The 144,179-nt window shown below is 40.6% G+C and overlaps 4 protein-coding genes across 4 annotated transcripts in view; 2 read left to right on the top strand and 2 right to left on the bottom strand.

Annotated features, from left to right (window-relative positions):
* Positions 1-36,054: 36,054 nt before the first annotated feature.
* cep192 (centrosomal protein 192) lies at positions 36,055-107,784 on the bottom strand. Its single transcript, XM_078253818.1, has 51 exons — positions 107,622-107,784; positions 106,761-106,990; positions 106,135-106,245; positions 104,289-104,446; positions 103,828-103,889; positions 103,374-103,515; positions 103,178-103,293; positions 102,925-103,014; positions 100,722-100,874; positions 100,068-100,218; positions 95,519-95,703; positions 91,761-91,883; positions 86,613-86,874; positions 84,152-84,301; positions 83,982-84,046; positions 82,284-82,508; positions 81,789-81,930; positions 81,565-81,647; positions 80,428-80,703; positions 77,079-77,970; positions 74,992-75,109; positions 73,862-74,018; positions 73,022-73,706; positions 72,008-72,193; positions 71,630-71,778; positions 71,166-71,396; positions 68,802-68,927; positions 67,049-67,189; positions 65,892-65,955; positions 63,443-63,582; positions 62,636-62,728; positions 62,246-62,364; positions 61,353-61,550; positions 60,818-60,908; positions 58,234-58,413; positions 57,731-57,991; positions 56,469-56,590; positions 55,863-55,972; positions 55,338-55,503; positions 54,955-55,045; positions 54,706-54,784; positions 54,398-54,521; positions 53,920-54,025; positions 53,607-53,799; positions 53,288-53,364; positions 52,412-52,507; positions 50,285-50,404; positions 47,369-47,481; positions 44,028-44,154; positions 38,936-38,994; positions 36,055-37,477 (listed from the first exon to the last, which is right to left on the bottom strand). Exons 2-51 carry the CDS (start codon positions 106,931-106,933, stop codon positions 37,345-37,347), a joined length of 8,214 nt encoding a protein of 2,737 aa, XP_078109944.1. The 5' UTR covers positions 106,934-106,990; positions 107,622-107,784; the 3' UTR covers positions 36,055-37,344.
* A 1,233-nt stretch (positions 107,785-109,017) lies between these two features.
* seh1l (SEH1-like (S. cerevisiae)) lies at positions 109,018-118,242 on the bottom strand. The gene is made up of 9 exons (XM_078253814.1): positions 118,004-118,242; positions 117,397-117,447; positions 117,016-117,162; positions 116,717-116,928; positions 114,728-114,826; positions 113,374-113,514; positions 113,017-113,171; positions 112,511-112,664; positions 109,018-109,462 (listed from the first exon to the last, which is right to left on the bottom strand). The coding sequence occupies exons 1-9, from the start codon at positions 118,112-118,114 to the stop codon at positions 109,288-109,290; spliced, it is 1,245 nt and encodes a 414-aa protein (XP_078109940.1). The 5' UTR covers positions 118,115-118,242; the 3' UTR covers positions 109,018-109,287.
* A 616-nt stretch (positions 118,243-118,858) lies between these two features.
* Positions 118,859-129,085, top strand: ptpn2a (protein tyrosine phosphatase non-receptor type 2a). Its single transcript, XM_078253813.1, has 9 exons — positions 118,859-119,083; positions 120,520-120,610; positions 120,712-120,812; positions 121,348-121,446; positions 124,884-125,021; positions 125,353-125,562; positions 126,821-126,985; positions 128,168-128,388; positions 128,822-129,085. Exons 1-9 carry the CDS (start codon positions 119,027-119,029, stop codon positions 129,009-129,011), a joined length of 1,272 nt encoding a protein of 423 aa, XP_078109939.1. The 5' UTR covers positions 118,859-119,026; the 3' UTR covers positions 129,012-129,085.
* A 2,855-nt stretch (positions 129,086-131,940) lies between these two features.
* Positions 131,941-144,179, top strand: part of cep76 (centrosomal protein 76) — a 14,804-nt gene continuing 2,565 nt past the window's right edge. Inside the window, exons 1-11 of the mRNA XM_078253812.1 lie at positions 131,941-132,161; positions 133,150-133,305; positions 134,024-134,108; positions 134,225-134,452; positions 134,679-134,864; positions 137,523-137,620; positions 137,810-137,938; positions 138,278-138,469; positions 140,842-141,008; positions 141,845-142,004; positions 142,948-143,121. Of these exons, the coding sequence (XP_078109938.1) occupies positions 132,099-132,161; positions 133,150-133,305; positions 134,024-134,108; positions 134,225-134,452; positions 134,679-134,864; positions 137,523-137,620; positions 137,810-137,938; positions 138,278-138,469; positions 140,842-141,008; positions 141,845-142,004; positions 142,948-143,121 (1,638 nt within the window). The 5' untranslated portion in view covers positions 131,941-132,098. The remainder of the gene's footprint in view (positions 132,162-133,149; positions 133,306-134,023; positions 134,109-134,224; positions 134,453-134,678; positions 134,865-137,522; positions 137,621-137,809; positions 137,939-138,277; positions 138,470-140,841; positions 141,009-141,844; positions 142,005-142,947; positions 143,122-144,179) is intronic.

The raw sequence follows: 144,179 nt of genomic DNA, 5'->3' as shown, positions 1-144,179 counted from the left end.
CTTGATTCACCTGGTTTGTTCAGAAATGGGTCACGGATCCATTCCTTCGCAGTTCGCGGGTCTTTGCTGGTTGGAAAGTAACGCTTGAACTCCTCTGAAAGCAAAGACAGGTGATCCTTCACCAGCTGGGAGACTGAAGGCCCAAGCTCAGTCTCTTTCAAAATCCCGGCTAATGTTTGAAACATGTCAAATATTCCTCTGTCCACTCGCCGTCCCCACATTTCCAGTTTGGCTTTAAATGCAGCTACTTTATCTGCCAATTTGAAGACAGTTGTCATTTTCCCCTGAAGTCAGACGCACGGGAAGTCATTTTCGGGCAGGGGGTGCAGACCACTCTACCTCTGTCTCTCCCCTCCCCTCCATGAAGTACAGCTGAGCTGACGGTGCGTACTGCACAGCGAACTCAGAACAGCGAAGTATGTGACAAATTCTAAAAAGATTTGCGCTCTGGAGTTCGGCTGATAAACTCTGCCATGAGACCGTGAATCATGTGATCATCCAAAATGTCTTTGTGGACGTGAAGCAGTGCGGTATGTGAAAGTCTACTCTGAGTGATAGTGCTACGGAGCCAGGTTTTCAGGCAGCGAAGAGCTGAGAAAGACCTTTCGGAGCCAGCAGTAAACACTGGTAAACAGAGTCACAAATGGATCAGCTGTTCCACGGTGAAGAGATCAGCTGTTCCACCCTGGTGAAAAGCCCTATTGTTACTAAAATTATCCCTCTCTTCATCCCACACCCCAAACATGACATACAAATGTCGTGGAACAGAAATAACAACTAGAGATATTGATAAGCTATCATTTTATTATCATCGCAGTTTGCTAACAGGAGGTGCTGCAGCACCAACAGGGGGTGCTGCAGCACCTCTAGCACCCCTACTTCCCACGCCCCTGCCTGAAGTGACAGATTGAATTAATTGAGCAGACTGAATATGTCGCACAAGTAAGCAAGTTTTGTGACCCACTCCTCGTCAATGACATGAGCTGCCACTTTTTTTCTGAAAGAAATCTCTGCAGTTGCTCTCGTAACTCAAACACTCTGGTCAGCGATCTCCCTCTCGATAGCCATCTCATTTCTGTGTATAAGAGAAGGCGTTTGTGCTCTGCATCCATCTCCTCACAAAGCTGCTCGAATAACAGGGAGTTGTGCGTAGACTCACCTCCAGGTACAAACTCCTTAATCCGAGTAGTTAAACCAGAAAGCCGTCCAGTCATGGCAGCAGCTCCATCCGTCCGACAAAAGGACCAGTCCAGTTTTCCTGATATGTAATCATCCAGTGACTCCTGGTATTGCCTGTTAAATTTATTTTTCTTTGAAGTTGTAGGCTCCTCTTCTGTTTCCTCCCACGGCGGGCCTTTTCCCCTTAGCAAAAAAGCTCTGCAAAAACGTTTGTTTACTCATTTTTTAACAAGTTTGTGGGCTTGTTGAGCAGTAAATATCACGTGACACGTGTGAAGAGGAAGAGACGCACGAGAGAAGGGAGAAAATCCGGTCATTTTTCAAAATAAAACATCTTCAGACTCTGATAATCAATTAAACAGAAATAATGTTATTTATTTTTTTCTGTGAGGCCCGATACTAAATGACCAACGGACCGGTGGTTGGGGAACACCATTGTAGTTGATAAACTCCTAAATAAAGAAAAAGTTGTGTAGGAGATGGAAGTCCATTGACAGATTGCATGATAAATATGCCGAAAGAGAAAAATGCATTTGCTCCCAGACGAAAGCCAGTTTATAGCTTATTTGTGCAGGTTTTGCATCTCTCCGACATCCCCCCCTAAACACACACACACACACACACACACACATAGCATTACACTTATATTTATATGAAACAACGCAACAGGTTCTGGATGTGAAATGTTGAAGTCATTTCTACATTTGACTCCCCTCAAACAAGGAAAGTAAAGCAGTAGTGTTATGGTAGGGAGATAAGGTTGAGGGAGGAGGGAGAGACAGAGAGAGAGAGGAGCAGAAAGGACAACATAGTGCTGCATTGCAGTAGCAGAGCCAACACATGTTGTTACTTTGTTAAGCCGGGTTCCCTGTTTGCTGTGCCGATCCTATCCGAGTTATCTAAAGGTCCCTTCCCTCTGAAGACCTCAAGTATGACCCAGTGGAGAAAGGACACTTAGTCAGACATATTATGGCCTCTTTATCAGCCTTTAAGTCTGTCGTTGTATCTCAATATAATTTCTTTCCTTTCACTCTGGAGGATAATAATGGGGCGATGGGGGACCAGAAGGCGATTGTTTGTGTTTTATGGGCTATCAGTCGCTCTAAGCGTGTTTTGTCAGCAGCGATTAGAGCATTCAAGCTGATAATGATAACTTTATTTGGATCACGCTCTTCCACAAACAAAGTTTACAGAGTACTAGAAGAAGACTCAAGGTTAAATGAGAACCACTCATCCTTTTTTTCATTCATATGCTGCACTGGTGAGACATTCAGCAGGGAGATGTTCTTTACTACCACATGGCCTGAAAAATAGACAGCTTTAAAAAAAATGTATATCACAAGAATTCTCCCTAATCCAGCCCAATTTAATGCTGCATTGCTGAGATGGAGAGGAGGGGGGTTAGACAGACACAGGAAGGGAGGTGGAGAGAAGGGCAAAGCTGTGGGGACACTGCTGCATCCAGCCAGTCAGTCAGCAAGTACAGACAAACCGTAGTGAGGCTATGGCTGTCAATCAGTGTTGTGCTGCAGAGTGGCGCACTGCCACACTCTCACTCGTTGTCTATGCTGATCTCTCAATGCTCGCTCACTCATTCCTCTCAACATATATCCCTCCTCTATAGCCGTCTGTCCTCTCTGTCTAACTCTGTTCATCCCCTTGTATCCTTTAAAAACTCTTCACTGCTTTTCCTTTCTACACTCCTGTCCTTCACGTCTCAATATTCTTATACTTTGATTTCCTATGCCATCTTTTATTGCATTGGTTCTGCACTCCCCCTTTCCTTTTTGGATCTACTTTCATCTTGCCTACGTAAACATTTTCTCCTCATTTTGCTATTCTCTCTTTGTCATCTTCCCAGTTCCAATGTGTTCATCTCCTTCTATATCTGCCTTTTTTTAGCCTGATAATCAGACTGAATTGTCATTTCATTTTTGTCATTTTTCTGGCTTTGGCATAAAGTTGCAGGTGGTAGGAGCTAATTTTGGTGCATCTGATTCCAGACATAAAAAAGTTTCATTTATTTTATCCATAGACAATTTTGGGTGACTCATAGCTGGAAACTGTAACCTTTCTTCAATATATACATGAAACACATAGGAATGTCATATTTCAATCATGTGTTCCACAAAGTTTTCATTCATTTGAGGTTTGACTTTCGCTCTTTTAATTACGTCATCTTGTTATGTCCTCTTCTTCTGGTTATGGTTTATTGGCACCTCCAACTATAGTACTGTGTTATGTTCACAACTGCAACAATAAGCATTCTGAATTCACTACAGTTCAGATTTGTGCCTTTAATTTGCTTGTTCTCCATAGCAACATCAGCCTAGGATCATGGATATATTAGTATTTAGTAGTAGTATAATAATTAGTTAGCAAATTCACTAATTCTTTTGATGCAAGATTTGGTCCTTAGGCCACTCGGTAGTTTGGGAAATCAGAAAGTGAGACTTGATTTCTCTCAGTAATCACAGTTACCTTGGGGTCACAGCACAGTATTTTGACTGACAGTGGGAACTCACATGATGTTGGGTACTCGTAGGTGTACATATCTAATTATTGGCAAATTATCAAAGATGTTTTATCAATATTAATAAAGTTATGACTATGGTTATTAATAACTTTATCAAATCGACAAACAATCAAGACGGGGCACCACCCTGGAATATCAGGGACCCATAATCAACTGTGAAACAGTCTCATCTCTGTGGTATTCCCTTTAAAATACAGATATGTATTAACAATTAATTTCATTAATTTATCTGGTATTTTCTAAAGGAACAAAGGGGAGGTTGAAGTTCAAGCACTACCTGTGTTCAACCAGCAATTATTACAATAAGTACACAAATAATCACAGACAACTGCTAAGTATAGTAGAATTTATTAACTTCAAAATTATCAATGGCCAATCGATAATCCTTTGATCAATCAAAACCAATACACCTCTTTTATAAAACTACAACCAAAAGCAAAAACAAACTAGCAAGTCTCTGTGAGACGCTGTGTGAGTGTGTGTGTGAGAGAGAGAGAGAGTGCGAGGAGGAGGGGTGACGAAACCCAGGGGTTGCTAGACTACGTCCCAAATTAGCCGTTAGCCAGAGGTGTATAAAGTACTAGAGACCCATACTTGAGTAAAAGTACAAATGCTCTATCAAAAAAGTGACTTGAGTAAAAGTAGAAGTGCTCTTTAAGCACAACACTTAAGTAGAAGTACTAAAGTATTCAAAAAATGTTGTACTTAAGTATTGCAAGTAGTTTATTTTAAAATTTACTACTCAAGTACTGAAAGTAAAAGTACAAGTATTGTGTTGTTTAGTTATTCAAAAGTTTGAATATCATATTGTTTATATTATGTCAAATGTTTAGCCAAGGCTGTAGCCAAAGGAATTAACAACTATGAATTATATTAAAAATAACAAATATTAACAAATACTGAAATAAAATGTACAATTATCGCACTGCAAGTAAATTACGTAATTAGCGTACGTAACTAACCTACACACACTAACCTACACAGTCTCTGTAGCGTGAGGAATTCACAACAGTAACGAGTAACGATGCAGCACAAAAAAATCTATCGGAGTAAAAGTATTAAACTCATCGAAAATATGTACTCAAGTAAAAGTAGAAGTAGGAGAAAAAACTAATACTCCAGTAGAGTACAGATACAGCCTTTTAGTACTTAAGTAGAGTAGTGAAGTAGTTCTACTTCATTACTATACAGCTCTGCCATTAGCTCATTGAAGCTAGGCTAGATGTTAGCTGCACAAAAGCTATTTAGCCTAAGAGGGCGGCAGTGGGCTGCGTTGCAGGCTCCACGTGGCTAGGCTAGCCAGTTAGCTCTCAAACTAACATGCTGCAGACAAAAGGACATACAACATTTACTTCTTGCTGACAGCATCAAAACTCCTCCACAGCGGGGTAATGGCAATATAGCATTTACAGTTTTACCAAGCTACGGTTCAAACACAACATATCAACAGTATCGTGATCAAATTATACATTCACAGCAAAATAATGGGACACAGTGGTCACCATCAGATTAATCATCAACCGTACATCAGTAGCACATTATTAATCAGATCACATTAATGGTAACACGAATAGCAACGATAGCAAATTACTCATTAATAAAACACACCCTGTTCTAATCTGCCCAGAACACTATGAAGCCTTTTACTTTGGATGTGCAGTTCGTTGTTTCTGTCCATAGATTTCCACAGAAAAACAGAACGAGTCCGTGTGCTCGTCAGGGGCACAGAGAAACTTGCTGGTCCCCGGGGAACAAGCCAGAGTCGACTTTGAAGAAACCGTGTCCGATTTCCTTCTAGAGAACGTGTTGTTCTCTCTGCAGCGTTGAAACACGACGTGTGTTTCCAGGATCCAGTAGTGTTTGTCCAGAAGTGGAAGTTTTTAGCACAAGCGCTTGCGTGCTCCCTTCAGCAACGGGTTGCAGTGGAAGACGATAAAAAAAGGTGTGTCCAAAGGTTTTAGCCTATAGGCCCCATGCTGTGTTCAGGGGCTGTTAAACGAATGGGGATTTAGAGATCTCTGAGGAGGTGTGAAACTCATTGTTGCAGTTCTTAGGCCCTCCACCAGTCTGTGGTTTTCTCCTCCTGTTTGAAGGTAAATTCGCCATTTTGGAGAATTCCTTTGGGGTGACCTGTGGGAGTTTGGTGACAAGGCTGTGGAATTTACATGTAGGCCCCAACTTCTTTGTCTCTGAGCACATGTTGGCTGAAAACCCACTTTAACCCACTACTGGATGGTTCCAACAATGCTTTGACTGTTATGAAGATAGTGGAGAGTATTTCGCACCTCAGTACCTACGTCCTTGACCTGTGGAGTCCCCCAGGGCTCAATTTTGGGTCCACTTCTTTTTAACCTTTATATACTCTCCCTTGGACAAATATTAAAGAATAATCTTATCTCCTATCCCTCAGACTTGACACAGTGGGACATTGAACATAAAGTCAACATAATGACCACTCATGATTGCAGCGGCCAGGCAACTCCTATTCGATCATATGTCACACATAGCCTCCACTGAGCCATCAAAGTTTCTCTCAAACTTGATTTATTGTTTATTTTCCCACATGTGAGGTTAAACACAATTCCATTGTAACATTACATTGTTACATTTAGCTGGCCAATGTTCTTGTACAATGTGTCTGTTGCTATAATGCACAAGGTCAATTGTTTTGTGTTGAGCTGTATAAAAAAGGGATGTTTAGTTAACCCAAAGAGGTTATAATAATAAGGTGACACTCCATTGGGTTGCCCATACAACATCTGCGCGCAGTCAACGAGGCCCTGCCATTTTGAACTGAACTCAAGTGTTTGCATTAATGACAAATATACTAATATATGCCATTCCTACTCACAAGAAGGAATTAATCTGTTTAAAACATCTAGTAAACAACAACCATGGCATGTCATTTAATCTAAACGGCTATGGGTGCCCAGATAGCTCAGTCAGCAGAGCGGGCGCCCACATATAGGGGTTTGCTCCTCGGCGCAGCGGACCCGGGTTCGGCTCTGACCTGCGGCCCTTTGCTGCGTGTCATTCCCCACTCTCTCTCCCATTTCATTTCTTCAGCTGTCCTGTCAATAAAGGCCTAAAAATGCCCCAAAAATACTCTTAATCTAAATGCCTTTTTTATCATAATAGTAGTCATAATAGTGACAGGTAGGCCTAACGAAAAGCTGAAATTGAAGCTAGACTGAACTTGTCAAACTGACTTGGCAAAATTACTAACATGCTAGCTAATGCTACACCTTGTCTATATAAAATAGGATTTAGCATTGACCTCTTTCCAGTAAAAACCACACTAATGTCTGATTGCTTCGGAGAGACCCTTTCCATGACAAATATTCAGATTATTATTCATTGCTCTTTATGTATTATGCGTTACTCTTTACGTTAAATAGCACAAAGAGTCCGCCATTCCCTCATTCCACCGGAGTGACACAGTCAGCCCGTTAAGTGAAGCAGCCCGATCCAGGAGCCAATTCTCTGCCAAGTGGGCATTGCACAACAGTCTCCGACCTCCCTTAGCTGGCTCACACCACCTTCAGTGGTGCTTGGTTGGCTGTGTGGTCGAAAGATTTTCTTATTCTAAATAGCTATTTTGTAAATATTTGTTTCTGTTTCTGTATTTATTGTTTATGTATGTATGCACCTTCACCAAAGCATATTCCTCATTGGTGTATCTTACTATGGCAATAAACCCTTTTCTGAAGTAATGTTACATTCATGTCAATATGCCCAACTGTTGTTGCTTGATGGGCTTGAGTTTACCATATTATGCTTTCAGCATATTTTTTTAGCATACAGGACCTGTAAGGTTATTCTGGAGAATATTCTAGACGGTATTTGTCATTGTTTTGGATTGTTGCAATAATAATAAACATTTGCATAAAGCAAGCATATTTGTCAGCTCCCATGTTGATAAGAGCATTAAAAACTTGTATATATTTTAATTGATTGACAGCCCTATTATTTAGATCTGACAGACACAACACGATTTCTCAGAGATTAAATAATTCAAAATGTAGGCCACAAAATAAACCTATCTGGGAGAGTTCCATGTTTCTATGTTAAAGTGACTATATGTAACTTTTTAATGTTTCTGAAGCTCTGTCGTTTTCATAAAATGGTCTTAAATGACCTGTAACAGCAAACAAGACTAACTTTATAGCTATTTTACGAGCTATTTTTATATAGTTTTTATTAATGCTTCTGCCCTGGTCCGATTTTTCCCACAAAGTCACAGAATTATTTGCGGCAGATAGACGGTGCAACAGTCACATATTCTGAAGGGTCACAGATTTCTTTGTTACACTGAAAAAGCCTGTGTTAGTGTATCCAGCCTTTTTAGCCAGGTAAAAGGAAGCAGGATATTTCTTTATATAGGCCTAATTGTATTTGAATGTTATTTTAGAAGTTATCTGTTGTAGTTATGGCTGATACTGGGCCAGGACATCACAGAAAAGAAGGAAATTAAAGGAAGAACAATTAAAAGCTAAAAGGGAAAGTAAAGACAACGGCGATAATGTGAGTCAACTTCAGGAGGGCTATCAACAGATGGAGACAATTACGGGATTGTAAATTATTCAAAACCCTGGCCCTCATGTATGTAATCTCTATTTCATTAATTAAATAACTTTACAATGCGCAATGTGGTTGTAGGTCAGTAGCCGACATACAATTACATCCCTCTTCCATTTAGCGCGGAAGTTTCACCTTTACTCCGTGTTTGTGTTGGCTTACTATTTTCTGTTACCTTGTTCCCCTGTGACGTTACTTGTGTAAAGCGTCCGTGGGTTTCATGAAGTGCGCTATATTAATCTAAGTTATTATGTTGGTTGCAACAACAACTTCTTATTGCTTTGGCTCGTGACACAGTGACAGTGATACCCGGTTTAGATCACGAGACATCCAAAGTAGGCTAAGTTACCGTATGCAACGCTTGAAATTCAACGATGCATCTGTAATTTATTCTCTTATTGTAAATGAATGATTTTCTGTCTGAGCAAAACTCTCATCGCAACTATATGACCTCCCGGTAACGCTAACCATAAAGAAAAGACCTATACGACAGCAGGTGTGGTAAAAACAATACAGTTTTTGTCCAAAGCGGCCACTAGAATCAACACAAACTGAAAGTTACATATAGCCACTTTAAGTAAAAGGTATATCATTCAAATTATTTTTTTAAATGCCAACACAGAATAGCGAAAAACACACTTTGCAACTCTATGGTAGGTGCTGTCCTATTGCACACCTACAACGCTCTGATTGGCTTCAACAAAGCCTGAAATGAGCACAACACCACCAATCTAGGGTTGCAACAAACAATTATATTCATTATCAATTAACCTCTCTATTCGTTTTTGATCATTTAGTCTATGAAAAGTCAGAAGTTTTTTTTTAAATGTCTATTAGAGTTTCACAGAGTTAATTACAATAACTACAAGAAAGAAAGAGAAAAAAAAAAGAAAATAAGTGAGGGAGAGAAAACACTACATTTCTTATAGAGCAGTGTTCCCCAACCACTGGTCCATTTGGTACCGGGCCGCACAGAAAAAAATCAATAACATTATTTCCGTTTAATTGATTTGAAAAATAAATTTAACAGACAATACCAGCAGTCCTACTTAAAATATGGATTTATCGCAACAGGTGATTCTCATGTGCCAAGCCCGCTCTGCATTATGCACATATTATATGTGTCGACAAGCTAGCAAATGAGGCAATGAAGCCTTCAAAACTTATTCGGCACATGGAGACCAAGCACCCCGCAATTAAACGACAAACATAAAAAAAAAATTATTGAGTGCACTGCGAGCAATACTTAGTGGCTAACCGCATAGCTAAAGCTAAAAAACCCTTTACGATTGGTGAAAAACTGATCCTGCCTGCCACTTAGGACATTTGCCGTGAAGTTCTAGGAGAGGCTGCAGCTAAAAAGATAGCACAAGTGCCTCTTTCGGCTAGCACCATCACTAGGCGTATTGAGGAAATAGCAGAGGACATTGAGGCGCAATTGTTGGAAAGGATTAAGAAGTCGCCGTGGTACGCAATCCAGGTTGACGAGTCTACTGATAATGAGAACAAGGCAATACTACTTGTTTATGTGCTGTGATATCTTTATGAGGAGGATGTGCATGAGGATATGTTATGTGCACTATTGTTGCCAACCAACACCACAGCCGCAGAACTATTCAAGTCACTGGATGATTACATATCAGGAAAACTGGACTGGTCCTTTTGTGTCAGTATATGCACGGATGGAGCTGCTGCCATGACTGGACGGCTTTCTGGTTTAACTACTCGGATTAAAGTAGGCAGATAAAGTAGCTGCATTTAACGCTAAACTGGAAATGTGGGGACGGCGAGTGGACAGAGGAATATTTGACATGTTTCAAACATTAGCCAGGATTTTGGAAGAGACTGAGCTTGGGCCTTCAGTCTCCCAGCTGGTGAAGGATCACCTGTCTTTGCTTTCAAAGGAGTTTCAGTGTTACTTTCCAACCAGCAAAGACCCGCAAACTGTGAAGAAATGGATCTGTGACCCATTTCTGAACAAACCAGGTGAATTAAGCTTGTCCGTGCGAGAGCAAGATCAGCTGCTGGAGATTACAAATGACGGTCGACTTAAAAAGTATGTTTGAGACAACAACTCTGCCCGTGTTTTGGATGAAAATCAAGGCTGAATATCCTGAGATCGCCACAAAAGCACTGAAAACCTTCTTCCATTTCCAACATCCTATCTTTGTGAAACTGGATTTTCTGCCGTGACAGCAATCAAGACAAAATCACAGAATAAACTAAGGAATGCACTTCGGGTGTCACTGTCTCCTGTTACCCCCAGATGGGACCGTTTGGTTGCACAGAAACAAGTGCAGGGCTCCCACCAATACCAATACAGTAAAGTGTGTTTGTCATGCATTTTACATTTATTTTCAAATTCAATTTTATTTATAGTATCAAATCATAACAAGAGTTATTTTGAGACACCTTACAGATAGAGTAGGTCTAGATCACACTCTATAATTTATAACCCAGCAATTCTAGTAATTCCAGTAATTCCCCCAAGAGCAAGCAGTGGCAAGGAAAAACTTCCTTTTAGGAAGAAACCTCGGCAGACCCAGGCTCTTTGTAGGTGGTGTCTGGCAGTGCCGGTTGGGGATATGATGAACAGTGGCAATAACAGTCACAATAAAGATAATGTAACAGTTGTAACATCGTTGGAACTTTCTGTTAGAATGTTCTGTTTTACGGATGTCATTGGCCAGTGGAAACCGGATGTAGAAAATAAAGATGCCAGCGCCGGTATGAGTAGTTGATGAGTAGTCCAGTCTTATCTTTTATTCAAAGATAACATCAAACATTACAACAGTAACTAAAAATGGTAGTCGTAGTAGTTGTCATAGCAGGGCACTGCAGGACAGTATGTAGCGTGACACAGCAGATCATAGCTGGATGTAGCAGGACGCAGCAGGACACAGCATGGCACCGCAGAACGTAGCAGGGTGTAGTGAAACAGGACCACGGCGACAACCAAGATTTTGGTGCCATCCTAATCCAACGAAATATGCTGGGAAAAAGAAACATAAGGACTCCGGTGAGTAAACTCCCCAGAGCTAGGTTAGTAACAAGCATTTCTGGATCTCCTCACTCCCTAACTATAAGCTTTATCAAAGAGGAGGGTTTTCAGTTTATTCTTAAATATGGTGACAGTGTCCCCCCCGAACTAGACTGGGAGCTGGTTCCACAGGAGAGGAGCCTGGTAGCTGAAGGCTCTGGCTCCCATCCTACTTTTAGAGACTCTAGGAACCACGAGAAGCTCTGAATTCTGGGAGCGCAGTGCTCTAGTGGGACAGTAAGGTACTAAGAGCTCTTCTAGATATGATGGTGCTTGACCATTTAGAGCTTTGTAGGTCAGAGAAGGATTTTAAAGGCAATGCAATATAAGATATTTGTTTTCATGCTGGTTGTATCATTTTATTTTGTCGCGTTTATCCGCCACACCTTGAAGCCTTGTCCGTGAAAATATGTTACATGAAACCGGTCCGTGGCGCAAAAAATGTTGGGGATCGCTGAACTACAGTATATTTAAGCACAGATTTATCACAGACAGTGGCTGCATTGTACTTGAATCAGAAAGACAAGTTGCAAGAGCAACCCCAAAAACTTTTTTTTCAAAACTAGAGAGCTCTGCATTGCTCTGCTGCATGATACATGCTTTTAAAGATACGTAGCCAGGGACATTTGTGCTCAGCTTGGATTGCATTGCGGAAGTCAAGAATCATGAAAGGCAAGAATTCAACGGCCTGTGGGGATATTAAGAAGCATCTGCCCTCTGGCGGACCTGAAGCTATGCAAGGCCAAGATGGCGGTGCTGTGGATCCAACAGGCAGCAGTCTCATAACATGTCGCTGGCAGACATCGTTAACATTTTCAGCACTTACAAACATCTCATCCAATTTGGAAGGTCTGGAAGAAATTTGCTGCTATCGTTTCGATGTAGGTAAAAACCTTCCACCAATCACCAGAACAGATGAGGTCGGAAAGCGGGTGGAGAACTTTGAAGCATCCAAGAAAGAAGGACAAGCTAATCCACCAGCTAGCAAGAAAAAGGTAGATTTGCGCTGGGAAAAAGTAAAAGACATGGAGAATTGTTCGCAACGCAATAATGTTCGTTTGTGGGTATTCCCGAGGGCAAAGAAGAAGGAGATGCTGTCATGTTTTAGTGGATCTGATTCAGGATTTGCTGGAAATAAAGGGAAAATGTGAGATCGAACGTGCACACAGACTGGCCGGCCAGCAGCCCGAGGCAGACCCAGATCCATACTGGTGAAGGTTTTAAAAGCCTTGAACAGAGATTTGGTGCTGCGTGCGGCGAGAAACAAGGGAAAGCTGACTTTGGGAAATAACAACAAAATGCTATTTCTGGACTACTCCAGAGCTACTGTTTAAGCATGAAAAATTCAAGGAGTGTAAGAAAAAAATGGCATGAGCGAGAGGTGAGATTCAGAATGCTGTACCAATGCAAAGCTAAAAATCGACACCAAAGACGGAGTTAAGACATTTGAATGCCCCCGAAAGGCAATGGCATTTATAGATACTATGGAGTGAGAAGCTGGCGAGGGTGGTATGATGATTTGCAAAGAAAAGGAAACTTTTCTATGCTGCTTGTTTCAAGTATACAGGTGCTGGTCATATAATTAGAATATCATGAAAAAGTTGATTTATGTCTAATTCCATTCAAAAAGTGAAATTTGTATATTATATTCATTCATCACACACAGTGATATATTTCAAATGTTCATTTCTTTTAATTGTGATGATTATAACTGACAACTAATGAAAATCCCAAATTCAGTATCTCCGAAAATTTGAATATTACTTAAGACCAATACAAAAAAAGGATTTTTAGAAATGTTGGCCAACTGAAAAGTATGAACATGAAAAGAATGAGCATGTACAGCACTCAATACTTAGTTGGGGCTCCTTTTGCCTGAATTACTGCAGCAATGCGACGTGGCATGGAGTCGATCAGTCTGTGGCACTGCTCAGGTGTTATGAGAGCCCAGGTTGCTCTGATAGTGGCCTTCAGCTCTTCTGCATTGTTGGGTCTGGCGCATCACATCATCCTCTTCACAATACCCCATAGATTTTCTATAGGGTTAAGGTCAGGCGAGTTTGCTGGCCAATTAAGAACAGAGATACCATGGTCCTCAAACCAGGTACTGGTAGCTTTGGCACTGTGTGCAGGTGCCAAGTCCTGTTGGAAAATGAAATCTGCATCTCCATAAAGTTGGTCAGCAGCAGGAAGCATGTGTGCTCTAAAACTTCCTGGTAGACGGCTGCGTTGACCTTGGACCTCAGAAAACACAGTGGACCAACACCAGCAGATGACATGGCACCCCAAACCATCACTGACTGTGGAAACTTTACACTGGACTTCAAGCAATTTTCTGAGATACTGAATTTGGGGATTTCATTAGTTGTCAGTTATAATCATCAAAATTAAAAGAAATAAAAACTTGAAATATATCAGTCTGTGTAGAATGAATGTATACATTATACAAGTTTCACTTTTTGAATGGAATTACTGAAATAAATCAACTTTTTCATGATAATCTAATTATATGACCAGCACCTGTATATTTAGAATAACTGACAGCACCAAGTAGAGGGACATGGTTTCACTAATAATTTGTTTATTTTGTAAATGGCAATAAAGCATTTGAACTTTTTGGTGTTATTGGAATAAATAACACTTCAAAATCAACAAAACTCTTCACACTAAAATGAAAAAAGGCTGTTGCTGCATTTTGTTTATTTTAAAGGAAAAAAACACTGCAACAATAATGTAAAAAATACTTCCATGTTTTCTTTTACTCTAATGGAAATGAAACTTCCAAAATACACATTTAGATGGTATTTGTTTTAGGCTGCATCTGTAGATTTCTTCTAAATTAATCTGCATATTTAAACATAACATTTCAGGGGAAAATACTTTTGATGTAAGTCATTGACTGGGGAAGTTAAGTAGGGATATGTTTTAGTTATTTTGTTTATCCTATTCACCTGAATTGCCTTGTCAAATGTATAGAAATGAGTGCATTTTAATTAGTTAACGCCTGATTTGCATATCAATGTGGCAATTGTGATGACGTTATTAATTAACTGTCTGCAATGTTTCCTTTAGGATTTTTTTTACCAGTGGGGGCAGGTCTGTCCGAACAACAACCCCCCCCCCAAGAAAAAAGTTTAGTGTTTACCTGACAATATATTTACTATCATTATATCTGACTATGTAAGGTAGTAGCCTTAAGTAGGCCACTAGGCAACACTGTTGCCATTACTATAACAGATGCAGTCCAGCAATTTTCGCTTTTTTGTACCTTACGAGACACTGTAGTTTACACAGGATGTAGGCTGCCATGTTTGTTTTAAAACTGTATGTACTCCGTTAAGGGGATGAGGGAACCAGCCTTCTGAACAGAACTGACAAGTTGAACGTTGTACAATTAGAACGGACTCACCGCGGTGACGTTTTTGGTGGAGCTGTTCGTTTAATAGTCGACTCAGAAGAAAGCAACGATTTGACAATAAACTACATCAACACAACAGTATGTGGAGTTAATTAAACTGGACGGGCCCAATAACCTCTGAATAGTTCTACTTATTGTTAAATTGCATTATGTCAGCAGGATCACTTAAAAGGCAACCACGACTACATTGTGCGTCTGCCCTATTTCTGATACCGTGGTGGCAGAAATTTTGCCATGGCGGACCGCCACTACAAAATCAACATAGAGGAAACACTAAGAGCTGGATGCTGTTGCTGGCTTTCTGCGTGCCTGTCTGTGTGTGCGCACTGCTGCCGAGGGGACGCGTTGCAGAGCGAGACAGAGAGAGAAAGAGAGAGAGCGAGGGGGAAGTGTAATATTTCTGTGTTGCATTCATGATGAACCAGACAACCAACCTTTAGTTTTAACAACAAAGTGACCAACCGTTAGCTTCAACAACGAAGTGTTTTATTCAGCATAACGTCTTTCGTGTACTGACTGACGCTTACTTACGTATATAACAGTTATCCTGCAACGCCAGCAGATGGTACATTCTGACTGGGAACATCACATTTTTTTTAAGCAAACTGCAAAACAAACATTCTGACACGGCTTAATCTTACATACCACAAAAACATTCGCTGTGCATTGTAACAACTTTCTTACTTTATTCTGCTCAAATATAGGGTGACCAGATTTCCCGGAACTAAAACCGGGACACTTATGCGCGTGACCGCAGTGCTCGTGCACACACGCGCTTTTTAACATGAACATGTACCAGCCCAGGTCAGACATAGACATAGACAGATTAGACACAATTTTGCCAGCAGCACATGTAGGCCTACTGCTCACAACATAATGGGGTATCTCAGTTCATATTCATGAATTTTCTTGGTATGTAGCCTACATATCTAAGAAATAATATTAAAAGACATTGAGTGAGTTTCGTGTGGGACCAACTTTATTTTTCAGAATTAAAGCATTTTTTTGGAAAATGCACCCACTGAACTTTTGAAAAGGTATTTTTCATTGCATGGCACTAAACGAATTATTTGGAACTGCTGCCACAGGCTTGAACTAAAGTTATGGTAACACTTTACGGTAAGGGTACATGAATTATGAATTCATGCATGAATTGATTCATGATTTGTGCATTACTTCATTCTTTTATATCTTATGAATCATCAGGAATTTACATGAGTTCATAGCCTCTCTTTCATGACCTCATGCACATGAATGAACAACACCAACTAAAGCATTAGGTAAGGTGGGTACATCATTATACACAAGTTGCGTTCAAATCAGAATTTGCGCAGTGATGACCAAATTTTTTGCAGAAAAACAAATAATCATGATCATTCTTAATAAATCATAATTCATAATGATGTGCCCACGTACCTAATGCTTTAGTTGTGTTGTTCATGTATGGTCACGAATGACAGACTATGAGCACATCAATTCCTGATGATTCATGGGATATTAAGGAATGCAGTAACACATAAATCATTAATTACATAATGCATAAATCATACACAATCACATAGCCTAAATCAATTAATTCATGCATGAATTCATAATTCATGTACCCTTGTTATGCGCGAACATTTCCACCCAGCGCTCGTCCGCTGACTTTCCAGCGGACCTGGAGGGACTGGTTAAGACGAGACAGATAATAAGAGGCGTTGCAACAATGCTTACAAATATACATTGTAATGCTGGCTGCACAGATTATGCAGACACAGACTGCTACGATTGACTGACACACACACACACACACATTGTTAAAATCATACACTGGACGCTTTATTAGTCTTTCTACATGGGTTTAGTTAATGATCGGGCTATAATAAGACCATGTCGGCTATGTAATCGCTGACAACCGGGACAATGTCATAATGGTTGGTGTAAACCGGGACATTTTAGCGTCCCGGCAGGCTTTTGTCGGGACTCGGGACATGCAACTCAGAATCAGGACTGTCCCGGTCAAACCGGGACGTCTGGTCACCCTACTCAAATGATTACATGGCAGATACTTTTTAAATGTAAATCAGAGTAGTTTTCTTGCACACTTAAGGCATACACAAATAACCCAAATGTTAAGCTTAAAACACATCAAAACATTTTATTAAACATGAGTACACTGTGTTCCAAATGATTATGCATATACTGTTTTTGTTATTTTTTCCCCTAAATAGTATATACAATTGGCAGTTAATAGGATTTTTTACACACTCTACACTACACACTACGCTACAATTATATCATAATCAGGATTTTATTAAACAAAATTACCAATGATGACAATGGCATTTTTTGCAAAATAACTCAAAAGAAGTGTTCCAAATGATTATGCAAAACAGAAGAAAAGGATTGAAAACAGAAATCTGTCGTATTTTTCTGCATTAGGAGGTAATTTTACTCAAATCAAAGTTATTTCAATCAAAGACGTCATTACAGATCAAGTTACATATTAACATAGGAGCCCTTCTTTGATATCACTTTAACAAGTCTCTCATCCATTGAACTTTTAAGTCCATGTGCAGTTTCTGCCTGTATTTCCCTTGAGGATGCCAGAATTGCCTCACAGAGCTGCTGTTTTGAGGTAAACTGCCGCCCACCCTCATAGAGCTTCCTTTTAAGGATGCTCCAGAGGTTCTCAATAGGGTTGAGATCAGGGGATGATGGCGGCCACACCATGAATTTCTCTCCTTTTATGCCCATAGCAGGCAAGGCTTCAATGGTATTTTTTGCAGCATGGGATGGTGCGTTGTCTTGCATGAAAATGATTTTACTCTTCTTTTTATACCATGGCAGGAAATGGGCAGTTAGGAATTCCACATATTTTGCAGAGGTCATTTTGACACCTTCAAGCACTATGAAGGGGCCTACCAACTCACTTCCCATGATTCCAGCCCAGCCCAGAACATCACTCTGCCACCTCCTTGCTGACGTCGCAGCCTTGTTGGGACATGGTGGCCATCTACCAACATGCCAGAACTCCATCCATCTAGACCATCCAGTGTAGCACGGCATTCATCAGTGAATAAAACTCTTTGAAAATTAGTCTTTATGTATTTCTGAGCCCACTGCAATCATTTCTCCTTGTGGGCATTGGTTAAGGGTGGCCGAAATACAGCTTTACGCACATCAGCAAGCACATCAGGAGCCTCTGCATCGAGAGGTTCTTGGGACTCCAGAGGCACCAGCAGCTTCAAATACCTGTTTATTAGTCATCAGTGGGTTTTTCACAGCTGCTCTCTTAATACGATAAATTTGCCTTACAGAAACTTTTCTTAATACGCCTTTATCTGAACGATCCCATCTGCGCTCTGAATCACATACAAATCTTTTCACAGTACGATGATCTCTCTTAATTTTTCTTGAACTATCCAATGTTTTCATACCCTTTGCAAGATACTGCACTATTGCACACTTTTCATTTACATCTATTGCCATTTCTAGCCACTGGGGGACCATAGGCAGGCTAAGGGTTCCTCTATATTTATGTTAAAAAAAACCTCATAAAGTGCAATTTTCATGCCATGGGACCTTTAAGTAGTTTCCCTTTAATTAGACTCACCTGGTAAACTAATTACCAAACCTGTCTGAGATTGATGTCAGTGACAGGAGAAGTAGCACAATTGAAAATTTTCATTGAAAAACTAAAAATCAAATGTTTAATTGAAATCATATTTGCATAATAATTTGGAACACAGTGTATATATCAGTCCATTTTAAATCAAACAAGACAAGTTGGTGTCCATGTCTCAACACATGTTGTGTGGGTAGTTTGGACTCAATTGACATATTAAACAGTCCATTTAGTCACCATTCTCATCATTAGGATCTAGGGGAATGTCCATTAGCTCTGGAGCTATCTTTTTGAAGAACGTGGAATTCCTGGTGATGAAGTGTCCATTTCTGGCCACATTACCATGGAGCCTTTGATCTTGTTTACAGTGTCAGGCTTGCTGTTATATGGTGTGGTGAGCTTGTTGCGCTTTGAACAAGAACAACAAGAACAAGAACAAGCACAGTGTCACCAGGAGTGAGAGTACGTGTTGCAGCACGACGACGAACGTCTACATGAGATTCATTCATCTTGGCTTTAGCATCATTGTCCTTTGTTTTTACTTCAGAGACTGAACTGTTACTTGCAGCATGAGTGTATGATAGAATCTTTGTGTACACTTTTTCCATGCTGGAGTTCATGTGTAGAGCCCCTGGTGATACTTGGAGCAAAATTTCATGTTGTGTCGAGCCTTCTTAGTGTTTTAATGTTTTAATTAGTGTTCTTAGCTATTTTGAGGCTAGCATAAAAGTGCCCCTATTACTCCCATTCAAAAGGCCATTTGACCGAAAAACGAAAATACTTCTTAAAATCTTAAAAGTGGCGCTTCCGCCCTAAATATGCTTTTAAATGAAAGTTTGCGTCGGGTACACTCACAAAAAGACACTAGGTTGCATTTTGGTGAGAGTTACGCTTTAAGCTCAATAAACAGACACGTAGTTAACAAAGCCATATGTGTTGTGTGGTTATTATAAGCTGTCATGTTTGTGAAGTAAATGGCATGGTTTAAACAATAAGACAATGATGTATTGATGGTTGTAGCTATATAGCTATATATTGGATGTTCCTGTTTTGTATATTGTTTCTGTGGACTGTGTATATTTCGTTGTGTATATTTCTGTTCCCTGTTGTGTATATTTCTGTTTCCTGTCTTATTGTGATAGTCCGGTTTTCTGTATTGTCTTGTCTTACTTCCTGTGTTTTCCCACCTTTTTTGATTACGCTCCCTTTCCTAATGTGTTTCACCTGTTGTACCACCTGTTGTATTTAGGCTCTTTGTTCCCCTTGTCTCTTGTCAGATCGTTTTGTGTTTCCCCCCTGTCTGTTTGTGCCCTGTCAGCATGTCTTCGCCTGGTGCCTTTGTTTTGTATTCTTCCCTGCGCTCTTTTGTTCCTGTAAGTTTTCCCTGTGTTTTTTTTCCCTGTGTTTTTTCCAGCCTCTGTGCTGCCGTTTTTGGTTCAAATAAATCCTCGAGCTCAAACCTTCTGCCTGCCTGCCTACCTGCCTTCTCCCTGCGTTTGGGTCCACTATCCCCTGCTCCCCGTAACAGAACGATCTGACCAACATGGACTCAGCAATGGTGAGATTCGAACCGCGTTTCCATCTTTTGGACACTGATGGTGAGCAGTTGCTGGGGTTTTTTCGTGGGTTGCATGAGAAGAACCCCATTTTTGCCAAGTACCTCATGGAGGTTCGCTGGCAGGTGACTGCAAGAGAGTTTGGCCTTCCATACTCCGAGCCTGTCAATCCGCTAGAGCCTGTGCTGACCAGTGTCCCCGAGCTGACCAGTGTCCCCGAGCTGACCAGTGTCCCCGAGCTGTCCAGCGTCCCCGGGCTTCCTAGTGTCCCCGAGTTGACCAGTGTCCCAGCACTGCCCAGTGCCCCCGAGTTGACCAGTGTCCCAGCGCTGCCCAGTGTCCCCGAGCTTTCTAGCGTCCCTGAGCCTTCTAGTGTCCCAATTTGCAGGATTGTCTTCTACCTGTCTTGATGTCCCGACCACAGAATACTGTGACCTAGGTGTAATACTTTGGCTCTAAGAACTGAGAGCATGAGAGCATACCACAGACTTGTCCTCCTTCCACTGGAATTGGAACATACCAACACAACAGTACAATACAGGGGTGGCTCAGGTGAGTAGACAATAAAAGCGTAAAACAGCCAAAATTCATACATCTATGAAGCTAAAACTTTACAGAATAGTATTTATGTGATTCAAGCTAACATTTAACAAAGCCACAATATATAGACGGCTAATAAATGAATTACTCAAACTCCGGGTCACTTCCTGTTGCCCCGGAAGTCATAGCGTCATTTAAACCCAACAATCGTGGCAAACTTTCCTTTATACACAAAGAGGAGATGCCGGTAAGACACCAAGATGATATGTTACCCTCTGTTGCCTTTTATGCTCAATAAACAGCCACATAGTTAACAAAGACATACATATGTGTTGCATGGTCATGTTTGTGAAGTAAATGGCATGGTTTTAAACAATAAAAGAATGATGTATTGATGGTTGTAGCTGTAGCCTATAAATCACCGCAGTATTGGATGTTAAATATGTGCACAAGAAAGCTACGGGATTACTGTGGGGGATTTGATGAATGACCAGGTTAACAGATGATTTGAAAACAGTGTGATAATTAACAGAACATATTGACACGCTAAACAAATATACAGGTAACCTTTGCACTCAGTCTTTGAGAAATGAAATGGGTAGCACATCGCTACCGTGACGGAAGCTATGCGCGATAAAAGGTTTTATGAAGAGCAATACCATACTATTCTGCTCTAATGCATGCAAAGCTAGGTCACTTCAACTACAAAACCTTGAAGCTGAATTCACCAGATTACTCATTGTTGCAAACAAATTTTACTGATCAAATAACTTTAGTACAATCACTAGTCAAGAAAGAATTAAACATTCTGAAACAGAAATCTGAATTCCTAATTCATAGAACGAGACAGCGTTATTTCCAGGGCGCTAGACCTAGTTATTTACTTGCCATGAGAATTAGGACCAGTGACCATTTTGCAGATATTCCTGCTATTAAATCTTCAGATGACAATATTAGAACTGACCCTGTTGAAATAAATAAAACCTTTCTTCTAAATTTTATTCTAATTGACATGCCTCAATTATCAGTAGAGGAATCAGCTGGGCTTTGATGGGATCCCCCCTGAATTTTATGCAACTTTTTGGGAACAGCTGGGCCCATTCCTTCTTGACATGATTAACTTCTCTAATTAGAAGGGTGAATTTTCAAGGGATGTTAACACAGCCTTGATTTCCTTACTCTTGAAAAAGGATAAGGATCCTACAGAGTGCTCTAGCTATCTACCTCTGAGCCTGCTAAACTCTGATGTAAAAATCTTTGCAAAGCTCCTAGCTCGTCGTTTGGAGTCCCATATGTCAAAATTTGTGAATTCTGACCAAACAGGATAAAAAAAAAAAAAACGAATGGCAGCAGATAATGTTAGACGCCTTCTCCACATTGTTGATGCTGCAGAAGACCGTAAGACGCCAATGTCACTTCTTTGTCTTGATGCCATGAAAGGTAATTCTTATGGTCAGTCAGAGGTGATGGGCTTTGTTAACACTTTCATTGGTATGATTAAAGTTATGTATTCTAACCCTTCAGCCCGAGTCTTAACCGGACGCACCTCCTCCTCTTTATTTCCAGTTTCTAGATCTTCACGCCAAGGTTGACCCTTGAGTCCTGCATTATTTGTCCTCTCCCTAGAGCCTCTGGCTTAAGCCATTCTCCAATTGATTATGGTGTCACCAATATGTATTTACAATACACCGCATCACCTCTCACTGTTTGCGGATGATGTTTTTTTTTTAGAAAACCCCTCTGTCTCTTCCTCACCTTATATCCTTATGTGAGGAGTATGGAAGCTTATCAGACTTTAAAATTAACTGTCAAAGTCTGCACTACTTCATTTAAATGACTGCTTGCAATTCAACCATCTCTGCTAACATCCCCATTGTTAAACAGTTTAAATATTTAGGTATTGAGGTTTTCCCTTGCTTAAACCAGATTGTTAAGCATAAGTATTCTGTTGCTCTCGTTTTGAAAGATATGGGAAAATGGACTGGTCTCCTGTTGAGTTTAAAAAAGTTAAAACAATGCTGATGTTTTGATAAAACTGTACTTTTGGTTTAGTTGTATTCAGTGTACACTACAGCTGAGCGAAAAGGATTGTATCAATACTGATTAGACCTAATCAGCATTTGTCTGCCTCACACCATCCCAAGCTAAAGAATAATTACATCATGTCTGTTTTGCATACTGGAAGAAGCCCTATTGTCCACACAGGAAGGTACCTTTTGTCCCAGCCTTTTGGAGCCAACACCCTGCTGGTGCAGACTAGATTGGAAACAAAGGATTGTGTATTCCTGCAGCACGAGGGGGATTTACATTCACACGTTAGAACATTTCATCTATGACCTGGGAATTTAGAGGTGCGCCTTATCTCGGGGGACAACGGGCCAATAGAGAGAGTTTTCATTTGAGGAACTGCCCACGCCTTCAAGGGAATATATTTGTGGAGCTAGGAGATGTTCAGGACTTCATCTTTCTGCAGCATTAAGTCCTGTTTTGTCATGTCATTTTCATCATTTTGTTTATTAAATCTTTTTGTTAAAAATTTATTTGGACCAGAGCCTCACTCCTTACTCAGAAATTCAAGGAAAAAAACGTAACACTCCCCATGTCTATTCAAACCATGTATCTCTGTGGTTAAAATGAATGTTTTACCCAGGATTAATTTTGTGAGCTCTATGCTACCTCTTTCCCCTCCTTCTGATTATTGGCATAAATTACACTCAGCAGTATCTAAATTTATCTGGAAAGGCAAGCGGCCGTGATTTAAGATGTCTACTCTAAAGAGGAGGAAGGAAGACGTTCTTTTTATCAATATCTCTAAACAGTGCCAGCTACACGTTGTCCCCATTATCTCTCATCTTATCAAAACTTGGAGATTGGTTGAAACATATTGTCATATAGCATGTAACTGGCATACACTTTCTCCATTATTCAACAATACAGAACTCCTGATTGGTGGGAGGCCTATAACAGCTCCACAGTGGGAACAGAGGGGGGTTCATTATGTAAAACAAACATTTTTAGCGAGGTTGGCTTGTTACCTTTTTCCGACTTAAACACATTGTCTACCACGTTCCTCATTTTTCTTTTACCTTCAATTAAGATCAGCACTCAAGGCATACGGTGTCTCCTGGCAGAGATCTTTGCCCATCCATCCTATCTGGAAATGATTTACTATGCAGCCAAAAACCTGTGGTATGGTAGCCAGGCTTTATCAGTTTTTGGTGATATCTGGCTGCTTTGGCCTTCCTATTGAGAGGGTCTGGGAACGCGATTGCCCAGACCTGAACATCGATTTTGACTGGCATGATGTATGGTCTAACATTCCAGAAGTATCATGCAATCCAGACCATCAGCCGATTCACTACAGTCCTTTATGCACTTTCTGCCCAGTAAAAGCTCAAGGTACATATCTTCACATGATCTGGAATTGCTCTCCTGTTGGTCAGTTCTCGAACAATATTGCATCCCAAATATCTGCCTTGATGAATGATATTGTACCTGTTAATATCAGTGTTTTGATTCTGAATGATTTGTCAGCTCTCTAAAATTAAAAACCGTTCTGTATTTGCTGGACTTTTTATGTTACAGTAATGTCAGTGTTGGGTGTAACGCGTTACGCTTTACACCCAACACTGACGTTACTGTAACGCTTTACAAAGTAACGCGTTACAGTCGGTTGCATGGACACGCAAGGATTTCCAGAAAAGAGGCTGCATGTGTCTACGACAATGCACGGACCATCGTGGCTGCACGACCGGGACAAGTCGATACAGACATTACATAGTATACACTAACACCGTGTAACGCCAATGACCTGCTGATGGTGCATTCAACCCGTGCTGGACTTGTTCATAACGAATCAGCCGTCACTCTGGGAGTAGAGAATCCAGTCTGCAGTGGAGTTCAGACACTTCACTGATAAACCAGAGATTGGCTTTATGGACAAAGAGTTTTTGCATAATTAACTTCAGTCTCTGCCAGAGACCCCTGCTTTTAAAAGTAACGTAAAAGTAGCGAGTAAAGTAAAAAGTTACTTTCCATAGGGGGTACCTAAGTAAAGTAACGGATTACTTTTTTAAGAAGTAATGAGTAAACACTACTTTTTAAAAGTAACTTCCCCAACACTGGTGTTTGTGTATGTCTTATTTATAAGCTGCAGACATCACTCTTACTACTGTTTTTATTATGTCTCCCTCCTTCCCGTCTTTCCTCTCTGTGTTTTATGGTCCTGGGATGCGTTCTTATGTCTCAGCACATACACGGGTTTCCTGTTTCCAAACATTACAGGGTGCGTGCGCATACCAGGGGCAGAAAGCCAGATTGGTGAGCTGGTCCGCTACTGCAACAACCTTAAGTATTGAAGCTTTACTTATTGTTTGTATATAACTGCTGACTCAATAAAACGTGATTTTAGTTGGATCTGTTTGTCTTTAATTTTGCAGTGTTACTGTGATATATATGTATGGCTATAATTATCATTTTAGGCTAATGTAATAGCCAATGTTAGCAGCAGGGTTACCCCTGAGTGTACCCCTATGGTTGGTTTATGCCTTAAAATAATGGCCAGGATTTCTGGGAAAAGGTACGATGTGTGTCTCCATTTCAAAACATCACTGCAGGTTGACTGGTTTTAGCAGCAGAGGTTGATTGTGGGCGAGAGGGTGACAACACTGTCCTGGTTAGCTTGCCGAAACTCTACTGCTGCTGTCTCGGCAACATTAGCTAATGTCCGCTAGCATACGTACAGGCTAACTATAGCCAGTTAGCTTTGTGTGTAATGTTACGCTATGCTGCTACTACTACTAGCTACATGAAACACGTCTTCTTTCTGCCCCCTGTGCAAGCAGTGATAACGTTGCCGAAAACGATAACGTTGATAAAAATCCATGTATTGTTTGTAATTTGAAAGAGCACAATGTGATGGTGCTCTGCCACCCTGTGTGACTATACTGAATAAAAACATTTGATCGCAAAAAAAAGAAGAAATGTATACAAGCATATGAAAACTGTCCTGGGTTTTAACTCATTAATAATCCAAAGCAAAAATCACAAAACCACTTAAAGGTCATGAAAATGCATTCAGATTTAGCAATTTGATAATGCATCCTTAATTATTAAAAAGTATTGGTATCGGTAATACTGGCCTGTATTTAACTGATATTGGATCAACACCAAATTTTGCAGTATCGCACACCACTAGTGAAAGGTTGAAAATTTGGAGGGAATGAGAAGACGATGGAGACAGCGTAGACATCCTGAAGCTGATTGGCCAATACTCCAGACGTCACGTCAAAGTTAGAGATTTTGAATAGATACATGTCCTTCTTTTGAATAATGTGATTGGGTATCAATCCAAGGTATACAATCTGTGGATCCCTGGGAATCTTGTAGCATAAAATCTCCTTAATAATCTGAATAACCCTGTCCCAAAATGTTTGTATTTTAGTACATGACCAAAAGATATGTGAGTGATTGGCATTCATCTGCCCACACTGTCTCCAGCATGGCTGCCGTTTACCCAATTGTTTATTTTTAATGCGGGGTGTAATAAAAAAAAAGCGGATTAAATTCTTCCATCCGAATTCCCTCCATCTTTTACAGATAGTGGATGTCACGCTTCACTAGGACAGGAACCCAAAAGCAGACAAGGACAAGGTAAGTAGAATGGAAAAAAGGTAAGTATTTATTTGGTTTTGGTATGTGGAAGCAGGGGAGTCCAGCTGGTGAGGCGGTGGGTGGAATTGAGTCGGCTGACGGATTAATGCAGACTCAGTAATAATGGTGATGCAGACGGCCAGACGGTGATGGAAAGAATCTTCCAGGTCACAAAACTGCAGACAGAGGAACAGGCAGATTAGTAACGGTAAAACGTCACAAAAGAGCAGAACAAACTTCTCAAACTTTCTAACAGACACTCTAGCAAACATACTGGTGAGGATAACGATCCGGCAGGGAATGGATGTCAGTTCACGGCTTAAACGGTGGAGAGGTGATGATCAGGACCAGGTGTGCAGATTGCAGATGAGATACAGGTGAGTGTGACTGCAGATTCTCCCGCCTTGCTTCGTCGCCAGGCAACCAGACAGGTTGCGTTCAGGAACTCTCAGAAAAACACAGACTCACAGGTGAAAACAGAAACTGAGGCAGAAAGTGAACTTAGGAAGCAGAATTCATGACAGTGGAAGTTTGTTGCGTTCTACACATGGAATGCCAATCACTCTTCGACAGTTTAATGTTCAATTCTAGTTCCCACTTTGATTTTACATAAAGTGAATTTCTTCCATTTCGTTTTTGAAAGCTTCTGTACAATTTAGAAACAATCTTTGAGGGGGTTTGTTTGTAAGCACCTGTCAACACTTCAATCACTTCATTAGGCCTACCTTCTGCAGAAATTCCTTTTTTAATTTCTGTATCAAAGAAATGTCTTAGCTGTAAATATCTGAAAAAATTCCCATTTTCTAAATTAAATTCTCAAGTTTTCCAAAAGTTTTAAATGTTTTTCCCTCTATTAGTGTACATACAGCTGTTATTCCTTTTTCTCTCCACCTTACAAATGTATTATCTACCTCTCCAGGTCTAAACATGGGGGTCTGGGAAGGCCAAATCAAAAGTTTACTGTCTCCTTCTAATTTGTATTTCCTGACAATCTCATTCCATAATTTCAGTGAGTCTTCTAAAATGGAATTTTCTCCCTTTTGGTTTGTATATTCTTTTCCATCTAGCCTCGCCTGAGGTTGAGATTTACCCAGGTTTAGCTCAATGAGTTTCCATCTAGCTTGATACTACGGGGAGCACCAATAGACAATGTACCTCATTTGGGCGGCATAATAATATTCTTTGAGATTTGGCAGTGCTAGGCCTCCGTTTTCCTTGTCACTTTGGAGTGTCTGAAATTTTACCCATGGCCTTGCTCCTGCCCAGATAAACCGGGATATCTGTTTATCCCAAACTGTAAACTGAGAATCTGGGATTCTGACTGGTAGTTAGATAGATAGACATTTATTGATCCTTTCGGAAATTCATCTTGCAGCATACAGCTCATCAGATAAACAGACAACAACAAGACCACTAAACCCTCCCTCCCCCCCCGCACAACAACAATACACAGTCCCAAATATCTCCACATCATAAGATAGTAAAGTGCAGTGTCGTTAGCACCAGTGGGCTATCAATAGTAAGGTGCAACATCATCAGTGGCGTTTTAATATTATACCAAAGTGCAGTATTATCACACAGAAAGGATCAAGTTATTTTCCCTAACTTATTCAGTAGTGCAATGCTGGTAGGAATGAATGATTTGCAAGCCCGGTTGGTTTGTAAGGACGGCACCCTATATCTTCTGCCTGATGGCAGCACCTCATACGCCTGAAATAGGGGATGTAGCCCATCACCGCAAATTGCTTGTTCTTTCCTCACTACCCTGGATTCGCAGATCGTGGTCAGAGAAATTAACTGATGTCCAGCATTCTTGCTGGCCAGTGATAAACAAAAATAAATTACACAGGATAGTCTGTGTAATTTATTTTTGTTTATCACTGACAAAGACAAATACCATGCAATGGAACAGAAAGTTAAAATACTCTCAACAAAAGAGCGATAGAAAAGGACCATCATGTCTTTTTCTACTCTGAACTGTCTCAGCTTCCGCATAAAATATAGTCACTGCAGACCCTTTTTATAGATGGCATCAGTGATGGTATTCCATGATAGCTTAGCATCTATTATTGTTCCTAAGTATTTATACTCCTCTACCACTTCAATCCCTTGCCCCTCAATAGTCATCTGCTGGTGGGTCGAGCCCTCACTTCTAAAGTCAAATATCATTTCTTTAGTTTTCTTTGTGTTTAGCAGAAGACAACTGGACCTGCACCATTCTATAAACTGATCTACCCAAGCCTGGTAGTTGGTTTCATCGTTGTCCCGTATCAAACCTACGATCGCTGTATCATCAGCAAATTTTAATGTAACATGTTATTGTGTGTTGCTCCTGCATTCATTTGTGTACAGGGTAAATAAGACTGAGGAGATTGTACTTCCTTGTGGAGCCCCCGTGTTTGTAATAATGGGAGAAGACACTGCTTCATTTACCCTGACACACTGCACTCGGTCAGTCCATCTGATGACGTCACTATGCACTCCCAACTGCAATAGCCTCTCCATCATAATGTGAGGCCTCACACCATTGTTGAATGCAGATGAGAAGTCTATAAATAACACACGAACATATCGTTTGGGCTGATCAAGATGACAATAGATATTATGGAGCATATACAATACGGCGTCATCAGTGCTCCTTTTTGTCCTGTATGCAAATTGTAGAGGGTCAATAACCCCTTGCACATCTCCTAGAACATGTTTTAAGACAATCTTCTCAAGACTTTTCATACAATAGAACTACTATAGGCAACTGGATGATAGTCATTTAAGGCAGATGGTTTTTCCACTTTTGGACCGGCACTATCGGTGAGGTTTTCCAGGCCTTTGGAATGTAATGTGTGTCAAGAGAGATTTGAAAAAGCTGCACACATATAGGGCTGTTGTTCCCTACACTCCTTTAGAACCCTTCATCTGATTTTATCAGGACCAGCTGCCTTTTTTGGATCAATCTTTTTGAAGATTCTATGCACCTCCTCAGCTGTCCTCAACCAGGGGAGGGCCACAAGAAAGTTGTTGTCTGATAGAATTATGCTCTGAGGAGAAATCTGATGTATCAAATCTTGCATAAAAAGTATTTAGTTCATTTGCAAGGGTCAGGTCATCTCCATTTGTGTTAATGTGGCTTCTCCTCACCTCCTTCCCTATCATTGTGTACATCCCTTGCCATGCCTGTTTTAAGTCATTACCCCTCATTTTCGCCTCAATCTGTAGTTTATATTTATGCTTGCACATATTGGTTAAATGCCTTATCTCCCTTTGTACAACCTTCATCTGGGCCATATCCCCTTGTTCAAAAGCTTCCCTTTTCCTTTTTAGTGCTACTTTTGAGTTCTTTATTTACCCATGGTTTGTCGTTGGGAAATACTTTAATGTGTTTATCTGGAATTACACAGTCCACACAAAACTGAATATAATGTGTCACCACGGAGTTTAAAACCTCCATTCCTCCTGCAAGTGTCAAAGAAGGTGTCCCATAGAAGGTAGTAGTGATAAGAAGAGGTATAGCAACCTTGGTAGTACATTAATTTTCACCACCTCAATTCTTGAACTAAAGTCCAATACTAGTACTGACCATTTTATTATATATTTCTGTATCCTATTATTTATTATGCTGTAGTTTGTTTCATATAGTTTGTTCAGTTCCTGTGTGATTAGCACTCCAAGGTATTTTATTGATTTTGCTTCCCACCTCAATTTATATTTCTGCCTGATTGCCTTACTTTGTATGTAGTTAAGAGAGAGAACCTATGTTTTTGTGATATTCACTTTATAACCTGACCGATCAGACCGTAGTCATCTAGAATTTAGGAAGTGTTGAGTTAGGATTTTGACGATAGGTAATAATATCATCCGCAAAGTCCTATTATATATTCATCATTTGCTATATTGATTCCTTTCAACTCTTTGTTTTTCCTGATAGCTTGGGCCAAGGGCTCTATGAATATTGCAAAAAGGGAGGGGCTTAGGCAACAGCCCTGGCGAGTGCCTCTAAACAACTTAAAACTGCCTGTCAGATGGCCATTGATCTTTACTAGCAGTAGGGTCTCTGTATAAAGATTGTATACACCTAACAAATTGTTTATTAAAGCCCAGCCTCTCCAGTACTCTATACAGCAAAGGCCAGCTAACTCTATCAAACACCTTTTCCGCGTCAAGACTGACCAGAGCCACACTTAGTTGTTGTCTATTAGCCTGTTCTATAATGTTTAGGGTTTGTTTGATGTTATCCTGCGTTTGTCGACCTTTTATGAATCCTGTCTGATCTTCATTTATTAGATTGGGCAGAAAGTGTTCAATTCTTCTTGAGATTATAGAAGTAAACAATTTATAATCTACGTTCAATATTGAAATTGGACGATAAGAATCACAACATTCTTTATTTTGACCTTCTTTTGGGATGACTGATATCATGGCCTCTTTCCATGATGGTGGTGCCACAGCTTTGTCGAATGTCCAATTTAAGGATTCTAGTAATACAGGAGCGAGATCTTCAAAGATTTTGTACCATTCATTCGGGAAACCATCACTCCCTGGGCAGTTATTTGTTTTCAATTTACTGATCGCTACATCCAATTCTTTTCTTGTGATGGGGGCGGTTAATTCTTCGTTTTGTATTTTTCCTATGGAGGGAAGGTCTAACAATAACAAGTATTGTTTAATATTATCTTCATCGACAATCCTAGGTTGTGAGTACAAAGTTTCGTAGTAATCTTTGAAGATTTTATGAATTTCTTCGGGTTCGTAAACTATTTTATGAGTCAGAGGGTCTCTGATCTTATGTATTGAGTGTTTGTTTTGCTGTGTCCTGAGGCGTCTTGCTGACACTTTTGCTGCTTTCAGGCCTGAATCATAAAATTCCTTTCCAATTCGTCATTCAAGATGATCTCTATTTGTTTTTTTTAGTTCTTTTATCTGGTTTGTCAATCCCTTGTCCCCATCCTTTTGTTGTTGTTTCTCTAGTTTTCTCTAATTCATCGTACTTTGTCCTCTTCATCTTATTTAAGTATGCCGTTCTTGAGATGAGTCTCCCTCTCATTATTGCTTTAACCGTGCCCCATACGATGGTAGGGTCTACTTGGTCATTCTTGTTATCTTTTGTACAATCACTAATTTCTTTCTTAATCTTCTTTACAACAGTCTCTTTATTTAAAATACTGATATTTAGTCTCCATAATGTACTCTTTAGTCTGTTATGTAGATGTATCGTTAAGTAAATTGCATTGTGATCCGATAAATCTGCTGTTCCTATTGAGCATTCCTTCACCCTGTGTCTATCTATAATATTCATTAAGAAATAATCTATTCTGGAGTGCACCTGAAGAGTAGCTGAATAGTAAGTGAAGTCTTTTTCTACCACATGGAGGTTCCTCCAAACATCGTACATACCCATCTCTTTAAGTAACATAGTCTTTTGACCTACGGGATTTATGTCTTTTTGTACTTGTCGTATCAACAGAGTAGTTTAGAATTGTGTTCCAATCTCCAGCACAGACTAAAATTCCTTCACTTTCAGAAATGATTGTATCAAATAGAAATTTAAAGAATTTTCCATCACTCTCCGGTGGAGCGTATATGTTAGCAAATGTGACCAGAACGTTATCTATCCTTCCTCTGATAATTATATATCTGCCCTCCGTGTCTCCCTTTTCCTTAATTAGTTCAAAGTTAAGAGAGTTGGAAATCAGAGTAGCCACTCCTCTTTGTCAACTATTTTTACAAGAACTTGAAAAGGAGTTAAGGTACCCAAACTTTTTCAGCTTGTCATGCTCTAGGTGTGTCTCTTGTAGAAATATAACGTGTCTTATCCTTTTTAATTTTTGTTAGCACTTTACTTCGCTTGACTGGATTACTCAGGCCATTCACATTTAAGGAAGCAATTCTCAAGTTATGTGACCCTATCATACATATTCCAAATAATTAAGCTAGTAGGCCCCAGAAACAAAATCTTAACAAAAACAGCAACTATGAAACACAAACGTGAACAAACCTCCAAACGAGGAGAAGGCTCTTGCTCCTCCTCAACGGTGACCCCATTGGTGGGTCGAGGGTGAAGCCTCTCATTGGGAGAGGGCCCAGTGTTAAGGGTGGCCGATGAGTCAAAAAGCAATAACTACCATCCTATGAGTCCAAGGTATCCCATCTAACAAAAGAATCAGCCTCTCCCAGGCACATAGTGATCAATACAAGGCCAAAATGCAAAACTATACTAATCATTTAGTCATAGAGTCTCGGAATTTTAATAGACATACCAAATCGTGTAGTTTAAATCCCCGTTCATATTCGCTCAGTGCATCCCCTCTGGAACTCCTGGAGTTTTTCCCTCGCTCTCTGAGCCGCGGCCGGCTTTCTATCATGGCGACCTGCTGCCTGCTGCCATCCCAACAGCTCACGAAGCCGTGTTTCCAGGCTACTCTCTTCCTTTGCTGTCTCCGGCTCTTCCACAGGGAATCCGCGTCTCCTCAGCTCCCGCTGCGCCTCCCGTACACTGGTGTATGTTCGGACCCCCGTATCCCAGTGTATCCGCATATTCGTGTATGGTGTTTGGAAGCGGACCCCTTTTCCTTTAGGGCTTTCTTAATTACGTTGTATTCCCTGCGCTTTTTGACTTTCTCAGTCGCATAATCATGGTCGAAGGAGAGAGGTCTGTTGCCCAGTTGGATTTTTCCCTTTTTCCAAGCTTCTCTCAGTACCAACTCCTTGGTTGTAAACTCCTGGAAGTTGATGATAGGTCTCGGTGGGGCTTCGGGTCTGGGTTTGTGCGCCAGGGATCGATGAGCCCGCTGTATTTTCAGGTCCAAGTCTTGTGGTAATGGCAGCTCTCTTCTGATGAGTTTCACAATAAACTGTGGCACTGAGTTCCTTCTGCCACTCCAAAGGGAACGGGACTCCAAGTCAGTTAGCTTTGGTCGCCTCCGCTGCCCATCCCTCCACCTGTTCCACACGAGTCTCCGTTTCTCCCACTCGGTCAGACAGACTCTGCATTTCAGTCACAAGTTTGTCAAGTTTGGCATTTCTTGTCCCAGATGAATAATTCCCTGTCTCAGGCAGTCATTGTCCCCCTTGAGTTCAGTTTTTAACTCCTTTATCCCCCTAATTATGTCTTCAGAATCTATGCTTGTTCCGGGGCTCCTCTGGCCTTCAGCAGTTTCACTGTGATTGCTAGCTTGATCTGCTTCGATGTTGTTAGCTTTCGTGGCCGAGGCGCTTTTATCTTGAGTTTTTGGCGATTTGTCCCTTCTTTTATGGCCTTTGGCATTTCTTTTCCCACTTATCTATCGCTTTCACTGATAATGGACAAGTTTTCGAGTTATTCAGCGGGTAAAATGCGATGGGCCTGGGAGCGCTGTCTCACCAAGCGTCTAACTACTCCATCAGCAAACTGGAAGTCCACATCAAAGATATTTTATTGCGAAGATCACGACATTAAGCCTTTTCTCTCACTCTGGTCTGGGAAATGCTGGCTGGCACCTGTTAATGCTGTTGCTAATGTGCTAAATCGCTGTCTGCTTGCTTAAAGTCTGTGATGTGTTCCATCCATCCATCTTCGTCCGCTTATCTGGTATCGGGTCGCGGGGGTAGCAGCTCCAGCAGGGGACCCCAAACTTCCCTTTCCCGGGCCACATTAACCAGCTCCGACTGGGGGATCCCGAGGCGTTCCCAGGCCAGGTTAGAGATATAATCCCTCCACCTAGTCCTGGGTCTCCCCCGAGGCCTCCTCCCAGCTGGACGTGCCTGGAACACCTCCCTAGGGAGGCGCCCAGGGGGCATCCTTACCAGATGCCCGAACCACCTCAACTGGCTCCTTTCGACGCAAAGGAGCAGCGGCTCTACTCCGAGCTCCTCACGGATAACTGAGCTTTTCACCCTATCTCTAAGGGAGACGCCAGCTACCCTCCTGAGGAAACCCATTTTGGCCGCTTGTACCCTGGATCTTGTTCTTTCGGTCATGACCCAGCCTTCATGACCATAGGTGAGGGTAGGAACAAAAACTGACCGGTAGATTGAGAGCTTTGCCTTCTGGCTCAGCTCTCTTTTCGTCACAACGTTGTGATAAATTGAATGTAATACCACACCTGCTGTGCCGATTCTCCGACCAATCTCCCGCTCCATTGTCCCCTCACTCGTGAACAAGACCCCAAGGTACTTGAACTCCTTCACTTGGGGTAAGGACTCATTCCCTACGTGGAGAAGGCACTCCATCGGTTTCCTGCTGAGAACCATGGCCTCCGATTTAGAGGTGCTGATCCTCATCCCAGCCGCTTCACACTCGGCTGCGAACCGATCCAGTGAGTGCTGAAGGTCACAGGCCGATGATGCCATCAGGACCACATCATCTGCAAAAAGCAGCGATGAGATCCCCAGCCCACCGAACTGCAACACCTCTCCACCCCGACTATGCCTCGATATCCTGTCCATAAAAACTACAAACAGGATTGGTGACAAAGCGCAGCCCTGGCGGAGGCCAACTCTCACCTGAAACGAGTCCGACTTACTGCCGAGAACCCGGACACAGCTCTCGCTTTGGTCGTACAGAGATTGGATGGCCCTGAGAAGGGACCCCCTCACCCCGTACTCCCGCAGCACCTCCCACAGTATCTCCCGGGGCACCCGGTCATACGCCTTCTCCAGATCCACAAAACACATGTAGACTGGTTGGGCATACTCCCAGGCTCCCTCCAGGATCCTTGCGAGAGTAAAGATCTGGTCCGTTGTTCCACGACCAGGACGGAATCCGCATTGTTCCTCTTCAACCTGAGATTCAACTATCGACCGAACCCTCCTTTCCAGCACCTTGGAGTAGACTTTACCGGGGAGGCTGAGAAGTGTGATACCCCTGTAATTGGCACACACCCTCTGGTCCCCCTTTTTAAAAAGGGGAACCACCACCCCGGTCTGCCACTCCTCCTGTGATGTGTTGCTAGAATTATATAAAAAAAACTGCACTACAGTGGTTTCCAGTCTGGGAAGCAAAGTGCAGCTCACCTGCCCTATTGTACAGCATATGTTGCCGCTCTGATGAAGCTTTGGCGACATCTGCAGGTTCACTTCCATATAGCAGCTGATTGGGCGACATCAGTTTCTAAGTCACAGGTCAGGATCAGATATGCAACCGCATCCCCCAGTGTTGCAAGCAGTTCAGTGCTTTACTTAAGAACATTTTAAATAGGTGGTTCTATTTTCATTTGTTCAAAGGCATGAGTAAACTTTATTTTCTATTTTTTATAGTGCCTTTCAAACCTAGGTACAAGATGCTTCACAGGTGCACAGAAAATACAGTACCATAAAATACAAGAATTTCAGAGAGATATAAAACAAAATATAGAGCATAAAACAATGGGAGTAAAAATAAGTCATAAAAAATGTCAGTCTATATAATTGTGACATAATGAGGAGGATATTGTTCTAGTGTTGGAGCTAAAAGCATGATCTCCCTTTGTCTAGGCTGCAGCGTGGAACTTTGGATATTTGGTTATCAGATCTGAGGGGTCGTGGTGCAGAATAAAAATTTAAAAAGTTTGAAATGTAAAGCAGAACCAGACCACATAGGAATTTAATGTAATGAATAGAACCTTAAATTGAATTCATTTATTACTTTGACGTTGGATGAACTTCATTAAAGACAGTACAGGTGCAATGGCAGTCTCACTTCATCTTTAATATTGCCAGCAACTATATGCTGCATAGTATCATGGATTCTATTAAAACTGTATTTAATCCCTTTTTTCTTTTATTTGCAATGTTTGTCTAACTGTTTACTTGGTGCTGTCCTATGTACACAGGACACTGATGATAAAGCCAAACAGTACAAACCACCAGAGACCAGTCAGAGCTAGACAGGTAAACAGGAAGGAAAATAAACAGAAAGCTACCTTTCAACCATATTTCTTTTTTTTTTAACCCCTCTAACAGCAATACGATTTAAAAAATGTAAGACAGCCAAGCTATTTATCACAAAACTTTATTCAAAATGTGTACATACAATATATTACATTATATACTACTTAAGCATGTGCAAATTGTAAATTTAAAATAGGTCAGGGTAGTTGTCAGAGCATGTTGAGAGCAGCCTGTGACAATATACTGCCTTCATATTAAAAATAAAAAGGAAAATAATGCTCAACTCTAGTGTTTTTCATTTCCAAAGGGTGTCACAATGTGTGGTACTTGTTAACAACATCCTTCTGTTAACGTACATTTCCCAACACCATTCCAGTTCCAAAATCATTCACAGTTGTGAATCCAATAGCCCCAAACAATTTTGCCCATTTGCCTAAGAGCCAAAAGAGGAAATGGGGAGGTGATTTTCTGTGACTGGAACAGTGATTAACACCGTTTTGCCATGGTAACCATACTAAGCAGGCCTGGCAAGCTGCCATACAAAACCCCCACCAGAACCAAACTATTTTGGCATGTAATAACAATCATTAACCATCCTGGTTGCTGTGAGCTGCAATGATCATGACTAAATTAAGTACATTTGGGCTCTTCGGAACGAGTCTTGGAGGCTGCTGGGAAGTCAACACATGGCGCTGACAAGGGGCACTGTGAGGGTGGGCTCCGCATGATGGGGAGCCATTTCCATAGAAACCACACCAGTATAGAAGATTAGGAACATTTTATAACATGTAGACAGACGTTTAATAAGTTTATGGGTTTTTTAAAAAACAGAATCCTAAATCTCATGTAGTCTTATTACAATCAAGAATGCTCATGCCCGTTTTTCAGATTTTTGCTATGGGACATGGCTAAAAAACAAACATGGTTTGGCTTTTCCAAAAAAAGAGACCAAGTCATTCCTGTGTGACCAACTCAAAGAAAAGTAATCCCCAACTGGTACTGTCTGGCAGGGGCCATGGCAACAACAATGCTGCCTTGTGACATGACTCATGGATAAGGCAAATACCAGATCCAGAGTGAAGTGACAAAAATAGTTAGCTCTGTGAAACAAAATGTTCAGCTCCAGGCACGAACAGGCACTCATTGGCCAGCTAAGGACACCTGTGCCACATCCAGAGGCAGACAGGGCTGTGTTGGCAGGAGAGTCTCAGTCATCTCCAGTTACATATTGCCAAATATGATGATGAGGAAGGATTGCTTTTATTTGAACCCAGTTTGCAGTTTTGTCTTTTCCTCTCGGTTACTCTCGCCTGTCCCATGATCAGAATAGTACAGGGAAGAGCATCCACCCAAAGCCAGCCAGCCAGCCTGAGGAGGTGGCGTTGGATGGTAGATTCAAGGCAATGCATCACCAGTCAGCTGAATAACAAGACTTCCACTTGTTTCTGACTGGATGAGCAGTAAGCCAGTGTGTCTGCCTGCAGTACTGGGCTTGAACTGGACGGGTAGCTTCAGATAGTGCTGGGATCTAATGGGTAGAAAAGAAGAACAGCAGTTAGACTTTTTATTTGAAATGATGACCATGAATACATAACACTTGCACCACCACAAATATACATGCATTTTCACATCAAACTACTATCAAGTACTTAGGATTGCACTTTAGGAATCATGACATACTAGACTATGAAAAAAATTACCTGAATAACTGTATTCAAAAAGGAAAAATGTTCAACTCTAATCCATGTGCACACAACAGATTGTAGCATAATAAAGAGACAATAAGTGAGAAGCAGGGGTACATTATGTTCAGTGTGGTCGTGGTGGAAATGAGAGTACATAACAAGAGCCACAACATGCTAGGGTCACCACAAGGCTACCACGAATCCACACACAGCCGTGCTCCCAACACTCCTACTGTAGGGCTGGGTCAGGTTCAGGTTGTGGCAACACATGGCAACATTGGAGATAAAGGTCATGACCACAGAAATAGAATAAGAGTAGAATGGATATTCCCATTTAAATCAACATAGCATTAACAACATAGTCCAGAGCGGCAGACATTTTTACCGTGTACCGTTGCCATTGTAAAGAACTGTAAACTTTCGCATAATCTTCTGTGCAACACGACTTGGAGCAAGTTGCAGACTCACTGAGGTGAGGTTTTTGACAAACAAGCAGTTTCTGTGCATTATGTCTGTTGCCTTGCTGCTAAAGAGGAATTGAGGATCAGCCAAAACAGTTCTTAAACTAGTGAGTATGACGCACTTAACAGCCCCACTGATGTGTGTTGTCACCATGAATACAATCAAAAATTTTTCTTGAACTACTCAAAAGACCACAGCAAACACTTCATTCAGCAACTCCCATTCTCTCTCATTCTATTTCAATGGTCATGACATCAATGGTATGTCTGACAATGCTTTATTTTTGTTGAGAAAGTAAAGTTCAATATGTATTTTTTCCCCCCATACCAATCTTCCTTTTTCAACAATACAAAACGCATGTTGTGCCCATTCTGAACACAGTCTCACATCAGCATAGCACAGCTGGTACCTGTGGCAAGACACCCCCTACCAAAGGCCTTAGTTAGGAAAAACATCAGTACTCTAAAGGCGTGTGTACCGTATATAGTAACATCATCCTCCACGTCCCAACATCTCGCAGGACCTCCCACAGTCAGCAGTCGCAATGGGAAAATAACATTACATAGACTCTAAGTTACATCACAGAGCATGTCTTGAGTTGTATTTACTATTCCTGACTTAATATTAATACCTAGCTACTTCATTTGTTCCATAAGAAAACCATTTCTAATAATAGAACACGGAAACCCTAAAATGAAAGTGCAGTAACAAGTAAAAACAGAGGTAGGCACTGATTATATAGATAGTTTATAAACCTCTGATACCCAATGTGTCATTCAGCCACTATCAAAAGTGCAGTATTGAGAGTTTATGTAAGGGATAATGACCACTGGACTCACCTGAGGGAATATTTGGAGTGCTTGATGTGATAGGGCTCCATAGGGTTTACAAATTTCAGCTGCAAGTCAATTAGAGAAGCCACACATCAAATATCAAATCCATGCAAAGCACAATGACAATTGTTAGAGGTCATTACACTCATTCAGTACACATAAATCAAGACAGTCATGCAATAAGGAATAACAGTATACACAATGTGAGCTAGTATCAGCACTGGTACTTAAAGGGTAATTTCGGTATTTTTTTTAACCTGGACCCTATTTTCCTGTGTCTAAGAGGGGTTTCACACCTGCCTAATTTAGTTTGGTTGAATGGCACTAGATTATTTTCCTCCTTGGTGCGGTTTGTACGGGCAGGTGGGAATGCAGCAATCGTACTCTGATGCGCACCAAAAGTGGACCAAACCGAGACCGAGACCTGGTGGTTGAAATATTGAATATTTGAATACTATGATAATAATGAATATATGCGAATATCTTTTTTTGCGCATTATGTCCATAAGAGGGCAGACCAATACAAAGGTGGAGACATAGTCATGTGAAAAAATTAGGACACCCATGCTAAAGCTGACTAAAAAGAGGAATTAAAAAAAAAAAAAAAAAATCATCTTTAGGAAATTGATCTTAATGCCTTAATTAAAAAAATGAGGAAAAATCCAATCTTTATAGAGGAGACACACCAGCCCGATAATCGGCCATCGGACCGTCTGGCGAGGTCGGTGACTTGAGTCTGTTCGGTGTGTCCCGTGCCGTCGTTAGTCGGAGGAGCCGTCGGCCTTCATTTGGGCCGACCCGACATGGTCAGTCGGAGATCTTTTAAACTGACCTTTGTCGATCTGAAATGAAGACAGATTCAGCAGCTGCATGGCCTATTTCTCTCTTCAAATGTTTTCAGAAACACGTTTCGGTGAACTATTTTAGTCCAATATGAGATCGTATTCTGAACAAGCCGCTATGACAGTCTGGCTGTGAATTTCCGGAGAAAAAAGAACCACGTGACGCGTTCGTCCAATCAGCTGCCGGTTTTCATTTTCTGGGAAATAATCAGACTGTTAATGGAAACAATACAGATTAGCGCCGCCTGCTGCTATAGAGACGCATTACGTTTCGTGCACGTGCAGAGCGTACGCTCAAGTCGGCGTCGCCTCAGTGTGTTCTGAGACACTTTTTGGACCTCAGGGACCCGACTGATCAGGCTGACTGACGGCCCGTCTGGTTAGTGTGACAGGGCCTTAAAGGACACCAATTTTCTTTGTGAATGAATAATGTATCGTAAATAAATAAATGTTCTTCCTGAAAATACAGGGGGCATAAGTCAGTACACCCCTATGTTAAATTCCCATAGAGGCAGGCAGACTTATTTTTAAAGGCCAGTTATTTCATGGATCCAGGATACTATGCATCCTGATAAAGTTCCCTTGGCCTTTGGAATTAAAATAGCCCCACATCATCACATACCCTTCACCATACCACCACATCATCACATACTGTTCACCATACCTAGAGATTGGCATGGGGTACTTTCCATAAGATCATCTCTCAATGCAAATCAAACCAGCTATTAGGCTAACTGAAATACAACTATGCCAATCTCTAGGTTTATAGTTTTTTTATTATTCGAATTTTCAAATTTAGAATATTTGTTGACAGCCCTAGATCCGACCTCAAACTGCACCAACTGCTGTATGTGTACTCCACAAGTGTAAGCTGGCTCTAAGTAGTAGTCAGATCTGCTTTGCAATTTGCGATGCGGCAGAAGATGCCAACTGAAGCAGCTTGCAGTGCTTATCTTACAGAAATAGACTGCGGTCAAGTTCGTCGTCACTTGCATTTCAGTGGTCAAAACAGCCGCTGCTAAGCTGGAGACAGACACTGACACAGCAGAGCGAAGTCTCGGTGACAACGTCAGATTATTTAAATAAAATGAGCTGGTTTGACCAAGGAGATGCAAGAAATACGCACTAGTCCAGAACATAGAACCTTCCTCATGCATTTCTCTTTGTTGCTCCCGCCCCATATACATCTGACCAATAAGCGGAGTTAACGTTCTTGCGTGATATGTAGTGACGCATTTTGGTACGCTTGGATTTTTCCAGGTGGGAAACGAAACCGAACCAAGGGGAAATTGCTTCAAGTTTACAAACTTATCAACTGATTTCGACAAAAGCAAACATATATTTCAAAAACCTTCGAAATTGGTGCAGTATTGAGTGAGAATGCTGTGACATATAATTAGTGTGTTCTCTAGCGCCACATGGATAGAGGAAGTTTGACCAAATTTGCAATATTTAATTTCCAATGCCACGCACTCAACCCAGGAAATAATGTCTAACTCGTGCGCACAGTGTGATATGGTTAAGCTGCAGATATACTCTTGTGGGCCTCCATGGTTGGCGTGTGCGCGCTACGAGCATGCACGGAGATGTTTATGCTCAACGCATTGTTCGTTGCAGTATTCTCCGAAACACCAGAGGTGAACAAACAAAAATAATTTGTGAATAACAAGTAGTAGAGAAGAAGAGAGCGGAAGTAAAGGAAAGCAGGCTGCCAGGCAACAGTAGTAAATACATCCATAATAAACACCGACGTACCGCCAAACTTTACATTTATCTGCATGTTATTTGGATTCCCATATTAGATGAGAGCTTGAAAGTAAATAAGTATTGGTTTATAGATTGTCTTTCATTTCTGTTAAGCGGTATTAGTAGGGATTTTGAAGCATTTACTTAATATCCCGAGATACTACAGAACAGGCCGATTAGATCTAACAATGCTGTACTAGCTATGGAACCACTTTAAAAACACATCCATGTGTGTTTGAAGTGGTTCCATAGCTAGTATGAACAGAAGTGGTGATAGAAGTGCACCTTGGGCTCAGACGCCACTTCATTTGTCAGTACCCCAGCTATAGGGTTGAGATGTAATAGTCTGATCCAGTAGTATTCATCCAGTAGTAAGTGTTTCCAAAACCAAATCAAGCTATAACATCAAAGATATAAATCCACTTAACCCTATCGAAGGCCTTCTCCATGTCAAGTGAGAGAAGAGCAGTGTCTTTTTCTTCTTTTTGGCAGTACAGTACATGGAGAACACGCCTTACATTACGAAATCTTTGCCTTCCCTTTACAGATCAATTTTGGTCATCCCCCACAATACTTGGAAGCACACCCTCAGGCTTTTCGGCAACATTTTACTGAGGATTTTAGTATCAGTGTTTATAAAACATAGCTCGGATATTCTCACATTTAATGTTAGCGTTGAGGCTGAGAGGTAGCCATTGTTGTAGGATTCTAGATACATCTCATAAAGCGGAGTTGTCAATTAATCTTTAAAGTATTTATATAAGTCAATTGGGAGGCCATCTGGCCCTGCTGCTTTCCCAACCTTCATTGCACCTATAGCTGCTAATATTTCAACCGTGTAATTTTTTTATCCAGGCCTATTCTTTTTATTTCTTCAGAGATTTGGGGGATATTAAATTAGTTTAAAAAATTTGGTCTGGGCATCCGCATTAGTAATGAGCAGTAATGATTTGTAGAGATTTTCTTAAAAAATGTAAAAGCTGAATTAATTTCCAGTGGGTCAACAATAGTATTTATATTTACATCCTACGGTTTCCTGCTGTTTAATCCGCCATGCAAGAAGTCTAACCGGCTTTTCTCCCTGATCATGAAAAATGTATCTTGAGCCTCAATAAGTTCACAGCAGCCTTATTGTAGGTTTTCTCATTATATTGTGTTCTAAGAAGTTGGGCGATTTAATTTTCATTTTGTCCATCTTGCAAGCTTTTGTTTCAAGCATTTTGATTTTAGATTCCAGATCTAATTATTATTATTATTATTATATTTCCTGTGCTTCTTCGGTTTTCCTGCTTGTGTAGCTTATAATCTGACCTCACATTAAACGCTTTCCATCTAATTGTGGCCGTCATTTAGGAGTTTTGTTGTCCTTTTAAGTTTCTCCACAACTTTTTGCAGCTGAACAGGCTACACGTTGTAAACAGCTGTGGCCTGCTTGCCTGGTCCTCCGATAACGTTCGCAGTTAGCAGGGTTATCACGGCGGCTTTAGCCAGGACCGGTCGGGATCACTTTACTGGCTGCGTCTCAATTGTTTTTGCGAGTAACCAACTCAGGTACTCTAGCTATATAATTCAATGTGGGTACAACAAATGTTGAAATTACATAAAATGCCCGTCCCTAGTAGCCGTGATAAATTAGCCTGAAGCTAATGCTTACCTGTTCAGGAGGAAATTAGTCAACTCAGCATCCTTTTGGGCTCTAAGCTGTCTCCATCTTTCAAATACATATCCAGGTCACGCAACTGTTTAGGTCAGGTAGAATCTCTCTCTGTCGATCTCGTTGGTTTGTGTGCTGCTTTCATGGCTGTATTAACGTTACAGCTGTAGCGCTCTGGGTTTATGTTTTTAAAGGTATATCTGGCAACCCCGCCTGGCTGTCAAACTGGGCAGTTGATAACAATACACAGGCCAAAACACAAACAGATTTTTCTAAAGGAGAAAATACTGGCATTAGCATTGTTGTCAGAAAAGATAGTATTTCAACTTCACATGTTTCCTTAATATCTGATGATGCATTGGGGTCATTTTTGGATTTATTACAGTAAATATATTAAATATTGGACCTTTAAGTAGCATTTGTTTTAGGATTAGCAACAGAGCACGAGAATCCACGTCTGCTCACCGCACCAAGTCAGGATCTTACTCTTTAACAAAAAGGCCAACCTCTGTAGGGATCCTTTACATAATGTTGTCAGACACATACTGTATAATAATATGATAATCTGAGCATGTCAGTGGCAAAACTAGCACTTTTGGTGGACGCAAATTGAAGATGTGCAATTGCCCGTTACTGTTAAATTGCAGCTTGTTACGCCGCTGCTGACTGCAGCGGTCTTGCTTAATACTTGACCAATTTCAAGAATTGTTGTTCCATCTGTCACTTAGACACAAACATTGGAAAATAGGTCCAGGTTGGAAAATATCAAATATAGTGCTGCATATGTATATACTGTATTTTAGTTTTTGTGAGAAAGTACCTTCCAATGTCTTCATAAAAATAAGGCATGCCTTACCTCATGCGTATCAGACGAGTTGTTACGGATGTTAACCTTCAGAGTGCTGGATTCACCCACTTGTGTAGCTGGGAAGGTGTATAGATCCTGTGGCGAATACACACCCCTCCGCACAGCCTCCTCCTGACTGAGAATTTTAAAATGTGATGTTTAAACAGAAAGCATAACTGTAACACAATCAGCACCTTAAGATGAGACACATACTCGAAAACTTAACTTACAGTACATAAACTCAGTTATTATAGTGGATTTCTGAATCTCTTCTCTGAGTATCTTTATTTAAAATAATGATAATTTTGAAAATCAATACAACTTTAATGTGTTGAGTATTGGATGCTTGAATCTTTTCCCCTCCTGAAGACTGAGCTAACCAACATGCAACAAATTCTATAACCATCCATTTCTGTCATGTATTATCCCTAGTAGGGAGTTGAAAGGAAACACCGACTACGTTTAGATGCACATAATATTCCGTTTTTTTGCCCTAATTACGAAAAAGACAATATTCCGACTAAGCTGTTTACATGGCTAACGAAAGTACGTTTCCCCTAATATTCCTGTTCACATGTAGCCGTGCAAAACAGGATTTCTTTTTCTAAGTTTACCAGCGGCAGCGGACTTGTTGGACCGTGTGAACACCGCGTCCCTCTTGCATTCCTTCAACCAGCTTCTTGAAAAGGTCAGCGTAGCGATGTGTGCGAATATCCCAAAACCTGTTGAGTCTTTGATAATGTTTAAAAGTTGTTGTGTTTCGGGCGCCTGTATAGCTCAGTTGGTAGAGCGGGAGCCCATGTATAGAGGTTTGCTCCTCGACGCAGCGGGCCTGGGTCAGAGTCCGACCTGCTGCCCTTTGCTGCATGTCATTCCTCCCTCTCCCCCCTTTCTTGTCTTCATCTTTCCTGTCAAAATAAAGGCTGAAAATGCCCCAAAAAATAATCTTTAATAAAAAACACAAAAAAGTTGCTGCGTTTCTCCTTCTCATCGGATCTGCAGCCTTGCAAACTGTTGGCTGGTTGGTTTGTTTACAGCAACGCACAGAGCTGACCATAAGCCGTAAACAGGCAAGAGGCCGTGAACTGCGGTAAAAACCATAGACTGTAAATTAGTGGACAGAGCATGTGTGACGTCACCCATGGTTTGTGGAGATCTGCAATGAGTCGTTGAGTTTGCTGTTACGGGTGCAGCCATCCTGTGACGATTTTAGACGAGAGGGAGGAGTGAGGGAGGAGCTGCTTACACTCTACGTTACACACTTTCACTAGCAATCACATCATAGCCACGCCCTAAAACACCCCCTGCTTTATCAACGATTTTAAAATCAACGAGACCATAATTCAAAAAATTAACATTTCTGTGTTGCAGAAGTCTTAAAACTAGCGATTGAGACCATAAACTCAATATGAAAATGTTTACTGTGGTAATAAATCAAGTGAGAAGTGTCTCACTTTCTCAGACTTCTACAGAAACTGAACTCCTTTTGCAAACCCATGTGTCGCCCCCTGCTGGAATTCAGGTAGAATGCAAGGCAAATCCGCCTTTGCAGCACTTCGCCGAACCGGATGTGTTGTCCATTAATATACAGTCTATGGTTAAAAACCCAGATTGAGACTCATATTCCGAATGTGCTGTATACAGTGGGGAGAACAAGTATTTGATACACTGCCGATTTTGCAGGTTTTCCCACTTACAAAGCATGTAGAGGTCTGTCATTTTTAATCATAGGTACTCTTCAACTGTGAGAGATGGAATCATTCTGACAAAAATCCAGAAAATCACATTTTATGATTTTTAAAAATTAATTTGCATTTTATTGCATGACATAAGTATTTGATCACCTACCAACCAGTAAGAATTCCGGCTCTCACAGACCTGTTAGTTTTTCTTTAAGAAGCCCTCCTGTTCTCCACTCATTACCTGTATTAACTGCACCTGCAAACAGCTTGGTGAGAAGGCAACAACTGTTGGCGCAATTATTAGAAAATGGAAGAAGTTCAAGATGACGGTCAATCTCCCTCGGTCTGGGGCTCCATGCAAGATCTCAGCTCGTGGGGCATCAATGATCATGAGGAAGGTGAGGGATCAGCCCAGAACTACAGGGCAGGACCAGGTCAATGACCTGAAGAGAGCTGGGACCACAGTCTCAAAGAAAACCATTAGTAACACACTACACCGTCATGGATTAAAATCCTGCAGCACACGCAAGGTCCCCCTGCTCAAGCCAGCGCATGTCCAAGCCCGTCTGAAGTTTGCCAATGACCATCTGGATGATCCAGAGGAGGAATGGGAGAAGGTCATGTGGTCTGATGAGACAAAAATAGAGCTTTTTGGTCTAAACTCCACTCGCCGTGTTTGGAGGAAGGAGGAGGAAGAGTACAACCCCAAGAACACCGTCCCAACCGTGAAGCTTTTCTGCAAAGGGGACAGGACGACTGTACCGTATTGAGGGGAGGATGGATGGGGCCATGTATTGCGAGATCTTGGCCAACAACCTCCTTCCCTCAGTAAGAGCATTGAAGATGGGTCATGGCTAGATCTTCCAGCATGACAACGACCCGAAACACACAGCCAGGGCAACTAAGGAGTGGCTCCGTAAGAAGCATCTCAAGGTCCTGGAGTGGCCTAGCCAGTCTCCAGACCTGAACCCAATAGAAAATCTTTGGAGGGAGCTGAAAGTCCGTATTGCCCAGCGACAGCCCCGAAACCTGAAGGATCTGGAGAAGGTCTGTATGGAGGAGTGGGCCAAAATCCCTGCTGCAGTGTGTGCAAACCTGGTCAAGAACTACAGGAAACGTATGATCTCTGTAATTGCAAACAAAGGTTTCTGTACCAAATATTAAGTTCTGCTTTTCTGATGTATCAAATACTTATGCAATAAAATGCAAATGAATTACTTAAAAAATCATACAATGTGATTTTCTGGATTTTTGTTTTAGATTCCGTCACTCACAGTTGAAGAATACCTATGATAAAAATGACAGACCTCTACATGCTTTGTAAGTAGGAAAACCTGCAAAATCGGCAGTGTATCAAATACTTGTTCTCCCCACTGTATGTGTCCAAAGAATGCCTCTAAAACCTGAATAACCCACATGTCATTATCGGAAAATGCTATATTTGGAAAAAGGCCTTATTCAGAATATCCAACTGGAATATGCTGTTTAGATGATCGGAATATTGTCATATTCTGAATAATAGTAGAATATTGGTGTGCATGTAAACTTACTGACTGTTGTGGTCCATGATCAGTTATTCTGATATCTCCTACACTGGCTGATATGCATTACTATAGAAATTGTGGTAAGGGCCATATGCTTGTTTAGTTTTAGCTAAGCAGGTCACACCTGGTTTTGCCTGCTGAGGGATCAGCTCTCCTTCTGGTCTTGACTGTGGCCTCTGTCTTCACCAGAGAGCAGTCTCCTTCCTGTGGTCCTTCCACTGGTCCAGACTTTATTCCCTACACACACACACACACACACACACACACACCCACACACACACCTTTAGGATCTTGGCTAGTAAATGCAAAAAGCCATCTCTATACTACTTGGAAACTAGCTGGTTAGTAAAATACAATTGAGAAGAAATACCCTCTAAAATAAAAAAATATATAAATAAAAAAAAGTAAAAAATGAACACACATTTGACTTAGAGTTACCGATTGTGAGACACATCGCTACTAAATCTACTACTAATCATATGCAGACATGATAAAACCTACTTTTAAAAGACATTACACATATTTAGTTCCACGTCAAACTTTCAGGTACATATCTAAATCAAAGTCTTGTATATTGAAATCACAGATTAGCATTTAACACCACTGCAGGATTTGGCATTCCACTTTTAGCACTGCATCTACGAAATAAGGCAACAACAAGATAAGCCCTTTCATCTTGGCCACTTAACCTACTTATGTGGAGCCATCTGACATTACACTTGTTGTGTATGCATGCTCTAAAGTTAACTGGGTCTGTCATAACACTTCACAATAAAGCGGCACACATGCAAAGCCTGCAGGCCCATCTCAGCAGGGTGGCCCCCCTCACATCCCACTTTTCTCATTTGTTAACTCTGTCACTAACACTACAAAGCCATAGTTAAATCGTATTAATCACAAGCCGCCATTTATTAATTTATTTTCACTTGGCTTTGCGTCGTGCCTAACAGGCTACTATTTTGCCGTACTTCCTCGTAACACATCCTGCTATTGCAAGAAAAGCAACGCAGATTTCGGTGCCTCATTTTGGTGCCACTGATATGCCTGCACTTCTCTCTGATGCTCTGAAACAGACGTTACAGGCAACAGAAACATTGCTGCACGTGACGCTAGTTAACACTATACTCAACAGCAGCTAACGTTAGCCTACCGCTAGCTGGATTAAACACGGTTACAAAGCTGACCGCTAACGCTAAACGGTGTAAAGTTTGTCTGTATTTCACTGTAGAGGATTCCGACACCGGGATGTAACAATCTGCAGCTGCTCAGTTAGTCAGTCATCAGTTCAGGCACCGTTAAGGCACCGGTACCGTTTTAAAAGTACCGCTTTAGCACCGGTATCCAAACCAAACAATACCCAACCCTAATATTGACTTTAGATTCAAATGTGTGACTAGATTAAATACATAATTAACAAATAAATCTTAAAGTAAAGTTCATAAAGTCACTTTCTTTGCATTCATTTGATTCCCAATCAAGATACACTGGTAAGAATTCCTTTACATTGTTAATATGTACTTAAAAACAGTTCTGAAATGCGAAATAATAGAATTTTAATCGTGATAAAACATGCGATGCGATTAACTATAGAAATTCAACGATTTATCGCGATTAAGAAAATGTAATCGTTTGACAGCCCTAGTTTTGTACACATGGTTTGGTTTAAGAGTGAAACAAGTTAAGTAGTGAATGAATATTATTGTTTGCTGTACACAAAGTCTGATTAGGATGTAAAGATGGTGGATAAATGTTGGTCTAATGTAGAGTTGGGACATTTTTGTGCTTGTTGCTGGGAGAGAAGTATGAAACAAGGAATGTTATTTTATACTTTAGATAAAGCATTGTTAAAAAAGGTATATAATGCAGGATTTTCCTAAAAAACAATGTTTAGACGAATACAAAAAACAATAATAGTCCCTCTCAATTATCACTTATGACTCACTAGAAGTTTGTGGTGGCAGGGCTGGTTATCATAAAAAACAAAACAAATCACAATACCAGTACCTTAAAAGTGATACTGATTCCCAATAGGGTACTTCTTTTGATACTTCACAACATACTGTATGGGTTGTTGCTGCTGCGGTAGTGGGCCAATCAAACTTTGCATTAAATCGAAGAACGCATAAGTGAACAAAATCATACAAATAGTATTTTTTTTCTAGATCTGAGTTCCATACTGCTTGGCAATGGGTTATTTTGGTCAATACCTTAAAGTTATGGAGTACCGATACCCAGCCTATGCGGCAATGCCCTCTGCCTGTATTTTCTCTTTTCTTCTTATTTTGCTGTGTGCAGAACGTTTATGGTAAACAATGGTAAGCACATGGGTGTGTAACCCCCAGCCAATAAAAACATTGAGGGTGTGCACCCCTTTTTCATGTGTCACACCCCTTTGCGTCTGATCCTGACAAAGTAGTGATTTTCGTTTTACCAGTTCCTATTTATTAATGGAACAGTTTCATAATGTTTCATAAATAAAGTTGTGTTAAAAGTAAAAGAAAGTCTCTCTGGCTGTGAGCTGGGGAGAAGGGGCCAAAATTGCATGCTGTGTTTACAAACACCCACAACAAAATCCATGGACTTTTTATATTTAAAAAAACATCCATCTAGCAGAGATAAGCAACGTAAAAACCTATGACACAATGTAAAGTCTATGGGCTAAGTGGGAACTTGAGGGTGGGGCCAGTGAGAGAAACACTGCTGCACATTTTCAGTGGGCCCCATATTAGGAAGTAAACCCGGAAGCTTATAGAAAACATTGACGGTACTATAACAAAACTCAAGAATTATAGTGACTCCTTAACTAACGGTTATGGTACGTGAGCAAAAGACATCAAAAAGAAAAAAAGAAAAGATGGATCCTCAAGTACTTTTTTTTTCTTTTAAAAGTGGTTTTGATAGTAACTGTGTTTTGAGCCAATTTAAACCGCTCATATAAAATATGAGCATTGTCTTTTCCAGTGTAACGCCTTCACTCCAGAAGCACCTATGTATGTAGTAGGGTGTTTGAATCCCACAAAACTAATAAATGAGTCCTCACAGTGCCACAGAGTTGGAAGCGGATTCTGGTTTTCTGGTGGGGCTCAGACACAGGGTGGCACTCCAAGTCCCAGAACTGGGCATAGTCTCCTCTGTCCCTGGGCAGGAAAGTAATAGGCACCTGGGGGAGCAAAAAAAAAAACAGAGGACACAATCAGAATTGATTTAAACACACAAATGCTTGCCACAGAGGCCAACCTATACAAAAGTCTAACTTGTCAACTGCCTAATAGTCTCACATTGCCAGAACTAACTTAATTTATAATAAATGTGGCGTTTTCTTTGGCAGGGTGCAACTGTTCCACTAAAAGTTCCTTCCTGAGACCATTTTGCAGAGCCACTGTTGCTGCTTCTGGAGCTAAGCACCACCCAAGAGGATTGTGATTGGCTTAATGAAATCCAAACATCCCAGAACATTTTTTTTAAGCCAGACCTTACTCCACAGTGCTATGGCGATAGGTCTAGGGATGCAACGATTATACATTTTACGATTATAGTCTGAAAATTAATTACGGTTTCACAAATTAATTTCACTGCTAATGTATGAAATTACATGAACACTCTAGATTTGAATGCATTATTTAATGCTGGCTTTTGAAACACAAATAACACAGAAACAGTTTTGAATGTTTTGAAAATGATTATATGATCGACCTTTTTATTTAAATTAATCTGAAAAGATTAGAGACTAGAAGTGAATCAGTCACAACACAAAGACCAAGTTGGCAACAACAGCGCTGTCCTTAAGAAGAAGAGGAGCTGCTGGATCAGATGCACCTGTCATGGGGAGATGCGTAGCATGTTGCTAGGGAATAAATGCGATTGAGAGATCTCTTTGCAGCCGTATGTCCCACAGGGGATGAAGAGAAGTCAGTAACGTTTAATGTTAACGTCAGTGATCATGATTGAGCTGTTGCAGAGTGTTCGTAACGCCATCGTCAGCTCGCTCACTGTAAATGTTGGCTCCTGACTCGTTAACTAACGGTACAGTTAACATTAAAACAGGCTTACGTTAGCTAACTGATAACGTAAACAAGCTAACACTTAACTTTTATAAACAAAGTCGCTAGCAAGCTTACCAACTTGGGTTGAATCCCCCGTTGTAGCGGTCCTGAGGTCAGGGGCTGGATCTTCCTGGTGTTTGCTAACTTTACGCAACGTTAAAAGTTATCCCACCACGAAGAGCCACTGTCACTCTGGCAGTCAATACTCGCAGTGACCGAACCGGTGTCTGATGTTTTGTGTGTGTGCGCAAACGTGAGCGTTTATGTTGTCAAGGAGGTTTAATAAGAACTGCACATCATAGCGTGCAGTCAGTTAACACTCGGTGTAGCGGAGCCTTTACGATTAATTAATTGTGATGTTTTAAAGCGCGGTTAATAGTGAAATCGGTTAACCGCTGCATCCCTAGATAGGTCCGGCAGCGCGAGACTAGGCTTATCCTGGCAATGTATTTTTGTTGATCCAGAGTAACTGCCTCATGACTCAAAATAGTTTAACTGCTGCAAGGTTTTCAATTGGAATATACAGTAAGTCTACCTTGAGTATAACTAGCACATAAAACCAATCAACAACCAAAATGATCAAAAAGTACAAGAATCAAGTTTTGAAACTGCATGAATTAACAGAATCCTGTTTTGCATGAATTGTGTCCATAGAGTGGTAGTGTACCGCAAACAAGACTGGATTTGCTGTCGTGCTATTCCTCCCGAAAAAACCCCACCAGTGGCTCAATTCTACAGATTTTTCTCATGGTGAATGTTTAGACTTGTCAGTTAAAATTCTATTTAGAGGTACCACTTTCTAGTCCCTGGTATTGTGTTTACCGTCTTGCTGGTATGCTCACTGCCACACCTAAAAGGAACAGAACTATTATTGGTAGTACGGTCACTGTGCTTTTCCGTCTATTGCAGGTAACATGTTGTAAGAAAGGACTATGTTTGTGTCCACAGCAAACTGAGGAGACATAGTATAATGTAACAATATTTTTCGATCAAAATGCTTTGTTAAAAAAAGTAATGCGATACAGCTTCAAAATTGTTTTCCTAGTAAACCAGTAGTTATGCAGTAAATCTTTACGACTTTCTCTAAATAGTACTGACAATTCTAGTTGGATGCGAGTGCCTACCTGTATCTTTTCATGGGCTCCCAGAGTGCCTGAGACCCTGGAGCATCTGAAAGCAGTGTAAGTGGCCCGGTAAACATCTCCAGTGTTGTCAACCCCCTGAGGAGAGAGAAGGGACCACAGCATGAAAAACGAAAAACTGTTCAGCACCTCTCTAGCATTGTGCATAAAAAATTGAATAAATAGACCAAAGTTAATGGCTAGTAACAACACAAAACAACAAGATTAAGTGTGCACCTAAAAAATAAACTCATTACCAGAGTGAGTCATGAGACAAAAGAGCAGTTCTTTTACTTGTTTATAAGGCGCTTAATGGTTTAAGGACTGGCATACATTACTAATTCTTTGTTGTTTTATAATTCTTCACAGCCTCTAAGATCCTCTGCTACTGTTTTTTTAAATGCAAACTATCACACAAAAAAAAAAAATCAAATCGGCAACTCAGCCTTGTTCAACTATGCACTAAAACTGTGGCATTGGCTACCCAAGGCTATAAGAGATGCAAGCTTAAACGACAATTGAAAACATTTATTCAGCACTGCGTTTGTCACCCGTTTGTTTTATTATCATAGTTTACATGTTTTATTGTTTCTATGCCTTTGCATGTTTCATTTTGAAATTTTACATTATTTTTCTGCCTCTGTTTGTTGCTCATTTGATTGCTTAGTTTTATCAAACAGGTGTCTGCCCTTGTTTTTAATTTGTGTGATTTTGTTTGTTTTGTGGTTTCTTACTTTGTTGTGAAGCTATAGCATGAAATGTATAATGCTATATAAAGTAATGTTTATTATAATTATTTGATTCCCAAAGAGGGATAAAGACAAAAACAGCAAACAGAAGTGGTGACAGAAGATAAGAAAATTATAAGAAAAAAAGCACCTTGACATATGGAGGAGCAAATGATGACAGGTACCACCTCACTTCCACTTCCCCATTTTGCACCTCCAGCTGGGCCTCTGAAGTAGTGGAGAAACAGAGTGTTAGGTCTCCCACAAGAATACACACACAGCATGCTGCCTGGAGAGTAAGTCTTTAAACCACATCAGTTTGAAGACGGAAAAGATTTTTCACTAAAACTTTATCAGGCTGCTAGACTATTATAAGGCTGACTAGACCACAATGTACTGCTGTATTTATTGTACAGCCCATATTAAGGTGGACAGAGAAAATGCTGTCCTCTGGTTAGTTGTCTCCCTACCTGATGCTTCCCCTGATGGAGTGGAGGGAAACGTGATGGTCTTGTTGCTGATCTCCACCAGGGTTTGAGCGGTGAGCCTGGCCACAGGCAGCACTGGGGTGGCTGCCTGAGGAGACAGGGCTGACAGAGTCTTGTCTGCTGGGGCCGCAGACACATCCAGAGCCAGGTCCCCACGAATCTGGACCTTAATAAACTGAACCAGTAGTCACAATGCACAGATTGATCTTGTGTTAATCACTGCCCAAGACAAGATTCATGATTGACTTGCCTTGGGGTTTGAAAAGCTGTATGTCTTACTCTAAGTGTCCCATACCTTCTGTTGACTGTCACACTGGACATAAATCTGTCCACTCCATGGCAGCAAGGTAGATTTAGTTGCTAGTGACGGGTTGGGGCTGATCAAAATCTGTAGGTGGCACCTTAATTAACAATAAAGAAATAGGACACAAGTGAAACAATCAAAATTTTATATATATATATATATATATATATATATATATATATATATATATATATATATATATATATATATATATATATATATATATATATATATATATATATATATATATATATACACATACATACATACATACATACACACACACACACAGGACCCCATTAGGATAGCAACATTTAGTGTATGGTATAATCACTTACACAGTGTGGTAAATGCAAATAAAACAAGAATGATAAACAGAAAGACATCAGGCAGGGGTCTAATTCTAACCCAAAAACCATTACTTTACCATAGCCAATATATTTTACTGAACAACCAAACTTATTCTTACTGAGCCTCGATAACTCCATGCTGAGGGGTGATGGTGAGGCAGTGAGCGGGCCAGGACAACTCAAAGCTCAGCTCCCTGGATGTATTGTTCCGGATCTGAACCTGACAAGTGGTGGCTGCACCATCTAAAAAACAACAACAGCATAAGCAAATGTGTGCTGCTGACTACTAATCAGATGCCATTGCAGAGTCATTCACTTATGGTTTGGAGGTATTGCTTCATTAACCATATTCAAAATACGTAGTGGAATTCAAAGCTTAAAGTGACAAAATTTAAAATATGCTTTTTAAAATCTTGATTCTACTCACTGATGGTGGGAGCTGCAAGGACAAGTTGTTCTGGATGGATGGTCCAGGACTCAGACTGTCTATGTAATGACTCTGAAGCCTAAGGGGGGGGGGGGAAGAGACATTCTGCATTGAAAGATGAATACTCTTTTATGTCAAATGCAGTGAAACAAATATTTTCATCTCATCCAGTAGAGACAGCACGAAATAAATCAACACTAACTCATCACAATAAACCATTAAAATCCATTAAAAGGGGGCTTATGGTACCTTTAAGGAGGGCTCTGCCACTCTCAGGGCTGGACCTTGGGGACCTTTTACTGGCAGCACATCCAGAGACACATTGCCATTTGCCAAACCACTGGGAATTACACAAAACAAAACTGTACATTGTTGTACACAAGATGCATTTCATTTAAATGTGTTCACTATTAAAATGAACAGATCTATAGTCTGACAGTATTGCTTTTACCAAATCAGTGTGTAAGTAGAATGCACATTAAAACCATGCATTTCCCCATACATTTTTCAAATCAACGTGATTCATGTACAACTGAAATGCATTACAATACGTCAATTTACTTTTGTATCCCCCGTTTGTGTTGAGTCTGTTAAAATGTATTACAGTATGTTAGAAATAAGTCTGACAGTACCTGTCCGTCTCTGAACTTTGTCTAGCAGAGGGCATCAGCAGCTCAGTGTGGTCACTCTGCTCACAGCCTGTGCTCTTTGTGTTACTGCCCAGCAACGACACCACTACCTTACTCATGTTTCCATAGAAAATGTGAGCTTCATTGGGCCGTTGGGGCAGGTCGTAGACTACAGAAAAGGTAAAAACAATTAGAGCCACCAATAATTTAGAAATGTATTCCAACAACGTTTTTAAATTGAATCAGTTATTTCTAGTATTTTCTCTATACCTTCATAACAACTTTATATAACATTTTTTATTGCAAAGAGCTACCTCAGTGTATAGAGCATCAGATATAGAAGCTTTGATGAACTGACTACAAGGTACAAATCACTATTTATCAATTATCAGCATTAGAGTAGCAAACTGAAATGTAAAACCATTACAGATTATTACTTTCAATCACTATCAATTTGAACAGATTTTTAGACTCAGCATCTTTTAAGAGAAGACCACTTCTTTGACAAGCATTATAATGCAATCTTACTCTCTGTAACATTATCTTCTCCAAAGAACTTCTCATTGAAGTTGATGTTTTTTAGTAGACTGTTTTCAGACAGAGCCTTCCGCACAGCCTCTGGTTTGCTCTGAAGCAATCTGAAGAGACAAAACACAAACATGCTGTAGGTGGAGGGGGGGGGGGAGTGACAAAACAGCTTTCCCACAATAGCAGAACCATCTGGAATAAGATCTATAAACTATCAGCACTTTTAAAGATTCTGAAAGAATGTATGCTTATTCGAATCTATAGTCCAGTGTACACATAATCGGTAGGCGGGCGTATTACACAAATATTGCTTTATATATATATTGCATAACAAAGCTGACCATAGATAATACGTCTTTTTCTGGTTTCAGTTCCTCTCCATTGTTCCTACTGTATGCATTTAAAAATTGGTTAACAAGTGCATTTAGTTAATTTACATTTGCTGTACAGTACTTTGATGAAAAAAGTGACATTGCTACAATACAAAGAAAAAAACCTAAATTTATCAGACAGTTCTGATTTAGTTATTAGCTATCCACTAGTAATTCCTATACATACTACTTTAATAGCATACAATTGACTAAACTAAGCGTTGGAAGATCTCACCTTCTATACTGCTGCCGGGAGACCTCATCTCCACAAAACAGACAGACAGTAGCCAGCAGTGCATTGGCTGACTGACATAGGACCTGTTCCCTTTGGGTGGACTTCATTAACACAGTGATCACCTGAAAACACACGCAAATATTATGAGTAACAAGGTCATATTACAGCATATGCAAGACAGTCAGCAATACGAATAAGGTGTGTGTGTGTGTGTGTGTGTGTGTGTGTGTGTGTGTATGTGTGTGTGTGTGTGTATATGTGTGTGTGTGTGTATATATATATATATATATATATATATATATATATATTTTTTTTTAAATTATTTTATTTTTTTACCAACCAAGAAAAGTACCAACTATGAACTTAAAGGATCTGTCATTGTGTTATTGTTTTCTATTGGATGTTGTGTGTAATTGTAAATTGTCGCTACGCTCTTGTCTTTTCATTATAATTCAATTTCTTCCATGGAAGAATGACAGATGCAACAAGAAGATTTATTATTATTATTATTATTATTATTTATACGTACTGTATATTCTTTCACATTGAATTTTTTGGCATTCAGTGTCCTATAGATCCACACATGCACCACAAACCACTATTAAGGACTGTGAATTATGATCACTCAAACCATTATTGTGTAATGTTTAAGCTATATTTTACACAGTTAAATGATTGTTATAGAGTGGGATCTTTCCATTCATCCTACAGCTTTTCTCATAACTATGTTTTACTAAAATGTAAGCACTTTAAACATTTCATGACCTTTTACGGGCCAGAACAGCAGCAAGTAGATTTCTAGGTCCTACACCAGCTGATACCTTTTAATTGTGGTTAAAACTTCAGCATACTCATGTATCCTCAATTCCCTCTCCACTAAGCGCATTTAAGGAATTGGGACACCCTTCAATATGGCGGGTCTCGATCAATTTGTAGGTCATGTGATCGAGGATATAGAAGTCGAGGAGGGATATTGAGATGAACCCATGGATTTTTTTTTCTTACCGCGTTGAAAAAGCAATGTATCATCACAGTTTGGAGGTTTACCAATTTGCATTTGGTCTGCCGATGTCAGGCTAACCAATAACAGCTATACAACTAAATCAAGGGTAGTTTTTATTCACATGAAATGCTGGTAATACTTTTGTATTAATATAATGATTAATTCTAGTGTCTTGTGTAGCACTTGAAGAAATATTTTAGAAGACTTTTTTCCCCCTGAACTAGAGTGTGGTTCATTTCAGTTGTATCAACTCTCCTACCTCTTGTGTCCTTTCCTTAAGTACAAACTGTGACGGGGCGAGGCTGATGACAGAGGAATCCATAACTGATCGTGTCTGCACATCAGAGAAGGCCACAGCTTTGATGAAAGCTGCTCTGGAGCCAGTGTTCCTCACGCACAGACACACTTTGCTGACGCGACTAACAGCGATGTCAGTCAGTGTTGCCACATAGCCATCTGCCTGTTTTCTCTGGTCCTCTAGGATTATGTTGCTCGTCCCACCATAACCAGACAGTGGAATCTGACGATGGGAAAGATGAGAACCAAATTAAACTATAGCCCAGTCTTTCTAGAAAAAAAATAAGAAAACAAAACACACAAGAAAATGAGGCAGGGAAAAGATGAGAAAGTACAAGGCAGGCATGCAAGCTCATTAGTGGTGAAAAAGTGAGGGGAGTAAGTTAAGTGAGAGAAATGCAAAGTAAGATCACTACAGAGGAGAAGCCAGAGAACAAAGCAGGACCGAAACGGTCACATCCTCACAGTGAATTTGACCCCTGGCTGTGAAGACCGGACTCCAGACTGTTTGATCTCCAGCTTGGCCAACATGCAAGCCACCCTGGTGGGAGCAAAGAGCAGGTGGATGGTCACGTCCTCTCTGGGACGAATGGACAGCTCCCCATGCCGGGTCAGACGCTCTTCAGGACTGAACATACTCTGAAGCTGAGGGAGAAAAAAAGTTTATATACCTTAAACTATATAACCATATACTCACAGATAAGCTAACCGGCTAGCACATAGCCTAGCTTGAACGAGCTAACGGGTAATCTTGGGCATAGCCTAGCAACCACCCAGTTTCGTCACTCCACCCACCCACCCCCCACACTACGTGTCTGTTTGTTGCTTTTGGTTGTAGTTTGTAAAAGATATATAGGTTTTGATGATTGAAGAATTATTGATCGGCCATTGATAATTTTGAAGTTAAATAAATTCTACTATACTTTAAATAGCGTTTGTGATTATTTGTGTATCTATTGTAATAAGCTGGTTAAACAGGTCTGTGCTTGGATTCACTTCTTCCTTTTGTTCCTTTAAAAGATACCAGATAAATTAATCAAATTAATTCAGATCTGTATTTTAAAGGGAACACCACCTATGAGACTATTTCACAACTCAAGTATTGGCCCCTGGTTCCAGGGTGATGCCCTGTTTTGATTGTTTGTCAATTTGGTAAATATGTATGTTCATAACTTTATTAATATTGATAGAACATCTTTGATAATTTGCCAATAATTGAATCTGTACCCTACCTATTCCCAACAACTATTAGTTAAAAAATAGTTTTTTGTATGGTAAAAGAAAAATAGGCTATGCAATATAATTCTTAACTGCTAATTAACTTGCTAGTTCAAACTTTGCTCTTCTTTACTGATAAGTATGTGGCTCTCATGACCGACTGCTGAACGGTGCTCACAACGGCTAGCTACATGATTAATGCCATTATATTGATGAAGACCGGCAGGTTACATTAGCCATCCTACACAGAGTATGCCAGGCAGAGGCCGGTTACAAAATTGGACCCTTAAAGCTATAGTGCGTAGTTTCTGTATCCCCCATGAGGAATTCTAAGTAACGACAACAAAACTGTCAGCGCATCCACATGATACAAGTCTTCTGTGATCGCGCACCACCCCCACCCCTCCTCCACGCAGTTGCTTGTAACCAAGGAGGACACGGAGGATTAAAAAAAACATGGACTTTTCAGACGTGGTGATTATCCTCACTCGATTTTCTGCGCGTGAAAGTCACCGGAAGACACCATTTTCTGAACATGGTCATACTGAGAAATTGTGTGTGTGGAGCTGATAGTCTTCATTAGCTTTGTATCAACTCATTTGGCAATGGCTTGAAAGTAACGGACATTCATTAACATAAAAAAAGTTACGCACAAAAGCTTTAAGGGGAAAACCACCCATTTTACAACTCAAAGTCTGTTAACAGGTCTTGCGGAGCTCTATATAGCCTTTTGTGGATCCAATAGAGCTGTGTTAAGTCTGATAAATTGTCCAAAGTGATGTCACTTGAGTCAGCATTGATTGGGGCTGAGGACTACAAGGTTAAAAATGAAAAAAAGAAGGGAAGCAGACCTCTGTAGCCCACTCCTTATCGCTGCTTGAGGCTACATTGCTTCTTAGTGAAATGCTCTGAGTGAATTTAAGTTGGGCTTAATAGAAGACGTTAAGCTGTAGCGTGATGTGCTGCCATGTCAATATTAAGAGTTAATAAAAGTGTGTTGGCCATCTTGGTTACCGTCGGCTACAGTAGTCAGCATGCATTAGCTTGAAGGGCTAACTTGGCTTGTTTACTTTATTACATTTTCATAATGTTTTTGTCACCCTGAACATCCCGGGAAACCAGGTTAAAAAAATCTGGCAATCCGTTGTCGAATATTCGTATTGAACACCCAAGTCCGATTTGGCTGTCAAAAATCTGAGTCAGGTACAGCCCTAGTATGGATCTATGCGCCGTTTTATGAATGAGACCCTAGGTTTGGACAAGTAAGAATGCATAAAATATTTTAAAAAAAAACTATATTTAACAGAATCTTGTCTATCATGAGTCCAACAATGTTATGGGAGTGTAATGCTAAATAGGTGGAATACTCCTTTAATGCCATATCATTTTATATTTTTTTTCTAAAGATTTTTTTTGGGGCTTTTCCCTTTATTAGATAGGGACAGTGGATAGACAGGAAAGGGGGAGAGAGACGGGGGATGATACGCAGCAAAGGGCAGCAGGTCGGATTCAAACCTGCGCCGCACACTCTTACTGGGTGAGCTAGAGGCTGCCCCATCTTAGGCCTTTTTCTGTCTGGTTTTAACTCCATGCATCTGTGCGATCCAATTGGTTGTACAAAGAAAAATCTGATTAAATAAAAAACCCTTTGGTCACAAACACTTGCAGTGGATAGCTGATTAACAGAGACACTATGGAAAAGAAAAACTTTGCAGGTGATTCCTAGCAGGTTGTCAAAACACAGAAACAGGATGTGAGGTTACTCTGAACAAGGAAGAATTGAGATGAGATGTTTAAATCAGTTTTCAAATGTAAAAATATTACAATCTACCTGAAAACAGTCCTGGTCTTGACCACGAATAAGCAACCGTAGCTGCTGTGTGGCATTGGGCGAGTTGTTCCTTAGAACCAGCTTCTGTTGGCTAAAAAAAAGAATGGCAGCTGTTGGTTATGTGATACGAATTAGTGTGCAGGAGTTCTGTGTCAAACTTGATCTCTTTGATTTGAGAGTCAATATCTACATTTCCTAATTTGAGTAGAATAGCAAAGTCAAACCTTTATCCAGTTAAACCTTTAAATAATGCATCCATTTCATGCAGGATTTAACATTCTTAACTCCCTTCACTGAGTTTAAATAAATTGTGAATTATGTTGAAATAGTTTCTGAGAAATAACACTCCCTGTAGACACCCTCTGTCCCTTCTCATGAATAGCATTATACAAACTTAATAGAATACTAAAGGACTACTGGGCCTTGAGTTTTGCCATCGATTACTTTCAAATGAATAATTGATACCTATAAAAAGTTTTTTTTCCCTGTAATCAAGTTATATTGAAATCAATAGAAAAACTGAAAAGTGGCTTACACAGCTCGTCCCAGAGTGACCCCTCCCCAGGCTACGAACTGTTTATTAGAGAGAATTGGTGGAACATCTTTGGCAACACCAGGACCAAAGACAGCAGCAGAGGGAATGGCAGGTTTCCCAGAGTCCTCTGGGACAACTTCTCCTTTCAGGGTTACCTCATACTGAGGACCTGATGGCAGCACCAAGATGGTGAGAAGGCTGCAACACAAGAACAACCAAGTTAGTAAATGGAGATTTTAACTGAACAGGTCACATTTGGGTTATTCAAGGATATAACCCAACCTAAGACTGATGCTTTGAACACTTCATCCATGCATACCAAGAGCATTAAATCCAAATGTATTTGTCTGGTTAAATTTGTTATGGAAAAAACAGCATTGGAAATTACTTAATGCCAAAACAATAACTACATTTACATACAAAAATAGGAAATAATTTGGGTCAGAAACGGAACAGAGTACAGGTTTGAATGAGCTGCAGTAACCTGGTTAATGTTATCCTAACACCAGGGCTAGTTTATGTATGTTAGTGGTATGACATTGTAGTATGCATTGGATGCCTCATTTATACAAAAATATTGTTCAACTCAGTAAATAAAACAAGTAAGTAAAATGTAAGTAAATTAACTTAATTTTATTTTGGTGTCACTTTCAGTTTAATTTGGTCTATGGGTACAAGGATGCAAAATCATGAGGGATTATGTTTTCTTTCATCCCCCTGCACTGCTGTCACAACAATACTTTGCAGTCTCTTGCCTTTGTCATACACATGCACTCTTATAAAAAATGAAACAAGGTTACTTCTCCAGGAAAAACATTGTGGTGTTAACTTGTGTTTCTCTTTCTTCACTTCTGTACTTTTTGTTACTGCAAAAGAAATACATTTTTGTATACCTCTCTTGAAAGGTTTTGCTGCCCTGTGCTTTGAAGGAGACCACGATGCCTTGCTCCTCTCCCATTCTCAGGGACAGTTCATCAGGTGTCACAGAGAAATTGTCCTCAGCATCACTGCTCTATAAACAGGAATTAGAGAGAGAGAGAATGAGAGGAAATGAATGTGAGAAAAAGAGGGCAAACATATGGATGACACAGCAAAGGAACAGCTGGTTGAATGTTGGGAGGAAGAAATAAATGGAGAAAAACTGAGATACAATCGAGACAACAAGAAAAACGGGAGCAAAATATCAAGGAATCCCCACTGTATGTACCACACCCTGAACCTAAAATGCCACAGAAGTTTACCCAAACCCCAGCTCTAATAAGAAAAGTAAAGGCCAGAATCACCTTGAGTTTCAGCTGCACGTCAATGTTTCCTGCATTCTTTAATGGCAGCGTCTGTTGACTAGATTTACCCAGTGGAGCCGACAGGCTTACAGTCTAGACAAAAGTAGCACAAACAGCAGTTGACTGCCAACTCTTCAGAGGCCAAGAAAAGCTGAACGTGAAATGAAACTTGATAGACAAAAAGGTTGTTTTGTGTTAAACTTTGTCAAAAACAGTGGAATGTTTTCATGATTAATCTAGCAATTTCATTTCTCAAAGTCTTTTGACATTATATGAAACAAAACATAATTTTAAATCAGCAGATAGACTGTACATACATTTTAAATGCAGTTTGGAACATCAGACAGTATAGTGTAGCAAGAATGGGGAGTTCTAAATCCCTTCAGGATTACAAGATGACTGTCTCATCGTCAAGTTAAACTAATACTGAAATTGTTAGAGGCTCACTGCTCGTAGTACAGAAATCTGAAGTATATGATTAGCTTAGTTGTCCACTGATAATCATAATAGTAGCTGTGTGTGCTATTCTTAGACCAAATTTTTTGTTTTATCCATTTTCTTTAAATATACATTGTGCTGGTACAATGATTTTCAGTTAAATTTGATTGGCCGATGCAAGAAACCAGAAAGTCTATCACATTGCTAAGAAGACTTACTTGTCACAAGACAACGCATAACATGTGTATTAGTAGTAATAATAATAATAATAATAATAATAATAATAATAATAAGTACTGTATTTGCAATGTAGTGGTGTGCAGAGCAACACTATCAGTCTGAAGAAAAGCCATATGGCAGTTTTACTACCTGCAAGTCTTTAGGAGCATGGACCCTTGCAGTTCCAGACCTGGCACGGAGAGGAATACTCCTGATCACATGACTCGGACCAGGAGAGTCCACTTCAATGTCCACCCGAGCAATGTACTCATCAGCCGGACCAAGCTCTCCTGAAAAGCGCAACCACAAGGAGTTAGGGTATTTTGCCATGACACACATCCTATTGTATGAATTGTCCACACGTGGCACTGTACAGCATTTATTAACCGTTAACTTATGTACTCAATAGCTGACTGGATTGAACTATCTACAGGTGATACAAAACAAAGCTAATCCTCTTTCCCACAGTTTGCCCCAAGACACCCAATGCATCCATTCACACTTTTTGCAGAATAGTTGAACATTACATAATGAAAGTTTAATAAATCAACCTTGTCAAGTTTCAAATAATTTGGCAGTAAGTGAAAGTACTGCTTTGAGTAAACGGATTGATGATAAAGACATTGGGCCTCACGCAAGAACCACTCATACTAACAGATTTGTTCTTAAGTGGCTTGTACAAGTGATTTAGGAGAACTTTCCACATTCACCAATTTTCTCGTATTTTCCCTAAAAGCTCAATTGTGTAATTTTGAGTGGATTCTTAACAACAACAAAAAAAAAAAAACTTTGTTCTTTTGCAAAGGTGTGCTCATTCATGTGTAATTACTTCCACCAACTAATCAAAGTATTCTCGTAAGCGTAGAATCTGCCACTTAGGATCATTCAGAATACATACGAGCGAGTCGCTCAAATGGCGGCAGCCATGTTGCGCCTGGGCTAGAAAGTAATATTCAGATGGTTGTCATATACAATTTCACCGCTCGATGGGAGAAATTCTTTCACAATGTAGCTTTAAGCACAAACACAATTTACGAGTGATGACCTAGTATTTCAGGCCTGCATCAGACACAACGTGTGTGCGTGGGACACGACGGTGACACGGAGCATCAGAGATAGGGTTGGTACCGTTCACATCGTTTCCAGTACCGAAATTCGGTTCTGGTAACCAATGGTAGCTTTTTCCCGGTACTTTCACTCTTTAATAAGAAAAATATAATTTCAGTTGTAAAAATAATTCCAAACCTATTTACTTAGACAATTTTATTTATTAAGATTTTACACACCACACAAAATAAAACATCTACCTCTACCCTCCCAAACCTGTCTGTACAACCAATAGGTCAAATAATTATTAATTTCCTCACACTGCACTGTAACTTTTGTTCTTGTATCTTATTCTTTTTTAGCCTGTCTTTATTTTCTCTCTCTCTTTTTAACTGCTCTTTAATGTTTTATGTAAAGCATTTGTAATTGTTGCTGAAATTTGCTACAGAAATAAATCCTTACATCCTCCATCCGTCAGTCAACACTGGTGTGCCTGCCTGTCCCAGAGGAAATGTAACTGCACCGCGACCACGTTCGGCTCGCCATTAATATTATATTGATTATATTGCAGCGAATGCTGTCTGCGTGGAGTTTAACAACAGCTTAACCCGCATTGCCGTGACTCACTGTAACTTTAAAGTGCTCATATTATACAGAGTGAGGCATCACACTTCTGTTCCATCTTTGTTGGGAGTCACACATGCTCAGTAGCTAGGTAAGGACTACTAGCCAGTCAGAAGCAGAGTATGAGGGCGTGCCCTGACAGTACCTAGGTAAGGACTACTAACCAGTCAGAAGCAGAGTATGAGGGCGTGCCCTGACAGTACCTAGGTAAGGACTACTAGCCAGTCAGAAGCAGAGTATGAGGGCGTGCCATGCTAGCAGCTAGGCGAGCATTATAATGTTTGTCTCTGAAGTAAAGGCTGGACTACAATAGAGCTGTTTGGAGCAGTTTGTGAACAGTGTTTTCTGTTGGAGATGGTGAGTCCCTTTGGGGTGGACTTTGGGCTTTTTCCTCTTTGTAAACCTATAACATGCACAAAAAGATATATAACACAATAAAGGAAAGGGGAAAAGACAAAAGCATAATATGAGCACTTTAAAAAAAAAAAAAAAAAGCAGAGTCGACATAGTCTTGGTCCTCTGTAGTACCGACATTTGGTCATTACCCAAAAAAGTACTGATTTCCTAATCAGAGATGGTCCTGGCTCTGGGGCAGTCTAATTAAGCTTCTTCTGAAGAAAAGACAGTATTTTGGTGTGGTGATTTTGTTACCTTGTATGGCTATATTTTTTAAATAGGGGAATTAGTTTTGCAGTACTGTTCAGTTACTTGCAAAATAGTCTTAAAAACCAACATGAAAAAGAATTGTAATAAGATTGTGAATCATGATCCGGCCTATGGAGTTCCTCAAGGTCTTGGTGTCTTAATGTGGCATTTTTTAACCATTTAAATTCTTGAGTGGTCAAAAAAAAGGGTACATTTTTCACCATATAGGTTTAAGGAATGTTATCAATCAAAAAATTGATTGAGACTCAATCTGGTTGACTACCTGAAGAAACCGTGTACTTGTGAGGCGCCTTGAAGTGAACCCAGACCATAAAGCCCTGTGGATTCTGAAAAAAAATGAAGTAAAGTTAACATGCGACATGCGAGGCCATTTTCACTGCTGAACAAGTGATATAGAGAACTGGAAACTGAACTGAAAACAGAACTGAAACTGTGTTACCCATATCTTAATGTTCTGTGTCTCTTTCAGAAATTACTCAAAAACACATTAATTTAGGTAAATACTAGTGCTGTCAGTTAAACGCGCTATTAACGGCGTTAACGCAAACCCATTTTAACGGCGTCAATTTTTTTTAGTCGCGAGATTAACGTTCTTTTTGGCCTAGCAAACGTAGTTTTTTCTCACATGCTGTTGCAACAACTAGTTACGTTAGAAAAACTACAACACCACAGCGGATCTAGCTAGACCGGAAACAAAACAACAGACACACCGCATACACTTGTTTGGGCTTGCAAGCCGGCCAAAGAGTAGTAGGCTAACGTTACGTTTGGAGTGGATGGCGAGTGCGAGACACCGGAATGGATGCCAATAAGATTCTGAATGGAAAGTTTACTTTTAAAAAGTTGCCAAATGGTTCCATTGACAAGACCAAAGTGATCTGTGTGTTTTGTCGTTGTGAACTGAGCTCTCATCGCAGCACATCCAGTCTGAAATACCACTTGATGACCAAGCACACAGCTGATGCGAATTCTCCGCCCCCTCGTCAAAGCCAGGCGACAATGGATGACTTCAGACAGAAGCACATCATGGATGTATTAAGAGAACCACAACTAAGAACGAACTTACTGCAGCCATAGCTAAATGGGTGGCTACTGCATGTAGGCCTTAACGTTGTGGAGGACGAAGGTAAGCCGATCCACTTTTCCATGTTGATAAGAGCATTAAAATGAGAAAAAAAATAATTAGACAAAAAGAAATCAAGGGACATTTAGAATATATAAAAATGTGTGATTAATTGTGAGTTTGGCATTAATGCGATTAAATATTTTAATCGTTTGACAGCACTAGTAAATACTGTACCACCATTACCTTAGCAAGCTTTACAGAAAACATGAAACAAAAACATGCATCATTAAATAATAATATAAGTCAGTGAGTGAGATGCTGAATAAGGTTGTAATCATTTTGTCAATTCTAACCTCTCCGTAGCTGGCATGCATCACGTGATTCATCACTGAGGGAGAGGACACTGGGGCCATGTGTCCAGCCTGCTGTGTTGCCTCAGATGTAATGGTAACAGGGTGCTTGGAAAAGGTGAAGCATCTCCATGCTGAAGCGTTCTGGAGAAATGAGAACCACCAGTTATGATTTAATATATGTTCACTGCTATGTTTTTGCTGCTTTGCAAAGCAAAGATAAGTTGTTTTATTACCTTCCTAGAACACCCTCAAAGTTAAGAAACATAAAGACCAGATTTATGCTGGATTTAGGACCAATTGCATCCAGTGTTTGGAAAACTTCTTTCCATTGCTCTACAGAATGTGTGTCTTGCTGCTGGCCCAGGTTCCCCGAGACCTGAGGCTGGTAACAGCAGCATATTTGAAAGCACAGCCAAAACAATATGTCATAACCAGTGTAATTAACATACGTGTTAACAGCTTTGCCAAACTGTGTTTTTCAGCGGTTTATTAGCAAATGGTTTGTCTCATGTTTATGAGAATACAGCTATTATAAGTTAATATTAGGGCTGTCAGCATTAACGCGTTAATTGCGATGCGATTAAGGGCTGAGCATAACATGTTTTATTTTTTATTTATTTATTTTTTTAAATTGCATTAATCGAATGCTGCCATTTATTAATTTATTTTTCACTTCACTCGGCTTCGCGTCGTGCCTAACAGGCTACTATTTTGACCCTTTGCTGCACCTTTACTTATCATCAAGCTGCTGCTTTTTATTTTCCCAAAAAAAATTTTGGTTTAAAGTAAATAAGTAAATAAATAACCAAATACAAATCTTAAAGTCAGCTTCATAAAGTAACTTTCGTTGCATTCATTTGATTCCCAATCAAGATACACTGGTAAGAATTGCTTTCCATTGTTAATATGTACTTAAACTGTTCTGAAATGCAAAATAATAGAATTTTAATCATGTGATAAAACGTGTGATTAATCACGATTAACTATAGAAATTCAGTTATTAATCGTGATTAAGAAAAAAATAATCATTTGACAGCCCTAGTTAATATATAAAGTTAAAGCTGACTGACAGCCACACACCGTCAATTTCTCTCTCACACACGCAGAGAAGCAGCTCTCCGCTCTGCACACAGCCTGTGTGTGCACTAGGAGTAGGAGTTCACTACTTGTTTAACCCATTTAAGTTTAAAAACACCCCTTAAAAATGCAACTTCGTGGAGGTGGGGTGGGGCGTTTGGTGTTTTAAGCCCCCAACGTTGTCCAACCATTGCCTAATCTTAACGCTGCCTGGAAGGCCCCAAGATTAGGCAATGGTTAGGGGTAGGGTTATGAGCCTTGAAGTCGACATTTGAGGCTTAAAACACCATTGAGCTGGGGGTGGTGCGCGATCATCACTTGTATCATGAGCCGACAGTTTTGCTGTCATTACTTAGAATTCCTCATGGGGGAGACAAACTATATGCACTACAGCATTAACACCGACAGGGAGTCAACTTAGGCCCAACAAGCAATACACTGGCGAAAACCCTGGCTTGATTTGATATGCCGCGGAAGTTTCTATTAGTGTAGAACGCATTTTTTTTAAACATCAATATTGCTATCGATCATGTTCATTTAATTGTGGAAAGCCAAAACAGTGATTGCGATTAATATTGGATTCATTGTGCATCACTGTATAACTGTTGTGGATCAGCATACAGTATGTGTGTTTAAAATTGGTCTAAGAATATGTAGAAATGTACTGATGACTCACTGCGCTGATAATCAGACGGATGGGAACTGTAGCATGAGTCCTGTTGATCAGGTTAAGAGGAAGGGATTTGGCACTGCCTCCTGGAAGGTCTCCAAAATCCAGACAGCCAGATTTGCTTACTTCAACCTGAGAATCAAAATTAATTTAAGATCCTGTCTTAAGTACTTTTATACTTCATCCATTATCTATAACTGCAATAATTGCAAATGAGAATATTTTCTCAAATCGACTTACCTGGATAAATAAAGGTTAAAAAAAACAACTAAAAAAAACAAAAAACCAAACAACAACAACATGTCGGTACATGAATATCAACCCAAGTATTTTAATTTGCCTTATTTCTTATGGATCAGGAGTCTCATATATTAAAGACTGCGCAGCTTTCATACCAGAAGATGGCATACACCGAAAACTTGAAAAGTACGCACGCATAGAAATATTCCCATTTATAAAACCGGGCGTACCTGCGCACTTTTCCTTTATACAAAAAATTTTCTATTTGTAGGTATGTCATCTGGGATAAGCAATAAAAGAAAATCTGCAGAGTGGCACATGATGACAGGGCAGTGCATTGCACCTGAACCATGGCAGAAAAAAAAAAAAGGTCTACTGTTGAAGTGGAAATCAAGAAAAGAGTGGCGGCGCCACACTAGTTACTAAACAGTTGGGTTCATTCATACAACTTTTTTACTTACATACACATCATGCACAGGATCAATTACGCATCACATGAGTTTGCCCACTATTAATAACGTTACACTTCAAAAAACAAACAATGATCTAACCATCAAAATGAACAAGAATTAACTTTAGATAGCCTTAGTCTTATATGATTTAACAGGAGTTAGGAGGGAACAGTGTTGAGATTAATAATAACACGTAACTTTCTGTATGGATCATAGTATTAGAGGTATTTTATCTGCTGAACTGTTAACATTTGGCAAAAAAAATAAAAACGGATTTAATTGACAAAGCACATCATGGCTACACTTTGTTATTTGTTTAAAATTTAACGGGCAATTTGTTGTATTTTAGCAAAATACTGAAAGCAGCAGAAATGCAGAACTGAGTAGGCTACATTTTAATATCTGTTAATTCATCACAAGTAATATCACTATATTCAACAACATTGGGGCATAGCGCATATTCTCCTCCAGCCTTAATAACTACCCTGAAATTGTGTCAGATGCAGGATAGAGTCGCAATATTTTTATCTGTATCATCTTTTTGTCTAATTTCTTTAATATGTAAATAGTTCTTTCTAAATTATCTGATAATGTTAAGTAATCAGTTTTAACCTTCGTTTGACTAGTTTATTACTGACCCCAGCCATCACCCACCACCACATAATTTTCAACCTGTGGGAAACACTGAATTATGTTTTTTTCAGTAGTCGACGTCAGACGTATGACAGTAACTGAAGTAGATGTTTCATTTTGTAATATTTGGTGAGCTTTCGGCACGTTTCAGTTATAATTTGCCACGTTACAGAGCCAGACAAGACTTTGCGGACACATTCTCACGTCAAGTTAATTTTTATACATCACACCGTGTGTGTGAGAAGTAGGGATCGACCGATATGGATTTTTTTAGTGCCGATACCGATTTTATTATTTATTTATTTTTTCCCCCATCAGCTTTAGCCGATGACCGATACGGGCTGCCGATTTTCTTGAGCCGATATTTGGAGCCGATACTGCTTTTGCTCCCCCAATTTACATCATAAAAATGTAAACCCTGCCACACTGGATTAGTTTTCGGAATCTGCTCTGCCATTTCTTTAAAAATAAACAGAAACACACATCAGTGTCACTTCTGCAATCATCTTACATTCATATCACCCAAATGATGTGTGCAATGTGCATCATATGGATGGGTGCACTGCATATAGTTAACTGTACAAGGGTCAACATCTACAACACAGCCTTAATGATGCAATGCTTGCTGACATATTATAAGACAGATATAATCAGGTCATCACAAAATGTCCTTTGTCAACACATTTCAATAATTTAAGAAAACAAACCTGAAAAGTAGCCATTGAAATAAAGTGCTTGATTTGTAATTTAAGACGACCATGGTGCTGGAAGCCTGGCAGGCTTCCAGCACCAGCATTCTGCTAGTGGGGGCGGGGCAGTGCATGGTCTCCAGCAACACGGAGCTGCCTGTGGATGCCTGTCTGTAATAATGGCAGGAAAAAACTAATTGGCGAACGCAGTAGCCGCGTATCGGCCAGCCGATAAAATCGGTCTATCACTAGTGAGAACCAGCATACACAAGCTTTTCGTGCGTACGCAACGTTTATACATGAGGCCCCTGGTTATTTTGGGTTAAGAGTGTGATCTTTGCACTGTAGGCCCTCACCTCTAGTGCAGGATTCTCTGCTATGGCAACCAGCACCACCCTTTTAGCAAAGATGTTGGCCCCTGCAGCAACCTCTGTCTCTGCGGATGCAGGCCAGGAGCAAACACTGAAGATACACTGGTAGACACCAGCCTGTGGAGGGATGAACAACACCTTCTGCTCCTCTGTACTCTTGGGGGCAATGATCGTCTTGTTCTTCACTATAAGCCACTGGTAGAGCATGCTATCCACCTGTAGGGATTGGCATCAAAGACAGAAGAAACATTGATAATGAAATGAGTACTGTCAGCTGGTTTAGACAGATTTCATAATAACTGATTGGTTATCTCAAAGTTTTTAGGCAACTAATTACGAGCTGCCCTTTCTGAAATTTTAGGGGTTTTATACACAATTTTGAAGATACTCTTAGCATATCCATTTTGACACTGTATATAATTAGTCACCATTCTGTGCTTTCTGTTTACCTTTTCTCCATCAATGGCCAGGTTAGTTACAGTGATTGACACTTGCTGCCATCTCTCAGAGGGGTTGAAGAGGCTGAGGGAGGTCTGTGAAGCAATGCCTACACAGCAGTTGTGAGGGAACCGCAGTTCTTCTGGTACCACCACTTGGCCTGAAGAGGACAGTGACACAGGTAAGTAGCTACAGTAAGTAGCTGATATATAAGAAAATGACAATATCCTTGTATTTAACAAACCGTAGCCCACATATATGATTAGTTAAGGTATGATGAAGAATATTAATAAGACAATGGTCAAATCCTAATGTCAAGAGCATACACATTATATATTAAAATATGCAAAGGAAGTTAACTTTCTTATAAACACCAAGACCACTGCTACCTCTCAGTTCCTCAAGGCAACCTGCAATCAGGGTCTCTGCACCATATTGACCGTACGGTTTTCCCATCATTCCCATGTCCTGCTGGCCCTGATGGGGTCTAGGGAGAGGATGAGACCCAGGAGACTGAGAAATTCCCAGAGGACCTGATGTGTGATGTCTCACTGTGAAATTACTGTTGGGTATGCCTGGGGAAGAAAAAAAAATGGAAGAGGTGGCTAAATAAATTGTGCCCATATTATAAAAAAAAAAAAAAAAAACACTTTCTGGGATTTGGGGTGTTCTTTTGTGTCTCTGGTGCTTCCACACGCATACCAACTTTGAAAACAAAAAAATCCATCCATGCTGTTTTGAGTGAGATACGGTTTCTGAATGTGTCCTGCCTTCAGTCTCTAGGTGAGCTGTTCAAAATTGGCACGGCTTGTGACATCACAAGCCGAAATGAGCTGGCTAACCGCAACCGTTAGCTCGTAGAGTTAGCATGCTACCTCGTTCTCAATAGCAAAGCACTGCTACAACACACACAAGTTCACCATAATATACAAAACTACTTACATGTGCGCCCTCATTTAGAAGTCTCCCAGCTAATCCTGCCTTGTAACTGACCGAAGTTGTAGAAACAGCCTCTTTTACTGTCTATGGAGCTAGCTAGCTGACATGATCTACATCTGAGCTACTGCATGTGCGAGTGCAATCAAAGATAGTACAGAAGAAGAAAAGAGGTCTCACTCTGTAGCTAAAACAGAGACCACTAACTGACTAACTAGACAACTAATCGCTCTGAGTAGTTAAATACAACACATTTTTTTTGTTGCGTCCATGTTGTTGCCACATTATGACTTAAAGCTCATGAACACTGGGACCATCCAAAGAGCATGTGAATGCACCATTTGTCTTGGCTGAGGTTTGCGCTTTCTGAGAGCCCTTCTACTTATCAATGTTTTTCTGGGTATTTTATAGTTTTGTAATACATAACTCAGCACCTTTATTTATGAAAGCAGAGAGAAAAGACATGCCTGTAGAGGACACACTGTAGAGACTGTTTCCTGTTGATCCCACATGATAAGAACCATTATGTATTGGAACTTCAGGTCCCAAATACTGCTGAGCCAGCTGAGGGTTGAAGACAGAGCGTCCAGCCAGGAGGGACTGCATATCTCCTTGGTGGGGAAGGTCAATCAAGCCAGCACATTGGGTCTTAAAGCTGGGGATGGGCACATAGTGAAGTCCCTCTGATGAGTAGGATGGAGGCATGCAAAGGCCACTAGCATACACTGACGTTGACACTGAGCTAGCAGCTCCCCACTTCTGGGAGCTTTGAGAAGTTGCAGTGTTGCTAGTTTGCTGAATGTTCAGATTACTGCAATAGCCGGAGTCGACTTTGGTGAGCTGCCTTACATTGGACTCAGAGAGGTGCTTGTGTTTCCTGCACCCTGCTGAAAAATCACCAGTTCTGTCCCTGGGGTAGTGGTAGTTACATTCACTCTGGCTGCGAGTACAGCTCAGACCAGAAGCACTACGTGAGGGCTCCGGGCTTTTACACTGCTGTGCTGGTAGTGGGTCCAGACTTTTAGAATGCTCTGGTTTGACCTGGTCCAGGTTTTTGGGCAGGCCAAGAATATTAAGGTCAGCATCTGGTTCCACAGGTGGAGTTGGACTGATTCTGATGATGGTGGTGCTCAGTGCCATGGTACAGTTATTCTATGGACAGCAACAAGACAACAACCCAAGACAATTAGTACCACACATGATAGGGACTATTTCACAGAGCACAGCCCTTCATGTCTCATGAAAGAATGGAACGTTCAGTGGTATTGCAGCCAAGGTTAGGTATGTTTCACTTTGTCCTACCGTACCTTTTGCCTCTCAGGTGAAGGCACAACAGTGCTATCATTCATTGAGATGTATGTGAGCCTGCTGAGACTAGGGCTGAAGCAGATAGACTCAGGAGAGAGGTCAAGACCTGGATGATTGTCTGCCAGACCACCACTGGATGACACAGGTGACACCATACTGAGAAGAAAAGACAAAACGGGAGCAAAGTAATGAATAAACAGTGACTCACTACTGTCTGTCAGTAGTAATAAGTATAAGTAATACAATATGTATACACATTTCACTTGAATTGTATTTTTATGATTGCGTGTGACAAACAAATGAATTTATTATTCAGTGGTTCTCAGACGTTTTACAGCACGTACCACTTCATCAAGTATTAGGCCCTATAAGTACCACCATTATGGCCCACGTTAGCATGGTCCTACCCTCCAGCTATGGACAGTAAATGCAGGAGGCAGGTGTATTTATTGTTGACCTCAGCCAACCCGGTCCAACTGAATCCAATTTGAGGTGACTCGTGTCATATCTCCTTACGGTTTTGCGTTTGCTGCTAGCAGGTGCTGTGGAGACTTCGCCGCCGCTGCTCTATAGTTTAAAAAGGGCTGCTCAAACTATTCTCCTCCTCATCCTAATAGTTCCTGTTAGGAGCCAAATTGCAGGGTTTTTGATTGCCATCACAGCTCGTAACTAAGCATGGATGTATGCGCGCTCCTATGTAGCAGGCTGATATTGAAACAGAAACAAAAATATTACTTTTAATATTCCTGTATTTCTATAGTATTAGGTTTTAAAATAGATTTATTTCATTCTCTCTCTCTCTCTCTCTCTCTCTCTCAGATTCCCTCCGTGTACCACTAGAGGGAGCTCATGTAGTACCAGTGGTACTTGTACCACAGTTTGAGAACCAGTAAATTATTGATTGAATAGTAATGTGCGTCAGCTTAACAACAGAAACAATTATTCCGACTACATAACAGACTAACTATTAAAGATTAATGTGAAGGTTCCTTTTCTTGTCGAGTAATAATTTGATCAATTTGGGTTGAATAAAATTGAAGCCACTAAAAGATTACTATTTAATTAAAATGATAATAAAAACGTAATATTCAATGCTCTTTATTTATCGAGAACATGTATGATACAATACCTATCAGCACTGGGAATGGAGGTCTGACTTGGAGAGGAGTGAGTAAGCGGAGAGGTGGATGGTCTGAAGTTGCACTGCGTTTCCTCCACACAGGGCTCAGAAAAACCCTTCAGCAAATCTGAGGAACAAAGTTATTGTTACCATACACATTCATGATGTCATCTCAATATTCTCACAGGGGCAATACTATGTAATCATGTGAAATATGGTGACCACTGATGTCAACAGTTGTTGAATAAGTGGGATTACTGCCCAGACCACTGTTGCATGCCGGGTGAGGTCAGTGTAATCGTCGAGGCGTTTGTTGCCAGAAATCAACATTTTTTCAGTTCTTTAAGCTACAGTTTTACGGTATACTTTTACATCCTGACTGTTTTACCTATATGTTTTAACAAGGAAAAATACTCTAGTCATCGGACATGTGGATCTAAAGTTTTCAGTTTGCTGTAAGCTGGATTTTGACTGCCTCTTCTGCTGCTAGTTTGCTTGGTTTGTTTTTAGCCCAGAGAGAAATAGGCCGTGCAGTTGATGAATCTGTCTTCATTTCAGATCAACAAAGGTCAGTTTAAAAGATTTGTCAGATTTTGAGAGACTCTAGTCACGCTCATTCAGCTCCCCATTTCTGGGTTAGCACTTCACCAATCAGATGGGTCATTTGAGTCAGACTGCCGGCAGTGCCTGCACCCGCTGATTACACGTCAAATCGACCAAAATGAAGGACGACAGCACGGAACACACCGAACAGACTCGAGTTACTGACCTTGCCAGACTGTCCAACGGCCGATTATCGGCTTGGTGTGTCAGCGCCTTTACAAAGCTAACACTTTTGTCGCATTTCAATTTAAGGAATTTGAGGGGTCTCGTTAAGAGGAGCTGCTAGCTAGGCTATGTGTCCCATTCAATCCTATGGGAAAAGATCACCGCTACACTTTCGTCATAACTATAGTATATTTACACTTTGAATTTCGTTACGGCATGTATATCACAGCTACCCTAAGGTCTTACAAAGCTTAGCTAACACTTTTGTCCGATTTCAATTTAATGCATTTTTGTGAATTTCCGAGGTCTCGTTAGGAGGAGGCTAGCTAGCTCTCATTGATAGAGCTCCATCCAGCTCACCGCGGGCTCCATCAATGAGACTCACGGACAAGAGGCGTTTATTTCCCTGGGAGCTGAAGGGAGAGAAGGGAGCTGCAGGCCCTGGAGCTCTGTCAGGGCAGCGGCGTTTGGTAGTCCAGTAACCCAGAAACGGTGACTTTGCGCGGGTATGGAGCGCCGTGGGCTGCCGGCCGTGACGGAGCTCCATCTAGCTCCCAGCAGGCCGGGGTCTGTGAAGGAGGACAGGCCGGGCAGCGAGGCAGCAACACAGGCAGCACCGGCCGCTGAACTCCGACACACAGTCTGACAAAATTTGCAATTAGCCATTGATTATTGTAAAACGGCCCATATTTGACCTCTACGTAGTTGATTTCTTGAATAAAAAAAGTCTCAAGTGAATTTAGTGATGAAATAGCAGACGAACAACGTATATAATTTCTGAGATCTGCGTGACCTATTCAGAAGACTAGCTGATCTCAGATCAGTGGTGTAGCCTATTGGGGGTGTGCCAAAGATAGAGACTAGAGCCAAAAAGGAGGAGCCACCGAGTTGACGTCAACTCTGTGGTTCGTTGAGATTTGCCCGTTTTTTAGAGGCAGTTTCAAATTGTGAGATTTGCAGAGGAAAGAGGTGTCAATGGTATTTTGAGGTTCTATGTATGTCCTAGTTACCCACTAAACTGTCATTATTCAACTATGACAAGGTAAAAATCGGTTTGGCATTCTATCACCCCTTTAACAGACTCATGTCTCAACAAGACAGAGAAACTTGTTCATGCCTTTGTATATAGTAGATTCAATTATTGTAACAGTGTGTACAGGTCTCTGTAAAAAAAAAAAAATTTTGTTTTATGACCTGTTTATTATTTTTGCTTTGTATGCTTCTGCTTATGTAAAGCATTTTGTATTGCCTTGTGTCTGAATTGTGCTATATAAATAAAATTCCCTTGCCTTAAGATAGAAGTCTCATATTTTCTGGTTTTTACTCACCAGATGCAGGGCCTTGCGGAGGGTGGGTGTTCGGAGAAGAGAAGCCAACATGCTTCTCCACAGAGCTACGAGGTAGTGGAGTATCCATAATATTGCTGGGTGGTAGTTTGTTCTCTGAAGAATTACTCAGTCTGTCCTGCTGCTGCTGGCCTGCACTCCTCACCCTCTGGGACGGAGAAGAGGAACCTTTAAAACAAGGCAGGCCTGACCTCCCTTTCCTCAGGTCTGGTGGGGTTCTTGGCAAGCCGGGTGAGACAGCAGAACCTTTATCACTCTTTTGTGATGTTTCTAAGGAAGACCTAATATTGTTGGATGCTTGTGGGTTCAGTTCTCCTGACTTGACTCCATTTTCTGTGAGGGTCCTGCCTGAGGAACCACAAGTCTTGACAGCAGAAGAAGTACAGTTACCACATGCTGTCATTTTGTCTGCAGGAGGTGCGACAGTGGAAGACTGCCCTGAGCCCACAGACCTACTGGCAGAGCTGAAAGATGTACGAGGACGAGGAATAGAGCTTCTTTTTGGGTGACCCTTATGACCTGGAGATAATGCATTTAGAGGAGGCACTGCAGAGGAGCTAGTGTTTAATGTTCTCTCTCCTCCTCCGTCTTTTGCATCAGTTTTTATGGGCTTCTGTTGAGTCGCACTATCCACTTGCTGAGCTGAGCTCCCCTGTTCCTCAGGATATCCTGTCTGAGGGTTTCTTTGAGAGCTGTTGAGGTTGTCCGCCCAGCTGGTCAGATCAAAGGTAGTGTGTGCCATAGAGCCATCTGTGCTGCCTGACAGATCAGTCTTTCTCAAGTATTTCTCCATGTCGAAGGCACTAAGCTCCCCAACACAGGTGCTTCTCTGCAGTGTGGCCAGCATGTCGTTCTGATCTGGCTCAGGGAGGAACTATGTAGAGAAAGAACAAGAAATTGAGGACAAAACATTGTTCATTTAAAATTGAGCATAAACATTTAAAAAGGGTACCAGAAAACATATTCGCCAATACAATAGATACCAATATGTCTGTGATATTATTGACTTGGCTCCAATTTATACACAACAGAATCAAGTGGGGATATTGAGTTAATACAGACTAGGTTTTTGATGACATGGATATCCCTTCTATTAGTGAGGACTTTAGAGAAGTCAATCATTTTCTAGAAGAGAAAAATCAAGCAATGGGGAGTCTACAATGCTCTAAGATGCTGGATCCCGACGGATATCTGTCTGAGATGTATAAAACATTCATGACAGAGCAACCCATTTTGTTTGACGTTTTAAAACAATCATTAAGATTTATCTTCCACCAACATTTTATCAGTTTCTTTGATCCATAAAAAGGATCAGTATCCATCATTATAAAAGGCCCGTGAGTCTTCTGAATGTGGTCATTAAGATTAGCCTAGAAAAAGTGCTGCTGACAGTCTCAACAAATTAAAAAAAAGAAGTTGTTTTTATAACCTTGGCAGGCTGTTTAACAGCACATACTCACCTGGTTCCAGAAGTGCTTATAACTTTGCATGCAGAAAGGGTTGAGTGGGATTACCTCCTCTCAATCCTAACCCTGTCAAAGTTTGGATTTTGTGCAAATTTTTTATTTATTTTTTTAAATGGATTAAGCTTCTTTATGTCTCCCCCTTGGCCTCTGTACAAACTAATAATTACAGATCTGGATATTTGCCAGGGGCTAAAAGCCAGGGGTGTCCCCCTATCTCCAATGCTCGTTGTGGTGGCTTTTGAACCACTTGCGATATCTCTACAAGCATCACAATACTATCAAACAGTGGTATTGTTAGAGGGCTACTCTATGACTATGAGCACAAAGTCATGTTATATGCACAAGATTTCAAAGCTCTCCAAGTCTATTCCAGTGATACTATATATGGATACAGAAATACTTTAAATATATTTGGAAAAATATCAGGTCATAAGCTAAATAGTCTCGCATTGGCAGACCTCTCTCCTAGAGGTATAGATCTCGCAAGATTAAAATGTGACGAGATTTTAAAATAGTGTTAAAAGCTCGTCTCATTCTCACGAACCCAAACTCGTGTTTCATGAGCCAAGTGTCTCATCAGACCCCTATCTCCACATGGAAGAAGGTCTGGCTACACCAGATACATTCTAGGATAGGAGAAAAAGTTACAGATGGAGTCTAGAGATGATGTGGGGTACTAATTGTTTACCGTTTACATCTTACTTTACACACTTCAGGCTGTTGCAGCTAGCTCAGGGGAGAGACTGTATGACACTAGGTGGTACAGCCTGAGACATGCACAATGCATTTGTTTGTTTCTTTTCCCTCCATTGTACCGAACCGTGGTGTCTGAACTGAGGTATGAACCGAACTGTGACTTCTGTGTACCGTTCCACCCCTAATCAATATATTTAATAATGAATGAAAGAATGTTGGGATTGAGGCACTAGTCCTGGGTTATGCCATTTGATTACAACTGATGTTCTAACCCCAGAAAGGTTGAGAGCGCTTTTGCAGGGTAATGACGAAATCAAAATACATACTACTAAATATATATATTAGGGCTGTCAAAATAACGCGTTCATTTTGATTAATTAATCTGAGAACAAATAACGCGCTAAAAAAAATAAAACGCAGATTAATTCATTCCATATTAACGTTTGACCCAGAGCCGTTCTAGCCACCATTGGACTGTAAAATGAAGGAGGGAGACGAGAATTGGATTGGATTATTAATTGGAACATTTACATCTTCTTCCTGCCAACCCTGGCTACCGAAATCTGGTGCCACTGATATGTCTGCGCTTCTCTCTGATGCTCTGAAACACAAACACCGCTGCACGTGACGCGAGTTAACACTATACTCGACAGCAGCTAACGTTAGCCTACCGCTAGCTAGTAGCTGGATTAAATACGGTTAAAATGCTGACAGCTAACGCTAAACGGTGTAAAGTTTGACTGTGTTTTACTGTAGAGGATTCAACACCGGGATGTAACAATCTGCAGCTGCTGTTGGAGAAACAACACAGACGGTGCGTTCAATGAAACTGGTAAACTATAGCCTCGTGGTGCATTTGAAGTTATTGTAAATGTCAATTTCCCATCTGGTGGTTGTTTTTGTCGTTCAACAGCAATTTACTAGTGAAATAAGTTATTGTTATACATTATTATTAAATCATTTAATTTTGACCATATGGCCTTAGCAATAAACAAGCCGTCAGAGAGTATGTAATTAATTAGATTATGCTGTTATGCTGTCAATCGATTAAAAAAAAAGTGTGTGTGTGTATATATATATATATATATATATATATATGTATATATATATATATATATATATATATATATATATATATATATATATATATAAAAAATCCAAAGTCTTACATGTTTAGCTGATTGTGGTTCCTCTGTGCAGCTGACAGCAGGTTGTGCAGTCTCAGGTCGATTCCTCGCCCTACTTCTCTTGGACAGTTCCATGATCATGGCAGCCAGCTGCGATGGGTCAGTGGTAATTGACGCATCAGCAATGGCTGAAGCAATTGTGCTGATACTCAGCATCAGATGGCTGCTGTTATTGTTGGGGGACACACAGCTTTGGTTACCCAAGCTTGAATCAGAGCCCTCACTGTGGTCAGATAGTGCAGCTCTAATAATATGGTCCTAAAGAGAAGAAGTAATTTTATGTCAGAAAGACATTCCACCGTGCATGTAATCCTACATAGACATATGAGGTGCTTTCTGACCAGATACTACTAAGTAAGGAAAAACACCTCTAAGCAGTTCTAAGAACTACTCTCCCCCAAAATCTTTTTTCTCCTCGTTTGCATTCCCACTGGCCAAGTGGCCATAGGGACTGGTAGGAGGGGTAAGGGAGTGACGCAAGCACGGCAACGGTCTTTATAGCATCGTCACTAGACCTTAGCGCCACATACAACAACAAAAGCAGCATGGAGGAGGCCGTACATGGCCAGCAGCGCCTGCACCTCCGCATCAGTCCACTTTTCCGAGTTCCGCATTCCGTCCATTCTCGTAGTTATTCACGTAATGTTTTGCTCAACACAGACGGGGCTTTATTATACTCAGAACAGACCCCGCCTCTGCCTGCTGCTGCGCTGTGGACGTGTGTGTGTGTGTGTGTGAGAGACGGCCGGCTTTTGGAGTTTAACTCCGAAAAGACAGTTGATTCCCGTTAATCTCATGATGGACATGTGTGTGATATTTCAACAAACGAACCGTCAACGGCGAAATAAAAGGCTCTTAATTACGAGAGCGGTCTGAGAGACCTCCAGCTTACAGCGAGGTGTCTGAGCAAGACTGGCCGAGTGACGAGCTAGAGGCCGGGGCAGGCGCTTGCTGGCTATCGCCTCACTTCATGGAGCTTCTCAACTCCGAAAACTTTGAAGGAAATTGTCAATTCGACAAAAAAAGTATTCTAGGAACATTTAGTTCTAAGAACTGCAAAAATCCCTCCGGTCGGAAAGCCCCTATTGAAATGTCAACATATCCAAAAAGTCCCTGTACCTCCTGTTCACATGGTTCTGGATCTGTATCACCTTTCGGTGACATTCTTTCACCTGGTGCCTCAAGAGTTTTGTCCAGGTCCTCTGCAAGGAGATGATCATAACTAACAGTTAGAAAAGCACTGTTTAAATAATTTTAAGATAAGCAAAAGCACAGAAAACATCAGGTAATATTGTATGAGCCTAAAAAGTGATTCTTCAAAATCAGCAATACTGAGAACACACCTGGGTTGAGTGTTTTGTCTGCTTCGCTGTTTTCCATGGTGTCATTGTGAGGAGAGTTGCCTCTGGCAGAGAGGTCTGAGGGGTGAATTAGGGGAAACGGTTCCCTTTTCTCTGGAGAGGTAATGACGTAGCCAAAGGATGGCTAAAGGAACAAAGACCACACTTTTAATACAGGTTACAGTCAAAAGGACTTTGAAAATATACAACAAAAGGCACAAGTGAACGCAACCTCAACTTATACCATTTGACTGTACAAACGTCTTGACAATTTTATTTTCTGAAACACAATTTAACAATTATTTCTGAAATCTCCTGCTAACAAAAAAAAACATTGGCAGCTAGACCTTGTCAGCTATCAGACACCATCTGCATATCAATGTTGCACATCCCTTCTATGGCTTTATCTATAAATGAATTCTTAACAGCCTTCATATGAACCCCCCAGGAGTTAATTTTTTATTTTCTGTAACAACCTAAGAAAGCAATTTTACTGACCCGTTTAACCCCATCCACATCATCAGTGCTGCCCAGACAGCCCAAGGCTTCAGAGCGTTGTCCAAAAAACTGCCCAAAACTCAGTCGCAGGTAGCTTTGGTCCCCCTGCTTAAACTCTGAGGAGACCTGGGAAGCCCTCATCAGGATGTGACTATTGGTGGGGGCCTTCCAAGAGGAGTCACTGTGAAAGGTGCTGTTACTGCTGGCTTGTTCAATCTTCTCCTCCTGTGTGAACAGCAATACTCACAATTCAATTTCAATTCAAATTTTATTTATAGTGTCAAATCACAACAGGAGTTATCTCAGGACACTTTACAGACAGAGTAGGTCTAGATCACATGCTATAATTTACTCAGACCCAACAATTTCCCACGAGCAAGCATTTGGTGTGACAGTGGAGAGGAAAATGTCCTTTTTACAGGCAGAAACCTTGGACAGACCCTGGCAATAAAACATAGGCTGTGCTTTACAAAATACATTGTTGCTGAGACTTAGGGGTCTGTTAGCATCTCTACTTACAACATAGCAGTTATATTATATTACATTATGACAAACCAGGTCAGCATTTCCCCTAGGTTGACTGCTTCGGGGCAGCGAGGGCCGGGGGGGGGGTGTACCACTATTCTGACCACTTGCAGACAAGCAAAGAATTTAAAGGGCTATTTGTTAAACAGTCTGGCGAAGTGCTCACGCCACATAAAACGCACCAGGGCTACATCACTTCCAGCTAACTTTAGAACAATAAGGGCAAAACAGCATCACTGATCGGTTTTAACCGAATATTCTCTGGTCTAGTTCAGCAAAAAAACAAACAGTGAGTTGGTCAGCATGTTCGCATGTCGTTCACTACAGAGCCCGTTAACCGGTACCAAGAACGTTATCTTCACCAGTCTCTCCTCTGCACCGTTCTCCGCTCCGTGTGTGCAGTGTGATGCTGCGTGGGTAAATGTTTCTTCCGTGCTCAGTGTAGCAGCTTCACTTGATTACAATGGTTACAGTTTTTACAATCTTTAAATATGTGACAGGGCTTGACATTAAGGCTTGTCCGCGACAAGTGGATTTTTTTTGTAGGGCAAGTGGAAGAGAAATTTACTTGCCCCACTGGACAAGTTAAAACTAAAACAAAATGAAATGCCAGTTTACTTCACGTTATGTGCCACTCATTACTAATGTTGGGTACCGAACAAATAACGTCAAACGGTAAATCCAACGGTGCCAAATTTCGGTGCGCGAGCATATCGGACGTCTCTGCATCTTAAGAGCGCGCGCACGCACACACACACACACACACATTACAGTGACGGCAATGCCGGTAAAGCGGTTGCAAGTGTGTTTACACTTTTCAAAACTCCACACAGACAGCGTATATAACAGCGCGGTGAAAGCTGTCACGGTATGGTTAACGTTAGACTTCCTCCGTTACAGGCAGGCACCATTGCGTTCACTATGCCCTACTGACTGGCTGGCTGAGGTTGTCAGTCCCCCCCGTCAGATGGCTTGGTGAAACGCAAGAGCAGAGGATATTAATGAGAATGAAGATATATATTTATCGGAATTTGTTATTCCATAGCATGCCGCTGCAGAATGAATATAGGGGAAATGCTGAATGTAATCCAAGTGAATTAGATTATTTTTAGTACGTGGTAACATTTCTGTTCATCAGGTATTGGCTGGGAAAAAAACGGGGCTGTTGTATACCTGCATAAATTGGTGCTCCTTCTCAAATTCCTCCTGATCCTGAGCTATCTTTTCCAAAGCATCACCTACAAAAGGGGAATGAAATTGGCCAAAAGAGTTATTCTGCACAAAAAACACTACATTAGATGAATCTCATAGCATCACAATAAAGCTGTGGACTTGGTACATACAGGCAGGAACAAAGTTCTCAGTCTGAAACTGGCCAACATTCTCTGATGCCTTCCCATCAACCTCTTTCTCAAAGGATGAGTAATATGCCAGGTCTGTCACCCACTGCCCTTCTTCATTCTGGTACACAACATTTTGAGTGGCATTGGCACCTGAAGAGACGAGCAATGCTGTTAATACACTATAAAACAGAATTAGAGATGCAGCAGTCAAACCCAGCCGGTTGTCAGCTGATAGGCCATACGTGTTGCATGATGGTTTTACGTCACGCGCACACAGTGGCACAGACAGTAACACTTGTGTTGCAATAGTATGAGATTTTCACAATAACTGTCATAAAAAATATGGTTGTATGGCATATTATTATCAGTTACAATTAACTTTAAAAGGAATGAAAACAGAAGTTTATTTATTTTTTTGCTTTATTACAGGTAGTGCAGTGCCCGTTGAGAACGTGCCTGTGCCTTATAAATTAAACTACCAAGCAGAATATAAAATAATGAATCCCCACCTTTATCAGCTGCAACATTTAAGTGATTAACACATGAACGCATCACCAATTGTAATTCAGCAATCATATATATATATATATATATATATATATATATATATATATATATATATATATATATATATATATGAATCTCAAATCTTCTTTAGTAGGGTTGTCAAACGATTAATTCTTTTAATCGTGATTAATCGCCAAATGTCTATAGTTAATCACGATTAATCGCATGTTTTATCACATGAATACAATTCTATCATTGTGTATTTCAGAACTGTTTTTAAGTACATATTAACAATGGAAAGCAATTCTTACCAGTGGATCTTAATTGGGAATCAAATTAATGCAAAGAAAGTTACTTTTTGAACTTGACTAAGATTTGTATTTGTTTATTTTTTATTTACTGTAAACAAAAGAAACGTGTGAACAATTCCTCCAAGAACTTAACCTAACTGAGATGTAACACTAACACTTTGCTTATACAGTACAAACAACATGGTCCAAAAACCAGACGCCACAGCAGGACATTTGTAACCTTGACATTTTTCTAATAAGGAATGTTATAACAATTTTCCTGAACAGAAAAGGGGGTGGACAATGTCCCAAATGACAAAAAAAAAAAACACGATACAAACGACAGTCCTAAAACCGTATGCTGATATACATAGTCAATCTAGTGTGCAGTAACTCCTAAATAATGTTGATTACTCACTGACGTCCAGTGATCACCGGTTAATGAGACAGCGTTTGCACTCTGCAGCAGTTCCAGTTTGGCTGCTTTCTCCGTGTCATACAGGCTGTGTATGGTGAAACTACTGTCCCCCTCGACAACTTTTTAAAAGTAAACTTTCCGTTCAGAATCTTATTGGCATCCATTTCTGCGTCTCGTGCTCGCCAGCCACTCAAAACGTCACGTTAGCCTACTACTCTTTGGCCGGCTTGCAAGCCCACACAAGTGTATGCGGCGTGTCTGTTTTGTTTCCGGTCTAGCTAGATCCGGTGTGGTGTTGTAGTTTTTCTAATGTTACTAGTTGTTGCAACAGCATTTGAAAAAAACTACAAAGTTTGCTTGGCCAAAAAGAACGTTAATCTCGCGATAGAAAAATTGACGCCGTTAAAAACGCATTTAACTGACAGCACTAGTCTTTAGCAAACAAAATGGATGAACTCCAGCTGCAGATCATCACAAATAAATCGATTATGGACTGCAACATCATAATCATGCAACTGAAACATGGTAACAACAGCGCTGTGCAACAGCATGTGCATGTTTCGCCATGGTTGTCTTTTATGGCCGAAGCGTGAATCATTAAAAGCAAGACACACGAGTGTAGATGACCTTAGTCACACAGTTGACTACTCACTCACAAACCCTCACACACATTGGCCAACTCTAGCAGACTCGCTCCCTCCTCTTTTTTAACATGAAATCTTTAAAAACAATCTAATGAGCCCTGGATAGATGATAAAGAGTTGATTCTATAATAGGCCTGCACACACCTATTTTCTTGGGAAAGTAAAACATGTTACGTAAAGTGGGATATACTAAAATTCTAGCTGGATTTTATTTGTACAAAAAAAAAAAAAGCTCTGTCCGGTAACATGAAAGCCTTTTATTTATTTTTTATTTGTTTGAGTTGAGTGAGAGAAGGTCCTGTAACCTGGTGCAGTTTTGGAGAAAATGTTTAAATGTCTAATTTAATAGTGTAATTGTGCAGATACCATTACATTTTCTATTAAATAAAGTTTACAAAATTGTTTGCTTATGCTGTCAATTATAGTTCTTAAAAAGAAAATTGTAATTAAGCAAAATCTGAATCGGCTGGTCAGCCTTTTAAAAAGATCGGAAATGGTCAAGAAAATTGCAATCTGTGCATCTCTAAACAAAATATGTTAAGTTTCATCACCGTTTATCAACTCAGTAAATGTCTGATCTAAACATCAAAGATAAAGCCAACCTTGTTGAAACTCCAGCTCGTCTGGGCAATTGTTCCACCCATCATCTGAATCTTCTTGTTCCTGGTGGAAGCTCTGGGAGAAATATTTGGGCTCCAGAGAGGTGGAAAGGGGATTGTTGTCATCCTCACTGATACTGCCTGAGGACTCTGCAGCAGTCACATCACCACAAGGCCCTCCCCTTAAGCCCAAGGAAGGTCTGGCACCATCAGGCTCATCTACTCCATCATCATCCTGCTCGTCATTAGATTCTGGCAGGAGCACCTGAGGATGGGTTGAATGACAAAAGGTATAGAGAGTGCATGATAGAGGTGTGAATCTTCACTGATCTCCCAATTCGATGACGATTATCATGTCAGCGATTTGATATCTCGATGCGTAAAGCCATTTTTCTATTAAAGCCATATAGGATATTTAATTCATAGCTTTTCAAGCATCAATAACAAAACATTCTGCATGGCTCTAATACTAAATACATTGGATACATAAAACTACAGCACTGAGCACATGGCACTTCCTGAATGTGTAAAACACAGCAGAATATGTAAACAGAAAGGTTGTTAGGCCTACATTAAATTGTAAACAGAAATAATCAATTATGGCCTGGTCGATTATCGATGCAGCATCGTCCATGTCCACGATTCGATGCATCGATTATTTGATTAATTTCAACACCTCTACTGCATAAGTGTAAATTTGTTTGGATACTTGTGTCTGAACACCAATTATCAGGGTTTTTTCCAGCCCATCTAAATAAAAAAAAAAAGCTTTTTTTATGACAAAGCTATTGTTTTATCAGCCAATGCTTTGATGAGCTTATACCAATTACCATTAATCAGGAGGTAAATGAATGTGCGTTTGTCACAAGGATTAAAATAAGCACCCACCATTGAATCACTCAGGCAGTTTAAAAGCAGCGGGGATAAGTAATTGGGCTCTGGTTTGCATTATGTGGCATCAATCTACATACCACCCATGCCGTCCAGCTTTGTGTGTGTGTGTGTGTGTGTGTGTCAGACTATTAAAGTTCTGACTTAATAATCTACAGTGCTTAGGCCAAGGACAGAAGCCAGATGAGACAGTTCAGGAGGAAAGTGAGGGTCAGTTTGAGACCCAAAAAGAAGAGAGATTTTACAAATTATTCAAATATTAAGGGTATTGGTACAAATTAAATTAATTCATTTTTTGTTCTTTTTTTTAGCAAGCACAGAGCAAGTAGCTTTGACCCAGCATTGCTCAAAAGCCATAGCTGGCTCATGAATATGCCTGGTGTGATTTTGCATGTACTCTGCAGAAAACAATCCCTCACATCATGTTAATTTTAAAATGTATTTGTAAATGTTTTTTATCCTAGATTCAAGCCAGCTCGGTGTCATGGCAGTGTGGGCAGCAATGATGTGTGCCTTCCTTCAGTGGTGCCAGTGCACAAAGATCAGAGCAGCCATGGTCTGCAGAAATCCAAAATGACTTGAAATGTGTCACAAAGGTCCGCTGAGTTTCAGCTAATCGGAGCTCTTTGCACTGGTGCCAGGGAGGGAAGGCACACACCATTCACCTAAATACACAGCCTACACAAACATGACACAGAGCTGGATTGAAATCGGCAAAGTATCCCTTTAAATGTGCAATAGTACATGTTCCATCCACTACAGTAAGGACTTTACAGTGGAGCTGCCACACTGTTGATGTCTAGTTAATACTTTATTCTGTTGTAGATTGCATCTTCAAGAACGCCTTCTCCATGCACTTTGCCAATAGGTGAAGTTGTTCCAAAGCCCATACTAGGGATACTAGTTTAGATTCTTTTTAACCCTCTGGTCTTCATCGTTATAGCGCTTAAAACCCAACTTGCTAGCGCAGTTAAGAAATAGATTGTATAGCCTATTTTTCTTTAACTACGCAACAAGCTTTTTAAATTTCTGGCTATATGTAACTTTTAGTTTGTGTTGATTAAACAAAAATGGTGGAGTTTTTACCAAAGATCTTTTCTTTACAGTGTTTCATTGCCCACTGTAGCGTTACTGGGAGGTCATATAGTATTTTGCTCAGACAGAAAATCCTTCATTTACAATAATAATAAAAAAAATGCGTTACTGATGGATTGTTGCATTTCAAGTGTTGCATACGGTAACTAAGCCTTCTTTGGACGTCTTGTGAGCAAAACCTGGTATCCCTGTGTCACGTGCCAAAGCATTAAGAGATTATTGTAGCAACCAACGCAGTAATAACTTATGTAGCGCATTTCATGAAACCCAAGGACACTTTATACAAGTATAGGGGGACACAGGAAAAGAAAATAGTAGGCTAACACAAATACGGACTTAAAGGAATAAAATGTCTGCGTTAAATGGAAGGGGGATGTAATTTAAAAGGGATACTTCACTGATTTAGCATTAAGCTTCGCATCAGTAGAAACACGGTAGTATTTTTGAATGCCCGTGCCTCCCGCCCTCATCTGACGAGAGATCTCTGTATTGTGGGTCTGGAAAAAAATCTTCCTTTGATGTAAAACGACGATTTTTGCGTCATCGGAAGATTTTTTGCCCAGAGGCAATGGACTACAGCCAGTAGCAGGAGCTCCATCCGCATGTTTTCAACCCGCCCATAGGGGGTTGGACTGTCGTCTTTATACAAAGCTTTCCGAAGCAAAACGAGCGTCAGCCATCTTGAATCTTCGCTAAATTGGCTTCTCAGCAGAAATCTTTTACAACAATTATGTGCATTCAAACTACCGCACGTGTAACACCGGGATACTTTGGTACAGATCGGAGAAAATACACTTTATTACACACAGAATACTCGACACACTGCGCGAGCTTCGCCTGCAACACACTTGAGTTGACTGTCTCACGGTAAACGGTAGGCGTGGCTTGGGAGAAGACTCTAAAGCAGCGAAGCCAGTGCATTCTGGGATTTGGTGTCTTTCATCCACATGAGCCAAAAACACATTTTATGGCTTTTCTTGGCCTAGAAGCCACCAATTTCAAAAAAAAAAAAAATTTCACATTTCTACTACATAAGTGACCCAATTTAAAAAGATATATTCATCTTTCAACGGTGAAATATTCCTTTAATCTAGGCTACTGGCGTACAACCACATTGCGCATTGTAAAGTTATTTTATGAATGAAATATGACATTACATACCAGAGGGCTAATTTGGGGACGTTTCTGAATCATTTACAATCCCGTAATTGTCTCCATCTGTTGAAAGGTCCAACTCAGATTGACTCGGTTTCACGAGTCGTCTTTCATTTTCCCTTTTAACTTTTAGATGTTCATTGTTTAATTGCCTTCTTTTCTGTGATTGTTTGCTGTTACAGGTTATTTATGATCATCAGCTGAAAAATTGAACAGTTTTAGAAACGTGTAAAAGTTAGTCACTTTAAATACCGGTTATATTGCTTTTTGTATATTGTTTAACTGATGGTAGTTATCGGTCAAAATTGTTATTGTTGATTAACAGTTAAACGGTTAATTATTATCACCGACCTAAACTTAACTGAAATGGCCAGATTGCCATGAGAGTTTTCATATTTTCATTGTTTGCACAAACAATACTGACATTTGGCAAGAAATGGTTAACATGGTTGGATAATAGGAAGGGATGCCTGAATTATCGGCAGAACATTGGTATCGGCAAATATTCACCTCGTTGACTGCCATCGGCAGTAGTCGATGTTTATATATTGTTTGCGGTGTACTCTGACAACAGTCTGCTAGCATATGCTTCTACTGGAACTGCTGATTCTAAAACGACTCCACTGACTGGACATGACTCTGGAATGACGTAAGGGGTAGTTACTCAAAAAAGTAATGCCTTCTTTTACCAAATTACTTACTACTGGAAGTAATAAGTTACCATACTAGTTACATTATTTTTGGATTACTCCATAACTTACTTGCCAAATAACAATTTAAAGTTAAATGTCATATGCCCAGATCATCACAAATCCTTATTACAATGAGGACATACACAAGACATACACCAGGTAGCTTGCCTGTCTGTAGGAGGGTTCGTTACCTGTATCTTGCCCACTACGTTTCTCCATTTTCTCTACTATGTATGCTGCCAGAAGCGTATTTATCTCTGCTTTGTTTACCTGCTGTTAAAAATCAAGTCTTGGCTGGAGTTGGCGACATGCTCTTCTCATAAGCGTCACTCAGGGTCCAGAGATCTTGCCATGTGTTAGCATTTTGCCTTTGCAGATGCTTCGACGTATTGGATGTTGCGTTTGTGGCCTGGGCACAATTTACATTTTAGAATTGCTAATTTGAAGTAATGGGCATACCTTTACCACTCAAAAGAGTCTTAAGCAGCGGTGCTGCCATTTCTGTTAAGCACATAAAAAGGGACATTTGATTTGCTTTTCTCTCCTCCTGTTAAGCAGATAGTTGTAGCCAGTAACGCAATCATTTTTTGATAACTGTAATGTGATTACTGAAGTTATCAACAGCAATGCGTTACGTTACTGCGTTACAAATGTAATCTGATTACAACAATGTGTTACTTTTACTTTGTAGCCCCCAACACCGATTACAACAGTTAAAATCATGGCCTTCAATAATAAAACAGGGACAAACTATAGCCACTTTTCGACACAAGTACTGGGAGTCTCTTTCAGTCCCCAGAACCCATTGCTGTGCATGTTTCTGAAGATTGGGCAAATAGGGCTGCTGGGGGTTGCAAGGGGGAACACACACTGCAGCCTGGTGTTTCTTTTTTTTTTTTTAGATGAAAGAAAAAAAAACACTAAAAAATCCACACACAAAAAACATTGCTTTTGTCTCACTGTGCTAAGAAGCAAAGCAAAAGTTTAATTTTACTTTCAATCAAACCTCTCGTTCTAAAATGGTCAAATTAATTTAAGAGTAGCCCACTGTTTTTGAAAGATTGCTGCACCAGCAATAAATGAAAGGCAGATTCTGTTACCACAAAATTATCTTTTGAGTGTTTGATGGTTACCATTTTCTCCTTTCTTCCTTAAAATAGAAGGCCGGTATCACCATCATTTATTTGAAGTAATCAAAAAGAAAAAAAAGAAAGCAATATTATACATTATAATAAGAAATATATGCACAGAATAGCCCAATTAAAATGACGGGTCGGGCTGTTATAGTTGCATTAGATTTGTCTGCATCTGTACTCACCAGTGCCTCCTGTCGGTCCAGGACCATGCTCCAGTTGACAGGAGAAAACCTCTGAGTTCCCCCTGATGACCCAAAAGAAGAGCTGGCCTCTCCTATTCCAACAGGACCCACACGGTCACCCATCTGCAAAAAATTGTGTAACTCAAGCAGCAGATCAAAAAAACTATTTAGATGTAAAAGTGAAAAACTAGAATATAACATCACCACTCATTTTACATGCAGTTTAGCAACAAAAGAAAATGCTGAGAAACATTACTACGTTATTTCTTTTTGGTTTTGAGCAGTATGCATCCCCACTAACTTGAAAAAAATTTAAAACAGTAAGTGTATACAGCGTGTCGAGGGAATATCTCCTGTAGCGGGGAGTCAAAGGCAGAGAAGGCAGAGGAGGCAGCGTTCGCCAACGTTAGCTTCTTGTCTCATCTGGGGTCTGATAAACAGTAAATTCAGCGAATTCAGTGCCCTGACATCATGACATCCTGTCACTGTTTCAGTTGCTCACCATCAAAGAGAGAGCAGATGACTTTGACTCAGTTTACTTGAGTTCAGTGTAACTATTTTAATGCTAAATGTATATAGCATAAACACTGTCTATTCTATATTTATGTTCTTGACTGTTGCAGTACTTTGCTTTATTATTTTATCCCACAAGCCCTGAAAACTGCAGTCATTAAGCCACTCTTAAAAAAGAACAATCTAGATACGTGACTAATGAGCAACTATAGGCCGATATCAAACCTACCATTTTTAAGTAAAATCCTTGAAAAAGCGTTTTTTCAACAACTCAACCTTTTCTTGTCACTAAACTACAAGTCGGGTTTTCGACCACACCACAGCACTGAGACGGCTCATGTAAAAGTATTTAATGACATCTACTTAATCACAGACAGTGGCAAAACTTCAGTCTTAGTATTACTTGATCTCAGTGCTGCATTTGACACAGTCGACCATGACATATTACTAGACCGATTGGAAAACTTTGTTGGCCTTTCTGGCTCAGTACTAAACTGGTTTGAATCCTATTTAAAAAAAAAGAGGGACTACTTTGTGTCTATAGGTAATTATGCATCTGAGCATACTAATATGACGTGTGGAGTTCCCCAAGGCTCCGTTCTGGGGCCTCTTCTGTTTAACATCTACATGCTTCCACTGGCTCAGATTATGGAAAACAACAAGATTAGTTACCATAGTTATGCGGACGACACACACATTTACATAACCTTAACGCCTGGGGACTATAGTCCAATACAAAAACTGACTAAGTGCACTGAACAAATTAACGACTGGATGTGCCAGAACTTTCTTAAATTAAATGAAGAAAAAACTGAGATGGTTGTTTTTGGAGCAAAAGACGAACGATCGAAAGTCAGTGCTCAGTTTCAAACGGCAATGTTAAAAACAACAGACAAAGCCAGAAATCTTGGTGTAGTCTTGGACTCAGACCTGAATTTCAACACTTGCCACATTAAGACAATAACAAAAGTTAGCCTTATATCACCTTAAGAATATATCAAGGGTTAAAGGAGTTATGTCTCAGCAGGATTTGGAAAAACTTGTCCATGCTTTTATCTTCAGTAGACTTGACTATTGTAATGGTGTCCTTACAGGTCTACCTAAAAAGTCAATCACACAGTTGCAGCTGATTCAGAATGCTGCTGCTCGAGTTCTCACTAAGACCAAGAAAGTGGATCACATCACTCCAGTTCTGAAGTCTTTGTACTGGCTTCCTGTGCCTCAAAGAATTGATTTCAAAGTAGTTTATAAAATCACTAAACGGTTTAGGGCCAAAATACAGTAGATTTTGGATCTGCTACTGCACTACGAACCACCCAGACCTCTCAGGTCGTCTGGGACAGGTCTGCTTTCTGTCCCCAGAGTCAGAACTAAACAGGGGGAAGCAGCATTTTTTAGTTTTTATGCTCCACATATCTGGAACAACCTCCCAGAAAACTGCAGGTCCGCCGCAACTCGGTTCTTTTAAATCAAGGCTGAAGACCTTTTTTAATGCTGCCTCTCTTTAATTTCTTATACTGCACTATGAATTTTAGTCATGGTAATTGCACTTTATGTAAAAGTATATAATGTGTGTGCACTAAATGTAGCCTGTCTCAAAAGTCGTTTGTATGTCATTTTATATGTCGTTTTCATATATTTTAAAATGTGTAACACCACTTGATCCATGGTGAAATGTTTCGTTTCACTATATACAGTGTATATTGTTGAAATGACAATAAAACCCACTGGACTTATTCTCGTATTTTATCGGTTTTTATTTTATTTTTTCGTAATTTATCCATTTTTATTTTTCATTCGTTTTCAATGTTTTATGTAAAGCACTTTGAATTGTCTTGTTGCTGAAATGTGCTATATAAATAAAATTGTCTTGCCTATTGTTCATTTCCTTTTAATATGTGTATTAAAACTTATTAGGGGTGAAAAGGTGACAAAGAGGCAAACCCCGTAGAAGGGGTAGTATGGGCAGACAAGTGTCACTGGAAATTTGAAAATAATTATATTTGAATTTCTATTGCTCAATTAGAATAATTGCATTAAACACCCAATTTGAATAACATTTTCAATTTGTATCGTTTACTTTGAATAATTGCATTGAAAAACTGAATTGCATAATTAAATTGAAAAATACGAAATTTTATTCAGTTGCTCTGAAACTTGATTGATCTTCCCTGAAAATGTAACTTTATACTTCGACATTCAGTTCTCAAAATTCTAATTTAGTTCTCACAGTTCAATTTCACTTAACTGAGACACACACCCTGTCGCTGAGGAAGAGGATTTATGTGCAGATTCACAGAACTCTGTTCTGCGTACATTTCAATAGTTTGTTTATTGGATAAAGTGGCGGTAGACAACTTTTTAACAAGCTAGCGCACTAGTTGAACACATTTTAGAAAGGCCCTTTTCTTAGGCGACAATATTAGGCTACTATAACAAGCGTTTTGTTTAACTACATTATAATAACGTAGGTCCAGTTTAGCTAGATGTCTACACCGTTGTCTCATGAATTAGTCTCATGTTACAAAATAAATCCAAAAATCCCAAATTGTTTAATTACATCATGGTTATGGAAGTATTAGCCTTGCTAATATTATGTAAGCATAAAGAAAATGGAACCATCACTGGCTAACGTTAGGTTAGTTGGCACTTTGGCTGAGGAGCTCAACTTATGTTGCAATCGTCAGAAAAATTGTGAAGTTAGTAACGTTATACAAATAGCAACGGATTGCTCACGCTAGGCGTTATACAAGTGAAATTTGGAATAACAAGTACGCTAGCTAACAATAGATTCCATGGAAATTCTGTGAACGCTGAATGGACTTCCATCCAAATTATGATGGCCATCGTTTGCTGAAACCTTGTCAAGCTATTATCATATAAAACAATTAAGAGTATCATAGTGATGGGCTGGTCTGGATCTCAAAAGTCCAGGGCAAATGGTTTACCCCAGTCCATCCCTGGGTTTAAGGCATGCATGCATACATACAAGCCAGAGCGTTTTCCCCCATCCTAGAATAGATAAGTGGTGTAACTATACTCGCTGACATAGGCGTTGTGGAGATAGACTTGGCAATGCGAGTCTAGGGTTATCATAACGCTACTGTAAGAGATTCTTACCAGCAGTCAAAAACTGAACTCCCAGAGGCGGCCTTCTTAAGTCTTTTTGATGTTTTTTTGACAACTCGGAGGGCTACATTCTCATTTCTCCATGACTTTGTCCCAACAGTGAGCCTCATTCTTACCTCAGTATGTCCTGGCAGATTCAAATTGCCATCCTCACCAACAGCACTGCTCCCCACAATCCCCAACCCACGCAGGACATCATACGTGGTCTGGACAACAGTCGTTGGGAGAGGGATGGTCGAAACTCCACCGTCATTTCCACTTTCCTCACTCCCGCTGCTCCCATCCCCACCTCCTCCGTCCCCTGGAGTTACACATTGACACAAAACAGGTGCTCAGTTAAAGATTTAAGGAGACTGACAAGGTGACTAGGTGCAACGGACCACAAAACTCAGTTTGGATCGGATCACGGTTTTGAGTCACAGATCGGATCAATTTTCGAATCAGCACAAAAAAGGGAGGAATTTAAATAATTTATCAAAGACAAAAAAACAAAAATAGATGAGAAAAGGGTATTTTACAATAACTTTGAATGCACCACGAGGTTTACCAGTTTCAAGTAAACGCACCATTTAGTCACATCTGTGTTTTTCCGACAGCAGTGACCAGACATTTAAGTGGCACCGAAATCTCCGTTGCCATTCCATCCGGTAGACACCAGTCATTTAGGCACTGGTGCCATATTAGCACCAGATTTTAACATGCACCATTCACGTGAACAGAAAATTGCGTTACCTGTATCTTTTCACGGAAACCCTCCATAGAGATTTATCAGCCTACTTTAAGCAAATCACGCCTATATATGCCTTCACTTTGAAATATCAAGAAAGCAGGAAAACCATCTAGGAGAACAAACAAAGAAATAAGGTGTATTGTACCAGTCACACAATTAACTAGACAACATCGCAATAAAAAAAGAGCAGAAACCGACAGAAAAAAAAACACAGATGGAGAGGTGCCAGAATATCAGAGTGCATGATCAAAGTTTGCTCAGATTAAGGGCGTAGCATAGCAGCAAACACACAAATCAGGCATTTAGGTCTTCTAAAGTAATATCAAAAATGGTTTCCACACCTTTAAGTAGTAATTTTGTGAATTACCTTTGTTAAAACGAATCTGTTCCATCCTAGCCATAGAAAGCATTTCATTGAGCCACCTCCTGAAACATGGGGACAGTGGAGACTTCCAATTAAGTCATTATTTTTTTTAGCTGCAATGACGCCTGCTCTAATAATTTGCTTCTGATGGGAAGGAAGGGCCTCTGTACTGTCAGAGCAACCAAAAATAGCCAGATTACAATCCAGCTGGATATTTATCTGACATTGTTTGGAAAGACAGTTAAATATGTCACTTATGTCAGAATAAGTGGGACAGTGATCCAGCTGAGATACCACATCTCTCACGCAGGGAGGAAACTTGGTTTAAATTTTGTTTATCTAGAGCTAACGGAACAGCTCTGTATAGTGGACAAACCTTCCTCCCACAGTTCATCTGACACCGGAGCACCCAATTCTGCGTCAGAGTTTAGTCAGACTGAGAGAGAAGTAAATCATAGAAAGTGTGACTCTTTGGTTCGACGGTGAATTCTGGGATACACTCCTGTACAAAACTGCCTTACTTGAAGGTAGCGATAAAAATGTTGTTGGGGAAGGAGATACTGAGCAAAGCTGAAGAAATTAAGCAAATATATTATCTACAGGTGCTGGTCATATAATTAGAATATCATGAAAAAGTTGATTTATTTCAGTAATTCCATTCAAAAAGTGAAATTTGTATAATGTATACATTCATCACACACATTTATTTATTTTATTGATATATTTCAAATGTTCATTTCTTTTAATTGTGATGATTATACCTGACAACTAATGAAAATCCCAAATTCAGTATCTCCAAAAATTTGAATATTACTTAAGACCAATACAAAAAAGGATTTTTAGAAATGTTGGCCAACTGAAAAGTATGAACATGAAAGGTATGAGCATGTACAGCACTCAATACTTAGTTGGGGCTCCTTTTTCTACCACATCTTTTCCATCCCTTCGCCTCTCTGTTAATGTGCTTGGACACAGAGCTCTGTGAACAGCCAGCCTCTTTAGCAATGACCTTTTGTGTCTTGCCCTCCTTGTGCAAGTTGTCAATGGTCGTCTTTTGGACAGCTGTCCAGTCAGCAGTCTTCCCCGTGATTGTGTAGCCTACAGAACTAGACTGAGGGACCGTTTAAAGGCCTTTGCAGGTGTTTTGAGTTAATTAGCTGATTAGAGTGTGGCACCAGGTGTCTTCAATATTGAACCTTGTCACAATATTCTAATTTTCTGAGATACTAAATTTGGGGTTTTCATTAGTTGTCAGTTATAATCATCAAAATTAAACACTTGGAATATATCAGTCTGTGTGGAATGAAAGTATACATTATACAAGTTTCACTTTTTGAATGGAATTACTGAAATAAATCAACTTTTTCATGATATTCTAATTATATGACCAGCACCTGTATATAAAGATCACCAATACAACACAGCCCTCTTCCCCTCCAGTCCAGAAACACTCAATTCATCAGTGCCGGCTTGAACAAGTGATTGTACGTTATAGGGGTGTATACTGAGTAGGGCTTTGACTTTTGCCCAAAAATCATATTCAAAGTTTGTTTGTTTATTAATATTCAAATATATTTGAAGATTTATAATATTTTGACCATTAAATGCCTTCAGTAAGACCTATATTTTTATCAAACTTAAGTTGTATATGTTCTGTCCACCAGAGGGCAGTGTATCAGTCAATGTCAATAGGCAGACGATGTTTTCAGAAGAAAAACAATTATTAAAATTGTTATTATTAAAAGTCAGACCCTGGATTAAACACAAACAGTATGCTTTCATCAGGAAGGTCAGAGCTTTCACCCATAGACAGTATATAAGAATGGACCAACAGATCCCGTGTCCAGTGAAAGCCATTAGAAGCACTTTTCCGGTGAGCGCTGAGCGTTACTGAGCAGCCTCCAACTGAGCTTGAAGACGTAGATGTGACGTGAGCAACCTGTCTGAAAGTTGTAAGTCTTCTGGTAGCTGTGCCAAGAGAAATCTCAATCATTCCTGTACTATACGGTAATTCCTCTACTATGCGACAGTAAGTCTCGTGGTTATGACACAATCGTTAGCCTATTTTTATAAAAACGTCTGCTACAGAGCCATAACGTGAGGTACAAGGTAATGGAGCCTTTTATACATTGTCGTGTTTCTTTAGAAATAAACAATGGACAAATAGTCTTTAAATGCTTCAGATGTAAAGTTATTCTGTCAAAGTGACATCAAAATGAATGGCAGTCAATGGAATGCTAACGTCGGGTGATCGCTTTGTAGCATCAAAATGGCGCCATAGGAGGTTCGAGCTCTGAAGTGAAGCTTACCCCCTTGCTTTCACCGTAGCCTACGTAAGTGTCCTGATGTTTATACTTGTGCGCTAGTGTGTGCGTCGAGCCGGCGTGTGTGTGTGTGTGTGTGTGTAGAGTGAGAGTGTGACGGTGATTACTGGTAGCTTCAGAGTGAGTACCGAATCTAGAGTCACAGTGAGAGGAACAAAGTGTCTCCCCTGTTCTTTCTGACAACGGTGAGACATCTGTAGCAGGAGAAGTTAATTTGTAGTTACATTTTGAAATGCGTGAAAAAGCCTTGGAATCTGAATTCAAAACGTTTACACAGCCTAAGCTACCAGGGCCTGCTGCTTTCCCAGAGGGGTATGCTGGAATAGCTTCCAAAAGGTCACACTTAGAGATTGGGGCGTCAATGTCGTCTTTAGATACGGCATCTAGTTGTGGAATATTAAGGTTACTGAAAAAGGTATAGATATAAAGGATTATTATTGGAAAGAAGTGACCTTCAATCATTAAGTATCTGCAGTAAGAGTCTGCCGTCAGAGTCAAGGTAAAATGCAATATTTTTACGAAAAAGAATAGCAACAATTAAAAGCCGCTTAAAAAAACGGAGTAATCCAATTTGCTCTTAATCTAAGCTGTTCGTTTGCACCAATGTGCATTTCCTTGAGAAAAATTATGTCTGGCTTCAATGATTTAAGACGCGAGAAAACGCGACCTCTTTTAATTACATGACCAAGGCCCTGCACATTCCATGAGACTAATGTTAAGTTGTTGTTGATGCTGCTATGTGCAATACAGTCATCTGACTGTATTGCACATAGCAACATGTCCCTGAAGTAAATCTGGCCTCCAAAAAAAAAAAAACACAAAAGACCATAAAAACACTTAACACACTCGAACAACCCCCTGAACATTTTTCCTACCTGGCCACAAAGTGCCTGCCCAAATGAAGCACGGGTGTCCCTCTAAGCCCGGGACCGCTAGATGCACGTGAGGTGGTACCCCATAAACAGTAGCTAGCTGAAATAACCTACAAGAAGTTAGCTCGACTAGCCAATCATGGCTGAAAAAGAAAATAAGTTGAGAAAAAGAAAAAAAAATTGAATTCTGAAGAGTCACGTTGAAGTGTAACATTAATCAATGCTCTGTTTGAACGCACAGAGCGGCATTAGTATTTTGGATACAGTATGTTCTTTAGTCCGTGTTCAGAAATGACATTGCCCCACCCGGTGTGATAAAAACCTTGAGTTTGTTGCAGAGCTGTGCAGGAAAGAGGAGACTATGCTCTTGTGTACCTGTGACAGGAGGGTTGATGACTTGTCCCTCAGCAGATCGTCTGTGTTCAATCCCAGACAGAGATGGACCGCCACGCCCACTGGAAGCCTCATCATCAGAACTGCCTCCCTCTAAGCCTGGCCTGAAACTGGGACGGTTACTCTCTCCAACCTGTACCCCAATACACACACACACACACACTATCAGTGAATAGCCTCTCATCTCTGTACACACTGACTGCTCGACTGCAGTAAGCCTCTGGCATTACCCTACATCTACAGCACTGCCAATTACCTTGAACTCCCAAACTGCAAGTAAGTCGGTTTCTCTTTGCTGTTGTTTTCCACCTAGCGTTAGGTACGATAGCTGACATTGATTGGCTAATGCTAGCGCTTGTTCCAGCAGACTTCTGCCAGACCAGTATGATGTCAGTTAAGTTAACTTTAACTAGCCTGGTTCTTTGTGACAAGAGCCAGAGAGAAACAGTACCGTATGCTAGCTGTGTGGTGATGGCAGGTTTCGGAGTGGACTGCGGGTAGAGAAGACCCTCTCACCTCCATGCCAAAACAGTGACAGAAAGACGAAAGTGTAATAAAAAAATACCAGTATATTATTATTGTTATTATTTCTCAGAGTTTAACAATCTGATGACATTATTGTTTTCCATTTCTGACCAGTTGTCTGGAGGTGCTGGGCAGCAGCCGTGTTCTGGTAGCATTGCTGTTCCTTCTGGCAGACTCAAGCTCATCCTCCGTATCCTCATCACTGGCAGGACAGGAGTCCATACCTGTAGCAGCCAGACGCACATTAGGCATCTGGAAGTCCTCCTGAAGAAAAAGGTATACAAGATACACTTAGATTCTATGAACATTTAATGGTTGTTTGATAGGAATCAAATATATGATTCACAAAAGTAATGGCAGCATTGTAGTAGATGGTAACTGAAGAATTAAGAAAGTCTTTGAAAATCTCTGGCAGCTCACTATTCGATTCCGATTTAGAGGGCTACGATGCGATTATAAAACGATTATCAATGCATCTCAATCAGTGTTCCAAATTAACTTTTTGACTCACCAGGCCAAGTTAGCGGGTAGATGAAAAGATCCACCGGCCAAGCATATTTTTTACCGGCCAAAATATTAAATTGCAGTTTTTTTTGTAACTTAGGTCTACCAAAACTTTATGGTTGGGGTTGCAAGTCCTGCTGGTAGGGATATTAATGATTAACCGTTTAACTGTTAACCGACAATTAGCATAATATTATTAGTTAAACCAATATTAATAAAAAAATAAGTTTTAAAAAACATTTTGCATGATAAAAATGCAAATAGGCTATTCAATCTATTTCTTAACTGCTAATTAACTCGTTAGTCCTAACTTTGAACCATCAAGTTGCGTTTTAAGCTCCTCTTTTTTCTGCTTGTGGAGAGCTACGTGACACATGAAACTATAGTGATGAGGACCGGCGAATTAAGTCGGCCGTCTGAGAGTATACCAGGCAGACACACAGCTGACAACCTGCAGGTGCAGGCGCTGGAATTGGCCGCTGTGGTATTGTGTCAGTCCTGAAAGTGGTTTCAGGAAAGTGGCTGCGTGACAATGCACAGAACATCAACAGCGGTACAAGCCTACAGCTGTCCGCAGACACGAGTGCGGAAAGTGTGTCAGAGCCTCCCGTGACACACAGGTGAACTGAGACTCCGCTTCCTGCTTGTCGGTTAACATTTAAGTTTCATTGTGCTTTCTTTTGGAAGGCTGGCTGCCAAAAATCGCCACTTACTAGCTAATTATTTAGCCTGAGGTAAATGATAGCTATCAGTAAACAGAAGTGATGTGGTGGATGGCGTCTGGTGTGTGCGCCAGTGTTTGAACAGAAGAAAGTAGATGCAGCATCACCAAAATGAAGACTGAAAAACAGAACCCCTACAAGCTCTCAAGCCTAGAAATAATTCATAATAATCGGGACACACAAAAGAAATCCCCCATATATTTAATGGACTGTCTATCCCCTTTGTGCAAAGCTGAAGTGACGAGCAACTAAGGTTTTTTTTCTTGTGAGTCTATTTCCAACCAATCACATAATTTATCCCGCCCCCATCGTTAGAGACCCTGGTCGTGTGCAATTCACATTGAAATCGACCCTTATCCGACCCTGGTCAAACTAGGGGTGTGGCTCTTCACTGGTCTCACGATTTGATTACGATTATCCGGTCAACGATTCAAATCGACATCACAATGCATCTCAGTGCGTCCCCTTCCCCAATATTATTATATATTGCTACACATGGTATTCATCAACAAATTCAAGCAGTCAGATATATATGATCCCCTTTTTATTGTATCTGCCCTTAAAAAGACACTTCCTGAATTGGAGCGGAGTCTGAACACGGCAGACAACAGACAGAAACAACAACAAAAAAAAGCAGCAACCGGAAAATCAAGTAAGTAGGCAATAATCGATTATGGTCTGTCACTGCATCGATGCAGAATTGTCCAGGTCCGCATCGCGATGCATCGATGCAATGATTTATTTCAACAGCCCTCGGTCCAACCCACCTTTCAAGCTGGGTCGATCGATCAGGGTTAACCCTTTCAAACACAGTCAACTCTGGTTGAGCCCCTGATTTGAAAGGGGGCTGTGCCTAATGTTTATTCTGGCAACATGTTGGCTGAAATGTTGGTGACATTCTCATGTATACAAACACACATGTAAAAACAAAAGGGCAATATCGAGGTCAGCTAAAATAATTGAGGTCATATACGATACTTAACGTAATTAATTATTTATTATCGTAACAGGCCTAATATTTATAGTCCTCTCCATATGAACTGGAAGCAGCACATGGGCACAAACAGTAAGGGTGTAAATGTTCTCACCTGATTGTAGTCATCAAGAAACTGGTGTCTATACTGTTCTGGTTCTGTAGAACTTGGGTTTGATAAGTGGTCAGTAGCACCCGGCAGTCGCTATGAAAAATAAAATACATTTATGTGGACACTAAGACAAATCGTTTAAGTGAATGAGAGTTGAATGAAAAGTAACAGTTTTGTAATGGCTCACTAATCCTGGTAGGTGTAAGAGAAACAGTTGGTACAGTAGAATGTGTTTCAAAGGGGAGAAGAGTCTTACTGTTGCAGGAATCTCCTGGCCCTCCACTCTGCCTCTCTGCATAGCAGGAGGCACCAGTTTATTGAAATACAGCTCCAGCTCATCATCAGGCAGGTTGTTTGAGTCAATGTCGTCATCTGGAAATCAAACAAATGTTCACAACATGTCTGAAGATTTGACATGTCTTTTCTGCAATTCAAATAAAGGATGTATGAACCTGTGATATCGCTGTTCATGCTGTCCACAGACATGAGCTTCTCATTTGCCAGGAAGCTTGAGTTACTGCCACTGAAATGGTCACTGTCCACTCCCTCACTCTGCACACTGTCCTCCTCAGCTGTAGCTGGTAAGGGCTGAGTCTGTATGAATTGCCCAGGAAAAGAAAACATATTTGCCCATTGTTTAAAAGACAAAATTGCAACCTATATTTGAAAATAGGATTTAACTTGTTTTTCTTCGTGGATATGTTTTTAATTATATGAAGTAGCCTTAAAATGGGTCAAATGGCTTTCTCTTGTTGATATGCACATGTAAAAAGGTCCACATTTTATGAGCCAGAATGAACTGTATTATTACCTATATGACCAGGGTTGAGTCTATAAATTACTGAAAAAGAGCCATCACAGATAAAAAGTACAACTGCCAACCAACTGGTCAAGGGCTATTGGTACCTGTGCATCTGTACCATCTTTATGTCCAAACTGGGCAAACGTCAGAAGCCCTGTTGACAGATCTGTCAGAAGAGACAGGAAAAATAAACGTACATTAGTAGAATTTAAAGAAAATGGATCTTTTAATAAGAATAATTTCATATATACACACACATATATATACATATATATACACACACATATATATATACATATATATATACATATATATATACACACACATATATATATACATATATATATACACACACATATATATATATATATATATATATATATATACATACACACACACACATCAGAAAGCGCAACCATATGTCCATATACAGTACATCCATGCACTATTAGGTGAAGCCAACTCATTTTTTCCTATCAAGAAAAGTATAATCACTGATTCGAAGGATGGCCAGTATTGGCACAGTGGTATACCGATAAAGCTTGACAGGTGCAACAGCATTTACCTGTTCCAAGTTCTGTAGGCCGGCCGTGGACTGAGCCCATCTGTGTGGGAGGAAGCCCCAGCATGGAGCCTTGGTTTTGAAATGTGCTCTCATCCAAATGAATCTTCACCAGCATGTCTGAAAGACGGTGGGCTGCAATGAAGTCATCCGCATTGTCCCTGTAATGGATGTTAATAAGGACCACATAAACATTACATGGAAAAAGAAGGGGGAATATAAATCACTATAGACAGACATTATGAATGTCCATCTCTATATAGTAATACATACTGCATAAAAAATTTTTTTTTTATTAAAATAAGGCTGTCATTATTATTTGTTTATTTGACAGGGAAAATGCACAGCTTCTTAGCAGTACCCGAGTTAGTGATAAGCTTAATTTAATCAGTAGTCTCTGGGCAGGAAACGGAGAAAAACATCTTGGTCAGAAGGAAAACCTAAAACTGAAGTATAATTATACTACATCATACTTTTAGTATTAGTGATTGTAAATGAATTTCTCTCTGCCAAATGTACATAACTGTAAAAGTATTTAGTGAAATAATTCAACCTACGTCTCACACACACACACCAGGTGTATTGTGCATTTAACTTGTTTTTCTTCACTGTTATTCTGAAGCAACTGGGATGGAAAGAGACTTCGTTTTATGAAAAATATATTCAAAAAGGTGAAAGAAAGAAATAAAAAACTTAAATTAAGCAAAATACAGGGTTTTTAATTACAGGAGTTGAGCATTAAAATGGGTCAAATGGCTCTCTTGTTGATATACACATTCAAAAAGGGCTCTTTCAATTGCTCTGTATGTCTGGCAGATATTGCAGAATTGACAATAAAGTTGACTTGTATTGGTGGGTACCTAATGAACGTGACATGTCAAATTTAGTGCAGTTTGGACATATGTTCATTACTAATAAACAGTGGATAAAATTAAGCAACCGCACAATAAAAGTAAAAAAATAAATAAAAATATTTTATTTATATATATATATATATATATATATATATATATATATATATATATATATATATATATATATATATATATATATATATATATATATATATATATATATATATGCGCTGTCAATCGATAAAAAAAAAAAATGCTACATCTATCTATCTTCGGTGTGTTCCAAGGCACTTTTTGGACCTCGGGGAGCCGACTGATCAGTCTGACTGCCTCTTCTGCCGACGGGCAGCCGTCGGGTTGGTGTGTCAGGGGCTTAACAACAACCACATGCTGATAGTGGCATTGACAAGGCATACGCCTGAGTAGTGTAGTACATATTAATATCAGCTGCATTTGAGCATTAAATATTCAAATATTTGTATATTTTAAAAAAAAAGGAAATTCGAATGGTATTATAAGGAAGATAGACAGCTCAGCGTGCACCTCTGAATTTTTTTAACTACGCGCGCTGCACTTTCAGTTCAACAAGGTCGGCTGGGAAGAGCAGGTTTATCTGTACAAACATCTGTAGGATTCTTCATGACCACAGTGAGTCAAACAGCCTTAATATGTGCTCACAGAGAGACACCACACTGGGAAAAGAAGAAACATTTTGCTGTTGGCACATCGGTGTAACATGGATGCGTTTACTACGGTTGCCAGGCAGCCTGCTTCCCTTTACGTCCGGTCTCTTCTTCTCTACTACTTCTTGCTTACCGGTATTTACAGATTATTTAGTTTGTTCGCCCTCTGGTGTTTCGGAGAATACTGCAACGAACAACGCGTTGAGCATAAACCTTTCCGTGCATGCTCGTAACGCGCACACCATCTACGGCGGCCCGTGCACGGTGTTGCACTCGAGTATACCAGACGCTTTAAACTACATGTATACTTACAAGTCATCTTTGAAGCTAAGGGCAAACTTGTGCTGTTCTCTAACAGATGACTGTGAGTTGGCCTGCTGCAGCTCTCTGCCCTCCAGATATGATGCTTCAACAGGATCTCCTCTGTAAGCAAGAGAACATAGAACTGCTTTAACAAAACAACTTGATTGTTAATACACTAAACAACTCTACATCATGGTTAGTGCTCCAAAAAATACATTTAGCAGCTGAATATTTAATCAGTATGAACATTCTCTGCGCTGTTTATTTTTGTGGAAAATTTCAGAAACCAAAAAGGGCTGCAGCAACTTCTTATCAACAAATATCCCAATGTAGTTCTATATTTGGCAGACATGTCTCAATGTGTCATAATGCATTTTTTTGTCAAATTTGGTGCAGTTTGGACATAAATTTAATATTAATAAACAGTGTGCATATTAATACTTCCTATTTGAAGTAGCAACTAAATTATACAATTACTACAAACACAAAGCTCCAAAACAGGAATTGGAATTATTTCAGCATCCATTCTTAGTCACACTGGTCAAATAGCTTGTGTGATGATTCAGAGAATGATGCATGTAAGCGTTTCCACAAGAAGTCACATCTGTCCAAAGCAGAAGCATGCTCCCTCCCACCTGTTGTCAGACCCAGGTTTAATTTTAGCCACTGTAGAGGCAGCCACTGGAAGTCCTGGGCCTGAACCCAATGTCACATTCTCCAGTGTGGCACGGCCACTGGTGCTGTCCAAAGACTTGCAAAGGAAACTGGGAAAGGCTTCATCTTCCAACTTGTAAAAACTATCTGCCATGTTTCGGAATGGAGCAAGGCGACAGCCAAATGTGGCTTGACTTCAGGTAAAGACCATCTGTAATGTATAGGAAAAATGAATAAGGGAAATAAAAAGGGAAGGTTAGTATTACTTTAAAAACTCGAAACTTAGCTTGTGCAAACTGTACAGTGCAGTGGCACGGATGTCTATTAAGAAATGACCATCTTGTTGATACCACCTTACATACAACTGTGAAAACCAGTCACAAAAAGTAAAGTTATTTGTTCGCAAACAACGTTACTTTTGTTCTGAATACTTCCATGCACGCGCGGCTAACGTTATACAGTTTGTTACAGTTTCAGCTATCTACCAAACGAATTGAGAGCAATTAACTAGCATATTAGCTAACTTAGCTAACTTTTAACGCTAACGTTAGCTAGTATAACGTTACTTGCTAAAAACAAGTGGGTTTGTCAAAATCAAAAGCACGCCCCGCATTTGAGCTAACGTTAACTAGCGTTCCTCCACTATCTCATGGATGTAATATCGTCGTTTATCAAGTTAGCTAGAGAGAACTGTTGTAAGAATACAAGTAACAGACAACATTGAAAATGTAACTAGTAAAAACTGCTTGCTACTCTAAGCAAAATCCCTACTTAAGACTGGTCCATTTCAGCAAGATAATTTGTTAAATCATAACGTTAACGTTAGTTGGACTTCAACTCACATTCAATAACGTTACTCCCGAAGAGGGGCCGAGAGACCACGGTTCTTCTCCAACTCCAGCGTTTGTTAGACACGTTGCAAGGTGTAGCTAGTTAAGTTCCAAAAATAACTTCCCAAACAGTTAAGTTTTTCATTATTTCTTAAAAGTGGGAACAAACAAACAAACAAACAAACAAACAAACAAACCGTACAACAATTCGGAGTACCAAGCAAGCAGCGCCCAGAAACCACAGGAAGCCCGCGCGAGAGTCATGTCATGTGGGCGGGACTTAACTAATTTAATCGGCTTTGATTGGACAGCAAAACTAAGACGGAGGAAATTGTCAATCATGATAGGATGGGATTCATGTCATTCTGTTGGACTTGGACACTTGGGACCGTTTGGAAAATAGCCCACATTGTGTCAATTTCCTTATAAAATGAATGAAAGAAGGGGGGAAACCTATTTTTAGACTCCAGCCATAATGTAATGGCAATAAAAAATACTACAGAAATCAGTTATTTTAAAATAGGCTCCTCAGTTACGCAAAGCATTGTTTCTATCATTCACAAGGAAATAATTGCATATATGTACAGTATGATAGTTACTGGCCAAGTGTGGAGTTTGTTTTATCAAGTGTTCTGCAAAGCAGCTGCGAGAATGGCTTAGTTAGCAGACAGCTGCATCCTATGCATTCCAGTTTTTGAAAGGGCATCTATGAGTGATCCATGAAATGAAATGTTATCCTCCCTATCAAAAGAAAGGACATCCCGTTTCTAATTTTAGAGTAAAACCAGGAGATGAAATACCTCATATTCATCCATAATCTGTTCCTTAACTGTCTGATCCCCACAGTGAAATCTCTTGTATCCGCCCTCAGAAGCCAGGTTCAGCAACAACTCAATAGAAGTGGAATTGATAGGGATCAGTTACTTGCTCAGAGACACTTCAGCAGGGCAAATCAGACCTGAAACGAGAACTGAATCTGTTCCGTAAAATAGGCCACAACCAGTCAAAGAACCCTAACGTTTTAGAATAGATTAACTGTGATTTTCAACTCAACATTTGAAAATACAGTGGGTGAAGAATTATCATGTGCTCATTCCATAGGAGTTCCACATGGTAGTCAGTCATTCATGAATAAACGCCGTCAGTGTGTTTGTGTGTGTAAAGCAAAAATAACATTCTTTTAATATCTTGGGGTATTTGGACTTCCACCATGTGCAATTTTGAACCATCCATGAGCGCTGAATGGTAACATTCCCTCTGCAGGTACCAATAGCTGAGGTCTTCAGTGTCCAGAAATATTTACCGGCCGACACAGACGATGTTTCATGACCCCAAAAGCAAAACAATGCATGTGCTTTTTACTGCACACATTCCATAAACTTAAAAAACACTAGAATACAAAACTAAATATGGGAAATGTTTAGTTTATTATTCACAGACTAACACTTACTTTAGACTATTTAAATGGTATCAAAATGGCTTTACTGGACATATAACGTAAATTTCAGAAAATCGTCATAACATCTTCTAATACCTTTTCACGCACAGGAAAAAGAACAAAACATTAGAAAACAGACAAATCTCAAAGGGTCTTTATTAGAAATGAATGGCACTTGTGTGGTTCATGCCCATCCCCCTTCTTATTTGAGCTAAAACACCCACACAAAAAAAAAAAAAATCACTGTCCTTCAGCCTCTGGTAAGGGCAGCAGTGCTCTAGAGGAGAGTCTGTAGGGAAGAGCTTGTTGAGGCTGAATGGGCTCAGCATCACAGTGCTCTATGAGAGAGGAGGGAGGCAGCAGGTGACCATACCTGGTCCCCGCTCTGGGAGGATCCAGGGGCGGAAAGAAATACCTGAAGCAACAAAAAAATGGATGAAGACGAAGATGACAAAACCATGGACAGGGAGAAGACAATGACAATGGAATACAGTGGGGAAACATCAAAAGGAAGTAGAAATGAGATGATAGAAAGAAAGGATGCATGTGTGCTCTAGAAACCAAAAAGAGAGGAAAATGGCTTACAGAGTAGTGATAGAGGTTTATTTTTTAAAGGTGTATGTGCAATGTTATTAAAAGAGTTGAACCCCTGGCAAACAACATGTTGGAATCAAAACAAAGTATAAGCTGTGAAGAACAGAACCATGCAGTTTTCATCCCAACACAGAGCCCTTAAACAGTAATACCTAAGTATTGAGCAAGCACATGACACACACTTCAAATGCCTTAACACAAGGGCAAATGGTAGCTGTTGCACAGGACACATTAGTAATTTGCAGGATGCTGGTATATCTTTGGAGAGGTCAGTTGCCGCAGGGGAGGGGCAAAGGGAGCTCTCTTGCCAATCCTGCATGCAACAAGCAGTACAATACCACATTACTTCAACAACCCCAATTCTCACTCATTTTTCTAAAAAGAAAATTTGGAACGCAAGAAAACCTGTGCAAAATAATTTTACAAAATCAAATGTGTTTTGTAAAATAACTTTGGTTGCAGAGTTAATATAAAGGAATGCCATACAGTACACATATCTTGTGTTACTCAGGTTAAAAAGGTGACTTAAGAGTTCAGTCAAAAACTACAAAAATGGTTTTGTTAAGCAACTACAAGGACTTTTAAATGAATGTAATACTGATGCCTCTATATGACCTACATAAGCACACAAGACCATCAGTGAGAAGATGCTTAATGCCCGTCATAGGTTCCAATTCCCTGCTAAATCAGACCAAACTATTTATGGCAAGGAGACCGGAAGAGACTATGTTTAGATAATTTCATTTTTTGACGTTATGTTTTGTGGTTATGGCTGATACTGGTGCAGTATCAGCAAAGAGGAAAAGAGAAGAATTGACCGAAGAACAAAAAAAAACAAAAGCTAAAAGGAAACGGTGATAGAGCACTGGCAAAAACACAAGTCAACCTTGATCAGTTATTATACAGATGGAGAGAATTGTGGGATTTTAAAAGATTTAAAACCAATCCTGATTTGACGCATAACAACATAACAGTTTATGTTGGCCTTGCTACCGAGCTATATTCTGCTGTTGGCTTATTATTATGAAAACATAACATTACTAAGGAATGTTGATAACTTTAGCTTTATCAACAAAATTAACATTACCGAGCAACCAAATCTGTTAGTTATAGGCTTACATGTAACCGAGGTGTATGAACAGTACTAAAACAAAGTCTACTTTGTGTCACTATCTCATATTACAGTTATTAATCTTAAATAGCCACAAATAGATGCATAACCTCATCGCTATGCATCCTGCAAACAGCTGTAAAAAAATAAATAAATAATAGTATTAACTCGCTTCCAAAACAAATGTTCCCGCTACCAAGATGTTTACAACAGGAGGCAGTAGTGCTCATGGAAACACTACTGCTTTTGTCCACAGGGGCCAGCAAAATCAACACAAAATGGAAGTTCCTTGTAGTAGCTTTAAGTTAGAGGTTATTTAGTTGAACATAAATGCAGCCACATACCAACTCACAGAACCAGCGTTAGCACAAACACGGTTTGTCCACTAGCCTTTTTAACCTGTTTCATATAACATCAAACGTTAATAGCTGCTCATTTACAATCCAAATTTTAAAGCAAGCCTATGTAACGTTTGCTAAACAGCGACCACTGTGGCTACAAGCGACAATTACAGGAGACAAGACATAGTGTACTAGCCTGGGAAAACCCTGACGAACTTCTGGCCGAGAGCGATTCAAGCCCATTTCCAACTTTTCCAAATCGAGGCACCAATCACAACCGTTGAGGCGGGCTTTACACGATGACGATAGCGCAGCGACGGCAAGTAGCTTTTTGTTTACATTCAACATGACGGCCACCGAAGCGCAGCAACCCGTTGATGTCACCCGGATCGTTGCTCTGATTGGTTGAAGGACTATCCAATTGCGCCCAGAGGCATTTGAGCGGCGTCTGTTGGTGACGCCCCCTTTAGAAATGGGCTCTGAATGAAGGTTCCCCAGACCCGTCTGGTGTCAACCAGGCTAATAGTAGAGTAACTCTAGCAGAGAAGTTAGCCACTGGTAGCTACTGGTCATACCAGAGCAAGTAAGGCTGGAGCAACAAAACAAGAGTTGAGAAAGGCTGAGTTTTATTGCTTATAAATTCATCATTTCATGAAAGAAAGATTGTTTCATCTCTTATTTCAAAAGTTACATAGTCTCGCTTTAAAGCCCTAATTGTCAGTGGCTGTATTCATACCCATACTGCATGTGTTTATTCTATTTTTTTTTTATGTTATTACAGGTGGTTAATAAGGTTTGTTCAAGCTGTCCTGCTCTGCAAAGAGTTTGGCAATACTTGCTTAAGGTTACATTCAAAATTGAAAAGTGAAATGAAGAGGAAAAACTACTAAGCTTTGATTTAATTGCTCGTCTAAAAATGAAAATAGTCACAACAATGTTGGATGTTGAGAAGTAGTAGACTGAAGCTAATCAAATTTCTTAATGTTTACAACATATTACCTAACCACACAATGGGTTTGCTGTATATCACGATAAAATGATTTGAAATAATCGTAACAAATTAAATTTATATGAACAGGTTTATTTTACTATTTATACCAAGAATATGGTCAGCCCTAACACTGACAATGCAAAGTGGAAACATGAAACTACTCTTGTACTCTGTAAAAATCAAGAGGAAATTGCTTATTATAAAAAAAAGCACCACAACACATCCAACTCCACAGCGTTGATGCCAACAACTTGTATGCTGGAAGCCAAGCTCTTTGTATGAGTGCAACATTTGGTCAGTGTGGGCCCAGGAAGTTTGTCAGTGAGCAGCTGCAGTCCCAGTCAGTGTGAGGCATAAGGAGTTGTCAGTTCTGACTGGAACCGGGCTGGGCTGGGTGAGTGGTGTCAGACGCACCACACCACCTACCTTCCTGCAGACATCCCGTTAAGGGCATTCTGGGAGGTCTGAACAGAGGAGCCAACAATGGTGCTCATGGCTGTGGGCTGACCAGATGAGCCGGTGAGTGGGCTTCCGTCTCCTTTCAGGATGCCTGTGCACTTCCAGTTGTCCATGTAGTTAGCTGCACAGGGACGCAAGGGGGTAATGTCAGTGCTCACGCTGTTTGTAACATGATCAACAAATGACTCAAAGTCCATCTTTTCCTACACATCTTAGCAAAGTGTAAACTATCATAGGTTATCATTTTAATTTCCTTCTGTCCGTATTTCTCAACTCAGCTTTTTATTCAGCCCCGATACCGAATCCCGATCCGATAGTTATAGTTGCTCAGATAATAGAGCTGCACACCGTTTTGTTTACAAAAATAACTAAGTAAACAAAGTAAACTGACTGATGCCAACATTGACATTCACTGAAATTTAAAAACAAGCCGGAGGAGCAGTCATCAACATAAGCTAACAATAACCTCCCACCTTTCCAGAGGCGCACACAGCCATCATCGCCGGAAGAGGCTAGCAGGGTGCTGGTGATGTTCCAGCTCACACGCCACACCTGGGAGTTATGGTTGTCAAACTGAGCAACAATCTGCACCTCCAACTTGGTGGGTCCCGTAGAGGTGCTCTCCTTTCTGTCAGATGTATCCAAGTTACAGAAAATCTATTCACACAGTGGTAGCTTCTTGTTTCTGTCATTTATAACTGGCACATGAAATCATTAAAATGTGAAACGCTAAATTGCAGTGACACTACTAATTTGCGTGTTACGAGTTCTTCATGTAACTGTTAAAAATAGAGAGGGGGAGAAAAAAAAAAAAAAAAGGAATTAGTCACCTCATGGGAACAAGCTTAAAGATTCGGACATCTTTCGTTGCAATGGCGAGCACGTGGAAAGATCTCCCCAGGTTTGGAGCAAATGCAATGTCATGGACTGCATCAGTGACGGTCATCAGCGTCTCTGCTTTAGCATATTTCCTTGATAAAAATGGTTAAAACAAACAATTGTTAAAAACGTCTTTCAACTACTTGGAATTTTGTAAACGTTTATTGTTGTAGCTTTGTCGAACTACTTTCAAAATGAGAGAAGCAACTGTGAACTACATCTGTAATAGTGCGAATGTCAGGGGGTAACTTGTTCCAGAGTCTTGGGGCAGCAACTGTGTTTTCAAAAAGGTAACTGGTCCAGTAGAACACGTGTAAACGCTGTAACCGGCAGCCACAGACCGGGCTGCAATGTAACCCTACCAAACGCACATCGTCAATTTTGTCTACTATAAAGTGTTTTTTTTTTTTCCACTGACAGGCTCAGATTAATATTCTAGAAGTCCGACAACATTATGGAAAGGATCCCAACAGAGATGGACCATTTTAAAACCTCTCTGGGCGTTTTCACACCTACCTCATTTGGTCCGGACCTTCAGACTTTTCAGTTTGATCCGAACCAAAACTACAGGTGTGAAACCTCCCCCGGACCACGGTCCGGATCAAAAGACCACATTTTGGTCCAATAAAAAGTGGTCGTCTCGGTCCGGACCAAACTGAACCATGGTCCGGTTCGTTTATAGTGTGAAAGCATTTTTTGGATGGTTCGGACTTTCGGACCAAATACAGGAAGCTCTGGCAGGCTCTTGTCATGTTACAAGACCGGGGAAGCTCCTTTAAGGAATAGCTCGGTGCTTAGTGTGTAGGCTACATGAGAGAGAGACGGTGTCAGCGCTCAGAGCAGACAGCTGTCGGCTGTCAGAGCTGAGAATACATCAGCAGTTTAGTTGTTAAGTGGTAGTAAATGTACAGTGTAGGTTTCCGTTTGTCTCTAAATAAATGCTCCAGGAAGAAAGTTCCCGTGTCTCGCTTCTTAACATCACAACAAAACAGAAAGAGCCGCGGCAGTAGGGGGGAGCGGCAGTCAGTTGAAAAAACTCCGACACAGAGAGAGGAGACGAGATGACAGGAAAGCCCGTCTACAAACCAATCAGTTACTACGTTAATAGTTTTATTTTGTTTCTGTCATCTTTGAATATAAAGTTACCCTTTAACTTAATATTTCCGACCATCTGACATGGATTATTAACAACCCTTCTAAAAAAAAAAACTAAAAAAAACACCGGCTTCATCAAAATAAAGTCACAACATTTGTATTGGTATTTTGATAAAAGAGTGACATACACAACACTTCAGGAACACCTACCTTGTATTTTCATTATACTCATAGATCTGAACTTTCCCACCATACGTCACATTACTGTCATCGCTCCCCACTGCAAACATCGGCGGGTGGGCTCGAGAGCTGGGGGGGAAAGGAAAACACAAGATTACACTGAGCTAGAGCTGCAAAGATTAATCAGTTGGTTGGCAACTATTAAATTAATCGCCAACTATTTTGATAATCGATTAATTGGATTGAAAAATTCTGAATCCAGCCTCTTAGATGTGAATATTTTCTCCTCTGTGACAGTCAACTAAATATCTTTACATTGTGGACAAAACACTGACATTTTTCACAATTTTCTGACATTTTATAGACCAAACAACTAATGGATTCATCGAGAAAATAATCAACAAATGAATCGACAATGAAAACAATCGTTAGTAGCAGCCCTAGACTAAGCCTTTTTACAGTCAAACAGTCATTTTAAAAGGAAATGTGCTACTTTGGGTCCGATTCAGGCCTCTGTCTGTCTGTAGTCCGCTCAATATCTGATTGCTTAAAAAGGTCACAAGTAATAGCCTATCAGCACTACTGAAGGCTACTTTGGACAGACGGGCAAAGACGCAAATTTTAGGCAGCAGATATTGCTGAAGTTGCAATAAACATAATAATCCTCGACGCTGAATCTGCAACCAGAGATGTGACCCATGATCAAATTATAACAATTTATAAGAGTGAGGATACAACAATTTCATCTACCACACGTATATCACGCAGACCTGCCGATGCCCATTTGACCTGCTTTCATATGAGTCAAAGGAATGGAAACTCTGAATGAATGAAAACAATCTAAAATCATTTAATATAATAATATATTTTTATGTATAATATTCCTATGTTGTTGGGTTTAGTGAAATGACAGTACCTCAAATACTTTACATTCTTTTATGCAGCCTAATTTATTACATACCATTAACATTACTCTCATATCTGACCTACTGTATTATCATAAAGTAACACCTTTAAATATACAGAAGGTGCATAAATGCAATGGACTAAATAATAGGAACACCTGTCAACTGCAGCCTCCAAAATAATCAAACCGTTGAATCAACACCTCTCTAAAACGGTTTGAACATTATAACGTTTATGAAGGCAGGACTGTTGTATTAAGGCCGATTTATGCTTCTGCGATAAATCGGCGCCGTGGCTACGTACATAGGTACGTGGAGAGACCGACCCTACGCCGTAGCCTGACGTCACCGCTCTAAAAATGTAACTACACGTTGCTGCGACACACGTTGCTGCGACACATGTCGCTCGGGGAGACACTTTTTTTCTCTCACTGTGACTCTAGAGTCGGTTCAACACATCCATTACGTTTATTTTTATAATGCGTTCCATTCACCTCGGAACTCGGAAGCCGAAGCTGGGAAATACGTCGAGTTGAATGTGTTCCTTCTACAAGTCAGATTTTCATTAGCTCTAGCTAGGTTAGCTATTGTTAGCAATGCCAGTTTATATCAACGCATCACGCGGTTTTTTCTCACTAAAAACAGCTTAGCAACATGTCCACAGATAGAAGTTGGACAGCACTGCGTGTACGACTGATTTAGTGAGACACAATTAAGACAGAAGTGCTAATAACTGCATGTTACTACAGCTTTCACTACTGCTGATGCGTGGGGCAGCCATGTTGGATTTTTAGCTCGGGGTACTCTGTGGTTGCCTGGGTTCCGAGCTCGGATATCCGAGGTCAGGGGGCGCGTTTTCTCACAATTGACTGCAAATGTTCTTGATTCTTTTATAAAACATCAGAAAACAGTGAAAATTGCTTCTCACAATTTCTTAAAGCCTAAGGCGACATGTGAATGTCTTGTTTTGGCCAACCGACAGCCCAAAACACAGGGATGTTCATTTTGTCGTAATGTTGAGAAAATAAAAATAGCAAATTCTCAATTTGAGAATCTGGGCCCATCAAATGCCTGTCGTCCCCCCCTGCAATTGATGGTAAAACTGTGGTCTAACCTCGACGGGTTCCAAGAGATACAGCTGCAGCTGAGCTTGGAGGAGATCTCGTGCTGCAGGGACCACTGACTCAGGTTCATCACATCAGGAGCCTCGTAGATCCTCACTACTCCGTCCGCAGAGCAGGTGGTCAACATCAGGCCCATGTGTTTAGGGGCAAACTTCACATCAGTCACTGAGGTTCTACTGTCCACTAGAGTGGTTCTCTTTATCTAAAACAGAACACCATGAAATAATTGGATCAGATCAGAAGGCTGTAGAAAAAGTGACCATCTGCAGTGAGTTTTGAAGAAACTAACCCAGTGGCTCAGTCCTCTCTGCTTGTCGTTGGACTCCCCTACAATCTCTTCCCAGACGGCAGCTGTCCTGTCGAAGGAGCAGGAGGCCAGAACCTGCCCGAATTCTGGATGAGCCCAGGTCACTCTCCACACCGATCCACTGTGTGTCTGCACATTAGAGAAAAAAAGCTTTTGTCAAAACAATAAACCCAAACACTAGTTTAAGTCAGATTTCAAGCTGTATCCATATCAGTGAACGTATGAATCCACAAAAGACACAGAGTAGGCTAACACTTAAATAAATTAGTAAATGCAGTAAAGCAAAGTAAGCTGGCTGATAAATTATTATTTTACCAGGAAAGTCTCTACAGTTACAATGTGTATCAAGCTGCTGTGGCTTACCTTCCAGCTGGCTGTGCAGTGCCACTCTCCATTCTCACTTTTGTCCCAAACCTGAGAGAAAAGGTGACATGAAACAATGATAAGACATATTGCTGAAATGAAAAGTATCTGTGTGACGTTACACACTTGTGAAGCTGGCAACATAGGACACTCAATAATATTCCTGAATGTGATAACGTTAAGATCTTCACTTTGATGTCTCGAATTGGTTTACAACTCAAGTTGTAGCACCTCTTAAATAACAGGTGTAAGTTAGTACTATACATGCAGGCGGCATTTCAAATGCATTTTGTTGCTATTCGCCAACTCTGCTACACAGCTTAACGTTACCTACAGCTACCCTAGCTTGTATGCTAACGTGGCAGGCACCATGGCTAGTTAACTAGCTACATTTATTAAGGTAAAGCTGCCTTCGATAATCAGAATCATACCGTTTATAAAGAGTCTATGGTCAGAATAAGTAGCAGATTTGTTATTACCTAACATTACGTCTATTAGGGAGCTAAGGGTGTTGATAATGCGGGTGGTGTTAACAAGCTAGCTGTGACAGCTAACGCTAACATTAGCAAACTGATGAATAACGTTACTTCATGTTAATTTGCGTTACCTTGACACTTTGGTCACTGGAGCAAGTTGCCATCCTCCGGCCGTGAAAATCATACGACACATCGTGAATCAGATCTTTATGATCTGCTGCGATACTACGCGCTACAAACATGATTACAACTAGCCACAATATACCTGCAACAATAACGTTAGCTAGCTAGCTAGCTAGCTAAACTGGTTGCCTAGCAGGCCTGTCATGTGTCTACTTGTGGGTGTGTATTTGGCGGGTCCTCAGTGTGTGTGCACCGGAGTTGACCTAAAATAATAATAATTTGACCACAGCGGGGCGCATTTAAACCAATTTTAGGTAAATCATATTTGCAAGCTACTTTATGATACCGTGCATGTTGAAACTTGTCATATCGAACCGAAAAGCAACCAGAATATAATTTGAAAAAATGTGAAAATAGTTTATAGAAATTAATTAACTCTGTAATAGGCTATCTTTGCTCAACTGCCATCCTCCGGTCACCGGGGTTGCCAGGTTCGGTAGAATATTTACCGTTACATTTATAACGCTACTTTTAACACTTTTAGACTAGAGGAGTGTGGCAACAATGTTTTTAACATGTTTATTTTGTATTGTATGCTACCTTATTTGTTATTATTGTCTTGCCTTCTGTATAATGTGGGAAAACATTTTTTAAATAGTTAAATAATTATAGTTTTGGTTAGGTTAGCTAAACTAACTAGGTTTCAAAATTCAAATTCCCTTTACTGCAAGGGTCAATGTTGATATATGTCGATATGTATAATAAAACATCTGCACAGCAATATGTGACTCGAGTTATCTTTTTGGTAGGTTGACAAAAACGTATGACAAAACACGTAACTGGCAACCCAAGTCAGTCAGCGTGCAGGCGTGCATGCCGTATTGTGCCGGAGCAGCAGACTCCCCGCAGGGATCCCCAGGGTTACACATACTGCTGTTTAGATGGCTGACAGAAAGGAGTAACTTAGTGAACGGTGCCGCAAACGCTCTGTGATCATCCAGCAATTGTCTCAGGGCATTAATTACGATATAATGGAGCAAGAATTTGAAGACATTGATTCGTCTGGGAAATGGCAAAACCTTTACAATGTAAGTCGAGACATTGGGCCTCTCGTGTTTCTATGACGATCGGTTGCTAACTTACTTAGCTAGCAAATTTGATAGCTAGCCCGTTAGACACCTTTCCCAGTATTTAGTTACTTTTAGTCTTCTATGCGACTTATTGTGTTAACTTATAGACCTCATCAGATTGTGTAGAGGTTATGTATAGTACTATGCACATAGGGAATACGAATGAGAAACTAGCAATCCGCGCTAGTAGTCGCTGACGTGACTTCCGTAGCGAGAAAGCTTCTAACGTTAGCTAACGTGCAGCGGCAGTCTTCATAGTTGAGCTCAGTTAGCTAATGCTGGATGACGCTTGCAGACGTCAGCTGCAGTTTCTGAGAACTCATCAGGACTTCCAGAGAAAAGCACATGTGTTTCACCACCAGCTGTCAATGAGAGCCCAGCATTTGGTATATAATAATTCTGTTCCGGTTTAACTTCGGGTATGACCCTGTAACATGTAAGCTACTAACCGGAGGATAACATGTCGGCTTATTAAGAGATGTTGTGACGCTAACAGAGAAACATTCAGTCAAACTTAAATAGCAATGTTACACCATAAACATTCATTTAGATTTGAAATTGTGTCATAGTAGATAGCTATAGCTAGAAAATGTCCCGGGCTTGTAAAGTGAAACTATATTTTGCAGTTGATAGAGCTATCATTTCAAAATAATCTTTTGCTTTTACTGAGACCTAAGTAAAGTAAAAGGCTACAGCTATTCAGAGTGTAATTATTATATCATTAGAAGTGGAAATGGTTTTTCTCATGTTTACTTAAAAGTTGAAACTATTCTGGTGCCTGCCAAAGTCTACTTCTATTTTTTGTGTTGCCTTTATCTGTAGATAGTTCTAGTATATGTCACTCAAAAAGAAAGAGATAGCAAACTTATTGTCCATCAGAGGCTTGTGGAGATCATCTTTGTCCGCACCACATACACACAATGAAAACTATATGCAGTAAAAAAAGAACTTCACTCGACAACGCAATACAGTGATTTGACAGATGACGATCAGAACAAAGCAGAGCAGTGTATGTCAGTTATAGTTATATAGTATACAGTTTCAGTAAATCTAGCACAAAATGCATACTGTGTTAAATACCTTTTATCTCTTTGCATGGTATTTACATTAATGTTGTCAGTATTACTGGCCACCACTTTAGTCACGCTGGAGGTGCAGTGTTTCCTCCATGTTGATTTTGTAGTGGCGGCCCACCATGGCAAAATGTCTGCCATCACGGTATCAGAAATAGGGCTGTACGGTGGGTCCGTTCTAAGTATAGGTTGTTCGGACAACACACTAAGGTGTGTTATACCTATGCACCAGCTTGTCTCCCAGTGCGTCTTCCATCATGGTGATTCTTAATCAACATAATGCTATACTCCTAACTTCCTACTTGTCTTTGTCTTCAACAGGAGATCCGTAACCAAGCCAGTGACTATCCTTACAAGGTGGCAAAACTTCCAGTGAATCGGAATTTGAACCGCTACAGAGATGTCAGCCCATGTGAGTCTCATGACAAATAAGGTTGTTGGTTAAAATTTGTATTATTGTGAATGACATCTTTGTGATTTGTAATTGCTCTATGGTCTCTCGTCTGGTTTCAGATGATCACAGTCGGGTAAAACTAGAAAACTCCGAAAATGACTACATCAATGCAAGTTTAGTCATGGTGGAAGAAGCCCAAAGAGCTTACATCCTTTCTCAGGTACGGCGTAGTACAAGCAATGTCTGAGTATATGTTGAATAAATCTGTGGACCATCAGTGCATCTCATGTCGCTTAAATTGCATCCCAGGCTCCTTCACTTGCCTCCCTTCCTCGCGTCTTAGAGGAACTCGTGCGAGGAGATGAAACGAGCAAATGTGTTTTAGAGGGATGAGACATCCTTTCCTCAAAAGTGTCCGTGAATTTGTCAGCTGTTTGGGCGGAGTTAGCAACGGCTTTCAGCTGCACGGTGTCCGGGAAGGCTGCTCTCGTGTTTCCTTGGCTATAGCTCCCTCGATGATCCCTCCTCGAAGCTTGGTCCTCGGGGGTACAAATAAGGGCTTTGAGACGGTCTTCACGGAGGAGGGACAGAACAGCTTCCGGTTCAGCCGAGGACCGAGGAGCTATTAAATAAGGGGCATGGGATGTACCCGACTTGAAGAAGAATGTGGAGGATTTCACTTTTGTTTTGTGTGCTTTTGATAATGAGTGGATTTGTTTCTATGTACTGTACATTTCTTTCTTTTGCTTCCACAGGGGCCATTGAGGAATACCTGTGGTCATTTCTGGCTGATGATTTGGGAGCAGTGTTCCAAAGCTGTTATAATGCTCAACAGAATCATTGAAAAGGGATCTGTGAGTACACTTCAGCACCTGCTGATCATTTTATTTGCTTGCTGACAGTTTCAAGGTGTCATATCTTTATAGTAATAGCTGTAGCACTTTGCATACATTGCCTATGTTAGTTTGTCTGTCATTTGTAGTGGTATTGCTGCTGTGGTATAGCTTTCTCAAGGGTCCTGAGCAATACACCTGCCATGACATAGCCTAGTTGGTTCACACACCCAAATTGCAGCTACTTATGGTCAGAAACACTGGTGAAATGTACTCTCGTTCATGGGAAAAAACACAGAGAGCAGACTTTACCATTGGGTAACTCTCTGGGAGTCCAACTAAAGTGGCCCTGAACAGCTATAGATTCATTATGACGTTTGGAGATGAAAAATCTTGAATTATGTTACTGTTCTAACTCATTGTACCCTGAAATAACTTACAAAAAGAACTCACAAAATATGTAACTCAACTGTATACTGTGTACTTCTATATTAGAGTAAAACATTGTACTACTACATTTACTTGACAGAGAAATGTTACTGGTTGCAGATTCAACAATTAAAATATGATGCATAATTATTCATTACTCAACTAACCAGCATTATATCAGAGTTGAAAGATCTTAAACAGATGTTAAAGTGACTATATGTAACTTTTTAAAGCGCCCATATTATGCTCATTTTCAGGTTCATAATTGTATTTTAAGGTTGTACCAGAATAGGTTTACATGGTTTAATTTTCAAAAATCACCATATTTGTGTTGTACTGCACAGCTCTCTCTCACTGCTGCAGATCCTCTTTTCAGCTGGTCTCTGTTTTAGCTACAGAGTGAGACCTCTTTTCTTCTTCTTCTTCTGTACTATCTTTGATTGCACTCGCACATGTGCAGTAGCTCAGATGTAGATCATGTCAGCTAGCTAGCTCCATAGACAGTAAAAGAAAGGCTGTTTCTACAACTTCGGTCAGTTACAAGGCAGGATTAGCTGGACCCTTCTAAATGAGGGCGCACATGTAAGTAGTTCTTTTGTAGATTATGGTGAACTTGTATGTGTTGTAGCAGTGCTTTGCTATTGAGAACGAGGTAGCATGCTAGCGTTAGCGTTAGCATGCTAACACTAACGCTACGAGCTAACGGTTGCGGTCAGCCAGCTCGTTTCGGCTTGTGACGTCACAAGCCGTGTCGATTTTGAACAGCTCACCTAGAGACTGAAGGCAGGACACATTCAGAAACTGTATCTCACTCAAAACAGCATGGATGGATTTTTTTCAAAGTTTGCATGCGTGTGGAAGCACCAGAGACAAAAAAGAACACCCCAAATCCCAGAAAAGGTGTTTTTTTCATAATATGGGCACTTTAATGTTTCTGACAATTGTCTTAAATGACCTGTAACAGCTAACGAGACTAACAGTGAAAAGAACGCTATTTTTATATAGTTTTTATTAATGCCTCTGCCCTGGTCCGATGTTTCCCGTGATGTCACATCATTATTTGCGGCAGGTAGACGGAGCTACAGTCACACATTCTGAAGGGTCACAGATTTCTTTGTAACACTGGAAAAAGCCTGTGTTAGTGTAGCCAGCCAAGTAATATTTGCCAATATTAATAATAATAATATGCCAGCCAATTGTATTTTAATGTTATTTTAGAAGTTATCTGTTGTAGTTATGGCTGATACTGGGCCAGGACCATCACAGAAAGAAGGAAATTAAAGGAAGAACAATTAAAAGCTAAAAGGGAAAGAGAAAATAAAAGACAACGGGCAATAATAATAATAACAATGGTCAGGCTTTCAACAGATGGAGACAATTATGGGATTGTAAATGATTCAAAACCCAGAATTGGCCCTCAGTTATGTAAAATGTCTATTTCATTCATAAAATAACTTTACAGTGTGTGATGTGGTTGTACATCAGAAGCCGACAGTAGGGGAGAGCGGCAGTCGGTAGGGGAGAGCGGCAGTCGGTAGGGGAGAGCGGTAGGGGAGAGCGGTAGGGGAGAGCGGCAGTCGGTAGGGGAGCGCGGCAGTCGGTAGAGGAGAGCGCGGCAGTCCGTAGGGGAGAGCGGCAGTCAGTGGGAGAGAGCAGCAGTCAGTAGGGGAGAGCAACAGTCAGATGAAAAAACACAGAGAGAGGACGGGGAAGCCCGTCTACAAACCAATCAATTCTAAGTATCTGGAGACACAGCTCACATATGTGATGACGGCAGGATGTAGTTTTGTCACGTAGAGATCTTTAGTGCGCTTGCATCACTGCATGTGAAACCAAAACTTAACGGATCAAAACTAGAGATGAGCCAATACCGATACCAATATCGGTATTAAATGCAAGACTACTGTGCGATTTAATTTGTTTTACAATTAATACGTAAAAGTCACTTGCTTTGACATAACTGCCGCGGTTATAAAGTAGATGGATTTTTTCTCTAAACCAATCACAATCGTCATGGGTGGCACTTAACGCCGGACGGAGCCACGGTAACTGCTAAATAGTCTCGTGAAGGAACTTGTTTTGGTGGAACGTGTACGTTCAAAAGTAGTTTTAGTCGTGCGAGAGAAAACTCAGATTGGACAGATAGTCTAGCTAGCTGTCTGGATTTACCCTGCAGAGATCTGAGGAGCAGTTAACCATAGTCCTCACAAATCCACCAGAGGTTAGAACGCCAACACAAAGGAAGAGGAAGGTAACGGGACATCCGGCCGAAAATGGGGACATGTGGTGGAATTTCCTGTGGCACCGGAGCAATCCCGGAAGTGGAGTGTCGTGGATATAGACTAGTCACCTTGTAACCCTGGGGGCTTGAAGGCAAGAGCTGGTCTCAGTGAGCTATTGTATCGTGATAAAACCTGTGATTTAAACCCCTAGAAACAATCTGCCGAGTCCTATACAGCATAGTATCGCAGTTAGGCATGGGCCGGTATGATAACCTTCAGCAAAAATATCACGGTTTCATGGTATTACGGTATTGCAATGACAGCTATTTTTTGAAATGTCTGGGTAAAAAGCAACAACATTTTTTTCCATTGAACACAATGTATTTCATTTTAAAACACACTACACACTGGCAGGGAGAGGGATTTCTAAAGTGCACTGTCTAGAAGACAGACTAAGAAACCGCTCATACTGCAGGAACGGTATGACAGAATTTCATTTTTGAAACTGTGACTTTTACAAACCTCGGTATACCTTGAAACCGGTAACCGGCCCATGCCTAATCACAGTACTATTGACTATAATGGCCCTAAGGAACATAATGCAAAGTGTTGTTTGTAAACAGCGCATCACTTTACATTGGTAATGGTATTTCTTGATTAAAGATGGATGCCCTGAATTCAAGGAACCTTTTACAAATGAAGTCTGTGAACACCCAGTGATGGATCTTCAATCAATGTCCTTTTATCCAGCCTGGGAGCATGTGGCTTCCTATCCAAGACTAAGTTAATTCATTTTTGTCTTAACAGGAAAAGTGTGCACAGTACTGGCCCACCACAGAGGAGCTACAGATGTCTTTCACAGACGCAGGGTTTGTTGTCAGATTACTTTCAGAGGAGGACCAATCCTATTACACGATCCGAGTGCTAGAACTGCAAAACACAATGGTGAGCATGAGAGGCAGACTATTGGATAATAACTTTTAGTAGTGCAATTTTAGAGATGGTATTTTGTGAGGTGTAAACTGCGTTGTGTCTAGTTCAGTTCTTTCCCTCGCTTTGCTTGTGTTACTTCATCCACACTTTATTGTCAGGGCAGCTACTGGCTCTGAACATTTCTTAACTTGTATTGAGGGTTAGTAACTATTTTAAAGCCCGGCATCTAAATCTAAATGTATGGCGATGATAAATGCTGTGATTTCATGGGTTGTGTGATGTTTTCCTAGTGACAAATCAGCCCAGCCCAATCATGGCCGACATCACATGTTTTCTGTTGTAGACGGGGGAGTCGAGGGAGATCTACCACTTTCACTACACCACATGGCCTGACTTTGGTGTCCCAGAATCTCCAGCCTCCTTCCTCAACTTCCTCTTCAAGGTTCGGGAGTCTGGTTCGTTGGGACCGGAGCACGGACCCGCTGTGGTGCACTGCAGCGCTGGGATTGGCCGCTCAGGGACCCTCGCCTTGGTGGACACCTGCCTGGTCCTGGTGAGAACAGGGAGGGGGAATGTTACCAAATGCAGTCAACGTAACGAAAATGTCGGCTAATGTTTAAGTTGAAAACAAAGAGTTAAGACATTACTCAAGAGATTCAAGCTTTAGCAATAGAGTAAGATGAGATTGTTGTACCTACTTAGTGATAGCTGCAAAGGGAGAAGTTGGGGCATGCTGGTATTATACCTAAATGCATAGGTCATTTTTCACTGGTTTATGCATTGGAAATAAAAAGTGAATCTGTGAATACCTGGGAAATTTGGAGCTGCTCTGCTACGCAGAAAGCAGCACCATGGAGGGAAGCCAAACACCGTATCTGCACACACTGCCCACAAAGTCTTATCAGCTAAATGTAGTTGCTTATTTATGAAATATTGGAAATGTGGTCTCAAACTGTTTTTTTAAATGAAACCATCAAACCAGTTTAGAGGGGAAATGTTTCTTTCGTGGAACTACTAACAACTCTAGGCATCTGAAATGTGACAAGCTGAGTTTATTAGTATTAAACTCTTAATGAATAACAACCAAAGATAGTTTTGTTTGTTTTTTACTTTGACTTTTGCTTATTTATTTAGTAATGAAAGTGTAATGTAATAGATACATACAGAAGATTTGAAGCCATGTTTTTAATGGCCCTGACACACCAACCCGATAATCGTCCGTCTGACAGTCTGGCGTGGTCGTGACTCGAGTCTGTTCGGTGTGTTCCGTGCCATCGTCCGTCCGAGGGACGGCGGCCTTCACTTTGTCCGACCAGACTTGCTGGGTAGGAGGGCGGGCAGTCAGACTCACTCCACCAATCTGATTGGTGGAGTGCTAACCCGGAAATAACGAGCGGGATGAGTGACTGAACGCCTACTGCTGGGCCTATTTCTCGCTTAAAATGTTTTCAGAAACACGTTTCGATGAACTATCTTCGTAAAATATGAGATCATATTCTGAATGAGCCGCCATTATGCTCGGTTGTAAAATCCGGGAGCAGCCAGACCCTGGGCGACAATACAGATTAGCGCCGCCTGCTGTTATGGAGACAAATTACGTCTCGCGCACACGCAGAACGTATGCTCAAGTCAGCGTCTCTTTGGTGTTGTTGATTGTGTCTCGGTATCATGATCCCTGTAAAAAACCCAAGCAGGAGCCCTGAACCCAAGCTGGAAACCCTGAACTTCTCATTACCATACATAATTACAAACGTAAGCCTAACTGCAGAGCCTTTTTATCTGTATTCTAAACATGTAAATCTGTTTTGCAGATGGACAGGAGGAGGAACCCATCATCTGTGGACATACAGAAGGTGCTACTGGACATGAGGGAATACCGCATGGGGCTGATCCAGACCCCTGACCAGCTCCGCTTCTCCTACATGGCTGTCATCGAGGGAGCCAAGCTCATCCTGACAGACAAGTCAACAGCCCAGGTAGCTCAGTCATACCCCTTTGACATCAATGGCTCAGTCAGGGTTATTCTCAGGTTGACTGTGTGTTTGAATGGGGTAACCCTCCTCGATCTACTCGGCTTTGCAACCCAGGTGGGCAGGTGGGTTGGATCAGGGTAGGACTAGGGTCGATTCAATGTGAATTGCGCACGACCAGGGTCGCTAACAGCCGGGGCGGGACAAACTATGTGATTGGTGGGAAAGGAGAGTGGGGCAGTCTGCTGCACACTTTGATAAAACAACAACACAGATTTTGTGTCACTGCGCTTCATGCTGGGTTTTCACAGGCAGCTTAATCATCTGTTAAGTGTTTGATGGTTATTTATTTGTGCTTTAGAACTTAATCACTGCAAAAATAAGCTTTATTTCTCTCTCTACTGTACAATGACAATTTGAAGTAGCTACAAAACATAGTCACGTTAAATAGTAGTCCAACAGTTGGTTTTAACACCTGATGCGACCCGTACAAGGTACGCATAAAAACCACAGCTGCAGCCGGCATTGAGAGACGGCGGCGGCGGCGTCCCGCTGCAGAGACACTCTGCTCGCCCTGTTCACTTAACAGTGACAGGTAAACTGTATTTTCACTATGGTGGTTCAACTTTTCAATCAACCGAACACAGTGAAAGACCACTTACAGGAATACTGAATATAATGATATTCCATTAGGCTATATTTAATATTTTGAATTGTTACCTGCCACCACAATTTTGCTATTCCTTGACATAAATAAAGACGTCTTCACCATAAATTGGTGCCTGAAAATATATCAGAATGCAGGAAATGAAGTCTTTGACGCTCAAAATTTCGACATTGACATCGATGGACATCGAGGTGTCCTGTCAACAGTTTTACAGACATCTCTTTTAAAATAGTGGTCCATGGGGGAAATGTATTTTGGCCACGAGTGTCCACTGGGAAGAACTGGCTGCAAGGCTGAGCAGCGGCTCCCTATAATGTTCTTATAGTACAGTGTACAGGGATATGATTTTGCGGATTAATCAGCAATTCCGGATTTTCCGACCAATTGATAAATTAATTTCTTTTAATCCTTTATTTTGTGTGTGGGGGTGTGTGTGTGTGTGTGTGTGTGTGTGTGTGTGTGTGTGTGATTCTAACTTACTTTTTCTTGTGCGTTGCCTCTCTGTGTCTCGTCCCCTGTAGCAAAACAAGCAGAGAGTGATGTCCAGAGCTGCATTGGAGCCAGATCTGCCCCCTCCACCCCCTCCACCTAGACCTCACCTGAACGACAGCAGGCCCAACGGTCAGCCAGGACCCTGTCTGGAGCCACAGGCTGCCTCAGGAGACCACCTGCTGGCACGAGACCACCTGCCGGCAGAAGAGACAGACAGCCAAGACCACAACATGGCAGAGAACTCGGGGTAGTAAGTAACAGCTCAGGACTTCTTCAAGTGAATTCATTCAGGTTCATTTTGAAGAAAGGACACAGTTAGGGATGCAATGATTGTAGATTATGTTGGTACGATTAGCACACACTGCTACACATAGCGTGCAGTCAGTTAACACTCGGTGTAGCGGAGCCTTCACGATTAATAAACTGTGACAACCACTAAAGCGCGGTTAATGGTGAAATCGGTTAACCGCTGCATCCCTAGACACAGTTATAGAAAATTGAAAATGCTGCATTTGCTTTGAAGTCCACAGTGTAAACCAGTTTCCAAGCTCAGTTGAATGCGTTTGTTTCCATCTATACAGTAAAATGTCACCTTTTTAGACCTCCATAATTCTTCGATTCTCTGGCACATCAGTGGCACGTGTGTGAGATTGATGGCATTTCCACACTTTTGCTTATTTCAGTGTCAGAAAGCGACACCGTGAGGAGAGGATTGCCAGCACCTCACAGAAGGTCCAGCAGATGAAACAGAGACTGACCGACTCGGAGAGGAAACGAGACAACTGGCTGTATTGGAGACCCATTCTGCTCAACGTTGGTGCAGGGGCAGCTGTGGCTGTCGGCCTGCTGGTGTGCTGGATGTACTCCCAGTGAAACACTTTGGGTCACTTAAAACTGACTCCTATTTTGCACCGGTACCTGGCATTAGGTACTTCTCTAAGTAGATGTAGGTATTTATTTCTTAAGGTCAAAATGCGGGAGCGCTAGATCAAATGATTGTGTGTATATTTTTCATGTAAGATCTTAACAAAAATAGAAACATCTCAGGATCTTGGTGCCAGCACGATGATTTCATTTCCTTTCCTTTTTGTCACTGTTGATGAATGTACTGTACCATAGCAAATGAAAGAAAACGTACTAAAGGTGCAGTACAAAGCAAAAAAATAATTCTGACAAGTTGTTTTTTTTTGCATTCTTTATTTGTAGTGGTGAGATGTGTGTTGGTCATCTGTGGACACATTTTGCATTTCAAAATGAAGTTTTGAAAGTGTCAACTCTCCATCCTACCATAGATATGTAGAAAGACTTCAAAGTCTAGAGGTCAGCTATGTGAGTTTTTGTTTTTCTGTAATGAAATGTGCATGCATGCCTTTAGAGGTTTTCCGGAGCACCACTTGTTCTTCCATTCACGTTTAGCAGTGGCATCCCAATACGGCCAGATATATATTTTTGTGTGACTGGACACTTTATGGGGGAGCTGCCTTGCTGATGTTTTTAACTTTGCTAGAATGTTAACATTTTATTTTCTGTTATATGAGCACCTTTTTTTCCATAGGTTTTGGTTTGTCACATGGATTATACAAGCTGACAGGTCCCTCTCCGCTTAGTGCGTGTATTTACCCACTGGATGGGTTCATGTGTGTATGTTCAGGTTATTCCACTGTTTATTTTTGAGGAAACCAAAGCAAAGCTGTCCATTTTTTGGAAAGTAACAGCCAGGCAAGCTATTAAATTAAATTGTGGAATGTATTTTCCGTTGTATCTCTGACATGACTGACAACTGCATTATAAAGTGATAGTCATAGTAGCTTTGCGTTGCGTTTTGACTTTTTAATTTTATCCCATAGAATTACTAAATTGGTTTTCAATTGACTGGGACCAATCCAAAGCTATAATAGTGCAATTTAAAAGTTGGAGCGAAGCACCTTGGAATAAATTCTAGTTAGGAGGTGAGGTGATAGCATACACGTTTGTACCTATTTACTGGTTGAGATAGCTTTTAATGTGCCTTGAAGTGAATTAAATGGAAAAATGTATGCTCCAAGGTTTCCTAGCATAATCAGTACAGATAAAAGTGTATGTGATCTGCTGTTTCCCACAATACATGAGTAACATGTTAGCACTGCGTTGACCAGTTTGTATCAGAGTTGTCATTAGCGTGTACTTACTCCTGAGAGGAAGTGGTGGGTTGCTGATTGGCTAAGATCCCACCGTTGGACATGGCTATTACTCTGTTCTCTTTTAACCCAGAAGAGACACGTTTGACCATAACATTCCATTTATTCTTGTTTTCCACATCAAATTTCAGGGGAGTTTTGTACACTGCTGAGCTGCAGTGAGAACATGACAGATGGCGTTTTGAAAAAGAAGCAAACAAAACATGAAATACTTCTTAAAATAAAACATTCATCTTTTTTACCAAACCATGCTTGTCTGCTTGTGTTTTTTCTTTGACTTAGTTTAAGTAAAGCAGCTTTACACTGTCCACCCGCAGCTCTCCCCCATCCCGCACTGCTGTGCTGTGTTAACAGTCCTAATTTCATTCTGAGCATGAGCTAAATCAATGCAGCCAGACTGGAGGCCTCTCACCATGGATTCCAGGAATTGATTCAATATTTCAAGAAGAGGCCTTGCTCATATTGACTACTACCACTATTGAATACTGTAGTAATTTCATTTGGTCTTGTCTGTGGGATAATGTGTAGAGAAGGAAGTACTGTATTTATTGTATGAGCCATCCACTAAAAGAAACTGCAGATGTATTGTTTTAAGGATGAGAGTAAAACAATCTAAATTGTCTTAATACTATAAGACAGGTTACATTGGTATGAAAACAAAATAGTAACAGCCAGTAATTAGATCTAACAGGGTGACTACAATTTGGACTACAAAATGGTCCTTTATTGGTTGTCGCCCCAAGGGGGTAAGCTTCGCTTCAGAGCTCGAACCTCCTATGGCGCCATTTTGATGCTACAAAGCGATCACCCGACGTTAGCATTCCATTGACTGCCATTCATTTTGACGTCACTTTGACAGCGAATAACTTTACATCTGAAGCGTTTAAAGACTCTATTTGTCCGTTGTTTATTTCTAAAGAAACACGACAATGTATAAAAGGCTCCATTACCTTGTATCTCACGTTATGGCTCCGTAGTAGACGTTTTTATAAAAATAGGCTAACGATTGTGTCATAACCACGCGACTTTATGTCTCATAGTAGAGGAATTACCGTATAGTACAGGAGAAGCTCGCAAGCAGTTTGGACTTACATTAGCTGTTTAAGTTTAATTACTAATGTTAACTAGCATTTTAGTTAGCAATAATTAGCCTGTGCCCATATTATCTCCTTACATATACCTACGCTCTCCGTCTCTGCTAGATTGGGAATGATTGAGATTTCTCTTGGCACAGCTACCAGAAGACTTCCAACTTTCAAACAGGTTGCTCACGTCACATTTACGTCGTCGCTCTCAGTTGGAGGCTGCGCAGTAACGCTCAGCCATCACCGGAAAAGTGCTTCTAATATCCTTCACTGGTCTCCGTCCAGAGCAACGGGATCTGTTGGTCCATTCTATATACTGTCTATGGTTGTCGCAGAGCAAACGAGAATAGGGCAACCAATACAATCCCTAAATTAAATGGCAAATAGTTCTTCAACCGAAATTAAATTAAACTTAAAGGTCCCCTAAAATAAAGCATATTGGCAATGATATCCAACTTGACGTATGTTATTTCGTTGTAGGACAGAATTGTTGAATACCATAACAATGTCGTCAGGCATCAGTGGAGCCGCATTCCCGCTTGCTTTTCCGCCATAGTTTAAACTGGCAGTTGTGGCTATGATCCGCGGACTGTCAGAATTTAGATTATGTTACGGTTGACAAGGATCGAATATTGCTCATACACACGTTTATCGTTCCTGTTAGTAGCCTATTACTAACGTAGCGTTAGCTAGCTACAATGTCTCTGCCTCCAGAGAAAGCTTCCGAACTGAAGCAAATTATTCACAACCATTTGCTTAAGGTGAGCAAACTACTTAGCTTTAATTTGCTATGCGTTTGCGTTATTAAACAATGTCCCCTATGTATGCCGTATGTATTTTTTTTATATAACGTTACGTGGTTTGATAGTTACGCGTAACGTTATGTGATTTGTTGAAGGGAGACTGCCTGGTAAAGTTAGCTTAACGATTCGTAAAATGCCATTCAATCAGCAAATGAATGTCACAGACATTGCACACATGATAACTTACATTCTATTTTAAGACCTGGAATCACTAAACTCCGTCTTTTATTAAGTTCGGCTGTACTAAATATGTAGATAGATTGTTTTTCGTTATTTAAAACATTATTCGGTTGTCATTTCCAAGCTAGGGTACTTAACGCCTGTCTAGTCTAACGTTAGCTTACAGAGGTCTGTAAGCAGACTGCTCTCTGAAGTAACTTTACAGTGCAAATAGGGGATCAGTAGTGTTTACAGTCTAAGGTTGAGTAGCACTAGGTAGAGATGCAACGATCCATTAAACAGTATTGTAATTAAAGTTAAAATAATTTTTCTTAGTAACGTTAACTGGTTCACTATGGAACCACTGTTTTTTGTGTTTACATCAAGTTATTCCAGTCTGTAAAGCATTCTCTATTTTACAAAACTGCATTTGCATTAAGAGTCTAATGCAATCCTGAGACCTATACCTTCCTATAGCTCTACTGAATATATATAAAAAAAATGAACTGATAGGTTCCATCTTTCTCATGAAGATTTTCAAGACTTGCACACCACTCTCCCCAGCACAGTAAAGAGGGATGATTGCCCGTAAACAAGCACAACATTGGGGCAATGTGATGACAGTTTTAGCCGCACTTTATTAATTGTGGTCTGGAAATTGGGGGAACGGCAGATACACAATTAACCTTAAATGATAAGGAGTCTTAATTCAGATACCTCAAAGAACATTGGTGAGGTCTGAGACATCTAGCTGTTCGTGGTGTTTATTCTCTCTGTTGGTTATCAGATGGACATCCATGGGAAGATCCGAGAGGTGCTGGCTGAGACTGTAAGGGACGACCGAGGCCCAGCACATCGAGCTCTGTCTGAGGTGGATTTCCTACATGCTCTGCAGCGCAGGGGCATCATAGATGATGTGATGAAGGACCTACACTTCACACAGGTTAGCCAGCACTTAGTCTCGCTTTGCCAGACCTTCCTCCACCACGCTGTGTAGGAAGGTCTGGCTAGTCCACACAGCATTCCTGGATGGGAGAAAAACGTGCTCTGGTTTATTGGCATTTCTTTAAACAAATCACAATCTTCATGTGTCATAAAGAGCCACGGTGCTGCTGCAAAATAGCCTCGTTAGGGAACTTGTTTTGGTGGAACGTGTGTACGTTCAAAAGTAGTTTTAGTCGTGCAACAGAAAACTCAGATTGGACAGATAGTCTAGCTAGCTGTCTGGATTTACCCTGCAGAGATCTGAGGAGCAGTTAACCATAGTCCTCACAAATCCACCAGAGGTTAGAACGCCGACACAGAGAAAGAGGAAGGTAAAAGACATCCAGCCTAAATGAGGGACATCCGACGGAATTTCTGGCGCCACCTGAGCTATCCAGGAAGTAGAGCGTCGTGGATATAGACTAGCCAACACATGGCAGGCAATTTTCAGATTTACATACATGATGATTGGTCGACAGCAGTTCCCTTTAATTGATTTGATTCAAAATTGAAGATAGACTCTTCCTAACCAAATGGTAATGATAACAACTGTCTTAAATAGGTTAATACTAATTTGAACCCAGATACAGATAACCATTTCTCCACCGAACAAATTGTATGACTTCAATCCCCAGCTGACTGTTTGGTACGTTTGTCATGTTTGTCTGTTTTGGTAGGAAGTACCCACAGATGCAGAAACAGGATCCCCTCCAAAGCCTGCTGCTCACTTTGTTGACAAGAATATTACTCAGCTGAAAAAAAGTAAGAAACGCCATTTACAAGACCCAATAAACCAACCTAATAGCATGGCCTATTTTATTCCGCTCATGTTGTCCTAGTAAAAATGTTAGGTAAAGCCATTCTTTTCTTTCTCTCAGCCAATATTGACCCATCCAGGCGGTACCTGTATCTCCAAGTGCTTGGTGGTAAAGCCTTTCTGGAGCACCTCCAGGAGCCAGAGCCTTTACCTGGTCAGGTGTGTTCTACATTTACGCTCTACCTGCACTTCCGCAACCAGAGGTTTCGCTCAAAGCCAGTGCCCTGTGCCTGTGAACCTGACCTGAAGGAGGGTTTCCTCTTAGAGATCCACAGAGATGGATCCACAGGTAAATGATCACTGTTGTCATGCTGTTGCTTCATGTTGCTTCAAGTGGCTATTTGTGACTTTCAGTTTGTGTTCTTACGCATGATTTTAGCGGCCCCTTTGGACAACCACATTGCGCAATCTAAAGTTATTTTAGGAATGAAATAGACATATTACATACCTGGGGGTCAGTTTTGAATCATTTTCAATATATTATCTAAAGTTAGTTTGTAATTTTGTCACTGCAGGCGAGGGCAGCAAAATGGCGGACACGACCACCATGCTGTCTTTGTGTGACCCGATTCACTTGGTGCTGATCAAGACGGACACCTCCAGTGAGACAGCGCTGGTCTCGTCCTACTTCCTGGACTGGAGGACAGTTCTCAGCTCGCCCAGTGGGAAGACCTGCTTTGCTGTGGAGCTGATGGGAGTTGGTGAGGAAGGGTGATTCTGCTGCACTGAATAACAGTCATAGTGTGATACTGAATTAATGAATGGATTTGTTTTTTTTAAAGGTCATGTCTCTATGGCCAAGAGTAAAGAATGATTAATGCAGTCCAGGGCTCCAGACTAACTTTTTGCCTTGGTTGCACTGGTGCGCCTAACTTTTTTTATTTAGGTGCACCAGCACAACATTTAGGTGCACCCAAATTTTTCCTTGCGTCGCCGTTAACGCTGAATGGAGATACACGATATATAGCTCTGTGTTTTTTTTACCAAGTGGGCTAAAGGTTCAGTTTTAAGTCAAAGCCACTCTTCACAAGCTTTTATTAAAACAGATTGTGATTAAAATAAAATGCAAAGACAGGGTTTCCTTCCCAGTTTGAACATATACAGCTGCAACACATTCAGAAAGTTATCTGAAATAAATAGCCTAGGATATATTAAAATATATACATCTCTGAGAAAGCTCCTTCACTTGTTTTCAACAACAATAACAGACTGATTAAAAGAGAGAGAGGACGCCCGGATAGCTCAGTTGGTATATATAGAGGTTTGACTCCGACCTGCAGCCCTTTCCTGCATGTCATTACCCCCTCTCTCTCCCCTTTCATGTCTTCAGCTGTCCTATCAAAATAAAGGCCTAAGTCTTTTAAAAAAAAAAAAAACAGGGAGAGAGGGGGAGTGCGATGGACTGAAGCGTATGCTACTCACAGAGTGACGGCTGACTCATTATGAATGGGTCCAGCACGGGTCGAATGCTCTTTGGCGGGTCAGCGGCGTTAAACACGTCTTGTGTAGGCTATGAAATGTCTGTATCGTCACTGCGCTGCATTTTTATGAACTATGATATTCTGGCCATGGGTCCCATCTCTCGCCCAGGACCAGCAGGCTCCGTCTCACACGCTATTACTCAACCAACTGAAGTTAGTTGCATTTAGTAACTTCTAATGTGTTTTTTGCCGTGGCGGCCGCAATAACAGAGAGTTACCAGCAGAAACACTGGTACCAATACAGGTTTCCCTCTCATACTTAACAATATACAGCTGTGTTAATAACAATTAAAGCTGTAGACAAATGTCAGCATGTGGACCGGCAGGGCTGTGTCTGTCTGCATGTTGCAGGGGAGCCCTATGTGAGTGAATTGGGGGGGGGGCTGCGCAGAGGAGAGATCCAAACAGAGGCACGGCTTTACAGAAGGACTGGGTCATGTAACGCAACATTAAACCATATCGATATAAACGACATTGCTTCGTTCGTGGAGAGGCAGATGCGAGGACGTTAGGTGCACCGGTGAGATCTGGGAACAATCTTAGTCCCACCCTTACACATTTTGCTTTTGCACAAGCTTTTTCTTTCAGATCCTTTGCTGAAAGTAGTAGTTATAAGTACAGTAATAGTACCAACAAAATCACAGTGATAGAAGCAGAGTAACCAACTGCAATTATAACCCCATTGCCCAATCAGTCAAGAGAGTCCTAAAGTCATCCTACTAGGGAACATGATGCAAGTAGAGCTATGTCATTTAGATAATTGTGTTTACAAATGTATTTTTTTTTCACACATCCATCCTGTAAGTTGCATTTTAGAAACCATTTTGAATTACACTATGGATTACATACAGTGGCACTCATAAGTTTATGAACCCATGCTAAAGTTGACTAAAAATGAATGCCTTAATTAAAAAAATGAGGAAAAATCCAATCTTTAAGGACACCAATTTTCTTTGTGAATGAATAATGTAGCGTAAATAAATAAATGTTCTTCCTTAAAATACAGGGGGCATAAGTCAGTACACCCCTATGTTAAATCCCCATAGAGGCAGGCAGACTTTTATTTTGAAAGGCCAGTTATTTCCTAGAGTTATATCCGACAATTAGTTATATCCTCAAACCTAGAGATTAACATGGGGTACTTTCCATAAAATCATCTCTCAATGCAAATCAAACCAGCTATTAGGCTAACTGAAATAAAACCATACCAATCTCTAGGTATGATGAAGGGTATGTGATGATGGGGGGGTATTTTAATTCCAAAGGCCAAGGGAACTTCATCAGGATGCATAGTATCCTGGATCCATGAAATAACTGGCCTTTCAAAGTAAAAGTCTGCCTGCCTCTATGGGAATTTAACATAGGGGTGTACTCACTTATGCCCCCTGTATTTTAAGGAAGAACATTTATTTATTTACGATACATTATTCATTCACAAAGAAAATTGGTGTACTTAACGATTGGATTTTTCCTAATTTTTTTAAATTAAGGCATCAGCTGTAAAACATTGTTTCCTGGCCTTTCTGGCTGGTGACCCCTTAAAATGAAGCAGCGTCTGCTTGCAACCCTTTTTTTTACTTCTTCATTTGAAAGAAAATTCAGTAGTATTTTGCAATAAAGATCAAAGAAAAGTAATTAAAAAAATCTAAATTTGAGTAGCAAAATACTTTTCTTCTTTCCTGTCCGCGTTGATAATGTTGTGACTCCATGGAAGGGTCCGAGCCCCCAGGCTGGTTTTTAACAGTACATTAGTAGGCATATACTAGAAATACGAGGTTTTTGAAAAAAACCTCGAGACAGTTTTGTCTCTTCCCAGCTCCAAGTATGTGGCAATAGCCTTCGGTAACATGTATTGGTGTATACTCTGTGTGTCTCCAGGTAGTGAATGTAAAGTCCCAGCTGGTGTTTTGACTGTCAGCATGGAGCTCTACCCTCCTCTCACAGAGACACTGAGCACTGACATCATCAGCACACAGGTCAGCACACTGGAGTCTCTCTCTGTTTATTCATGGCCTTCATTATTCATGAATAAAGTAACGCTGTCAACTAATAGTGAATCGGTACAACACAATTCCATTAATGCTGTTAAGAATCAATCTTCCTCAGAGTTGAAACATCAAAGCTCTATATGTAGCAGCTGATGTCACTGTGTGTTTCTCATTCAGCAATCACTGGAGAGGCAGAGGACAGCAGAGAAAGAGAGACTTTTCTTGGTTTATGCCAAACAGTGGTGGAGGGAGTTCCTGGAGATTCGTCCATCGCACCAATCCAAAATGGTCAAGATCTTTGCACAGGTTTGTCTAAATTCACATGTTGTGGGGAAAAAAAAGTAACCTTTATATGACATAGTTTTGCTTAGTTTTAAGGACATTTATTCCTAAAGTAGGCAATTTCTTTAGTCAATCTTATTAGACGTGTGGGGCAATTCCCAGGATAGCAAAGGGAATGGGTTACATACTGTATATGCAGACACTAAATAGGGAGTTCCTCCAAACAACCCAATTCATTTGCTGTTTGCCACTCATGCACAGGTTTAGTATGTTAGTGGTTAGCGGAGAGGACTTTTCATATTCCTAACCAGTATAGGGATTGATGAATCCTGAACTCTAACTTTGTCTCTGTGCTCTCTGTAGGATGAGAATGGCGTCAACAGGCCAGTGTGTTCTTACGTGCGTGTCCTGCGGGCAGGCCGGCTTCTAGAGAGCCCTCGACAGGCGGCCCGCTTCGTCAGCCTGCTGGCCCAGGAGAAGGCCCCGGTGGTGGGAGGAGGAGGAGGCAAGCAGGAGCAATGGTGCACATTAATGGCTTTCCTGTGTAGAGGGAAGGTAAGGAGAACTGGCTGGCATCTTGGCAGCCACAACAGCGATGGACTCATTTTTCAGATGACAATGCACTTACTGTACTGCTAGATCGTCAAAGACAGATTTATAGATTTTCACACCAAAATTCCAATTAAGTGCCCTGGTAATGTGTTTCATTAGTTCTAAGATGGAAGATCCCACCTAGCGGGCTCCCTGGACTTAACATTCTCATCTTTTTTATTAATCTATTTCATACCTGCAAACTAGTCGCTTTTTGGCGAAAATCACGTTTTGAATGGGAAAATGTCATCCACGTGAATCGTGTAGCTCCGAAGAGTTTTTATCGGGGGGGGGGGGGTCCGAGACCCGGTGCTAATACAGCACCGGTGCCTTAACGACCGTTATCTACCGGACCAAATAGCAACGCGGATTTCGGTGCCTTATTTAGGTGCCTCGTAAATGCCTGCGCTTCTCTCTGATGCTCCGAAAACGGACGTTAGAGCATGGGACGCTAGTTAACACCACACTCAGCAGCAGCTAACGTTAGCCTACCGCTAGCTAGCAGCTGGAGTAAACACGGTTAAAATGCTGACAGCTAAACGGAGTAAAGTGTGTCTGTATTTCACTGGAGAGGATTCCAACACCAGACTGTAGCTGCCGTTGTTATTGTGAAATACCTTTTTCCCATCCAGTGGTTGTTTTTGTAGTTTAAAAGGAATTTACTGGTGAAATAAGTTATTGTTATTACATTTTTAATAAATCATTTAATTTTGACCCTGTGGCCATAGCAATACACAAGCCGTTCTTTAATGTCGCCGTTGTGTGCGCCTTTTGTTTTGTTTTTAGATCAACTGTTTTAGACAAATACAATTGAACAAGGTGCTCCTTTTTTAAATATATATATATATATATATAGTGGGGGGGGAGATGTGTCACCTTTTTCAGCCCTTCTGAGTTTGCAGGTATGCTATTTACACGTTAGATATCCTGTAAATTATAGATCTAAGGATGTGAAAAACATCTTTCTTTTTTTCACGGCGTGTTAGTCTATTACCTCTTGTGGTTTAATACCTTGTTGGTGATATACTGTCTTTGAGTAAGTGCAAGGCAGTTGTCCAAACTCCCTTATACAATGGTGGCCTATGGGGAAAATCCTTTCTGGTTCGTAAATATAAGTAGCCACTGGACAAAATCAGCGGAAAGGCTGAGCACTTTTCGTGGGGGGCTGGTGAATGCATCTTAGCAACTGTCTGTATGTCCACAGTCCTGGGTCTACCGGGTTCCCTTTTTAAATGACGAATACAGACTACCGCCGCCTACTGGTATGGAGAGTTATTCCGTCTCACGTAGATGCGGCTGTAGTCTTTGCGGTGCAATTTTTGGCCAAGACCCAGGCAATGCAACAGTCTGCCTTCATTGCCACTCGTTCTTTGACGTCAGGTTGTCAGGGCCTTAAGAAGGATTTGTGTAGAGTCGACTGACTGATGCATTTTCATCTCTACTAGATGGTGGGAAATTTCCCAGACCACCACAGGATAAATGTTTCCTGCCTCTACTCTGTGAGCGGCTGGCAAGACAGACACAACGCAACTCTCACAAAGTGGCCCTTGTCAGCTGTGATTTATGAGTTTCATTCCAGGGGAAATTAATTTAGCCTCATCAGTCCCCAGCCTGTTTCGATGCTGCCGTCTATATTAGCACTTCTGGGGAACATATATCATTCTGACTTGCCCGTAGCCCGAGCCAGCACACAGCAGCAGCACAAGTCCCCAGCTCAACCCAGGCCTCTTTACCAGAAAAGTTGTACGAGTGAAATAAGAGTTGCTTACTGCCACGGACCATTTAGTGACTACAGAGCTTATTTCCTCTCCAGCAGACTGTTATTGTGTGCGTGTTCAACATTTCTGAGAAAGGCTAAGAGTGCAGTGAAAACCGGATATTGTATTTCTGTTTAAACAGACTGTTGTAGTGACGATGATGAATTAGACAAGCAACAGGGATGGTATAAGGACCGTAGTAAATCTCTTCAAATCTGTCTAAATATAGGGACTTATAATAAAGTTGTAATATTTAGAGATAAAAGTTGTAATAATTTGAGAATATTTGTAGTATAAAATCGGAATATTTTAATTATGAGTGAATGGAGCTCACTCGAGGCTCATTGTTTGTCACACCAGGGTTAAAATAATTACACTTAGTCATTACTTTGCAGCTCCAAAAAGCCTCATGAACCAATTTGAGCCAGGAAACAAAGTCCTGTTGCTCTTGAAGACTTTAATGTTAAAAATGAAAGTGAATTGGCCTTCTATTAAGGTTAAGAGAGCTCTGAACACTACACGTGATGTTGATCATTTACTTTCCACATTTCAAACTCTCCACCCGTCTGTCCTCCCCAGGGGGACTGTGAGGACCACGCCACCCTGCTGTGTAGCTTACTGCTGGGATTTGGCCTGGATGCATATGTGTGTGTGGGTACCAAAGCCAAGGTAACCCCACACACCTGGGTCCTGACCCGCGGTACTGATGGGAGCATCACCTTCTGGGAGAGTCTGACTGCACACAGGTCCAATTTTCTTATTTTTTTTGTCGTTCTTCAGTCAGTTGATAACTTACTAACGACTGTAACTCCCCTGTTAATAACATATTTATGTTGGGTTGGATACCTTTTTAAAAAAATAAAATAAAAAATGATCAAAAGATATATTTAGGTAAATTGTCTTTCATAAACGTCTCCAATATTTAACATTTAGAGTTTTTCTCTAACTGCTAAAACCAAACACTGTCTTAGAAATCATTTAAACTGCACTGCGTTTCTTCTTTTAGCGTCAGTTAGCTCATTAGCCAGTCTTTGTGTGTTTGTCAGCAGGATATCTCTGAATCCAATTTCATTTTTTGGTGGTTATTCATTTTTGGGATTTTGTCCATCAATGACTGTTTTGGCCATAACTCCCTATAATCTTGTAATGAAGATAGACTTCATTTCATATCATTTTTCAATTTGAAGTCCGTGATAGAAACTAGGTATTGATTTACACCAAGCAGTGTTTTTGAGGAGCTTTTTTTTTTTTTTCTTTTTTTTTTTGAACCATTTCTTTCTAAATTTTACAATTGTGTCCCAGCCATTAGAGTTTTTTTTTTTAACTTCCTGGTAGTACTTTCATTTGAAGCCTCCTTCATTCCTCACTCATTAACTGGACCTATATGTTTTAGGCAATTTCCCCACCATGAAGCTTTGGGCTAATTTAACAGAGCGACAGTACATTTTATCACATCTTAAGTCATGCCCTCAAAATGGCATGGCCCAATGGATTTGATAATTATTAATATCATTTTCTATCAGTTTTATTAGTATTTTTGCAATGACACTGATTAGCTGCGATGTCCCATGTGTATGGTCAGATACCTGCACCAGGCCATAGACCCAGATGCCCCGCCCCTGGCCCCCCAGCCCAAACCCTCTTCCCCCTACCGCACTGTGGGCTGTGTCTTCAACCACCAGACCTTCCTGGCCAACTGCCAGCCCACCGATGCTGTGGAGCTTTGTGTCTTTGACTTCCAGGTAAGAGAATGGTGTCCTATAGTTTCCCCACAGATTAAATACATTTTACTTATATTGCATGGCGAATTGTTGTATTTATTAATTATCATGGCCCTTTAGTGTTAAAAAGGTGCCACTAAAATTATATATTATATAAATATAATTATGCTGGTCACATTTGTTTCGTTGACGGGTATTGTGTTAATAGTCAGGGGCAGGTGAAATAACTTTCAATATGAAAGTCTTTATTTACACTGCATATTAAATTGGCCGGAGAAGATTGTATTAAATGTGCAGTGGTGATTTTAATCAGACAGAGGTCAATCTATATCCACGACGTTCCACTTCCGGGATTGCTCCGTTGCTGCCGGAAATTCCGCCGGATGTCACTGTTTTCGCCCGGATGTCCGTCCCCTTCCTCTGCCTTTGTGTTGGCATTCTAAACTCCGGTGGATTTGTGAGGACTATGGTTAACTGCTCCTCAGATCTCTGCAGGGTAAATCCAGACAGCTAGCTAGACTATCTGTCCAATCTGAGTTTTCTGTCGCACGACTAAAACTACTTTTGAACGTACACACGTTCCACCAAAACAAGTTCCTTTCCGAGACTATTTTGCAGAGGCACCGTGGCTCTGCCCAGTGCTTAGCGCCGCCCAGGACGATTGTGATTGGTTTAAAGAAATGCCAATAAACCAGAGCGCTGTGGAGGAAGGTCTGGCAAAGCGAGACTAGACAGAGGTAGTCTCGAGCAAAGAGCAGTGGGCTTGTGACTGGATGGTTGCCAGGGAAGTTGAATCTGCAACACTTCCACGTATCAGCAACTCCTGTCCTGTCATGTTACCCTAAAGACAGGCAGCAAATCCCCAGAGGCTACAGTGTAGTGGTTCTCTTGTGTGAATGGAAAAAGTAAGCCCAGATAAGAGCATCAGCTAAATGCCCTTTTTCCCCTCCTTCTTTCCTTTCAGAATCAGTCTCGGTGGAAGGCGATGAGCGAAGAGGCTCTGAAGTCTGTTTGCGCCCCAGGCTCCACCACCTCTCTGCCCCCTCTGCCTCCACTCTGTGCCCCATCTCTGGATCCTGCTGCTGCCAGCAACCAGCTGGAGCTGGAGATGCGCTACCTGGTTTCTGAGCACAGGAAGGTAAAACACAGTGCTAGACTAGATATGGACCCTTAAAGTTTCGGTGTTTTAGGTTATGTTCAAGTCTGCTGAGAGCATTTATGACAAGTAAAAGCTATGGTTCACATCCCATATGTTTCCATCCACCTGTTGTGATATGTGTTGTATGCACATATCAGTTTTAATATTACAAACCTGAGTGGAAATTAAAAAATGAAAAGTTGAAATATCACACAAACGCACTTGGCTGTGGTGGAAAGAATAATATGTGACGTGCAATGGCAACAGACGCAAATAAATCATGACGTACATGAAGCATGTTTGACTTATTTTTCACAGTCCGTTATCAGAAACTGTGCCTTTTAAAACGAGCCGTCAGTCATTCCCCGGCTGCAATGGCGGTGCAGAGACTCGGAGACGCTGACAAATCAGAACGAGTATTTATAATACAGGTATTTTCACACACAATGAGATTTTTTTTCTTTTTAAGATTAAAGCACGTAAAGATGTTCTAGTAGAAACCCAAAATACAAGTATGAACCTGAAAATGAGCATACTATGTGACTTTTTATATATAAAACAAACTGAAACGCATGTCATCTCATTGCGCATAAGAGTAGTGGATGGCAACACTGATTAATTAGCATTTTCTTTTACAGACTTTCTGGCCATTTGGTTAAAATTTATGCTACATTTGGATTAAAATTAAAAAATAATAATAATGTATGGTGAGACTAAAAATTGTGTGCGTGAGAGCAAGTTTAAAATGTTTTTTCCAGAAGTTGTTAAACCACATAGACTCACACCTTTGAGTGGAGAGGTGTTTTAACATAGATCTGACTCTTGCTGTTCCAATACACAACTATGTAAAAATCTGAATACTAGGCTTCAAAGAAGGTTGATTATTTAAAAAATAAATATACTTAAATTAAACTATTTATACATTTTTTTATATATATATATTTTTTTCAATATTTTGAATAGGAGTTTCTAACTGAAAGTATGACTGAGGAAATAGTGTTGAAAAAAGTGTGAAAATGTCTCCGTTTTGAACATTGTCTCCATTCATTTGAATGGGG

Source organism: Sander vitreus, chromosome 6, assembly GCF_031162955.1.
Source record: "Sander vitreus isolate 19-12246 chromosome 6, sanVit1, whole genome shotgun sequence".
NCBI classification, from domain to species: domain Eukaryota; kingdom Metazoa; phylum Chordata; class Actinopteri; order Perciformes; family Percidae; genus Sander; species Sander vitreus.
This window is presented reverse-complemented; position numbering and strand designations above follow the sequence as displayed.

Coding starts and splice junctions, on each gene's coding strand:
- cep192 (XM_078253818.1), bottom strand. CDS start 106,933: ATGGCAGATAGTTTTTACAAGTTGGAAGATGAAGCCTTTCCCAGTTTC. Junction 80,704..81,564: donor CAGAACCATGTGAACAGGAG/GTACAGGGACTT, acceptor TCTTCTCTTTAG/GACCATATTATTAGAGCTGC. Junction 65,956..67,048: donor TGCATGCCAGCTACGGAGAG/GTTAGAATTGAC, acceptor ATTTTTTTTCAG/AATCCACAGGGCTTTATGGT.
- seh1l (XM_078253814.1), bottom strand. CDS start 118,114: ATGTTTGTAGCGCGTAGTATCGCAGCAGATCATAAAGATCTGATTCAC. Junction 117,163..117,396: donor ACTGCACAGCCAGCTGGAAG/GTAAGCCACAGC, acceptor TCTAATGTGCAG/ACACACAGTGGATCGGTGTG. Junction 113,515..114,727: donor GAGTATAATGAAAATACAAG/GTAGGTGTTCCT, acceptor ATTTTTATCAAG/GAAATATGCTAAAGCAGAGA.
- ptpn2a (XM_078253813.1), top strand. CDS start 119,027: ATGGAGCAAGAATTTGAAGACATTGATTCGTCTGGGAAATGGCAAAAC. Junction 121,447..124,883: donor GAATCATTGAAAAGGGATCT/GTGAGTACACTT, acceptor TTGTCTTAACAG/GAAAAGTGTGCACAGTACTG. Junction 128,389..128,821: donor ATGGCAGAGAACTCGGGGTA/GTAAGTAACAGC, acceptor TGCTTATTTCAG/TGTCAGAAAGCGACACCGTG.